This window comes from Raphanus sativus, chromosome 4 (assembly GCF_000801105.2).
Source record: "Raphanus sativus cultivar WK10039 chromosome 4, ASM80110v3, whole genome shotgun sequence".
NCBI classification, from domain to species: Eukaryota; Viridiplantae; Streptophyta; class Magnoliopsida; order Brassicales; family Brassicaceae; genus Raphanus; species Raphanus sativus.
In genome coordinates this window covers 8,499,833-8,622,630 of record NC_079514.1, presented here as the reverse complement: position 1 = coordinate 8,622,630, position 122,798 = coordinate 8,499,833, and the positions used below count along the sequence as shown (strand labels likewise).

Genomic DNA, 122,798 nt, shown 5'->3' with positions numbered 1-122,798 from the left:
TTACTTATAAGATTACTTATAGAAGTATTAAATTAAGAAATAAATATAAACTCTTTATAAAAACTATAATTTTCTAAAATTTTAGATTTTATAAGAACATTTAATTAATTTTAAAAAATTTGTGAAACATATATTTTCAATAATCTTATTTATATTTTTTATTATGTTAAAGATATTTTTTTGAAGACAAATTTGTATGGTATTTTCTAAATTTATTTATATTGAGCAAAGTGGATGAGATTTCTGTAAATATCCGTTAAAATTTTAATATTCGTAAATATCTATAATTTTTTGGATATCCAGAAAATTGGATACTGTATTTTTCCGAATCAAAACAAATCGAAAAATTGGAATCCATAAACTATACAGCAAATTTCAAATACTGAAAATTACTATACTATTTGATCCGGACCTACCCCTATTTATCATATTTTTCTTACTTTTTTAGTAGCATAACTTACTTTCTGTTTTCTTTTGATAATTTTGAAATACATTGAAATCGAATGTTTCAAATTTCATAAAAATCTGAGTACCTTTTGTTTTGTTTTTAAATATTTTTACATTCGAGAAAATTTAATTCTTGACTTGAGCCAACACAACAATCCTCAACAAGAAAAATCATCTCACATATTTAAAAACTACAAAATAAATAGTGGAAATCAGAGACAATAAGACAAATGAGATCCATATAACAACACAATCTTCATTACAATTTTCTCTAATAGACAAACCCTCAAATTTTTAGGTATTTGACTTTTCGAGAGACTCTCAAACCTACAAATTTTGAGAATCTGAACAGTTTAATTTTTTTTTGTTAACAAGTCTGAACAGTAAAATCTCAAATTTGAAATTTTACTATTCAAACCTTCAAAACACTATTTATTTTTTAGTTTAGTCCCTATAAATGTAACTTACTCATAATTATAATATTATTAGTTTTCTTATCACTATAATCCTTATTACTTTATTTCACTTAAGTATTCAGATAAATCTTATATATATATATATATATTATTAATACATAAACTATATATATATATATGTTAAATAAAATGAAAACTGATATAAAATAATATTATTTAACATAGAATTATTCCCACACGAATTATATTACATTATCATATATTACAAAATAAAGATTAAAAATGCAAAAAGAGAGATCACACCGATAAATATAACACATACCGGAATCAATACATTGATATTAATAATCAGGTACATTTGTTCTTGAGTCTCCGAGAGAGGTTACACACATAAAACTCGTAATCTTCAGATTAAAAATCAAGGGACTCATTTTTTATTTTGAAATGAGTTAATTGATCATATATGGGAACACTATAGAAATAACAATAGTGAGTAATTTGTATTTTTTTTTAATTTTTATGAATTAACATGAGTTTTATATTATTACTTTATGTATTTCTATGTTATAATAAATTGTATTTATAAACATTGTATTTCATCTTTTTGCATGTATGTATTATTTATCTATATAAAATTTAATGGTTATAATTAATTTATATTAAATTAAGGATTAAGATGCAAATTAAATAAAATTTTAAAAATGAATTTGAGATTTTTTCTTCGAGCACTCCACTCTCAAATTCTCCAAAGTTCTTTTTCGGAGATGTTCTTACGCAGACTTGATTCTCTTTGAGCTAAGAGGAGAGCCAGTCCACCTATACAAATCAAGAAAATATCTTCACCATATTTGAGATCCGGTAACACAAAGCATGACTCGTGCAATTGATCGTAGAGGGTAGACAAGAACCGTGTTGTAGCCTAAACAGTTTCGCTGCAGAATTGGTCACCGGCAACCAACACGCCAAGTTTCGTGGACAAACGTGAAGTAATTTCCGACCAGACATTTGATCCATAGTTAGAGAGTCCACGACGTTATATATATGTACGTCTGAGTAAGCAAAATAAAACACAACTTCCTTATCCTCCAATGCAACCCCGTGCATGTGAGGGATGCGGTCTTTGGGTAAGGCTACTCTTAGTCTTCGATAAAGCACAAATTCTAAAATTCTGGTATATATCAGACAACTCATCGCTCTTTGGGTAACCCAATAAACATAGTAAAATACTGAAAGCATTTCCATCCATTGATAAACTCTACTCTACTATTTTTATTTTAAAATAATATAAAATACGTTTGAAAATTGCGTTATGATTTTTTTTTTTCTGATAAAAAGTCATTTCAATTCTAGTATCTTATTAAAATTATCTATTGAAAATCTTCCAATAAAGATGTTTTAGTGAATGATCTTGTATTTTTGAAGTCTCAAAGTCATTAGCTTATACAGTTTCATTATACCATTTTGTTCAAGTTTCAACTTGAGAAATGAAATAACAAAAAAACAAACGACGGTACATCAGAATACAAAAAAAGTTGGAACAAAATGTATTAATTGAATATCAAACACAGACACAAAACCTTAAATCAATCAGTCGAATAACCAAGCAAATTTCTTTCAATTGATAAACTTTGGGTGCAGAATAGTTTCTTAGTTAGATTTAGGCCTTGATTGGTACAGCTGATGAAGAAGCAGTAGCAGTATGCTGTAGAAACATTATGCTGCAGAAGCTGTATGTTCTTATTGAAATTTTTAATAAGATGATTGGTAAAGCAGTAGCAGTATATAATTTTAACTTTTTATAAAAAATAGTATATAATATATTTCTTTTAAAATTATATATATTAAATTATGATATATATATATTAATAATATATTTGTTATTAAAAATAATGAATCTCAATAACATAACTTAAATTAAATTTTAAATGTGAAATATTATTATTTAAAAAAATATATTTTTAAAAAATATAAATTTATTTTTGGATATAAAATAATTTTGAATATTATTAAATAAAATAAATAAAATATAAATTTATTTTGGATATAAATAATTTGAATATTATTAAACAAAATAAATAAATTATCATATATATATATATATCTTTTTATTTTATATATTAATATATAAAAGAGATATAATTAATTTATTTTATTTACTAATTTCAAAATTATGTTTATGTCGATAATTTTATTTTAAAAAATAAAATTTACAATTAAAATATCTATTTTTAAAAATAATATAATTTATATAATTAAATTATATTTTAAATGTGAAATACTATTTTTAAAAAAAAGTTATATTGTAAATTTATTTTATAAATCAAAATTTCATTTTCTGGATACAAAAATTATTTTATGATATTATTAAATCAAATAAATAAACTAATTATATTTATTTCTTAAATTTATAAATTGTAAATACAAATGCTCTTCCAAAAGCTTCATATGAGAGCATTTGCTAGAGAGCATTTGGAGAGCATTAGCATTTAGTAAATGCTATTCTAAATGCTTTTCTAACAAATGTTGATTGGATAATGTGGAGCATAATGCTAATGCTAATGCTCTACCAATCAAGGCTTAGAAGAACAAACTTCAATGTAATTACCAATTAATTACCAACCACACTAGCCTCTGCTAAAATCATATCATTATATTTTTATGCATATTTATATTTCACTAAATTTAATCTTCTTCAAAAAAAATTAACAACATATTACACAATTTTCTATTCTACTAATTATTTATTTTATTTAATCCTTTCATTACTCACTAGTCAACACCTTTTGTAACCAGTGATTAGGGAAAATACTATTGTCTAAATTAAGAGTGTTCAATTCAGTAAAATGAAACCAATTCAAATCGACCAAACTGAAAATAGAGAAAGTGGTTTGGATTTGATAGTACCAAATAAATTTAATGGATGTTATTTTTAAGAAACCGCAGTATATAAATATAGTTTAGTATATAAACCAATTAAACCGAAATGATTAATTAAAAATATTAATATACTTATATGTAAATTTATAATAATATTAGTAATATATCATTTATTTTATTAATATAATATTCATAATAAAACATAATATTCTTTTATTTTGTTTTAACTTAAAATGGTTATTTTGCTTTTCTCATTTTCATCAAATTAAATTAAATATATATTTTTATTGATAACTCCTTGTGCTAAAATATAATTATATAATAATATTTTTAATATAATATTATGAAATGCATGAAAAAGTCTTATAGCTTATATGAAATCGCCTTAATTTTTAATTTAATAATATTTAGAGAAATGTCTTCTTGGTTATGTAGGTACAAGAGAATAATCAAAGAGTTAGAAGCTTCATTAAGATGGATGGTAGATGTGGATGTTCAAGTCAATCATTGGGCTGACATCAAAGAGCTCATGCCAGATGTCTGAAATGAACATTAAACTCGACAAAATTACGTGCCAACCAACGGATTGTTTCAAGAGCAAACATAGCATATCACAAAGTAGTAATCAACATATTTTCAAAGCAAGAGACCCATCTTCAGAAGAACGTGCTGAATGTCAGAGTGATGAATCTAAACCGAAAATTGATATCCACATACGATGGAGTTCAAGAAAACTTTCAAGTGACGACTTTTTATTTACCAATTTTTATCCTAGGTAAATAAAATAATATGATAAAATGAAATATGATTAGTTTAAAATGTGTAGATTCTTAATGGGATCTTATACTCAAATTATTTGTAGAATTCCCTTTTTGCACAAATCTGATGTCATATAATGTTGTATAAATGTGCCAATAGTTATTACTTATTCAAATAAAGAGAATATATTACAAATTATATACATGCATATATGTAAATCCAATTTTTTTTGTCAACAAAATCCAATAAAAATTCTTACACGGTTTGATTACAACTCTCTATAAGCCTTGATGTTTATAATATAAAGCCTAGAAAATATCTATATCTCATCTTCCAACGGATTGTAACTGTTTCTAGAGCAAACATATATAGCACATCACTGATATCACAAAGTAGTAACCAACCAAAATATACTCCAACCAAGACACAGACCGATCTTCAGAGAAAGCTCAGAATGATGGAACCAACCAAGAGATTGGATCATTGGAATCCATCTTTGATGGAGTTCAGGAAAACGAAGCAACACATAAAATGAATTCTCAAATATATTATAAATATATATATATATATATGTATGTGAATCCAAAGTCTGTAGAGAAACAAAAAAACAACAAACGATCCAAAATAAAGGATGGTGGTAGAGGAGCTTAAGACAAGACAAAGACTCCAATAGCGTCTGAACAGTACCTGACGACAAAACAAGACTTTGTCCACTCCTCAAACTCTCAAAGAGCATAAACTATCTCTCCGCTACTGTCAACATCAATCTCAGATTCGGAATCAAAGTCGTCCATGTCATCGTCAAGGTCAAGATTATCACCCATGAAGTCATCAAGACAACGGTTTCTAACAGCTGGAATGGTAGCCTCCGAGATGATCTGCATGATAGTGTCAAGGCTCTGCATCGGCTGCTCCGGCTCTTGAAACTGACTACTCATTCTGCACCAGGAAGATTCTTCAAGAGCCATTTGTTATTGAAAACTTGGTTAAGTTAGTTCTGTTGTATTAGTATACATGACAAAGATATATTCTGTTTATGAAAATCCTTAAGGTATAGATTTCAGAATTTGATATGAAAGCATAAATGTCATGAATATCTTTATATATTTATGTGTGGAGTTAATCTCTCAACATATATTATATATATACTTGTTTAACTCATAGTTTTTTCATGTAATAACAAAAAAAAACGGTGCAATGTTATTCTTAGGTACAAGAGAAGAATCATAGACTTTATTTTGTTTCATAGAAGAATCATAGACTTAAACAATAAAGATTGATATAAATTTCACTAAGTATTTTATACAAAAGCTTTATATTTAAAAAGAAAATAACTCATTAAAAAAAGGCAATTCTTTTAAACAACTATTTTTAAATTTGAAACCCACCCCCAAACTCACCCCTTAATTCTAAACCCTAAATATTAAATTAATTAACCTAAACATTATAAATACATATTTACCCTTAAATAAAACTTCTTTTGGTTATTTTATTCCTTGTGAAACTATTCTGTGAAAAAAAATATTAAAAAAAGTTATCTAAGAGAATCTATAATATTAAAACAGAAACATTCTAAAAAATCTACTTAAATAAAGTTGTTGGACCTCATTAGCTAATTATTTTTTTAGTTTTGCCTTATTTTTTTTTTTTGAAACACAACTTTCATTAAACATAACTTCAAGAACTACAAAAGCAAGAGGGAATTAAGCATCCTCTTGGAAACAAATCATGAACTACAAATAGAAGTGAAATCAAACATGATAAATCTTCGTATGAAAATGACAGCGGATTCAAGACGACGCTTGAATGCGTTGGGAGACCCTTCACGACAAAGTCAGACATTTGAGAAATAGTCACAAGTGACGTTGAGGGACAACCCTCACCAATGAGAATAAACGAAGTAATCTCGATTGTCCCTTCTGACCCCGTACAGACCGCTACACAAGGTGATAAACCAGTGAATAAGTTGAAACAAAAGCTCGGGATAGAACCCGACATCTCCCTTCATTGAAGGAAGGTATGGTGGTGAAATACTCTTCTCATTCGAGAATGATGATGACAAATTCTTCCTAAAGAAGTGATATTGCAATAATCTCAGATTATAAACCCCTATGAACCCATGGAAAATCTTCAAATTATCCAAAGAACTCAGACCAGCAGCTAAATATCTCATGTTTTGAACTGATAGTATGTGCTTTAGAAACTTCATAATTGGGTTTCCATCGAACCCGGATGGAGAAAGAGACGCTCGGCCAAGGTGAGCTGAGCCGCCGTTGGGACGAAGAGAGAACGCAGGGGAAGATGACAACACACTTAGAGGCGAGGAAAGTGAAGAGCTTCCGATTAGATCCGGATTTAGGCTTGAGTTGTTGGAGACTCTAGTGTCGTATAAGTGTAAAGGAGCAACACACAGTTGATTTGTTGTCTCACGTTCCAGAGGCGGAAAGCGAGGGCTTGTAGGTTGAGATCTGAACTCCATGAGCAGTTGAAGAGCACGGACAAAGTCGACACTATGGCTTGTCCGTCGACATCCAGGGATAGGTTTGCCGGGAAACGTTCCCGTGAAACAGAGTACAATGTCGGTGAGAGAATCCTCTCGACTCATCGTTGGGGAGGAGACCCACCAAAGAGGAAGCGCCATCAGGAGAACTGCAGTGAAGACGAAGAAGCAAAGCACTTGTCTCCATCGAAGGCTCCGTCGGACACCTCTTTCTCCTGTTAACAAAACTCTACGACTACGCAGCACAAAATAGTTGAAACGAGAAACGAGCATAGAGATGAAGATAGAAGATGACATTGTCGGGAGTGGCCAGCGCCGGCGAGAAACCGCTTCGCCGGCGCCGGAGAACATTGAATCACAGAGTACCTCGAGCCCCGTGCCTGGGAGCGTTAGGGTTTTTGAGTTAGTCTTACCTTACTTATCTCTAACAATATGTTACTCAATAACATCAGGGGCGGACGGAGGTGCAACGGTGCGGGGTCACGTGCCCCCTACTAATTTTTATTTTTTCTTTAATATTTTAGTTTAATTTATCAAATATATTTAATTTAGTGAAAAAAAATTTAAAAGTGCCCCCATCAAATTTTTGTTGTTGTTTATAATATGGTGCCCCCAATTAAAAACATTTCTAGATCCGCCCCTGAATAACATTATACCATATCATTAACCGATTTCTACTTCTTTTGTGACAACCATATAATTTACAAGAGTATTAAACGAGAATATGGTTGCTTCAAACTATCATTAAAATTATTCAAGATTTAATTGGTAGGCCCCATTCTCATATACACAAATGTTACGTGGGATCCTTTATGAAAATGAAATTCACTTTATTGTAGTATTAACACAAAATTTTGCAATCACATATCTAAGATGAAACGAGTTACACAACATCCATGGAATTTGAAAATTTGATAGCAATTGATTTTGGTACTTTACAGAATCATTAATACTAAGGCATATTGACAAACCACTTCCATATTTTAAAGATATCAGTAAATATATCATAAATATTTGAATATAACATAACTTCCTCAATTAAACTTTTAACAAACCTAACAAATCAATTTTAAAATTCTAAAATTACGCAAACATTCAATAATATCTCCAAAATTTAATAGGAAGATTAGATACAATTTCCATCTATACTATTAAATCAGAAACATTCCTAATTTTCTTATTTAATATTTTTTCCATTTTTCTCAAAATTGCCTCTAAATTTACAAAGAAAAAATATTTTTTTTTATGAATGAAAATTTTGTCTTTTAGTTTTGGACTTAAAACTATGGATTTTTGGGGTCAACATGTGTCGGTTCACGGGTTAATGGCATGATATTCAATTTTATTTGACTTTTAGTTATTAGGTTTTTATTAATCTGAATTTTGTAGAAACATATCAGTTGGTAGAATTGTGATAGAATGTTATATGAAGAACATAAGCCAGTCCTCATTATATGTTGCCATCATTTTACCGGTTCAACAGCATGTCTGAATTGGATATGAAAACACTACTTATATCTTAATTCATCAATAAACTACATATTTGTCCCTACTAAAAGGAGTTAAATAATTTCCAAAATTAAATTATTTGCTTCGAACAATTTAAATGTAGAAGTATTATTATTATTCATCATTCAGTTTTGGTTTTGGCATTTTGTTTTTGATTTTTTTGGTTTTAGAAATTTAGGAACCGTTAAAATATTTATAAAGTTTGATTTGGTTTTACTTGGGTTATTTTGGTTTTTGGTTCTGTAACAAAGTTGGGAACTAAATAGTATTTAAAGGATATTTTGTTATTTAGAATATATATATATATATAATTAACATTTGTTGGTGTATAATTTGTATTTTAAAAATCCAGGTACCCATTTGGTTCATGATTCGGTTTCAGTTTTTTCGGTTCCAGAGATTTGGAATTTGCTCAGCCACTTATGAAATTCAATTCAATTTGAATTCTTTTTCCAGTTTGCTACCGTTTCGGTCGCGGTTTCCAGTTTGCTACCTATACACTACATTATTATATAGAAACTCATTTTAAAAAAAATATATTTTATTTTAAAACCAAATCTAGTTTCTCTTAAATAAAAGAGAAGTGACATTTGAATTCTTGTAAGTTTCACGAAAATTTTCTTTTGTAAGCTCTTTTTTCTTTTAAATAATAGTATTTTATACAAAAGCTTTATACTTAAGATGAATTTGTCTAATAATGAATTTTTATTTTAAAAGAAAATAACTCATTAAATAAAAGACAAGCGACATTTGAATTCTTGTAAGTTTCACGAAAAAATCTTTTGTAAACTCTTTTTCCTCTCTTTCTTTTAAATTATTATTTTATTTTAATCATATGAAATCAAATTAAGTGAGTTGACTGATTACAAAGTAAATCACTGAGATTTGCTAACTCGGTATTTTCCTCGTAATTTAATAATCACATTAACTTCTAGATCCAAATATCTCTTTTATACCTAGAAAGATAGTCGACGTCGACCCCTACTAATCAAAGTCTCTGTCTTTTGTCTCATGTAGTTAATTAATAGTTCACATTCTCCATATAAATCGGCTCCTCATTCATAAACCTCTAGAGCTAAAGCTGATCTCCTCCTATCGCGTTGATCTAGTCTCAACAAAATGGTTACTGAGCTTATGGCAGGGGCTGCTCTTGGACTTACTCTCCAAGTCATCCACGAAACCATAAAAAAAGCAATAGATAGATCTTTAGCCACAAGCAAAATCTTGTACCGTCTTGATGCTACAATCTGTAGGATCACTCCGTTTGTGATTCAAGTCGATAAGCTCAGTGAAGAAGTGGGGGATTCTTCGAGGAAAATCATTAAAGATCTTACGGAACTGCTTGAAAACGCTGCTTCTCTTCTTAAGGCTTATGCGGAGCTCAGACGCAGAAATTTAATCAAGAAGTATAGGTTTGTATTTTTTTTTTTTGAGAAAGGGTTTTATTTGAGATTATCTGTACACATGGATACCATTAGAAACTTATTGATATCATGATTTACATGATTCATGAATTATTGGAGATGGTTTAATGGTTATATTAGATCAGGGATGGTTAATCACATTTTTGGGGTTAAATTTCATGGTTAATATAGTTTTATTTTCAACAAAGTATAGTTTTCTTGTAATTTCTGTCAAAAACAAAAATTGGTATAATATTTAACATTTTACCAAAAAAAAGTATAGTTTTCTTTAAGAGATTTCCAATCAGTTTAAGTACTACAACTATAGGTCTCATCTCAGTATCTCACTTTGCGTTTAGAAAATCTCAATTTTTTGGATAATATAGTTTTATTTTCACCAAAGTATAGTTTTGTTTAAGAGATTTCCCAAAAAAAAAAAAATTGGTTAATTATCTATTATTTATTTTCCAGCACCCTGCTTCCGTTTATATCCAAATTATAGGTTGGCTCCCAGCATCAAATATAAGAAAGCCTATCGTTGTGTTGTTGATCTGTAGGTACAGGAGAAGCATAAAAGAGTTGGAAGCTTCATTGAGATGGATGGTAGATGTGGATGTTCAAGTCATCCAATGGGCTGATATCAAAAAACTCATGGCCAAGGTGTCTGAGATGAACACTAAACTTGACGAAATCACGTGTCGGCTATCAGATGGTCCTTGGTTCAAGAAGAATCATAGCATATTACAAAGTAGTAATCAGAATACTGTCAAAGAAATACCCAGTCTTCAGAGGAAAATGTTGGATGTCTGAGTGAGGGATCTAAACCGAAGATCGATATCCACATTCAATGGAAATCAAGAAAAATGAACAAAGATCGTGCGATACGATTCACTTTGATCACGTAAAATAAAATTATTTGTACAAAATAAAGTGATCAAATGTTATTCTGTGAAACATTATCAGTTAAGTGTGTAGAAAATAAAATTAACTGATCAAATGTGATTCTGTGGAACATGATTAGCTTAAAATGGGGTTGTATACACAAATTAATTGTAAAATTTATTTTTAACACAAATCTGATGTATAAATGTGCCAATAGTTATGAAAAAAAATATAAATATATTACACGTTACATATTTATATATGTAAATAGAGAAAATAACAGACCATCCAAAATGAACAATAGAGAGGTTGTAAGTAGGTGGGCGTGGATTGAATACAGCCATGATTTTCAGTATTTAAGATGTAGGTGGGCGTGGATTGAATACAGCCATGATTTTCAGTATTTAAGATTTGTTTTAACTTTTCTAGTTATTTTGATTAAAACCCGGATATCTGAATTTTTTTTAGATATACGGATGTCTCAACCACTTTTTCAATTCAAATAAATTTAGGAAAAGAACATAAACATCTGTCATCAAAAAATATCTTTAACATAATATAAAATTAAGATTAATGAAACTGCTTGTTTCATAAGTTTTAAAAAATTAATTAAATGCTCTTATAAAACAAAAAATTATAAAAAGTTATAGTTTTTTATAAAAGATTTTATTTTCATTTCTTAATAATACTTGTATAAGTAATTTTATAAATAAACTAATAAAGTTATATTTAAATAATAGTTATATAAAATTATACATTTAAACTACTATATTTAATTATACGCATACATATATTTGTATAAAAGTCAGAATAGATCGAATATCCAACTCTGAAATTTTTAGTATTTGTGATTTACTTCTTTTATAACAGATTTGAATTTTAATATTTGATTTACTTCAAAACTTATAGATATCCATATTTTTGGTCGAATCAAAATGTATAACGAATTAAATTAAAATTAAGGGATAAAATGTCTGAATCTAAGATATGGCAGCATTAGTTTTCTTGACAATACATATATATATATATATATATATATATATATATATTATTTTTTTTGGTAAAAGACAATATATTTACTTGACAATTACAGTTGACCAAAAAATGGGAATAAGCTCAAAATTAAATGTATCATGTCTGCTTGGTATGAATACCTTAATTTTATACTATAGAAATATATTATGGAAATGCTGTTTACAATAAAAGATGATGTCTACGTAAACAAAATAGTCAGCGTTCATTATACACAAAGAAAAAAATTTATGTGATGTAAAGTTTTTTCCATAATTTTACTATCCAACATATTACTAGAGCGAAAAATAAAATGGTTTACAAATTTACACACGGTGTTCGAAATTTGCTTTCAACTATGGTTTGTGTTGATTAGTTCCACTGAAGTATCTCTTGGGTTTAGAATCTACCTAGGAGGCTAGGATCAGAATATTTTTTGGTGACAAAAAAATTGTAACCAATAAGATTAAGTCAGTGATTAATTGCAAAATAAATACTGTAATTGAAATCTGTTCTTTCTTTCTTTCTTGGTAATTTAATAATCCCAACGTTCAAATAAATCCAAGCATCTCTTTTCTACCTAGAAAGAAAGATAGTAGACTCATAATAATCTGAGTCATGCCACTTGTCACATAATATAGTTTTTAAATTAAAAAAATACAACTCGTTTTTATGCTATGAACGAATACAAAACTAACTTTGAAAAAAACAAAGAAACTTAAGAATAAAACGAAGGGTTATTGATTTTTTTTTTTAACAAGGGTTATTGATTATATGAATGAATAAATTGGGACTTTCGTCCCCCACATTCCCAAAATGTTGAACTTAATAGCAAGTCTATCTTTTTCTCCGCGTTATTAAAATGACGAAATCATAATAACATGAGAAAAAAGTAAAAGTTCTGAAATCCGAACTTTTGAAAAATAACGAGTGTCGTCACTTTGTTAATATTTCAACGGTCTCTAAAAAATTAAATAGATAATTATTTTATTAAAATATTAATAGACTTTTTAAAAAGTTCCTACAGATAATGTCACTCAGGGTCTAACTGGTGACCAAGGAATGAAGAGGAATAATGCATTCCTTAATGATTCTAACAAATTTTACTATTCATTAGGAATAGTCATTCCTTTTCATTCATTCTCATTCCTTTTATTGTAGAGAATTAAAGAACAAATTTATTCCTCACCAAATTTGATATGGAATAACCGTTCCTCATCATTCCATAATTTTATTCCCATCAATTCTTTTCCTTTTTGTTCCTACTATTCCCGAGGTGGTCACCTGTTAGACCAAGTCTCTTCTAGATCCATGTATATTTCTTTTCTGTATTTAGCCATTTAGGGATTCTATCCGGATATCGGTTCGGTTTTTTGGTTTTTCGGTATTTCAGTTAGTAAAATATAACTACTATTCTAAATCCATATTTACTCTAGTTCGGTTCGGTTTATATACTGTCGGTTTTTGGTTTATCCAGTTTTATACCGAAAAATATAATTATTTAATTTAAAATCATATTATATGAATTTTAAAGTTATGTTGTCAACGCATTCATTTATTAAAAAAAAATTATATGTTCCAATAAATGAATAAAAATGTAGCGCTTCTACCATCATATAAAATAATCAAATCTAGAATTAAAATCAAAACTTGAAATTTTGAAAATAAAAATACGAAACTAAACAGAAGTATAAAAGAAAAGTTTTCCACTCTTCCATATTTAATGTTCAACAAAGTCGCGCTTTTTCGACTGAACATGAAACTTTGTTCGTTTATAGATAAAAACAAAGTTGTGATAAATTTCCACTAATCATTGTCCATCAAATTTATTTCTTCACTTTAGTTTAGTCAACGCGAAAATAAAGCAAAAAATTAAAATAAGAAGACTAAGAAAATAAAAGTCTCGGTTGCGATATATTGTTATTTAATTATTCAAATGTTTTACAAATTAGGATTTCTTTATTAATACTAAAAAATATGGTAATAGTTATTAATAAAAAAATAACTTATATAAAAAATACATTTTCATGTGTCGTTATAAAATAGATACATATTTACATGTTTATACTTTTGATCGATTTTGTTCGGTGTAATCGGTTATAAACCAAACTATTCAAATCCTCTGTAAAATCATATCCATTTATATGGTATATAACAAAACCAAACTATATTGTCTATTTCGGTTCGATTCGGTTTACCATATTGAATTGTCCTAAATTTTGACATATACATATAAACAGATTCCTCATACATAAACCTCTTGATGGGCTTAGGGCCAGTTCTAAGGAGTGGATAATGCGTGTGATCGTCCTGGACCCAATCTCGTGTCTTATATATTATAATAATTTGGGATTCCTATTTTTTGTATACATACATATTTTATATAACATAAATATTTTTTTAGAAAAATAAATTGTAAGGGTCTAAAATATTTTTTACATGTATTTTTAATAGAATTTCAGTGATAAATTTAATAAAATCTAAGTTTGAAGATCCAAATTTCTTTTTGCCCGAATAACCCATAAATATATTGAGCCAGCCCTGGATGAGCTAAAGATCTCTTCCTTTCACAATCTAATCTCAGGAAAAAATACAGGTTAGTCAGAACCAGTTCAACATTTATTTGGGTCTCTCGGCAAAAAAAATTAACCTCCTAATATATATGCTTATTTAAAACTAAAATATATTTAAATTTTTATCATCAACATCTTTATAAAATTTGTGATGAAACAAATCATCTACATGTAAATATTTAGGGCTTTTTCCAACCAAATTTAGTGAATATTTAGATTTCTATATAAAAATATGTATATATAAAAGATATTGGACACCATAATTATCGAAATACCAGGGGATATGAGTCTGGATTCTGGATTTGGGGCAGTCACATTCTTTGCCCCCTCCCCCCCTCCCCACCACCAGCCCTGCGGTTAGTGAGGTTATTGCAGGGGCTGTTCTTGGACATGCTCTTCAAGTCCTCCACAGTGCCAACAAAAACGCAAAAAAGGAAGATTTTGGACCGTCTTGACGCTACAATCTTTAGGATCACTCCGTTTGTGGTTCAAGTCGATAAGCTCAGCAAAAAAGAGGAAGATTCTCCGAGGAAAATCATCAAAGATCTTAAGCTTCTCTTTGAAAAATCTGTTTCTCTCGTTGATCGTTTACTCCATGGTATTAGTCGTAAGGTATTCTATACTCAAATCAAGCTGCATGATAGCCAATTAACTCTATTACACTAATTGTATTTCTGTTGATTGGATCAGTCGATAGGGTTTATAAAAAACAAAAAAAAAAGAGAAGTATAGGTTTGTATATTGTATATGAATTGACTATTAATTTATATTACATGAAATGCATGAAAAATTCTTATGGCTTATATGAAGTCGCTTTAATTCTTAATTGAATAGCTTAAAGAAATATCTTCTTGGTTATGTAGGTACAAGAGAAGAATCAAAGAGTTAGAAGCTTCATTGAAATGGATAGTAGATGTGAATCAATGGGCTGATATCAAAGAGCTCATGGCTGAGATGTCTGGAATGAGCACTAAACTCGCCAAAATCACGTGCCAACTAACGGATTGTTTCTAGAGCAAACATAGCATACCACAAAGTAGTAATCAACATATTTACAAATCAAGAGATCCATCTTCAGAGGAACGTGCTGAATGTCTGAGTGATGAATCTAAACCGAAAATTGATATCCATATACAATGGAGTTCAAGAAAACGAAACAAAGATCGTGATATACGGTTTCACTTTCAAGTGATGATTCTTGATACCAATATTTTATCCTAGGTAAATAGAATAATATGATAACATGTGTTTCTATGAAATATCCCCTTGTTATTAATCAAGAAGTAATCGGGAAGAATAACCTTCAAAAAGTAAATTATTTACAGAGTTGCCATTATGATGATGTGTCGTCTTGACATTCATTCTCAGCCTTCTATTATGAGAAACCTTGCTAGGCTAGACTATTTACGAGATATGCCATTGGTCTAACTTTCATATATTCCATTCTATTGTATCTTATTATTTAGGTAACGTAGCTAGATTCATTTAGTAAGGCAGTATATTATCAACTTAAGTTTTGCATCTGGTCATATTTGCAACATAAGTCTATCACGATAAAATATTTGTCACATTATACTATTTTGTTATTTTGAATACAAGAAAATACAAAACAATGTATATGTTATGATTTCTCTACATACAATTTTTTTTTGTTTATCTTCCCCTATAATGACAATATAGTGACAACCATTTTGATACATATAGTTCTCATTTCAAATTTTTTTACATTATGGAATTCAAGAGAAGATAGACTACAAATGTGTTATTTTTTTTAAAAAATGAGAGATCATATTTTATATAACAAAATAGGTTTCAATTTAAAATATAAACTTAAGATCCACCTTTGGTCCAAAGTTTATTAGGGGGTCATATTATTATTATCAGCTTAAGTGTGCGACAGTTGAATATGCGTTTTATTAATTTCTTCGGTAAAAATGAATACAATATAATACCAAAGAGGTCTTATTTTTCTACATCGATATTTTTATGTGTTTACATATTTTTATCTCGATTGATTTTCATATCGATCTGTTTTCTTTTTATCTGGATTGATTTTCATATCGATATATATTATGTGTTTACGTATTTTTATCTGGATTGATTTTCATATTGATATTTTTTTCTACATTGATCTATTTTCTAGGAAATCATACTCTATATGACAAATAGAGGTCTGATTTCTCTACATATATACCATGTGCTTGGCCCACATATTATAAATATAAACCCTGCCAATATTAAACTGTAAAAAGACATCATATTTGTGCATATAAAATTTCCGAAACAAGGTATTATATAAAACATGTATCGACCTAAATTTTATGAAAACTTTTACCTTAAAAGTTGAGTATGTAATAGTTAATTTGAATAATATTCGTTACTACATATCAATCTTGACATTGCCAAACTTCGTAAATGATTTTGTTTCCTAATATGATTGGTTTACAGAAAGATTAAATAATATAATGACAATCGCTACTTACTGTCAATTTCAGGTGATTTTCAAAAACATACAATAGAAAAATCCATCAGTCACGCAATCCTTTTGACCTATAAAGCTGTCACAATATTTAATATTTATTGCATGACTTAATCAAATACTATGTAACTCTATAATTAACATTAAGTATAGAGAATGCACATCCCTTATTCGCGATTATATCGCATCTGATTGATTTTTTCTGTTTTTTGTTTCCTAATATTTCGATTTTGTTTCCTATTATAGATCTTTACTAAAAATTGTGATAATTATTTGAATCGCGGATTTATGATTATCATCGCAATTACTCTCACTGATATTTGGTATCGTAATCTAACGCTTATTTTATTACCAATGTTTTTGGTTTTTGTTTCCTAATATTTTGTTTTTGTTTCCTTTTATAGATCCTTACTACAAATTATGATAATTATTTGAATAGCGGATTTATGATTATCATTGCGTACACTCATTGATATTTGGTATATTAATCTCACGGGATTTTCAAAATATACAATAAAAATTCAAAATCATATGTCATATTTACTGCTAACGGAATTGACGAGATAGCACCTTCCTTATTCTTTTTTTCTTTATTCTTTAATAACAATTATTTATACCAAAATTTGCATATACTATATAAAGAGGAATTTGATCTTAGTCCTAGATAAACTTTTTACTCAAACCACGTGAGATTAATAAAATGGCTGGCCTTGATTTTGTTTCTGATTTGAAGCTTTTTAAATCTATGTGAAAAGTGAGGATGAAAATTGTGCATCTTTGGAAAAATATTTTGGTGCTGTGGGAAAAACAATAGAAATGGTTTTGGTCGATTTCAAGGAAACATGATTTCAAAGAAACATCCTGAAAACCTAGAGTATCTGTTTTAAATTGTTTGATTATCTAAACCAACTACTGAAGAATGTTGTTTTGCTATATTAAGGGTATAAGATCCATGTTACTGTTAAGAAAGAACAAGTCAGCCAATTTGACCCTTTTCTCAATCAAGAATTTTCGAAATTGATGGTTAACTTCTCGGTTACGCACTCAGAGGGATCATACCGCACAACCAATCATCTTATCGGATTGTGACAGCTTTCAAAACTGACGGTTAACTTCTTGGTTACGCACTCAGTGAGATCACGTGACTACTATAAAGTATACGAAATGAATATTTTCGATAATTTTCAGAATATAAATGGACCAAACTAACCATTTTGCCAGAAGACCGGAACATATACTTTAAAGTCCAAGGTGCATTATTTTATTAATAATGTTAACCCTTTTTTGGACAACAACTAATAATGTTAACCCTTATATATTATTATATATACTATACATTTTGACAATTTTTAAATATAAAATAAATAATGTTCCCTAATTTTTTTTTTAGAATTTTCACCCCGTGCAAGGCACGGTCAGTGATTAGTTTAAAATGTGTAGATTAACCAGGGTTTGTGGCCTGGTAGTGATTAAATTGAAGGCAAAACCTAGTACTGTGAAATCACTAGGGGTCGATCCACTATTATAGGGACCAGAATACTCTTGAATAATTTAAAAAAAAATGCATAGATTCTTTTCTTCTTTTTGTAACAGAAATGCGTAGATTCTTAATCTATAATATTAAAACAGAATGCCTCTTTTTGAGGTGTCCTTCTGTTTCAATGATAATTACAAAACATTGCCATTGCTTTATTTTTTTTTGTCAACATTTTCATTTCATTATTAAGAAGAAGTACAATGGCCTTGTCAATTATACCAGAAAATTACATATTGTTGATTATTAATCCTGGCTTTCTTTGCTAACTGATCCACAGTACTTACAAAGTTCCTAGGTACATAATGGAAGCTAAATTCATGATTAGCAGCCAAGGATTTGATTTCTTGAATGTAGGCATAACTCCTTGCAATTTCCATAGAATCTCCTAGGAATGCTACCTTCTCATAGTTGTATCTGTGTATCTGTTGGATCGTGCTCCACATAGCCATTGCTTCTGCTTCTAAGCTTGTGTTAGTAGATTCCATTGCAGAGTTACCTTGGAGTCTAGGTATGCCTTCTTTGCTAAACAAGGACCATCCTATATCAATCTTCTCAGATGGTGACTTCCAGGAAGCATCAACAATGCAGTAGTACTCTGTCCCTTGCGGGAGAATCTCCTCTATGGATCTTTGTTTAGGGGCAGGTTGCGTCTGTGATGTAGGTTCGTCTTTTGCAGTAGCGTCCTCCCGAACCTTCAAATCCATCAGAGCAGTATTAATAACATGAATTATGTGTTCCCTTTTACTCTCAAATACCAATTTGTTTCGCATTTTCCAGATTCTCCAGCCTAGAAAAAGAGAATGTTGAACCTGCAGATCAGGGGAAGCAGCCTGAAGTAAGCTGAGTAGAAAGTCTAGCACTGAATTGTTGTTGTTGATCCAAAGCTTACATCCTTCTATCGCAAGTGTCCATATTTCTCTAGATACTCTGCAGTGAAGGAATATATGATCAACACTTTCAGTTTCTTCCCCATAGACTTGACAGCAGTTTTATATTTTACATCCCCTATTATTGAGGTTTTGAGCAACTGGGAGACCATTATGAAGGACTTTCCACCAAAACATTTTAATCTTAGTGTTGTGACGGATGTGAGAAGATATAGATTAACAGATGAATGAATAAGAAGGATTGACACAGAGATTTAACGTGGTTAACCCTTAGGGTTTAGTCCACGGGCAAAGAGAGTACTTTATTGATGGAGGCTAGATTTTCAGAGTACAATTCGTGCTACACAATAGGGTAAAACCCTAGATGTATATATAAGAAAGTCTTTAATGAAACTTTCCATATTTCTCGGATTTGGGTACTATCGACCGATACGACAACACGTCTATCGATCGATACTCCCCTTTCATATATCGCCCGATCCATGACGTCTGGATCGCCCGATATAACTCAGCTCGCAGATTCAAGGCATATTTCAACAAATCTCCACCTTGACTTGAATCCTCCATAATCAGATGTACCAGAATGCACTTCTCTGTGCTCAAAATACAGATGTACCAGACTCCCTCTTTGCCTCAGATGTTCCGTAGAACTCAGACGTCAGATGTCCCGTCGGACTCAGATGCTCCTCAGAGCCAGATGCCCCTTAGGGCTAGATGCCCATTAGGGCCAGATTAACAGCTTGAGATGTTCAGCAAATCAAGACAATGCTTGAACTTGCTGTGAGGAACCGCCTTAGTGAACATATCTGCAGGATTATCAGCTGTTCCTACCTTCTTCACTTCAATCCTCTTTTCTTCTCTCAGAAAATGGTATCTTACATCAATATGTTTGGTTCTCTCATGATGAACCTGATCCTTGGCTAAACAGATAGCACTCAAGCTATCACAGAACACAGTAGCCTGATCATGATGAAGACCAAGATCACTGACCAGCCCTCTTAACCATATCGCCTCCTTAGCAGCTTCTGTCAATGCCATATACTCTGCCTCAGTAGTAGACAAAGTCACCGTCGACTGCAAAGTCGCCTTCCAGCTCACAACAGAACCACCCAGAGTAAATACATAACCAGTCATAGATCTCCTGCTGTCCACATCTCCTGCATAATCTGAATCAGAATACCCAGTAACCAGACTTGGATCCTTATCTCCATAGACAAGACCAACATCAGATGTACCCTTAAGGTACCGGAAAATCCTCTTCACAGCCATCCAATGCTCCTTCCGTGGTTGAACCATGAACCTACTCACAACACTGACTGCATGTGCAAGATCTGGTCTTGTACAGACCATAGCATACATCAAACTTCCTACAGCGCTAGCATAAGGAACTCGTGACATATAATCGATTTCCCCTTCAGACATTTCATAACTCATGGTAGGATGAAAATTTGCAGCACATGGAGTATCGATAGGCTTAGCATTAAGCATGTCGAATCTTGTCAGAACCTTCTCAATGTATGCCTTTTGAGACAAGAACAACTTCTTCTTTTTCCTATCCCTGAAGATCTCCATTCCTAGAATCTTCTTCGTAGAATAAATAAAATATGTTTGGAAACATTGATAGTAGAGATGTGTACTTTATTTTATTTACATATTTAGCCATTGTATTTTCAATAAATTAATAACAAATGAAAATTGTTTAGAAACATGAATAACATATTTAATATTTTTTTATTTAAACATTTAGCCATTGTTTTTACAATAAATTAAACAATATTCTTCCTATATTTCTTTTTATTTACAATTCTGTCATTATATTTACCATTCTTTTATTTACAATTCTTTATGGTGACAATAAAAACACAAACTGAAATATAAATAGTATATTATATAAAACAATTTTTAAAAACATGTATTATTACCCTATTTAGTTTAGTTAAATAAAAAAATTCAAGAGCCCAATTTGCAAAAAACAAATATAATAAAATTAATAATAACTAATAGAAAACTAATGCAAAAAAAAAAAAATTTGAAACATGGATAAAAGTATATCAGTTTTAAAATATACAAAATAGACTAATCTAATTACCTAAAAACATTATTTTGTCTAAAATAATCATAAATTTAAATTTAAATTTAAATTTTATATACATATTTCAAATCAAAATAATAATTTAAAGTTGATTTATATCAAAAATTTATTTAAAATATGCATATATTCAAATTTTATTTTTACTAAAATATTTTCCAATAACCATTATTAATTTGTTTTTCAATATATATAAGAAAAATACAACAAAAAGATTATTTTCATATACCAACTTAAATTATGGTTTTTATATTTCACATTAAACTTTAAGAATATAATATATGTGATTATTTATAAGATGATATATGTAAAATACTATTAATTATATGATTATTTATACGATGGACCAATACAATTAATTATATGATGAAATATATATGATACATAATACTAATAGTGACTAGGGCTGGGCGTTCAGTTGTCAATTCCGGTTCGTTTCAGATCTGTTTGGGTTTCGGGTATTCGGGGGTCAAATATTTCAGTCTCATTCATATATTTCTAAATTTCAGTTCGAAATATATTCGTATTTTTGCGGGTTCAGTTTGGGTTCGGATAACCCATTTTAATCTATACTAGAACTTGATCCGCACTCCTGTGCGGGTATTTGATTTAATTTATGTTCAACGTAAATTCTTAAACCGTCGGTTTTATAAAAAAATTTTGTGTATGTTCTTATATTTTGTAATTTGACGATTTAGTTAATCCATGAAAATGATTATCTCCTTTTAATACATGCAATTTAGTTAATATTCGTATAATATTAATAATGATCAATATATAAATATCGATTTGCTTAGATAAACTTTGAAAATATAATTAATTAATTTAAATAAATTATAAATACATTTGCAGAATCTGTAAATAAAAAATATATATAAAAAGAAGTACATAATTTATTGTAAATGTAATAGCTAAATATGTAAATAAAAAAAGTACCAAAAATACTGCTATCCAAGTTACCAAACAATTTTCATTTAACATGTTATCTATGTTTTCAAACAGTACTAAAATGTATTTAAATTTTAATAATATAGATTGATTATAAATACAGTTGCATGATCTGTAAATAAAAAATATAGAGCTTTGAGGAAGTACATAATATGTAAATGTAATAGTTAAATGTGTAAATTAAAAAAAAGTACCAAAATACTGCTATCTAAGTTACCAAATAATATACATTTATAATATTATCCATTTTTCCAAACAGTACTAAAATATACTTCAGTTTTAATAATATCTATCTTATTAAAGTAGAAGTACTTTAAGCTTTTGTTTGATAATAGGGATAGGAGTCTTAAAAAAAATTAAATTTTGTTTGGTAACAAAGATATTAGAGAATTTTGTCTTTTCCTTATTTAAATGATAGATTTAAGTATTTAATGTATTTTCCTAATTTAAATAATAGATTTCTTTAATATAATGAATCTTAACCAAAATAAATTTTCTTATAGATTTTTTGTTAACATTAAATATTTTCAATATTTATTAATAAAAATCACACATCAAAATCAATTTATATATCATATAAATAAAATATAAAATATTTTATTTATAAATTGTTAGTATAACACTTTTATAATATAAGTCCAATTAGTTATAAATATTAGATTTTTATATGATACACTGTGATATAATAGACGATTAAAATCACATAATATAGTTATTTAAAGTAATAAATAAAATTTTTGTTTTAAAATGTTATATTAATAATTATGTAATACATATTAATTTACACACACACACACACACACATATATATATATAGATATTATCATTAGAACAAAGAAAAAAATTGAAGTGAAAGCAAATATGTATACGGGCACTGGTCAAACTATAGAAATAAACAACAATAGCATAAGATTTTTTTTAACAAATTTATTTTAATTTCAAATATATTTATATATTTTATTTATTTATAAAATTTTTTATTTTTATTAATAATGCTAAGATTTTGGAATTGGAAAAAATTATGATCCATCTCTATATTATTTTAATTAGGAATTTAAAATTTATATCAAAATATTTTTTTAAACTTTTAATTTTTATTATAACTACAAATGTTAATTTTCAATCTAAATTTATGTTTAAATATTACAAATATATCATTTATAATTAAAAAAAAAACTAAAAACATAAAATAAATACCCGCCGGTTGGGCGGGTCTAGATCTAGTCTATCTTATTAATACTCAAGTACAAAATCAGAGTATTTGGAGACTTGAATAAGATGATTAAAAAAATTTGGTGTGTTTGAAAACTAGAATAGTAGTCTTAATGAAATTTGTTTGGATACATGAATAGTAGTATCTATTAATTGTGTTTCCATATTTTACTTAGTTTAACAATTTAAATAATTATATTACCTTAATAATAATTTACATCATTAATTATATTACCATAATAATAATAATGTATATTTTATTTATTATTTAATCAATATTAACTTTGTGCCAATTATAAAATCAAAAATGTTAAATAATTAGATTTTACATATAATTAAAAGTTTGGTTTAGTTTATTTTACTAAAATATTTTTATTTTAGTTTCAATCGGTGGAAAATTACGTACCGAAAAAATAGTTCAAATATATATTTTTGTGAATAAAATAATAATTTAAATAAAAATAATTAACATGTGCTACATTTTTTGCCACTTAATTTTTCACTCCATATAATTTATTTACTTGATAAAAGAACTCTTTTTATTTCACTTAGTTTAGCCAAAGACATATAAAATTTTTTATTAATTTATAAAATCAGTTAGACATGATCATTATCTTTCCATTTAGGTACATGTTGTTTATTTTGGGTATCGTTTTTTTTTTGTTTTGAAACCAAGTCTTGCTTAAATATTATAAACTTATGTGTGGATTTTGAGTTGGGTTATTCTGTATCTGGATGATTTCGGTTCTGATGTGTAGGAACCTAAAAATATCTAAATAACTAATGTATTTAAAACGGGTTCGGATATCTGTAACAAAAATAGTCATATAACCTCATTCGGTTCAACTCTTTTGAATATCGTTAGTTATATTATAATACATCTGAAATATATAACACTAATTACGAAAAATAAATATCGATGTATAAAAGAAACTCTTTCTGGATCTGGATGTAAATCGATGTATAAAAAAACTCTTTCTAGATCTAAATAAATATCGATATATAAAATAACACCTAGAGTGTCTTCGGTAAAAATATCTAAATAACCAATATACCTAAAAATTCTGGATTTTAATGAATTCGGTTCTGATCTGGATGAATTCGGTTGAAAGTACGGGTATTATTTTTCACTTTTATGAAATATATTATTCAATAATTACAAACAAATAATATATTTTATAAAAGTGAAAAATAATACCGAAAGCGCGGATCAAAATCTAGTAGTTATTAAAATAAAGAGAATATATTACAAATTACTTATATGCATATATGTAAATCCAAAGGTTTTTTTTTTGTCAACAAAATCCTATAATAAATTCTTATACGGTTTGATTACAACTCTCTATAAGCTTTGATATTTATAATATAAAGCCTAAGAAATATTATATCTCATCTTCCTACAGATTGCAACTGTTTCAAGAGCAAGCATAGCACATCACTGATACCACAAAGTAGTAACCAAAATATAATCCAACCAAGACACAGACCCATCTTCGGAGAAAGCTGAAGAAAGCACAGAGTGATGGAACCAAACCATAGATAGATTGGAGTCCATCTTTGATGGAGTTCAAGAAAACGAAGCAACACATAAAATGAATTCTCAAATATATTATAAATATATATTACACATATATATATATGTATGTGAATCCAAAGTGTGTAGAGAAACAAAACAAAAAACAACAAAGGATCCAAAATAAAGGATGGTGGTAGAGGAGCTTAAGACAAGACAAAGACTCCAATAGCGTCTGAACAGTACCGGAAGACAAAACAGACTTTGTCCACTCCTCAAACTCTCAAAGAGCATAAACTATCTCTCCGCTACTGTCAACATCAATCTCAGACTCGGAATCAAAGTCGTCCATGTCATCGTCGAGGTCAAGATTATCAGCCATGAAGTCATCGAGACAACGGTTTCTAACAGCGGGAATGGTGGCCTCAGAGATGATCTGCATGATAGTGTCAAGGCTCTGCATCGGCTGCTCCGGCTCTTGAAACTGACTACTCATTCTGTTCTCGTCCATCAGATCGCCAGGAAGATTCTTCAAGAACCATTCATGGGATTTGATCTCTGGAATGCTGATTCTCTGCAACACAGTTGAGACTCTCTCTCTCTCGCATCAGGAAGATACTTAAAGAAGAGAGCGTGTGTGTGTGTGTGTCTAAGAAACTTACCGTTGCAGGGTCAGCCACGAAGATCCTTGAGATTAGCTGACGACATCCAGGTGAGAGGTTCAAGTCCTCAGGGATTGAGTAAGTGACACTAAGGATTCTCTAAAGCAAAGTCAAAAGAGAGAGTTAGTTAGTTAATGACAGTGATGATGAGTGAAAGAGAAAGAAGGTTTAGTTACTTGTATAGTTTTGCGATAATCTCTTGGCTCAGCTGGATCCTCAAATGGATATGCTCCAACCAACATTACGTATAAGGTCACACCACATGACCATACATCTGCCATCTGTTAAATGCCAATTCAGAGCATTAACAACCAAGACAGAAGAATGGGGTCTCATGGGGGGGAGAGCCACATACCTTGCCATCATATTCCTGTCGAAGAAGAATCTCTGGCGCAATGTACGCAGGAGTACCAACAGTTGACTTTGGTTGCGAATGAAGAACAGAAGACTGAAGAAAACGAAAAATGCAAAAGTTACAATGAAAAAATCAGGAGGAAACACAAAAGGAGTGTACTAGTATATAGTAGTATTTAAGTATAAATAACCTTGGAGTAACCAAAATCACAAATTTTCAAACGAGGGGCAGGACTTCCATCCAACAATGTATTCTCCAGCTTCAGGTCTCGATGACATATTTGCTTCACACAGGGGATGAAGGAACAATCAACACAAAAATCAATTAAAACAAAGTTTGGAAGAAGAAGAAGGGGGTAATAACCATTGCATGACAATAGTTAACTCCAGAGATAAGCTGCTGAAAGAAGAACCTAGCCTGTTGTTACCACCATTTTAAAAAAAAAAAAACACACACAGAATCAGCAGCAGCAGTAGCCCAAAAAAAAATCGAAATTAAGCAAAGTAGAGAGAGACGGAGACCTCATCTTCACTAAAACGGCCAGCGTTACAGATGCGGTCATAAAGCTCACCACCAGAAGCATACTCCATCACAATAGCCAGATGGCTAGGCGTCAAAATCACCTCTTTAAACCTGACGATATTAGGATGCCTCAAGGACCTGTGGTTTATGATCTCCCTCTGAACATTCTCATCAATCTGTTGTGTTAACAAAGTTAAAGCATTTATTGAAGAATAAAAACCGTTGAGAAATGTCAAAATCTTTTTAATTGAAAAAAGTTAACAGCTTTAAGAACATTTAATGGCAAATCTAAAAGAGGAAGCTACTAAATCTAGAAACTTACTAACACCCCTCTCTCTCATTTATATATAAATAGAGAGAGAGAGAGAGGATTAGATCGAATGAATCATATAGTATAATGGAATGAATTTGAAAAAAAAAAGGAGCGTACTTTGTCACCTCTCTCGATGTACTTAACAGCGACGAGCTCCTGAGTGAGTCTATCAGTCATGAGACGAGCCACTCCGAAGTTGCCAGACCCTATATCTCTCACGAAGTCGTACCGATCGCTCTCGTGTATGATCGGCAAATCAATCGGCATCACCGCCGCCGCCGTCGTCGGATCCATTGAATATGAAGGGAAGGAATCTGAGAAGGAAGGAAGCTAATTGGAAAACAAAATATCTTCTTCTTCTTCTTCTTCTTGTTTGGAAGGTGAAAATGATATTTTTGGGGAGAGACAAGACAGCGAATGAGATTAGACCAAAGGGCTTTCATTATTGGTCCCTCTCGAAATAGATAAGAAAGAGAGAGATTTTAAAACGACGGCGTTTTTGTGCTTTCGATACGACAAAAGCCGCCGCGTTTTGTTGATTTTTCTTTTGTTCCGTCTTTGTTGGTCTCCATTTCAGATAGATTTTGTTTTTCGAAAGTTTTATCTTTGATTTTTATAATAAATAAATATTTTATGGATTCGACAAACCAATTTGCAAAATAGCCAAATATAGTGTTTGATAAACCGACCAATTGGTTAACATAAATTAAGATAAATGAAACCAAATGGATACGCCTTTTAAATGGGCTAACTTATGAGGCCCAGTGGGTTGACATTATTATCATGGCTGAATCAAGTTTGGAGTATGTTTCCACCATTCTCTGCATCTCTCTCATTCTCTGATATGATCGTCTAATGGAATGTCTCTCGCTAGAGGGCCTTCGACAGACTGCTCAAACATAAAGGTTTCTTTCTTTCTCACTAATCATATTTATTATTCGGCCCACATTGTTCTTCTAAGCATTGCTTTTGTCCTTATATGTGGTGATGATGAAGGTGAGAGAATTGTGGTAGTGACTCATGGAGGTCTGATACGATCTCTCTATGAAATACAAATAGCTCGTCTAAAAGCACGAAAGGTTGACAAGATTATCAATACATCGATTAATGTGTTCCGTTTGGGGAGATCGATGTGACTCATTTAGACCAAACCGGTTTCTTAAAATCCAGTTTTGGTGGTGACAGAACCTCTGATTAAGATTTAGTGACACTTTCTTTGCAATGAATTTTTCTTTTATATAAATTTTACTACGTTATGTAATTGAGAGGACTGGTGGCATAAATTGTTATGTTGCTCACAAAAAAAAATTGTATGTGACATTGAATACTGAAAACAATCCATACTGGAAATGAACTATAATTTTCTTGTTAGATTAATGATTCGATGGAATAGTGGTAGTTGAGAACTATATTTTTCTACAGATTTTTGACGATATTATTTTATGAACATTTTTGCGAAAATTGTTGCAAATCAGTCGGAATGTCACCTTAATAAAATTCTGATGTTTTTTTTTCAGTGAAATAAATTACGAAATGATTTTGTCAAAAATTTATCAGAAATGTATTTTTCGATTCTCAACAGATTTGAGAACACTCACGCTGAAATTGGAGAAATTGAGCCATATTACACAAAAATCATAAATTCACTAACTAACTAAAACTCCTCTAATTCTTCTACTTTCTATCTCTCTCTCAAAAAATCTAATTTCCCATTTTTTGTTATTTGGCAAATAAACCCTTGAATTTTGAAATCAATAAACAAAAAAAAAATCCGAACAGAGAAAATATGGACGTATTTATCGAATATCTTTTCTGAATCATTTGATAGGTAGGTCTGACCTAAAGAACGTTATACTAAAAAGAAATAAGCAACAGAAGCACAGAACGTCGTGTGCACTATGTTTTTTTTTACAAAATAAAAATCTTAAGATTCTTTCGACAAAATAGGAATTAGGTTAAAAGTTGTTAAACACAAGTTTTGAAAAAAAACTATATATAATAAATATCTTCAGTCATATGACTAAAGGGATACTTTTCAGAATATACTAAAGGATATACTCCCTCTGTTTCATTATAAGTGTCGTTTTAGATTTGTGCACACGGATTAAGAAAGCATTTAATTTTGCATATTTTCAATATAAAAACATCATTACCGATACAATTCAACCAATAGAAAAATAGAATGGAGAATAAAGTTAATAAATTTTGCATTGAAACTCTAAAACGACACTTATTTTGCAACGGAAAAAATTCTCTAAAACGACACTTAATATGAAACGGAGGGAGTATATAACTAAAACTAAGAATTTTAGTTTCGTTAAGTTGTATTTAGATTTTTAAGATAGATTATGTTAGTTAGCAAAAAAAAAAAGAGATAGATTACTTTTTTATTCAATAAGTTGAATATGCGTAACGAGAAGAATAAAATATTTTATGTTGCAACAATAAAATTGGACATTAGCACAATCTAAATAAATCAAAGATTTGGACCACGAAATGAAAATTAGATATCCATTAATTAATATGTGGCAGATTATAAGATTATAAAACAAAAAAGAAAAGAAATTGGAGGAGGCAACAGAAAGAAGGTGATTAGCCATGCAAGAAGAAGATGTTTAAAATGAAATATAAATACTATAAAAATCACGGATAAAAAGGAAAAGAAAGAAACCCGTTTCGTTGTTCAAAAAAAAAAAGAAACCCGTTTCGTGTTCTAAATGATTCTGTTACTTTCCCAGAAGATCGCACTCTTTGGAATGAAGACTTTGATATTTATTCTTAAGGATCATCCAAGTCTAGACAAATTATTTCTCTTAGGAGGATTTCATCTCACGTAGTTGAATGAGATTGAATTATATATTGGTAGTTAACATGTCAGTTGCGGATACAAAAAAAAAAGAAAGAAAGCCATATTTATTCATTAATTAAAACGTATAACGAAAGAGGACGACAACAATATTGCATGAACTAAAAACGAACCAAAACAAGAACAAAACCATTAAAGAAAAAAACCCTAATAAAAATGAAGAGGAAAAAACTAGTAGGCGATGTGACAAGTGAAACGAACTAGAGCAATAAAGTAAGGATCGGTGAAGTATCCCCAAATGGCATCTTCGCATTCATTTTTCACGTTGACGACAATATTGCAACAATAGTCACTGACTTGAAACCTCCTAGTGTAGAAACTGAACGCCATCTGCCCACGACACACTCCAACAGGTCCCATGTGTCTCACACAACTTCCGAAGTGTTCCCATGGATTCTGATGGTGATGGTGATGGTGATGATGACTGTGATGATGTTCGGGAGGTGGAATCGATGGCTGACTAGGAGAAGATGGCTCATCATCATCACGGCTTGGTGGCGAAGGAGATGGAGACTTCTTGGGAGTTGGAGGCGGAAGAGATGGTGTTGGCGTCGGTGGAGATGGAGACTTCTTTGGAGTTGGAGGCGCAAGAGACGGTGTTGGCGACGGTGGAGATATTTTGGGGGATGAAGGCGGAGGAGATTGTGTAGGAGGCGGCGGAGACATTTTGGGAGTTGGAGGCGAAGGTGAAGATATTATGGGAGATGGAGATGGTGTAGGTGGCAGTGGAGACATAATGGGAGTTGGAGGCGGAGGAGATGGTGAATGTGGCTGTGGAGATATTTTAGGAGATGGTGTAGGAGTCCGCGGAGACATTTTGGGAGATGAAGGAGGAGGAGATGGTGAAGGTGGCGGTGGAGATATGATGGGAGTTGGAGACGGAGGAGATGGTGAAGTTGGCTGTGGAGATATTTTGGGAGATGGTGAAGGTGGCTGTGGAGATATGATGGGAGTTGGAGATGGAGGAGATGGTGAAGTTGGCTGTGGAGATATTTTAGGAGATTGTGTAGGTGGCGGTGGAGATATGATGGGAGTTGGAGGCGGAGTAGATGGTGAAGGTGGCTGTGGAGATATGATGGGAGTTGGAGGCGGAGGAGATGGTGTTGGCGGCTGTGGAGATATGATGGGAGTTGGAGGAGGAGGAGATGGTGATGGCGGCGGTGAAGATATTTTGGGAGATGGTGTTGTTGGCGGTGGGGATATTTTAGGAGTTGGAGGAGGAGGAGATGGTGTAGGTGGAGGAGGAAACGTTTTTGGAGTTGAGGGCAAAGGTGACGGTGTGGACGGTGAAATGGAAATGGAAATGGCGGGACCAGATCCGTTGCTCTGAACACATTTCCAGACTTTGGAATCTCCATAGTTGAATTTATGGGAAGTGCTCCTAAACATTACGTCTCTGGAGAAATCTGACGGATGTGGCCATCCTTGGATGGGTTTTGGCAAGAATCTCAGATCTTTTCCGATGGTTATGGTTGGAAAAGCCACAAGACAGAGGAACACTACTGTCATGAGGAACATGGAGCTTTCCATGGTTTATGGTGGGGAAAAAAAAGCGAGAGTAAGATTTGTGAAGGGAGTGTATAAACAAATGAAAGGCACAGCTACTTAAGCTTATTATATACTGTATACAGAAAACGGTTAGGTTAAAATGGTAGATATTACGTATCTAAATCTAATGAAAATATATTTCAGTTATTCACTATTATCACGATCTTTAACTGATAAAAAAAAATACTACTGGTTGATCCAAAAAAAATACTACTGATCAAAATATCTACCTCCAAATATTTTGGAGAGCCGTGTTCACCCTTATCAAAAAGCAACAACTTTGTTATCTAAACTTAGGGCCCCACTTTTATACAAAGAACCTTCTTTTTTTTTTGCATTTTTGCAAAACCTTTAGTTGAACGTAGAACAAAGTCTTTAGATAATAAAAAAAAAACACTAGTAATCTGCTCGTAGAAACTTCTCGTACTCGGTCCCATTCAACGTCTTGTTTATATCTTCCCAGTTCTTGATGTGAACCGACAAATCTCCTCTGTGTATTTTCACCTGTCTGCTTGACAAATCCTTCACAGGAATGTTCAAAAACTCCTGAACTTGCTTCAACCTCTGCCGCCAAACCCCAAAGGAAATTAACACCCACAACAAACTTTGAAACTTCTAAAGGTTATGATAACAAAACCTTTACCGTTTGATTTGTTATGAGATCTTCGTAGAAGACAACCATATGACGAGTGGTATTGAAATACTCCAAAGCCTTTGCAGCTAAACTCTCTGTTTCTCGTAAATCATGGATCAAAGATGTCGAGTTAATCACAGGCTTGTACCTAGAAAGTGCATCTGCCTGCAGCAAGAAACCAACCAATAATAATCAAGAAACAAACTAAAAACATTATTATATAAATGAATATAAATATATACAAAAACCTCTTCAGGAGAATGAACATGAGACTTGTGAGTTCCATTCAACAGCTTAGCGTAACGGTCATAAGAATTCGCCAGCACAGAAACCATTCTCCTCAGAGGATTCCTTCTGAACAAGAATATAGCCGAGACGCCTCTCCGGTTGAAGTAATCCACAATCTCTTCGTGGTTAGCCAACAGGCCCTGGTTAAGCATCCATTTGAACCCAACCGCGGCAGAGCACTCGTTCTTCGAAGCGCTCGTGAACCAATCAAGATTATAAACTCTGTCAAGCGTCTTAACGATCGAAGAAACGTTCTTTCTTCGATCGAGAACCGAGAAGATCTCTTCGTTGGAACTCACGTTGTCGTGACTGTTCAACAGCGTTTCGAACCAACCGCTTCCTGATCTCTGCATCGACAGTATCGCAAAGAACCTCACGGGATTGTGCCCACATTCAGCTCTGTTTTTTACCCAGAACAGAGCATAAGAAACAGAGACACAGACAAGAACAGAGAGAGAGTAGTTACCGACTAAAAGTCTGTGGCTTTGGGTAATGAATCCGAGTAATAACATGGTGTGATGAGTGAGAATCAACAGGAGTTGGAACAAGTTGAGAGCTTTGGAGACTGGACTGTTTTAAGCAAACAGAGCACATGTAGAGACCACACACCATTGCAAACACTAAAACTATCATCCTCAAGAACAGAGGTGACTTCTTTGGTTGCTTTATTACAATCTTATTAACATCAAATAAGAGACCAAAGATTTGGTTCGAATTAAAGTCGGAATCAAGAATAAACATAAAAGGTAAGGTAGAGATACTTTAAATCTTTGTGGAGATAGAAACAGAGTTTGCTGGTAGGTTACACTGATAAAGCATACATGCAGAGAAGCTTAATCATAGAAAAGATCTAAGAGAGGAAGAGTAGACCTTTCCGAATAAACAGATGAACTCCGCCATCGATGCTTTTAGAAGCTTTTGGAACAGAGGAACAGAAGGTTAGATAGAGAGAGGAGATGGATTCACGAATCCATCTTCTTGGTCCAGAGAATCTGAGAGAAGGAAGAAAAAAGAAGAAGAAGAAGGCAAAAGAGTTTGGTATTTGAGCAAAGATTTTGTATAAAACTATAAATTTCCCTCGTGGAAAGTCGAGCCACTGTCATTAAGACATGGGGACTGTCTTTTTCTCCTTTTAATTAATCTCAGATTTATATTAATTAATTAGTTTTTTTTAATTAAAATGTTTAGTTTCGATTTCGCTTTCGCCATTAAATCAGTATTAGCAAAGCTTTCGGATTAGGATATTATCATTAATCTTCTGAGCATTTTTTATAGGGAAATTTTCACTCTTGATATCTCATAAATTAATAAATTTTATTTTTACTATATATATATATATATGTATATAGAAATACTTCATATTCTTTTTGTATTGACTTGCTAAAATATTTCATGTGTATTTTCCTGATTATGAGCATTTTTCTAGGAAAATTTTCACTCTTGATATCTCGTATTATCTCGAGCATTTCAAATGTTGATTACCATATCCAATCATATTTCAAATATTTTGTTTCGATTTTTTTTTTCAAAAAAAAAACATTTGAGATAACTATTTAACAAAATAATAACTTAAATTGTGAGATATTGTGGTGAAATTATCTAACGGAGATACTCTAGGGTCGAAGTTGTTGTGGTAACAACTTTTATTTCTAAAGTATAATTTGGTTTATTCTTCTATGTATTTGGTTTAAATCAATAATGCACTACTTTACACTATTTATTCGATCATTTAGAGACAGACTTAAACTTCTGAAGCGGGAGTTGAGGAAAAAGACCGTTTAACGTGTTTCTTTTTTTAAGTTGTTAGTTTGAAAGTGATTATCAAGATCAATATTAAAACAAATAGTTGTAGTACTTTTGCCATGCCAAATTTAAAATAAAAGTAATTCCTAAAACACAGCTAAGAGGAAGATATTCAACCATTTTCGTGCAGAAATATCAAATCTATAGTATTAATATAGTACATTTTTCATAGAATTAGCCATAAATAATATAAACGCATAACTGACAAAAGAAACATACAAATATATTAAAGTTCGTGCTACCGACACCGTACGTTATAACTGGTCGGCTGATAAAACTGAATCAAGAGTATTTATTTGGTCTTTACAAGATTTAGTGTCACATCCCAAATCACATGAAACTATTCTCCACCGTAGTTTCTAAATTTCCAAATCTATATAATAGTACTAATTTATTTTTGTTAGTAGAATAGAAATGATAAAATAGTGTAGCCGGGCTTGTTGCAGTCTGAGACGTTGCGCTTTATTTGAGTAACCCTATTTATTCTAGGCCGAGGTTAGTGTGATCAGTGAATGGTTTGACACCTTCCCGTCGTCTCGATGCCAATACCTCCGCTATGAAGGATCTGATCATAGACCGCTGCTCACTTTCCTGGACACAAGGAGGAAGAAAGGTGCAAAGATCTTCAGATTTGACAGACGACTTAAAGATAATCCTGAAGTCAGGAAACTGGTTCAGGAAACTTGGAATTCAGTTCCTTACCTCGATGTGGAAGCAAAACTATCCTGCTGTAGGAAGGCCATATGTAGTTGGAGCAGAGCCTTTCACGAGAACAGCCGGAAGGCATTGAAGGCGCTTCGATCTCAATTAGATGCAGCAATGACGAATCAGGTGCCACAGGATGATCTCATTCATGAGATAAATACAAACCTGCTCAAAGCCTATAAAGCAGAAGATGATTATTGGAGACAACGAAGTAGGCAGCTATGGCTTACACTAGGGAATTCTAATACTGGCTATTTCCACGCTTCTACTAAGGCCAGGAAGGCCAAAAATAGACTCACAGTCATTGAGGATGAGAATGGAATACCGTGGTTCGAAGAGGAGCAGATTGCCGGTGTTATATGTAAGTATTTCGACCATATCTTCACCTCAGAGCATCATGATGGTCTACAAACAGTAGAAAAAGCGCTTCAACACTGTGTCACTGATGAAATGAATGAAGCATTAATTAAGGCGCCATCTGATATAGAAATTAAGGAAGCTACCTTTGCAATTCACCCGGACAAAGCTCCGGATCCTGATGGGTTCTCGGCGAGCTTCTTTCATGCCAACTGGGAAGTTGTGGGATCAGATGTGATCAGGGAGATCAAAGCCTTCTTTGCTACAGAAACCCTCCGTACCTCGCAAAACGTTACACACGTTAGACTCATTCCAAAGATAGTAGGAGCAAAAAGGGTTGCTGATTATCGTCCTATTGCTTTATGCAATGTCTACTTCAAAATTATATCCAAGCTACACACTCAGACTTAAGCCTATTCTACAACACATTATCTCAGAGAACCAGTCAGTATTTATTCCAGGCAGAGCAATAGCAGACAACATCCTAATCACCCACGAAGTTCTACAGTACCTAAAGACCTCTCAAGCGCAAAAGAAGTGTACGATGGCAGTGAAAACTGATATGTCTAAAGCGTATGACAGAGTCGAATGGAGGTTCATATCGCAAGTACTCAAGAGACTAGGATTCCATGAGAAGTGGATCAACCTAATAATGCAATGCGTGACTACGGTATCCTACTCTTATCTGATAAATGATTCAGTTCTAGGAGCGGTCAAACCTAACAGAGGCATTAGACAGGGAGATCCCCTATCTCCCTATCTGTTCATTTTATGTGGCCAAGTTCTATCGGGATTATGCAAAGAAGCAGGACGAGATGGTACCTTGCAAGGAATAAGAGTGGCACGTGGTAGTCCGAGGGTGAACCATTTGCTCTTTGCTGATGACACAATGTTCTTCTGCTACTCCTCACCATCGAGCTGCAACAAGTTGAAGGAGATCTTGTGGGAGTATGAACAAGCTTCGGGTCAAAAAATCAACAAGGATAAATCAGCGGTTACCTTCTCTTCAAAGACATCTTCAGAAACAAAGAACAATGTCAAAAGTCTGTTGGGCATCTCTAAGGAAGGAGGACAAGGTAAATACTTGGGCTTACCGGAGCACTTCGGCAGAAAGAAGAAGGATCTCTTCACAGCTTTGGTTGATAGAATCCGGCAAAGAGCTAACAGTCTATCCACGCGCATCTTGTCTAGGGCAGGGAAGCTAACTATGCTACAAGCTGTGCTAACTGCCATCCCAACCTTCTTCATGTCTTGCTTTGAACTGCCCGTTAGTCTCTGCAAGCGTATACAATCAGTATTCACAAGATTTTGGTGGGATAAACCAAACGGAAAAAGAAAGATTGCTTGGGTTTCTTGGGACAAGATTACGAAGCCTAAGGCAGGAGGGGGATTGGGAATTAGAGATATACAGTTATTTAACCAAGCTCTCCTAGCTAAACAAGCGTGGAAGATCCTCACTAAACCAGATAGCCTATTAGCGCGGGTTCTTCTAGGAAAATACTGTCACTCTACAATTTTCATGGAGGCAAAGGTTCCATCAGTGTGCTCTCACGGATGGAGAAGCATACTACATGGAAGGGATTTACTAATAGGCAACCTAGGACGAGCAATTGGAAACGGAGAGACTACAAAGGTTTGGAAAGACGTGTGGATCTCGCTAGAGACTCAAGTGAAACCGTTTGGACCTATACCAGAAGCAGCTATGGATCTCACAGTCTCGGACTTCCTAACTACAGATATGAAATAGAACCAGAGCAGAATTGAAGCTTTCCTACCTCAACTATCGAAGGAGATCCAACTCTTTCAGCCAAGCATCGCCAAGACAGAAGACTCTTTCATCTGGCAACCACTTCCCTCAGGAGTATACACTACTCGCTCAGGATATTTCTCCGCATCAATGCAGACAGCTACAAGTCCAAACCCATCTCCAGGATCCTTTAACTGGGTTAAAGATGTTTGATCAGCAGCTTGTTCACCAAAAATGAAGCTCTTTCTATGGTCTACCATACAACGAGCTCTGCCTTTAGGAGAGAACCTACAGCAAAGGGGATTGATATCAGGAGCTTTATGCAAAAGATGTAATGTGCTGGAAACGGCCACTCATACCTTCTTTCATTGCCCATTCGCCCAAGAGGTGTGGAGGAGGATTCCACTGGCTAACGTAGTTCACCTAGCTACTATTGAGAGTTTCTCAGATGCGGTGGTGGCTTTTAAATGAACGGTATGTCTACCACCAACAGGAGCGACTGGAGCCATACTACCTTGGATCTGCTGGACAATTTGGAATGCAAGGAATAGGCTTGTCTTCGAGAACAAATCTTTGTCACCTACAGAAGCAGCAACAAGTGGTCTACGATTAGCAAGGGAATGGGCATCAGCACAAGTACCGATCAACTCAAACGCCAGGTCGTTACCTCAATCTCGGAGACAGATGCAGCTACCAACAGACGATCCCCTGGTGGTGACTTGTAGATCGGACGCGGCATGGGATATTAGATCGAAAAGAGCCGGCTTTGCGTGGATTCTAACCGACTCGACAGGAAACTCCATCGAACGAGGCAACGCTACTCAGGATATGATCAACTCGCCTCTGATTGCTGAAGCTATTGCTCTCCGATTGGCTCTCACCTCGGCAGAGAAATTAGGGCTTCCAAAGCTCCAATGCTTCTCTGACAATGAAACGCTCATTCGAGCTATCAATTGCGACATGCAGGTTAAGAAAATCTTTGGTATCATCAGAGATATCAAGCAACTCTCCTCTGCTTTCGTCGCAATCTCCTTCTCTCACTTTTATCGTTCTTCGAATGTTGAGGCTAACGCCTTAGCAAAACAATCGCTTGCATCTTCTTTGTATTAGACCCATTAATGGGCTGATTCTGGGCCCGAGGCCATTCTCTCTAATATATTAAGCATGTGTTTCACAAAAAAAAAAGGTTAGTGTGATCAGTAGCGCATTTACGTTGAGTCAAAAGTCAAAGGGGCACTTGCCTCCCTGTGAAATTTTCAAATTCACTGTAATGTAAACAGTTATTTGTTTTATTGAAATATTTTTTTTTTAAATCCTAGCTTTTAAATTTGTAAACATTTAAGGGAATGATACATGTGATGATTCTAAACATGACATGCTTCTTCATTTGGGTGATCATATCATTAAATCAAATAATAATGTGTGTATACGTTCCAATAATGTTGATATATTTGATAAGCATGAAAGTTTAGTTTGTTTCTATTACATAAGAACAGGTTGGAGCAGAAGAAAACCACGTGAATAATGGATATTTTCATACCTCCATCGGTTAGATGCACAGTCGAAGAAGAAAATGACATCACTTTCTTTTCCCACTATTATTGAGCTTGTTGAATTTAGAAGAAAAACGTAACCTTTTTCTTTGATTGTATAAAGTTGTCGTCAGCTTTTATTTGGCATATGAAGTTATAAACTGTATTTTCTTGAAATATCTATTTCCTGTTACTGCTTTCTTCCACACCAATTACATAATTACGTCATTAACTCTGTGTAAGCTAAGTATATCACTTTCAGCATTTCATAATGAGAGCACGCACATATTATGCCCATTTTTCAATATCTAAACTACATCGCAAAGCTTCATGTTCATTATCGACGAATTCTCTCAGTTCCATGGAGGAGCGAAACGCAGGTGAGACAGAAGTGTGGCACGTGCCTTACTCTTGTTTTAATTCTTTCTATGTAAATTTTTTTTAATATAATTTTTTAGTTATAAGAAGTTACAAAATGGTCGTTACAAAAAAAAATTACGAAATGGTCTTAAATGTGATCATATATAGTTCGAGAAAAAGAAAAGAAATGAACATCAAAACAACAAGATTTCGGTCAGAAAAAAAAAACGAGATAGATGGGTCCACCAGAAGACAAGCTTCTTAAGTTCTTGTGAAATAGATTATAATTACGTTATACATTCTTCATTTCTACTAGAATAATGTAAATAGTATTGACAACCACATGAATCCAGTAAATGACGAAACAAAAAGAAAAAGATAAGGCTTTAGTGTTACTACAACTTCACTGGTCTTATCTTTTTTTTTTTCTTCTCCTTCCTTATTCTCTCAATCAATGGCTTCTCTTTTTTCTTTTTCTTCTCTCCTTCAACCAAAAGTCTCTGTTTCTTCTCCCCTTAAACCAAAAGCTGTAAAGACTTCGATTTCAGCTCCTCAGACAGAGACAATAACGGAAGGACTTGAAGAAAAATTCGGACGAAAAGGCATAAAATTCTCGGAACCAAACATGGTCGAGCTCAAGGTCAGAAACGGAAGCTCTTTAAAGCTGAGTCTATCGGACGCTCATGTTGTTTCATATCAACCAAAAGTGTACTGGAAAGACGATGGATTCGAGGAAGTCCTTTACACAGTAGAGGACGGTAATAAAACCAGAGGCGGGGTTGGTCTTGTCATCATAAACGAAGAAGAAAAAGCTTCTTCAGTACTATCAGGTTGTGATTGGACCGTTAAGGACACTGATTCAGACGCCATTGACGCTCTTCAGGTGAGATTCGGTACTACCTAAAATACAACCAATCAAATCTTTTTTTTTTGTTGACACAAAATGATGAAACCTTGTGGCTTACGTTTTCTCAGATTGAATTGAGCTGCACGGCAGGATTTCTCGACATAACCTACATCGTCTCTCTCTATCCAGTAAGCATAGCAACAGCAGTGGTGGTGAAGAACAACGGTCGCAAACCGGTTTCCCTTAAACCGGGGATTATAAGTTCCTTGAGATTCAAGAAACGGAGTGGTGCTGGAATTCAAGGGCTTAAGGGCTGCTCCTATTGCCCCAGTCCTCCATTGTCTTCGCCTTTCGAGCTACTGTCTCCTTCTGAGGCAATGAAGGCGGACTCTTCCGGGTGGTTCGGGTCAGAAGATGGGGAAAAACCAGGGATTTGGGCAGTTGAAGACTCTGTTATTACACTTCTTGAGAAGAAGATGAGTAGAGTCTATGGTGCCCATCCGGCTGAGAGACTTAAGGCCGTCTACAACACTCCACCTTCTAAATATGAAACCATTGATCAAGTAATTTTAACTACATTATATTTTTTCAGGTTGCTTACTGTTCTGATAGTATGGTCATTTTTCGTTTATGAATATGGATGCAACATATGGTTACAAAACGGATCATGTAGTACTATATTTATTAGAAACTGGTGGTTGTTAAAAAAAAGAATCTGATGTTTGAAGTTTAAAATTTGTAGGGACGAGGATTGTTCTTCAGGATGATAAGGATGGGGTTCGAGGACATGTACGTGGGATCCCCAGGATCAATGTGGGACAAGTTTGGGAAGCAACAATATTTTGTGTGCACAGGTCCTGCATCTATGCTCGTTCCCATTGATGTTGGTGCCGGTGAAACCTGGAGAGGAGCAATGGTAATTGAACATGATAATTTGTAAACTTCTTTTACTATATATCTATCATCTTTATTTTCTTACTTATTTTTGTCATTCTGCAACAAATATGATGTTGTTTCATATTGTATATATGAAAAGTCACAACTACAAGTGCATTCCTCATTTTCTATGCAATAACTGAAAGGTCTTGTAACTATAATACTAGAGTTTGATCCGCGCGATTGCGTGTGGGCTTTAAATAAGTAAATTTTTGTATTGTATAAATTGTATACTATACTTTTATAATTTAGACATACTACATAATTATTTAAAATGACATTTTAACCATAATAATTTTATCTATTGAATTGAGTCATTATATTTATCTAGAGTCAATTGTATCATCTACATTTCTTAATATTTTTATTGATTTTCAGTGAACTTTTACATATATGTTTTACTTTTCAGTTGTTAAAAAAAAGTAAAATAAGTTTTGATTTTAAAATGACGGTTACTCAAGTGGTGAGAGAAAAATAGATTCAAGTCCGACATTTCATGTCACGGGTGTGTATGTGCTCAAAGAAAGCATATACTCTTAGTTTTTAGTCAGCTAATCAGTCACCAATTGACCTAAAGAGTTTCAGAAGAAGAAACTAACTAATCAAAGATCTGCAAGAACAATATCCAATTGAAACCGAGTGTTTCAAATCAAACAAAAACATACAACTTACAAGTCTTGAAACATAAAACTAACCTAACTAGATAAGTCATTAGTCAACATGTCTTGAAATGAACAGCGTCTTGTATTGATCTCTGGAAGCATTTGGATCAGTAGTATTGGGGTCGTCTCCATATAAATACTTTAAATTAATTTGGAGTGTCCTCAGACAGTAACAAAGCATGAAAAGGACATATAGTGAAAGTTACAGTTCTTTAAGCTCCAACAGCCGAAACATCATACATGTGTTCATCGTCTGGCTTAGGCGGAGCATATCTCTGGCTTAATAAGCTTAACATGCCTTGCTTAACTAAAAAATAAAAATGGAAAAGATGTTGCAAAAATAAGCTTATTGACCCTTATGAGTTATGTTAATTAGCAAACTGACCCTCCTAAAAGCTTCCTCTACCTCCGCCACTGGCTTAAGCTGAATAATATTAGCTCTGTTCTAAGCCTTAGTAGTCCTGGAGGTAAACCACACCCAGTGGTCTTCAGAGTAACACACTAAACCACCGACTATAATCACCTTCTAAAGAAACCTACTACTGTCAGTATTGTTCTTAGCCTTTTGCTACGACCCTTACATGACGTCTTAATTGGTCGTCAGATTAGTATTCTCTTGTGCAACGACGGTAGTAGAGAGGCGGAGGTCAGACATAGTAGAAGCATTTTTAGAGAGAAGAAAAGGTATAGTAGAGTCCTACATGTTACCACAAATCTTTGGTGTGGTATGTAAGAAAAAAAAAACACATGCATAAGCAAGCTTTTAAAGAAGCCTTGACGACCGTTTGATCTTAAACGCATCATCACATGCTACGACAATTCTAAACAAACCATCCTGGCCAATAACGATACGACATGTGTAAGTGTAGTGAAACAGAAGACTGATGAGATATAACTTCAAAAAATTTATTACATAAAGGCATGTTACAAGACCCTCTAACAGAGAAACAAGGTCTCGAGAACACTATCATTTCCTGTCTTTGTTTTTTTTTGGTTCTTTCCCTCCATAACGTTGGGGGTTTCTAAAAGGGCGGTAAATCCAACTTGAGTAACCGTCATTTGAAAATCCACCAGCCTCACCATAACTGACTATTTTGAACATTGCCGCCCTATTCCACAAGTAGCAACGGTTTGTGTGTACACAACTAATCTTCCTCATCATCAACCCCATCATCGTCATCATCATCATCATCGTCATCATCATCAACATCATCATCATCTTCATCACCATCACGTTTTCTCTTTGGACGAGATGATGATGGCAAGGACTGGTCAGGCATTGGGAGATCATCTTCCACTTCTTCTTCTTCATCTGGATCGTTGTCCTCGTTAATGGGTTCGATGTCACTACCCACAGCATCATGATCTTCCACTTGAGAGACTGGCTGAACAAGATACCCTTCACCAGATTCTTCATCCTATCAAGATTCATCAAACTCCATGTTAGCCATAGACACACAAAAGATATCAACTTCATCAAGCAAATGAAAAAAAACTTCACACATGGACCATTCCACCAAACATAAACACAGTCTGGTTCACTGCAAATCTAACCATTTACTTTAAGCTGCAACCTAAAAATTCAAGACCAGACTGATATTCTCAGGCATGCAAGGCAGTTAGAGTACCAACAAGATAAGTCTATCAAGAACAACAAGTAAGAATCAGCGAATTGCAAGCATATAATTCATAACTCCAAACATTGCATATGATTCTTAAGTACCAAAGCGTCTCACCTCCTCTTCACCATCATCATCATCATCATCATCATCATCACCAAACTCAACATCATCCTCAACCCCTTGGTCGTCTTCACCAGTCTCACCATCATTATCCTCATCATCATCCCCTTGCTCATGCCCATCAATCTCCACCGCATTCATCAACCGTCCAGTACTACTCCCTGACCCACCAAGACCACGATCGACATTATCCACTTCATCCTCCTCCTCCTCCTCTTCATCCTCCTCATCATCAACCCCATCTTCCTCATTATCACTATCCTCAATCTCATGAACCTCAACCACATCATCATCCCCAACTTCCTCCTCATCAATCTCCTCCCCGGACTCGGACTCGCTATCCTCCCCATCCACAGCTTGAAGACGAAACCCATTAGCCCTTCCACCACCCTCCTCATCCTCAGCATCACTCTCCTCATCCTCATCAACATCAACAACCCCATCAACTCTCTCACTATGCCCATTACTCATCCAAACACCACCAACTCTCTCATCCCCATCAACCTCCCCACTCCCAGGATCCTCCTCATCATCATCCTCCTCTTCCTCCTCCCCATCCTCCTCCTCATCATCCTCCTCATCATCCTCCTCATCCTCCTCCTCCTCATCATCATCATCACTCTCAGGCCTCTCGTTCCCTAACCTATCAGACTTATCCAAAAACTTCAAACTCTTAACCAACCCAAAAACCCTAGCCCGGTACTCCCCAACCCTAGTCACCGGACACTCGTACAGATCCAAAGACACAATCTTCAGCCTCGCCAGAGGCGACAGATCCTCCACCGAGTGGATCCGGTTGTTCGACAAATCCAAATCGCGAAGCGAATCCAAACCGGCCTCGACCAGAAACTCCAGACCGGAAGTGATCCGGTTGTCGGAAAGGACGAGCTTTTGGAGATTGGGGAGCCTGGGGAACTGCTCGAGCGACGAGACGCCGATGTTGGCTATGGAGAGGTGGTGGAGGTTGCGGAACTTCTCCAGGAGGGGTGGCGGCGGGAGGCGTCCCTGGAGGCATTTGACGGCGCCGTCTAGTGTTAACGTCCGTGTGGCTAACGGGTCTGGTTGGCCGTCTAGAGCCGCTTCTACAGCTCTTTCCCAAATCTCGTCCATCGTGTGTCTGTCTGTGTGTAAAGCTCTCTCGAGAAGCTTTGGTGAGAAGATTTAAGAACCGTCGCGCGGAGGATGATTTTGTTGTTGTTTGTTGGTTTGGTCTCTCTCAGCCGGCGTAAGCAACCCTAGCTCGTAGTTGTGGGGGTTCTTTTAATCGATTTGGAGAGTTTGGGGCGGGTCTTGAGAAAATAATACTGGGTGGGTCAGGACACGTGGGTGTTTTATAACCGTTTGATTTTAGTGTTTGGGATTGATGACGTGTGTAAGTAGACGGTGTCGATCGATTGGTTTTGTGATCTATGCGCGTTGCTCATCTTCTTTTTTTGGATTTTTTTTTTTTTTTGTTTTTTTTGATTTGTATCTAATCTATTAAAACTGAAGTACAAATAGTAATTAGCCCTAAGTTTTCGACAAAAATTACATCATGATGCCATTGGAATGAAAACACAGTCGTTTAGTGCATTCCCTACAGATTCTCATCGTCTGTCACTTTGTCAGCCCAAAAATTCACAGGTTTAGTTAGTAATAGTTTATATTGTTTGGCCTTTATTTTACGTAGATGGCCCATATTACTATCTTTATTTATATTATTCACAAACCTTAACCTAATTTGTTATTTACAGAATGTGTCACTAGATTTAAAATTGACACTACACAAATTAATTCACAAAATACATTTATTATCTATATTATTAAAACTAAAGTACAAATTGAGTTTGTTTGAAAACATGAATAACAGTTTAAAAAAATATTTGTTTAGAAATTTGGATAGCAGTATAAAAAAAATATAATGTTGTTTGGAAACAAATATAGCAATATATTAAGAAAAAAATGAATTTATGTTATTAAGAAAAATTGAAAATTTATTATATTATAAGAAAGAGAAACAATGTACTTGGGTCAACTTTAAAATATATGAAATTAGCTAATCTAATTATCTAAAAAATCATTGGTCTAGAATAATCATAAAAAAAATTTAAACTTTATATATATATTTCAAATCAAAAGAATAATTTAAAGTTGATTTATATCAAAAACTGATTCAACATATACATATATTCAAAATTTTACTTTTACTAAAATATTTTCCAATAACCATTATTTGAAAAATGTTTTCAATATGTATAAGAAAATACAATAAAAGTCAAATTTCATATGCCAACTTAAATTATGTTTTTTTATTTGACACTAAATTTTAAAAATATAATATTTGTCATTATTTATATGATAGTACGTACATTATTGGAAAATATTTTCAATATGTATAAGAAAAATACAATAAAAAGTCAAATTTCATATACCAACTTAAATTATGATTTTTTTTACACTAAATTTTAAAAATATAATATTTGTGATTATTTATATGATAGTACGTATAAAATACTATTAATTATATGTTTACTCTGTTTTTGGGTACCCGTTCGGGTTCAGTTCGGGTCTGTTTGGATTTCTGGTTTCCGGGGTCAAAGATTTCAGTCTCATTCGGATATTTCTAAATTTTGGTTTGGATTCGATTTGGATCTTTGTGGTTCGTCCGTGTTCGGATAAATTGTTTTTAAAATTCATTATATTCTTTAAATATAAACAAAATAATATATTACATATAAATTTGAATAACATATATCAAAATACCTAAACTTAACATATAAATTGGTTTGATTTAAATACTTGAATAGAGAATCCATAATTTTTAAATATTTTTAGTATTTTGAGTATACTTAAATGATTTTAGATATTTACATATGACTATTTTTATATATTATCAATTATTTAAACCAACTTAAAAGTACCATATATATTTTGGATGTTTTCAAATACATTAAATCTATATATATATATATATATATATATATATATATATATAAAGTAAATAAATCTATTTCGAATACATTCGGGTATCCGAAATACTTCAATTCGGATCGGATCAGTTTCAGTTCTTTAAATACCAAAATTTTGAATAATTTGCATAATTAATCAATTTTGATTCGGGTTTGGTACTTCTTTTTGGATCGGGATCGGTTCGATTTTTTGGATTCAAATTTTTTGTCCAACTAATATATTGACATAAAAAAAAAAAAAATATCTTATAAAAAAATATACCCGCACGGGCGTGCGGGTCAAAATCTAGTTAGTATTAAGCAAAGTCTTGGAATTACATCATTTATTGGTTAATTAAGCAAGCTTAGCGTTTTTAAGTACACATCCTGATACTCTTTTCTTGCCAGACTCTTAAAAGTGAGATACGGTAACTAGATTCAAGACAAGGCACTTTTGTAATTCATAAATTTTAAAGACCAACAAGGGATGCGACTTGTAAGCACACAATAGATTACGTGAGAAATAAGCAAGAAGAGAAAGCTTGACTTTTAGAAAGATAATGTGGAACCGTAATAAGGGCAAAGAGCATCTCCAAAAGATTTAAGGAAGAATTCAGAGATGTATAAAGAGATGAACCTAATGGGATTAGGTATTGCCACACATATAAAGATCAGAGTGGACACGCCAAAAAGAAGACGTGATGAAATTCACGTACAAGAATTCTAGAAAAACATGAGAGACGTAGCGGTAGGGCCGGGCATATAAACCGGACCCCGGTTCGATAAAAATGAATTCGAATCGATCTGAACCCAACATATAAATATCGAATGGATCTTGTTTTATGATACTTTTGGTAATTTATATTATCCGAACCGAACCGAATTTAAATGGATATCCGATAGAATCCGGAACATTCAACCCCCCCTCCCTTCCCAAAAAAAAATCTTGTATCAAAAATGATATCAATTCCTAGTATGTATCGAAAATATACTAAAATATATTAAACATCTAAAATAATTATTTATTACATGAAAATTAGTAGTTTTAGTACATAAAAGTTGATAGTTGAAGGTAACATTTGAAACTTGAATTTTTTAAATTTAGATTTTGTTTTCATTGAACAATATTTCTCATTTTATGGGAATTTGATTTTAGTTTTATGATTTTATTTACCTGGTTTTCTTTCTATCAATAAGTATGTTTACCTTTCGTTTGATTTTGAATGATCACAGTTGATGTTATTTTCTTATTTTTGAATCGATTTTACTTATGTTTTGGGTATAAAATAGGTATAAATCATGTATTTTAAAACCGAAAACCAATTTTACTTATGTTTTAGTTATAAAATATGTACAAATCAAGTATTTTAAAATGAAGAACCGACTGGGATCCGAACCCGAATCCGAAAATACATCGGGTAGTATCTGTTATTTGAAAATTTACTAGCTCCGACTCAAACTCGGTAGAACCCGAACCACTCCCAAACCAAATTTTCATATAATCTAAATGGGATTGATTTTGATAAACCCAGAAAAACGAAACTCGAGTGGACAAAAACTAAAACGGATTAGGACTCCCAACGCCCAAGTCTACGTCGCTGTAAAAGTTGAAGGTGAAGAGAAGAAGCTGCAGAGGCAGCGATGAAGAAGAAGAAGATTGAGATGAGAGCTAAAAGAGAAGAAAAGGAACCACAATAAAAAATGGTTCAGAACAAGAGATGCAAAGCACAAAAGGCTCGCTCACATGAACAAGGTTATATATGGTGATGGTGAGAAGATAAAGAATGTTAGTCAAAAAAGGTGATGCTCAAGGATTTGGCAAGGTGGATTCAAGATCATAGTTGTGCTAAAGGATTCTAGAAAACCGAAAACTAATGTCAGGCCGAGTTGATGGTTAGGAGAAAACCAAACAAACAATAAAAAAAAAAAAAAAAAAAGAGATGAAGGCTCAAGAGAAACCAAGAGAACGAGGTGATGGTACAAGAATCAAATAGCAGAAGTTGATGATCAAAGAAGACATTTGAAATCAAGGAAGGAGCGGAAGCAAGGCGTTTGGAGAGTCAACCAAGAAAGCGTGAGGAGAACTCACGAAAAAAGAAAAGGGAGATTGCAAGGAAAATGTTTCAAAAGGTAACAAAAATACTTGCAGAAGAAGAAGCTCTTGGAGATTTCTCTCAAGAAGGAGATAAGAATCACAAGAGCAGAACAAGATGATTTTAATCAAATGATTCATTAGGGAGTGTTGGAATTGAACTTTTGATTAAAATATACAAAAGCAGTGGAGTCAAGAAGAAGTGTCCAAAAACAAACACAAGAAGAAGTCAACGAAGGAAGAAGTCGAAGCAAGAGATAGCTTACCACCCAAGAAATAGAAGAAGAAGAAGAAGAAGAAGCAAAAGCCAACTAAAACAAGAAAGGTAAAAATAAGTTGAGATGTGACTTTAGTCACAGAGAATCATGCTGAGAAGAAAAGATATTAGTTGGCCAAGCTATCAAGGAAGGTTGGAGTGTTGAATAAAAGCCTAGCTAAAAAGACTTGGTAATAGTTGTTTAGTGTCTAGGGACATAGATTAGAAGTTGTGCAAGTGCAGTAAATAGAGAAGTCTCTAGTCATTGTATGTGTGTGGTGTCGCAAGAAAAGTATCTAATTCTAATAGAAAAAAGTTAGGAAAAGTAACAATGGATATGAAAAGTGTTCTCTCTTCTCTCTACAAAAAAACAAACGTGAGAGAGAGCAAGCTTGTGTTCCAGTTATAACACAAGTGAGGAACAAAGAGAGTCAGAGAAGGAAAAAACAGAGCCTGAAGAAAAACAGAGTGTTGAGTGGACAAAAGAGTTCAACAATGACATTACACCAAAACTTCACTTAATTAATTACAGCTTCAGTGATTAATTCAAGGTGGTTTGAACATTACATGATAAAGAAACACATGAGATGAAAATTTGACAAAAAAATTGGAATCGCCAAATTTCGTTTTGCGAAAACCTAAATGATAATAACAAAAATCAGATTCAAATCATTTAACAAATATCCTAGTACAGTTTCATTTCCAGTCGGCAAAAGGATCCTAAAACTAATACGCTTAAAAGTTGAGCCCTAGATTTGTTAGGAACACTCTCAACTGGAAAAATAAGAGAGAAGCAAAATAAAAATGGATAAGCATGTCTACAAGTCCTTCTCTGCTACTTCTGAAATGGTTGCTTGCTAAAGATGCAATCTACAGAGAGGAACAGAAGACTTCATGACAACATTGCTACTTCTTCGCCCAAGCTATTTCGATCTCTGGACAGATTCATTAGAGATGTTATCTTGGGGCAGAGAAATAACCAGAAATACAACAACCTGATGCAAATTTGGCTTGTTAACGAGTGATGGAATCAATGGTGATGAAACTTAGCTGATGGAATTGAAGGACTAGGCTTATCTTAAATATTTGGCAATGTTATTTTGGTTTGGTAACTCTAGGAAGTGTCAACTTAGTAACCTGTTACAAACAGCATCATTTTTAATGAAAATTTAAATATTTGGCAAAAAAAAAATCTTCGTGAGAGAAAGAGAGGAACACACAATCTTTCGTAGACGACGGAGTTGCCTCCTACTCGGAACATCTTTCCCGTTACGACAGACGTCTTTTGGATCGAGGATAAACTCTCTGCTGAAACTGAAGTTGAATTGGTTAGATATTAGACTCATGGGCTTTCGACGACGCGAGCAAAGGGTAGCTAAGCGTCATCGCAGAAGCAATGGCCATTGTTTGAATTCGCTTTGATCTCTCATTTTCTAAAGACTAGTGAAAAAGTGAGCAAGAGGTCGAAGATGACATACATGAGGAAATATTTAGGCGCATTTGTAGTAGAAGATGGACGCTCTGGTCCAGTGGGATTAAAAGGGGGAATTGAATTTTATTTCTATGTATTATATTATGTGACAATTATTACTCATTCATAAACATGAATCGTAGTATTAGCGTGGCAGTGAATGGTTTTGTACATAACCTTTTCTCTTTGAGTAGTTTTTTTTCCTTTTTTCATGTATCCGCGGTAAGAAATATATGTGGCCTACATGCAAATGTGCCTCTTTTGGGAAAGAGTATAAGCATGAACTGTACAACTAGTATAGCATAAAAAGGAAAGAAGAATTATTAAAATTATAACAAAAACATGCATTCCATTTCAGCTTCTGGATGAGTTAGTTTACATTCTATCCAGCTTATTCCTCAATCAAGTCGTGGCTAGCCTCACTGGACCGAACAGGTGGGGCTTTTGTAGCTTTCTTCTACAAGTATAAATGTGAACTATGATCGTCTTAATTAAAAAAAAAACTGGAGCCAAAATTATATGAGCTGTTATTTTTGTCAGTTCCTCTTAGATTTGACCCAAAAAAAATCTCGATTATAAATACAGAATTTCGAAAAGTATCTCAATGGTCCTATTTTATTGATGGAAACGCTGAATCTCTTCATCCTCCTCTTTTAAAGTTGGCCAATGCACTATGCATACTAATCAATTGTTAAAGACATAATGGGATTAAATATTGTAACACACGTCACTGTTTAAAGTGGTTGAAGTATTTTATTTGAACCAACAACATTTTATATCGTATACGGATTCATATAGAAGCGTCCAATTGGAGTTTATATGCTCCAATGCGTACCCCTGAAATATCGGAGTTAGATGTACTGTCACATCCGAGCTACTGCGACATTTGTTTCTTTTTAATCTCAGTTCCAATTAAGTTAGAGTTTTCTTAGGTATTCATAATTAAGAATCAAAGGTTCCTTAATAACATATTCGAACATATATATACTAGAGAGAGATTAATAAAGTTAGTTGAAAAATGTAAGAATTTGCTTACTTAAGTAAAAGAAAGCATATATAATAAGACAAAATTGAGCTACTCTCTTTTTGTTTCACTAGATCAGTTGTTAGCCAGATGTTGATTACAATGCAATAACCAAAGCCGATTAGGAATGAATGATTAGCGCATTAAGAAAAACATTATATAGCAAATGCTACCGTCATGACAATGATTTTGTAGTCATCATATTAATATACAAAAGTTTTTAAAACAAACGTATAGATCGACGTCAAGTACTAAACATAGATATTTTGTGTGATATTCAAACTTAAAGATTAAACACCGGTTATTCATTTGTACAATGCAGATACATAACTGATAGCAAGTGCCGGTTACAAGATAAAACATGATACTAGCATCAAGCATGTGACAAGACCTAGAAACACATTAAAACGACACACTTATACATTTTGAAACAGTAAATGTTCTTAGGCACCACGTGCCATTCCACTGGTGCTGTCCAAAAGGCGCTGGCACTGCTGTGCAACTCCCAACAGAGAATTGTGCGCCAATCCATCGTCACAACTCACCACCTCAGCTGCCGTGACTTTCAGCTGCTTCACCTTCTCTCTCATCTTACAACCTTCCTCTCCTACCATAACCATTCTCACCAACGCCTCGATCTCTACCCTCGGAGTCATCTCTTCTGACGGTAGTTTCTTAGACCTGACAGCGATTCCAAGCTCTTCATTAAGCAGCGTTGCATTCAGCTTCTGGTCCGCAAAAAGCGGCCAAGCAATCATTGGAACACCATTAACAACGCTCTCTAGAATTGAGTTCCAACCACAATGAGTCAAGAACCCACTAACAGCCTTGTGGGCTAGGATCTCGGCCTGCGGGGCCCATGAAGGGACTACTAGGCCTCTCTCGTGAGTTCGGCTAACGAACTCTTCTGGTAGATAATCTGGCGTGCCGTCTTGTATTTCACTATTGTTAACCGAGAAATAAGCGCTGCAAGCCAAACCGTCCACTGGTGGTCGGACCACCCAAACGAACCGTTGCTGACTCAGCTCAAGCCCCCAAGCCAGTTCAGTTAGCTGTTTAGCTGAGAGAGAGCCACCGCTTCCGAATGAGATGTAAAGCACTGACTCGTCCGGTTGTTTGTTTAACCAATCCAAAACCGGATGATTGGTTTTAGATGGATCAACCGGTCTGCATAAAGGACCAATTGGATAAATCGGAACACGAGCAATTCGACCCAAGAGGTTTGGGTCTTGAAGTGATCTCAAGGTTTTGGGTTCCATATCATCCCATGTATTCACAATTAATCCATCAGCCGTTGGGTACAACAAACCAAGAGAAACACATTCCTGGTAAATATGGTCCGTCGGGTCACGAAACGGTTCAAGAGTGTCCTCAAACCGAACCGGTTCACATCCCGGTAGAGCTAAGGGTTTCTTTTTTATTATGTGCTCTTCTATCGCGTCTTTGTCCAGCGTTGGGAAGTACATAGCCACCGCGAGGAAACGTGCGTTTGAAGCGATGAAGACATAAGTCAACATGTTGAACTCTTTACCGAGCCGTAATCCGTGCATGCCAAGCAAGTCTACGATAAGAGCCGTTGGTTTGTGCTTCATCTCAGCGATCTTTCTTCGGAGAATGGGAACAGTCTCACGCATCATGATCAACAGCTTGATCCCCAACAAGGCTGACGGGTCAACCATGCCAGAGATGTCCGGAGACGGGAGGCCGACAACGTCAAAAAGGGCGGCGTTGCAGCCAGGTGAGTTGAGAAACTGGGATTGAGTGGAGGCTGCGTCGGCTTCAAGGACGAAGATGGTGATGTGGAAGCCGTGGGATCCAGCTAAGCGTTTTCCGAGTTCGATCACAGGGATGATGTGGCCCATTCCAGGGCTTGCGAACATGGCGGCGTGTGGTTTTGTGGTCTGCATAGCTTAGATAGACGATTTGATGAACGTTTTGATTTATTGCGTTGTTGTGTGCGTTTAATATATAGAAAACCAAAAGTCTTTTGATAAACGTGAAACGTTTTGAGAATACTGTATAAATGTATGTCTATCTACCACTGTAATTGTCTTATACTACAGAACGAGTCAGAGGTGTCATAAATTAGTAATCACAGCCAATCATATCATAACTCTTTTTTTATTGTAATCATATCATAGTTCTTGGTAGTCTCAATCGACATTGCGTAGCATCTTCTAGAAATTGATATATATATATCCCACTTGTAAAAAAAACACATTGGAAAAATGCGCATCTTTCGGGTGAAAATGCCTTATGCATAACAAACTAATAATTAATTGATAAATTATTTTTGGGGTTAAATATTAGTATAGTATTATAAGTTTCTAATACACGTTGTTGCCTAAAATGATTGAAGAATTTTGTTTGAACCAACATCACGAATATATGTTCAAAAAACATCATGAGTAAACCATACTGATTCGAATAAGAAAGCAATCGGCGTTTCGAAATATGCTCCCACATGCATATCCGAGAATCGGGATGTAGGGGAAATGTCACGTCAGAACTAATGTGTTTATTTTTTCGTCTTAACTGTAGACTATGAGCAATGAATCAGTTGTACCGTTTATTACACTGTTGAAAATATAATTTTTTATTCGCTTCTATTTTTATTTCTATAAATTTTTTAAAATAAAAAATCTCTATTACAACGATGAATTTGCTAAACATTCAATGGTTGAATAAAAAAATTATTAATTACAATGTATGCTTTATTTTGCAGTTAATATTTTTAAATGAAATATTATATTAAAAAGTTGTTAAAGTTTCAATGGCGGACAAGCTTGCTCATGGGGCAAGGAGTTCACCATCAGCTATGTTATATGTCGATTCGATTCCTCCGGTTTGGCTCTCTGAACCGGTAGAATCACGGTAGAGTAATTCATTGTTGTCAAAAAAAAAAAAAAAAATTTGTTAAAGTTTACATCATAATTCATCAATTTTCTGCTCTATAAATAGAGAATTCATTTAATTTGAACACATAAATTTTGAAAAATTAAAAATTACTCCCTCTGTTTCATAATAAGTGTCACTTTGAGCTCATTTTCTTGTTACACAAAGAGTGTCACTTTACAATTCCAATGTAAATTATACTAACTTTCAGCTGAAAATTAATTGCAAACTGCATTGATTTTATAAATAATTTTATTTATCTAAAATACTATTGGTTAAAGAGGTATAATTAATTACAACTTACATATATTTCAACAACTTTCTTAATCTGTGTGAAAAATGTCACAACGACACTCTTTAAGAAACAGAGGGAGTAAATAATTATGTGAAAAAGAAAATATGATGTGAATTTTAAAAAGGTAAAAAAAGGCTGGTTGATAAATAGAGCCATTGTGCATGGTCTCAGTCCCAATTATATCGAAGTTTCCTTAATTCTCTCTTTCTTTTTTTTTTTAACTTTTTTTTTGCCAAAGAAGTTTCCTTAATTAACCAAAAAAACTCAAAGATTTCGTCACAGAAAACACTAATAATAGGTAGAGGGAAGTACATAGTTGGATGAAAAAGTATAGTATAAGACAAAACTGAGCTACTCCCTTTTAAAGTTGGAAGTGACGTTTATATTAGCAGAATTATAATACAAGTACCTAATATTAGCTGATTAAAAATCTGCTAAGGAAAAGCTAGCGACAGCTAGTAGAATCGCTACCCCTGACAGTAACTCCAATACTCCTCCTCCTATGCAAGGATCCTCAATTCAAAGACCCCTCTTCCCTGAACATGCTGTCATCTATACTCCACCAGAGAGAAATGAAGAGGATGGGGGGGCTAGACCCTTATGAAAGTGATGCTCCTCCACGAAGGAACAGAATCCCCCAAGAGGACGGAAGAGAGCAACCTGCAAAACTCAAGTCAGTCATTGTTAGTCTCCAGGCTGAAGGTGGAAACGAAGCGATTATTCTAACAAGGGGAGAGAATTCAGAAGTAGCAGGAGCCCAAAAGAAAGTTCTAAGCAAAGACTTGAGACAATCTCCTCAGCAACCTAGAACTAAATCACCACGCAACACACCTAATATTTTTCGAGGGGCAAGCTCAAAAAAGAGGAAACTTTCCCAGATTAACAAATCACCTGCGCCTAGCAGACGTAATGGAGCAGGAAAGGCCTCAAAGCCAACCTCAACAGTGAATACTCAGGGGAGATCAGACAATATGCCGGTGGTGCCAGAGAACCCTCCGATCCAACTAATTCCAGCAATGGCTAAGCGTAACTCGGATTTTCGGGTTCACGCTTCCCCGGCTCCTTAGTAGTATTGAGCTGGAACGTTTGTGGCTTGGGGAACCCACAAACTGTCCAGCGTCTAAAGGAGCTCCGCATACGAAAGGCTCCTGATATCATCTTCCTGATGGAAACAAAAAACACAGAAGAGATGATTAGCAGAGAACTCCCCTGGCTTCAACAAGAAAATAATCTGATAGTCCCACCCAACTCCCCGGGGGGTGGAGGCTTAGTCCTCAGCTGGAAAAAAGACGTAGAGCTAACGGTACTATCATCTTCTCAGAACTTCATTGATACACGCATCACATCTAAAGGAAAATCGTTCCTAGCTACCTTTGTTTATGGTGAGCCTGACCACACTAAGAGAAACGCTTATTGGGAAACCCTAGCAAACCTACACCCTAATCAGGGAGGCCCCTGGTTTCTTACGGGGGATTTCAACGAACTAATAGATAATAGCGAAAAGAAAGGAGGTCCAGCGAGAGCAGAGGGTACCTTCGGCTCCTTCAGGACTTTTCTCTCAGAGAACGATCTCTTCGACCTTAAGCACTCAGGCAATCCTTTCTCATGGAGGGGGAAGAGAGGAACACATCTGGTCAGATGTCGCCTTGATAGAGCAATGAGCAATCCATAATGGACGGATCTATTCCCATCATGCCGCTCCCAATACCTCAAGTACGAGGCATCAGATCATCGCCCCCTAATCTCCTACCTTGACACAACAAAGAAAAAAGGGCGTAATCTGTTTCGGTATGATAGGAGGTTAAAGGACAATAATGAAATAAAGAGGCTTGTGGCGGAGATTTGGTCAAACTGCTCATACCTTGGAGTGGAGGCAAGACTGTCTCTCTGTCGAAAAGCCATCTGCAAGTGGAGTAAACTGTTCCAAGAAAATAGTAAAAAGAAAATTGAAGCCTTTAGAGAGGAACTCGAAGAACAAATGGTCAAAGATGTACCAAACGAAGAAAGAATCCAGGAACTAAACAAGCTACTCCTATGTGCCTATCAAGCAGACGAAGCCTATTGGAAGCAGAGAAGCCGCCAGCTATGGCTAACCCTAGGGGACTCTAACTCTGGCTATTTTCATGCTGTGACTAAGACAAGAAAAGCGAGAAACAGACTTACGGTTTTGGAAAATGAAGATGGAATCCCAAGCTTCGAAGAAGATCAGATATCACGCTTGGTTTGCTCCTACTATGAGAAACTCTTCACTGCAAATCAAAGGGAGAAAGATGAGGACATAATACTTCAGTCACTCAAACCGTGTGTAACTCAGGAGTGGAACGAGATGCTTACAAGAGACCCTTCGCCAGAGGAGATAAAAGAGGCTTTGTTTGCTATCCATGCGGATAAGGCACCAGGCCCTGATGGCTTTTCAGCCAGTTTCTTCCACTAAAACTGGGAGACGATAGGCCCCTCTTTGATAGCAGAGATCCAAGGCTTCTTCTCCACAGGAGTTATGTCCCCTACACTCAACGAAACGTACGTCAGGCTCATTCCCAAAATACAGATAGCTAAGAGAGTTGAAGAATACCGACCCATTGCTCTATGTAATGTGTATTACAAAGTAATCTCGAAGCTTCTGTCCCTGCGCCTCAAGCCTGTCCTTAGCTCCATCATCTCTGAGAATCAGTCTGCCTTCATACCTGGAAGGGCAATCACAGACAACATGTTAATCACACACGAAGTGCTTCAGTATCTAAAAACATCACAAGCTCAGAAACAATGTTCTATGGCTGTCAAGATGGATATGTCTAAGGCATACGACCGTGTCGAATGGACATTTGTCTCACAAGTTATGCATCGCTTGGGCTTTCATGATAGATGGATAAACTGGATTATGCAATGCATTCAAACTGTCTCCTACTCCTATCTAATAAATGATTCAGTGTATGGAGTGGTCAAACCTCAACGTGGTATAAGGCAAGGTGACCCCATCTCACCCTATCTCTTCATCCTCTGCGGAGAAGTCCTCTCCGGCTTGTGTAGGAGAGCAGAGCTCGATGGCTCTCTGCGAGGGATTCGCGTTGCACGTGGAAGCCCCCGGGTTAATCATCTGCTCTTTGCAGATGATACCATGATGTTCTGCCACTCATCAGAAGCTTGCTGCAAAACCCTCGTTGATATCCTACAAAAGTACGAGAAGGTATCAGGCCAAAAGGTTAACATAGCTAAGTCTTCTGTCACCTTCTCCACAAAGACACCTCAAGAAACAAAGGAGATGGCAAAAAATATCCTAGGAATTCAGAAAGAAGGTGGAGTAGGGAAGTATTTGGGTCTCCCTGAACATTTCGGAAGGAAGAAAAAAGATTTATTTACCTCGATAGTAGACAGGATCAGACAGAGAGCAGCAAACTGGTCCACACGCTTTCTCTCGAGAGCAGGGAAGCTCACAATGCTCAAATCCGTCCTTACAGCGATCCCAACGTACGCCATGTCATGTTTTCAGTTGCCGGTAAGCCTCTGTAACAGGATCCAATCAGCGCTCACTCGCTTCTGGTGGGATAAATCATCAGAGAAGAAAGGCATGTGCTGGGTATCCTGGCCAAAGTTGACAAAACCTAAGACAGCAAGAGGACTAGGCTTAAGAGAGATTCAACTGTTTAATCAAGCCCTACTGGCTAAGATAGCGTGGAGAGTCCTTACCTCTCCTGGCTGTCTCCTTGCGAGAGTCCTACTCGGCAAATACTGCCATAAAAGAAGCTTTCTTGATGCCCAAACTCCATCTGTGTGCTCCCATGGATGGAGGAGCATCCTACATGGAAGAGATCTCCTCCAAGAGCAACTGGGAAAAGCCATAGGCAATGGTCAAAATACAAAAATATGGAAGGATGCGTGGATCTCTTTATCTACACAAACTAAACCATACGGCCCTATCCATGAATCACAGTTAGACCTACGGGTTTCAGACCTACTAACAGATGACCTCCAATGGAACACTTCAAGAATAGAGGAAATCTTACCTGCTTTCAGAGATCAGATTCAGTGTCTGAAACCGAGTAAGGAAGGAGCAGAAGATGTATACATTTGGCTCCCCACAAAGGCCGGTGTTTATACGACAAGATCTGGCTACAACTCTCAAGCCGCCTCCAAGCAAATCTTTCAGCCTCAAACGCTTCCAAACCTGCCACAAAACGAGGCGGAGTTCGATTGGATAAAAGATGTCTGGAACTGCAAAACATCTCCAAAACTCAAGCTGTTCCTCTGGTCAATTTTAAATGGAGCCTTACCTCTAGGCGTGGAGCTACGACAAAGAGGAATGTTAACAGCTGCTGATTGCCCCCACTGCAAGACAGAGGAGACCGCTTTCCATGTTTTCTTCCTCTGTCCCTTCGCCAAAGAAGTATGGCAACTCATCCCTCTTCATGGATCAGTTCACCTAGCTGATGCCACCGACTTCAAATCGGCTATGTTATGCTTCAGGAAAGCGATTTGTCTGCCACCTACTGGAATCAGGTCCCCGATACTCCCTTGGATTTGTTGGTTCTTGTGGACAGCCAGAAACAAATTAATTTTTGAGAACAGAGAATCGTCATCAGCGGAAGTGGCTACTAGAGCTCTAGCAGCAGCCTTGGAATGGGACCAAGCGCAATTAGTATCTCCCACACCAGGGGGCCTCCAGAATATTACCGTTAGAGATCAGATACGAGTCAGTAGAGACCCTACTACGCCCTCGTGTTTCGTCGATGCGGCTTGGAGCGCAGCAACCAAGCAGGCGGGAGTCGCTTGGAGTCTCAGCTGGCAAGGATCGGGACAGAACTTCACCGGAACCCACATCTTTGAAAACGTCGATTCGCCTCTTGTTGGTGAAGCCCTTGCCCTCTGCATGGGGATCCGAAAAGCAATCGATCTCGGACTCCCCTCGGTCACCCTCCTCTCCGATTGTGCAACGCTCATCAGAGCTATCAACACAAAAAATCAGATCAAAGAGATCTTTGGTATCGCTCAAGATATCGTCAGGCTCTCATCTCACTTTGTTTCTATCGTTTTCCAGTTTGTTCCTCGTTCCCAGAACAGGACAACTGATGATTTAGCAAAAAAAGCCCTTAAGGCCCATCTTTCTTCCTCTCGTTTTGTTTTGGGCTAGCCGTCTGGGTTTCAAACCTCTGAATCCTTGTTTTCTTTTTTTATTTCTAATTTAATCTGGTTGTTCAAAAAAAAAAAAAAAAAGCTGATTAAAAATCTTTAGTATAACTAATTATAAGAGCATCAGCATTCTTAAACCAATGATATCTCAGTCATAAAACTTTAATAAATAATTAAAACTATGGATTGACACATGTGTACGTTAACTTTTTTTTTTGGAGTTCTAAACCAAAAAACTTTATTTCTTTCTTTTTCCACTTTTCTTAATTGTTTTTAATTAAATAATTTTTAGATATTTTAAAATCTCAGTTTGCATATCTCTATTGGATTTAACCTTAGATTCCCATAGAATTTCTCATATTTAAATTAAGTAAAATTATTGAAAAAAACAAACAAAAGAGATGATAAAAAGTTCTCATTAATTTGAGAGATTCTGATGTGTTTGGGAAAAGATTCATTCTATACATACGTATCAATAAACTATTGGTTTAAGTATTTTTGAAATAAAGATAAAATAACTATAGCATATATACTAGAATCTACCATTGCAAATGCTTAACCATCTCATAATGATATTGGACTTTATCAGATACTAGTGTTATCTTCCGTGCTTCGCACGGATACGTAATATTGTGTTATAATATACAATAGATATAAATGTCATTTTGAATTTTACATAAGTTTGAGTGAAAATAAATATTAATATGAAGGATATATAATTCAGGGTACAAATAAATAAAAATTTATGTGAAAATAAAATGTTATTTTGAAGATTATGCTTATTGGTAAACTTAAAATTATAATTTTGTTGTTTACAGTCTAATTAATATAGACACAAAATAAACATCGTATATTATAGTATATTTTTCAAAACCAATAAAGCATTACATATGAAAAAAATGAAACTGAGGAATATAAAATAAAATTGTGATGAAATGTTTTTTAGTTATTATCATATTTATTATTAAAAAGAATATAAAAATATCAATTATAATTCTGATCTTCGTCTCTTTTTTTTTCTGCCTCTGCTCTAGTCTTTCTTTTTTTGTAACACGATCCTTGTCTCTTAAAAATAACTTTTTCGTAATATTCTTTTACATCTCATTGTGTTGTCCCCAGTCCCTACGTGTCTTGCCAAAGAGTAAACACATGAGAAACTCACTAAAATACCATTCTCAGTTATGTAAAATGTAGAAACCGTAAGTTTAATACGCTCGGTTCCGTCTATATAATCGTCTTGCTTATCAACTTTAGAACCATGATCTCCCGTACTCATCGTCGAAGCCCTCAACCCATTCCGGGATTAAAAACATTTCCAAAACATCCACCGATAAACAACGTAACGAACCACACAACCACCAATGAAAAACCTTATTGATTATTCTTGAGAACACGAACAGAGACTTCTAAAAACTGAATCATAACCCAATAAGAATGAATAAGAAAGACAATCCACATACAGCCATTATGATTTTTCCCTTCCCCAGAAAATAAATCTCATACCTGATAATCTGGTGTTGGGAATCTTCTTTCCAGAATCGTCATTTCTCCCCGATCAGTCCAAACTTTCATGTCAGTAAAATAGATGTCTATGAATAAACTTGTAACGTCCAGCATCTTCGTCTGATCTCCTCTTGCTGCAGCACTGTAGTCCGAAAACTCCAAATCATCGTCGTTTGATGAAATTTTTCCTGATTCCTTTCTCGCCACCGTCTCGTTCCTTGTTCCTCAATTCTTTCAGAAAGCCCGATCAATTCCTCATAGCTGCCTGCATGAACTCCAAATTTCGCCATCGCCGCCACCTCTTTCTGGCTAGAAGAAGAGATTTCAGAGAGAACAAATGGACTGACAATTTCTGATCGTGAGTTAAATCTTGAAAAAGATTAACTGTTTTAGGGATCGAGAGATCATGGATGGAGTGCCAGAAATTTTCGGGATTTTATTTTTTTATATAAGTTAAATAAATAAAAATCAACAAAAACTATTTGCGCAAAAAAATTCATTTAAGTTTTTTTATTTAAAATTAAAATAATATCCACTTGTCAAGATTTTATTGGTAAGCCGACATGTGCTTTAGTATATAGGGATTTTTTATTTTTATTTTTAAACTAGTCATTAGATATTGAGTTTTTCTTGGGTTCACCCTCTGTGGTAAATTTCTAGGTCCACCAACCTATCACAATTTGCCATGTCATCTTCAATTTCTGTAAAAAAAAAAGAAAAACAATCGGCGGTTATCTCCAAAAAAGAAAAAAAAGAAGCAAAAATACTTTACGGCGTCAGGTGATTTTTGTGATTTAACCCTATTCTTCTCTCTCGTTGCTGACCTGGTTCTTCTGATTCAACCCTAAAATCGTAAGTTTAGAGTTTTTAGATATTTCTAATCATGTCAAATTCTCTTGTTCTCTTTTTAGTTACTCAATACGGTTCATCTAAATAAACTAAAGCTTGAATGATTTTTGTGATTAGGTGAATCCGTGGAGTAAGTAGAGAAGAAAATTCAAGGAGTGGTGTTGTGTAGAGTTAAAAGAGTGTTACTCACGGAAAGCCTCTTTTCCTCCTCTGCTGTCATCTTGATTCAATTGAGAAGGTTCTGTTTGAAAAGATATTTGAAGCGCAATTATGACTTATTGACCTTTTTTAAACACTATGAGAGAGTGTTGGATGATAGGCGATATAAAGAATTAGTTGCTGACTTCGGTATGATGCATATTTCGCCGGTATTGCAGCATGCAGAAGAAGTGTATACACCAGAAGTGTTTACTTTGTTCCAAAAGGAATACACAGTCATCGGTGACTATGTTGCAAAAAAGACCAGTAAATCTGAGATGGTGAATGAATACAGTGTATCTTATCGTGGTGTTGCACAAGAGCATTTGGTTAGGTATGATGCTGCCAACCAAAAGATAGATTGTAGTTGCATGAAGTTTTCATTTGCTGGGATCTTATGCCGTCATGCATTGAAAGTGTTGGACAAAAAGAATGTTAGAAGAATTCCACCTACTTACATTTTGAATCGATGGAGTAAAGAAGCAAAAACACGAACAGTATCTTATTATCATTCAGAGACATCTAATGAAGCAGTGAAGCAATCGATTGGAAAACGATATAGCCATATTTGTCGTACTTTCCGTGAGATTGCATCTGTTGCTGCTGAACATATAGAACTGACACTGTGTGCAGATAAAGATGCGATTGAGTTGCTGAAAAAACTGGAGGAAAAGAAAAAGGAACTTGTGAGAGCTGATAAGTGGATGCCCCATAGTTTAGAGGATAAACTTGTGGAAGAAGAGGAAGAAGAAGAAGATGTTCCAAATGTATGTGGAATTAAAAGGAAAAATCCATGTGGACGTCCAAAGAACCAAAAAATGGACCCCATGGTCGATTTAAAGGTATTCTCGAAACAAAAAATCGTGGTACATCAAAATCTTCAAGTAAGGCTAAAGCAAAAAAAAAGTTATCATTTCAGGTATTGATTATTAGTTTTTGGTTTATGTCAATTTTCGTTGAAATGTGACTAATCAATATATGTATATACTAATCATTGGATACATTGATAAATTTTCCAGGAATCAACTCCTACTCTTGATACCCAGTTATCTTTTGCTACCACTGGTCCGATCTTACATAATGAGTCATTTGTCTCCCAAATACCTCAGGTAATCTAATCTATTAAAATAGAGTCCTATTTTTATCTACCTACAAATAGTCTAGGTTGGTCCATTTAATTTATTTAATTTTTAGTATTTTGTATATAACAAATTTAGTTATTATTAAATACATACAATCTTAATATATTGTTTAAATAATTTCAAAATAAGATATCAAAAGATATTACCAATATCTTTTCTACTATTTCTTTTTTGACAATATCTTTTAATATATTTTAATTTAAAATATAGATATTTAATGTTGTAATATGTATTTTAAAAAATGGAAATTCGTAGTTATTTTTAAAGTTTATTACAAATAAATATTAATTCATTTTGATTTATAAAATAAGAAATATCATTCTATAATATTTATATATACATAATTCATATTGATAATTAAATTATTATAGTAAATAATATATGTTACATAGCTTAATTACAACTATTTTATAAATTATAAATTAAAAGAATTACGTATGCATGATAAAATATTTTATACAGTTTACAACATACTTCAATTTATTGATATAAAATATTAAAATAAAATATTTAAAAGCATAAATAATTTGTATATTTAATATAATAGCTAAATTATCATATTAACATGTAATTTAATATATTAGAATTTAAAATAAAATATTAAATTTAGCAGGCAGTAATATTATTTGATTATATAGTATATTGAATTATATATTTTGATTTACAATTACAGTTTTTTGCAGCTTATTTCATGAAAATGTAAATATTTATCAAGTATGAGACGGGTCGAACGCCATAATTAATTTATATTAAAATAAATATTTATTTAACATTATAATAAAATAATTTTATACAAATATAAGAAATTAAAAAATTATATATAAGTATGGATCATGTTAGAATATAACACACCGGTTATGGTTCTATTTTATAGCATATCCTAAAATCTATAAAGTAACCATATATCATTCAGATTCGAATTATATTATTTTGGTTCAGATATATCCGAAATTAAATCACAAATTTAAAAGAAAAACATAAGAAGTGAATACTTATTTATATATAATTGGATATTTAAGATTTTAATTAAATTTTAAATACTTATTCTAAATACCATTTCAAAATAAATATAGAAACAAATATTTGAAGTTCATATTTATGTTTCAAATATTTATACTTATGATTAATTTAGACATTTGGATTGGTTTTAGAATTTTCCGGGTTTTCGGTTTTTGGGTTACCTGTTGAAATTTGACTAATAACATTTTGGGTTTGGATATGTTTTGTACCACCTTAAGAGATTTATTCTGGTATTTCTTACATTTTTGATCTGGTACAAATCGAGTTTTTAGTTTGAATCCGATTCAGAATTTTGTTTATAGATATTATACTCAAACCTACTTTAAATAAAGATAAAATATATTATATAAAATTATCATCAAAATATTAGTCCGCGTTTAAAAAACGCGGGTTAAAATCTAGTTTTTTTTTATTTCTAGTATGTATAGTTTAGTTATATGTCAATATTTACAAATTTGATAAACGACTCAGGAACCAACTCGTACTGCTAGTACCCATGTATCTGTTGCTGCCACCAATCCGACATTACCCAGTGGATCATTTTTCTCGCAATTACTTCAGGTAAATATTTTGTTTGTTATTTATACTTAAGTTACATTTTTTTTTAAATATTCTTTTTTAATTTGCAGGAAGTGGTCAAGAATTATGGTGATGGTTCATCGAAGGACTTTGACAAAAATTATGGCGATAGTTCATAGGGTCACATGTTTTTATGTTTTTCATTTTTTTGATAAAAGATTATTTGGACAACCAAACATTGAATCTCTTCTTTTTTGTATTTTTGTATTACTTTCTTGAGAAGAAGGTTGAAACTGAATTATTTATCGTTGATGTTGCACAGCACCTAACTAGCCCATGTACCGTTGATTTCATTGACAACACAATCAATTAAAGGTAAAGACGGATTCACACTTAATCTGGCGTATTGTACAAGGACTTGTTCAGGTGAGATGCATCTATAGTCCACATTTTTCAAACATGTGTCAGATGGTCTTATTCGACAAAACAAACCAATCCACCCTAGCATCTTTTGAAAACTTACTTGAAAAGGGTTTCGGCTGATCTTGAAGGACCTGTAAACACCAACTTGCTCCTTGATCTTGGTGTCATAAACAGACCAATCAGTGTAAAACACAGGGTACCACCATAGAACATTGATGAAGGCCATAAAAATTTTATCAACAAAACATTCAACACAATAACCCATCATGTTCAATCACGAAGGACAAACAATAAACCAAGTGATAGATACTCGAATCATACTGTTTATTAAGTTAAGGTCAGAGAACATATTTTTTTTTGATAACTGTTTGACCAATCCTTAGCTGCAGCTCTTGGCCGGAGAAATTCTTTTTGTTTCTTTGTAGAGAAGCTTTCTGAATTGTTATTAGGGGGTCCCCAAAAGAAAGTGTCCAACTCTGTAGCGTCTGATCTTTGAGTCAAATCTCTTAGCGTTGCCCTTAGGAGGGAGATGTTTTGATTACGAGATCGAGAGAGAGCTTGCCAGTCCCTCACCAATAACGCTTCGGCAACAGAGTATTGTATTAGTTGATAAGTATTATCCTCTTGTATAGTTAGAATATACTCTGTAAATCCCTATAAGATAGGATCTTTCCTGAGATCTCTCAACTCATTGTACTATATATGTTGATCAATGATAACGTAAATACTTCAAGGGAAATACTATCTCTTTCATGGTATCAGAGGGTTCAAGTTCCTGAACCACTCACGCATTTTCTGCGATCTCTCTCTTTCTTTCTCATCTACTTTCTTCTTTTCTACTCTTTTCTTCTTGAAATGGCCACCGATAACGCTCATCTTGAACGCGCATATGGCGTTACAAACATCAAAACTCATGTTCCAATTCTTCTTGACATCGACGATGGAAATTACGATGCTTGGCGTGAACTCTTCTTCACTCACTGCCAAAGCTTCGATCTTTCAGGCCATCTCGATGGTACACTACTCCCAACAGATGACAATGACGCTGCTTGGAAGAAACGTGACGGTCTTGTCAAGTTATGGATCTATGGAACTTTGTCAAAAAATCTTTTCAAATCTGCGTTCAAAACTGGTGGTACATCTAAAGAGATCTGGACCCGCATTGAGAATCTCTTCCGTAACAACAAAGAAGCACGGGTGATCCAACTCGATCAGAAGCTACGCACAACCGAGATTGGAGACCTATCGGTTCATGACTACTGCCAACAGATGAAATCCATTGCTGATCTTCTTGAAAACGTAGGCTCTCCAGTCACTGAGAGAACCCTCGTTACTTATTTGCTGAACGGGCTAAATGGTAAGTTTGACAACATCATCAACGTCATCATCCATCGCACTCCGTTCCCTGCATTCGAGGAAGCACGCTCCATGTTAATCCTAGAAGAAGATCGACTTGGAAGAGGAAAGAAGTCCTTGGTTGCTGACGCTTCCTCCTCATCCTCCAAAGTTCTTGTTGCTGCAGTCTCTAACGCCGATCACAAACCACCACAACAGCACCAACAGCAACGTTTCCCTCCACACAGAAACGGCAGAGGCAGAGGAGGTAATCGAGGCAGAGGACGCAGTAACTATGGCCAGCAACGCCCTCAATACAATCAATGGAACGCTCCCTACTGGCCCTCCGGCTTCCCCATGTGGCCAATGCAGCAGTTCAATCCGTGGACTCAACTCCCTAACGCACCGCTTGGACAACCTGGTCTACTTGGACCAAGACCTCAGCAACAACAACAGGCGCCACCTGCAACACACGGGTATGAGCCAACAGCGGATTTTGCAGCAGCATTCAACACACTGAGCCTCATGAACCCTGCAGACAACAACTGGTATATGGATTCGGGTGCAACGGCTCACCTATCCAACACCACAGGTAATCTTAAGTCCGTTTTTAATGGTAACACCGGAAAAACAATCACCGTTGCTAACGGAGGTAGGATTCCAATTACTTCATCTGGATCTCTCATCTTCCCTGCTCTAAATCGTTCTCTCTCTCTTAATAATGTCCTTGTTACTCCTTCTTTAATCAAAAACCTTATATCTGTTCGTCGCTTTACACGAGATAACAAGTGCTCTGTTGAATTTGATCCTAACGGTTTCTCTGTGAAGGATCTGCAGTCAAAGAAGATGATTCTCCGCAGTGACAGTGAAGGAGATCTCTATCCATTTCATTCAAGCACAAATAAAGCGACGACGCAACCCCCTCTGGCTTTTCTTTCAGCTTCTTCTGACGTTTGGCACCGCCGTCTTGCTCATCCTGGCGCCCAAACTTTAAATTTATTGTTATCCAATTCTTGTTTGCCTTGTAATAAAAGAGATGCTTTTCATTTATGCTCAGCTTGCCAATTTGGAAAACACACAAAACTCCCTTTCTTCTCCTCACAAAACACTGTCAAAGAGCCATTCGAAATTGTTCATTCCGATTTGTGGACTTCGCCGGTTCAAAGTATTAGTGGGATAAGGTACTATGTACTATTTCTTGATCACTTCTCCCACTTCTTATGGGTATTTCCTTTGCGACACAAACACGAGACCTTCTCTAAATTTGTGGAATTCTCTAACTATGTCAAAACTCAATTTGGAAGAGATATTAAATCTCTCCAATGTGACAATGGTGGCGAGTTTGACAATGCTCAGTTTCACAGTCTCTTCGCAACCAGAGGAACCACCTTCCGTTTTTCCTGCCCTAACACTTCCCAACAAAACGGTAAAGCCGAAAGAACGATTCGCACCATTAACAACGCAGTGCGCAGTCTACTCTTTCAAGCTCAACTACCATCTTCTTTCTGGGTAGAAGCTCTACATACGGCAGTCCACACCATAAACATCTTACCTTCTAAAGCCATTCAGAACAGAATTCCTTTCACTGTTCTATTTCAAAAGCCGGTATCATACTCTCATCTTAAAGTCTTTGGCTGTCTTTGTTACCCTAATATAAATCATTCTCATCTTCGAAAACTCTCACCTCGTTCTGCTAAGTGTGTCTTCCTAGGTTATCCTCACAATCACAGAGGTTACCGTTGCTATGACCTAGACACCAGAAAAATCATCATATCACGCCATGTGAATTTTGATGAAGGATGCTTTCCATATCCAAACTCCAAAAAGAAAGCCTCTGATTATGATTTTCTCTCAGATGATACCGAGCCTTCTCCTCTCTTTAGACAAATCCTCCAACGCTCGTCTACACCAACTCTCCCTCCGGTTGTAGAACCACCACCACTGGAGGCGCCAACTCAGACAGTCACTCCGGCTACTGAGGCACCAAGGCACGCCATGACTACTCGTTCTAAGCATGGTATCTCTAAACAAAAACAAATTTTCTCTCTCCATACTCAAACTAAATCTCCTCTCCCAAAAAGCTATTTGAAAGCTCTAGATGATCCTAATTGGAATCCATCCATGAATGTTGAGTATGATGCCATTATTAAAAGCGACACTTATGATTTGGTGCCGAGACCACCTAATGCTAACGTAATTGTTTCCATGTGGCTCCATAAGCACAAGTATAATGCAGATGGAAGCTTCAAGAAACATAAGTCACGGTTGGTTGCCAATGGAAAATCACAAGAGCATGGCATCGACTACGATGAAACCTTCAGCCCAGTGGTCAAGCCAGCAACTATACGCACACTTCTGCACCTAGCACTCGCAAACAACTGGGACGTCCATCAACTAGATGTCCAGAATGCCTTCCTGCACGGTACACTGAATGAGACAGTCTACATGTCACAACCTCCGGGCTTTGTTGATGAATTAAGACCACACCATGTTTGCAAGCTCAAGCGATCTATATATGGGCTAAAGCAGGCGCCTCGCGCTTGGAATGAGAGATTTGTGACTTTCATTACTGGAAACGGTTTTGAACAAAGCAAGCTAGATACAAGTCTTTTCATCTACAACAAAAACGGATTGATAGCATTCCTAATCCTCTACGTTGACGACATAATCTTGACAGCCTCTACGCCAAAGCTAAAGACGACAATCATTGATGTGCTGAAAGCCGAGTTTCCCATGACAGATGAAGGCATCATCCACTCCTTCCTCGGCCTCTCTGCGACATTCAATGACAAAGGATTATTTCTCAATCAGTCCAGCTACGCAAAAGAGATAATAGAAAAGGCGGGCATGTCTGATTGCAAACCTTGCTCAACACCAGTAGACTTGAAATCAAAGCTTGCTGAAGACGAAGGCTTACCCGTTGATAACCCAACAGAGTATCGAAGCTTAGCTGGAGCTCTGCAGTATTTAACCTTCACAAGACCTGATATCTCATACGCCGTACAGCAAGTGTGCCTCTATATGCATGATCCTCGTGAAGGTCACATGAAGGCGCTCCGCCGCATCATCAGATACATACAAGGAACCAACCAAATGGGCCTTCAACTGCTTCGAAACCAGAGCATGACTCTCACAGCCTACACAGACGCAGACTGGGGCGGATGTCCTACAACGAGACGCTCAACATCAGGCTTCTGTCTCTACTTAGGCAACAATCTTATCTCTTGGTCAGCCAAACGACAACCTACAGTTTCACGTTCGAGTGCAGAGGCGGAGTACAAGGGAGTAGCTAACGCTGTCGCAGAAGCTTGCTGGCTACGCAATCTCCTTCTCGAAATGGGAAGACCATTACGTCAAGCAACTCTTGTGTATTGTGACAATGTGAGTGCTGTTTACATGTCCTGCAACCCGGTACAACATCAAAGAACAAAACACATAGAGATAGACATACACTTCGTCCGCGAGAAAGTACAAATGGGACAAGTCAGAGTCATGCACGTACCGTCTTCTCTACAGTATGCAGACATCTTCACGAAGGGTCTACCCACTTCACTTTTTACAGAGTTCAGGTCCAGTCTTGGCGTGGTCTTACCGACGCTCAGACTGCGGGAGGGTATTAGTTGATAAGTATTATCCTCTTGTATAGTTAGAATATACTCTGTAAATCCCTATAAGATAGGATCTTTCCTGAGATCTCTCAACTCATTTTACTATATATGTTGATCAATGATAACGTAAATACTTCAAGGGAAATACTATCTCTTTCATATTAATCTTGAATGCCCATTAGCATGGGTCAGAGAACATATTGTGCAACAGAAAATAATATTTTCAGTGTCTTTTTACCAGTGTGATCTGCTGGATGCAGAGTTAGAGTTAGTGGAGGCAGTTGCTCTGTTTCGACAATTATTTTGAATAACTTGAAGACTTGATCAAAGTCACTCACTTTAAGAGACCAAGTTCTCGATATCTATCTCTTCCTTTGCGTCTTTATGAATCAGAAGACTGAAACATAGAAACAAAACACACTTAGTTAACAGAGTCCAAAACCAATCCCTCAGTGAAGATTCATGTTATTATTACCTTGGAGGTATTGGACCAATGGGTTGAGATCGTTGAGAGACAAGCAAGTCTCTGAGATTCCCCATGTAAATTTCTCAAGCATAAGAAATTTGATCACAGACATATGATACCTGGTGATTCCGGAAGACCTTCGTGCAAAATTATATATCAACTTAAAGAGATTCAAGAAGAAAAAACCATGAAAAGGAGAAGAAAAGCCATGAATGAATCAGAAGAAAGTCAAGAAACAACATTACCAACGACGACGGAGGAAATAGGGCTACGATCACTTGACGCCGTTAACAATGTTTTCTATTTTCTGCTTTTCCGTTTTTTATTTTGCGATAAGTAGTGATTTTGTTTTTTTTTTACAGAAATTGAAGGTGACATGGCAAATTGTGATAGGCTGGTAGACCTAGAGGTTCACTACTGTTTACCCAATAAAGGTAAACAGTAGTTACAAAACTTGACTATACAAAATAAGAGTTATTTTTGGGTTCACCCCCTAGGGTGAACCTCTAGGTTCACCAACCAATAGGATTTAGTTATTTCAAATTTGACATCATTTAAAAAAGGAAACAAAATATTGTCAAATTATATTACGTTTTAAAAATAAAAAATAAAGTAAAAATAAAAAAAAATTAAAGTAAAAATAAATAAAATAATACTAAAAATGCAAAAAAATAAATATTTTTTCAAAAAATAAATTAATACCACAAAAAACACTAATCTTTAAATGTTAAACCCTAAATCCTTTAGTAAACCTTTAGATAAATTATAAAACTTTGATTTAAAAAAACTATTTATAACACAATCAACAAAAAACTATACCCTAAATCCTAATCCTAAACCCTAAACCCTTGGGTAAACCCTAAACCCTTGGGTAAATCCGAAATTCTTGGATAAATCTTAAATTTTTAAGATTTATCCAAAAGTCTAAGATTTAATGTTTGTTGGGAGCGTTAAAAATATTTTTTGAAAATATTTTTTTTAGATTAAAAAGTTTTTTTTGTGATTAGTATAATTTTTATTTAATTTTTATTTTAAAAGTATAATATAATTCGATAATATTTTGTTTCCTTTTTTAAAAGATACTGAATTTTAAATGAAACAATTATATTGGTTGGTGAACCTCCTAGGGAGTGAACCCAAGAATAAGTCACAAAATAAACATTAGTGGTGCTGAGAGCAAGTGGAATTTGGCAAGAAACGAAAAATATAACACAATATTCCGAAAACAGAAAAACGATAAGCACTTCTAGGCACCACGAGCCATTATAGAACGCTCCAAAAGAGGGTCGCATTCCTTTGCCACTCTCGATAGCGACTCATACGACGACCCACCATCACAACTCACCGAAATCTCTGCCGTATCCTTCAGCTTCTTCACCTTCTCCCTCATCTCGCAACCTTCCTCCTCCGCCATAATCCTTCTCACCAACGACTCGACCTCCACCCTCAAAACCACTTCCTCCGACGGCAGTTTTCTAGACCGAACTGCTACTCCTAACTCCTCGTTGAGCAACGTCGCATTCATTTTTTGCTCAGCAAAAAGCGGCCAAGCAATCATTGGAACGCCACTAACGACACTTTCAAGAATCGAGTTCCAACCGCAGTGAGTTAGAAACCCACCAACGGCTTGGTGAGCTAGGATCTCGGCTTGTGGTGCCCACGAAGAGACCACGAGGCCTCTCTCGTGAGTCCGGCTGATAAACTCTTTTGGTAGATAATCTGGCGCACCGTCTTGTAGTTCGCTTCTATTAGGAGAGATATACTCGCTGCAAGATGAACCATCTACCGGGGGACGGACCACCCAAACGAACCTTTGCTCACTCATCTCGAGCCCCCAAGCCAGTTCCGTTAGCTGTGTAGCCGAGAGAGAGCCGCCGCTTCCAAATGAGATGTAAAGCACCGACTCATCCGGTTGCTTGCTTAACCAATCCAAAACCGGATTAATGGTTTTTGATGGATCAACTGGTCTGCATAAGGGACCGATTGGATAAACCGGTACACGAGCAATCCGACCAAGGAGATTTGGGTCTTGAAGAGATTTCAAGGTTTTGGGCTCCATATCATCCCATGTATTCACAATTAACCCATCAGCCGTTGGGAAAACTAAACCAAAAGGAACAAATTCTTGGTATATCTGGTCGGTTGGGTCAAGGAATGTTTCAAGAGTATCCTCAAACCGAACCGGTTCGCATCCAGGCATAGCCAAGGGTTTCTTCTTGATTATGTGCTCGTCTTCAACGTCTTTCTCAAGCGTTGGGAAGTACAACGCCACTGCTAGTAAACGTGCGTTTGAAGTCATGAATATATAAGCCAACATGTTGAACTCTTCACCAAGCCGTAATGCGTCCAAGCCGAACAAGTCTACGATCAGAGCCGTTGGTTTGTGCCGCATCTCCTCGATCTTTGACCGGAGGGTTGATATGGTCTCACGCATCATGATCAAGATCTTGATCGAGATAAAGGTTGATGGTTCAACTAAACCAGAGATATCCGGAGTCGGGAGACCGATGATGTCAATAAAGGTTGCATCGCAGCCAGGTAAGATGAGAAATTGGGATTGCGCGGAGGCTGCGTCGGCTTCAAGGACAAATATGGTGACTTGGAAACCGTGGGATCCGGCTAAGCGTTTCCCAAGCTCGATCATCGGAATGATGTGGCCCATTCCAGGACTAGCGTACATGGCTGCGTGTGGTCTTGTAATCTGCATAGCCTCTATCGACGATCGTTTTTTGTGATTATTGTTGTCTGGGGTTATAGTTGCAAGTGAGTTTAATTTATAGAACCAAATATCTTCTTCAAACTTTTGTATATAGTAAAATAATATACGATTTAATCGACCACAATAATTGGCATATACAAACAAATAAAACTTTTTTTAAAAAAAAACAAATAAAACTTATAGAAATATCTGGACATAAATACAAACAAACAAAACTTATATAAATATCTAGATAAACAAACATTAATATATATATATGCCTCCAAATTATGAACAGAGTTTTATACAAACTCTGTCTAAGCCTCCAAAAATTCAATATGTATGTTTTATACTTTAGAGAAATTATTAATGTTTTGGCAATTAATAGAGAATTATGTTTTATAAATATTTTAGAATTAATACTCATCAATTCGGTTTTAAATGGTGTTTTACAAAATTTTACACAAACTAGATATTTTACCCGGCTACGCCCGGGTCTTCTTATATAATTTAATTTTATTTAGTTTATTAATAAAGTCTGTATTTGACTACATATTTTATAGCCAGACTGAATAAACTATATAAATTATTAAACAAATTTGCAATTTTGTATTGTTTAATTTGGTAAAATAACTGAAATTAATCATTATATGTAGCTTGTACTTTCAGCAGAAACTTACAAAACAGAAGTAAGTGGTGATAACTTAAGCAGAATTCTCTAATTCTAAATTATTGATAGCTTGTACTTGCAGTAGAAGCTTACAAAACAGAAGTAAGTGGTGATAACTTAAGCTTACTTCTCTAATTCTAAACTATTGAACAAACTTACACTGTTTAACTTTCATGACTCCAAGTCTCCAACCAATTGCATATGGAAAAAGAAATCTTACAAAATGCTTTACAGAAACTCTCATTTGTTCTTTTTTTTCTTCTGTAAACATCAAAATATTTTCTCATTGAGCCTGTACAATATCATTTCTTGCTGCTTGAAGTATCAACGATCCTCTTTGTCCACCACACACATGATTCAGATAATACTTGACATTGAAAATGTTGTTGATGTTCTGAGAATCTAGTGTGTTTTTCCTGCAAAAAACAAACTCGTTATATAGAAAGAAAAGAGCTCCACATAAAAGTAACTTCTTCCACTGTTATATATGTTCTTTATCATTGCTCCGTCTTTCTCCAATAGCTCTGCTTCACCCAACACCTTAACCATGCAAGTGTAGTGTTTTATGATGGCTTGATAATACTTTTATCTCATCACTAAACTGATCAAATAACCAGTTGTCTTTCTCTAATTCAAGACAAATTTAAATTTACAGTTATCAAATATCTTATCACCTTCCTAGCAAGTGACCATTGTTCTGCATGACACACCCATATAACCAGGTCAATAAATTCAAGTAATGACAGAACCAATACAACATATGTGTGTGCAAAAACTATATGAAAATAGGAACATCTAGTAGTAAGCAAGATAGAATTTCTAACATTACATATACAACTGGTTAATGTAAATTAAATAAATACATTTGGTTCTAGCATTGTTTTATTAATTTTTCTTATTTATCTTGTTTTGTTATTTTATAGTATGTTCTATTTAAAGTAAAATACATTAATTATATTATATTTATATTATGGTCAGATTTTCTTAGGCTTTTATATTAGTTTATGTTTATATAAAAATTTGATAGTTAGACAATATATATGCATATAAAAAGTAAGATAAACCCAATAGTATTTATATATTAAAATATATTGTTCGCTTGATGTGTAACTAAATGTATTTATTTAAATTACATTAACCAGGTTGTGCATGGTTATCGTAATCTAACATATGTGCCTCTCATAATTTTTTTTTTGGCAACGGTTTATTATTCCAATAGTTTTGTTTCATAAAGATTATTCCAGAAAATATCATTATTCCATCTATAGAATTTAATAAAATTGTACGCTGGTGTTATAGATTACGACTTTTATAAATTTTTATATATGAGAAGAAAAACATGAAGTTATACAAGTTCGTCGATGAGAACTTGAAAGAATAAAAGAACATCAGATTTGATAATATATGGTAAATCCATGCATAGGCTTGCCTAAATATGGTCAATCCTTATACATACTGGTTGAACATACGATGACCAAGAGCATTATGTACACTATAAAGTTACACAAACTCTCGATCTAATACTTAAGTATAGAAGATTACTATTGGATATCTCATTTTTTGCCTAATCATAACCCTTGCATTTCATTATAATCCTCATTTTATTTCAGTCACTGCGCCACAGGACAAACACTTTCTCAAAACTTCTTCCGTAGTACTTTTGTCCAAGCTTCTAACAAATATTTCAAACTCCTTAAGCGAGCGTCTGTCATGGAGAACATCATGATGATCTTCTCTTTCTTCTTACACATCAACAGCTTCTCCACGCTTAATTTCATCATAAGCATGCACATAACTACTTTGACACTCTAGCTCCTCCCAATGTCGTCGGTAAACTCACCTGCATTTTCATCGGCCTCTGTTCCCTCCTCAAGTTTTTCATCCATCTGATTAACCAACCCATGTTCCTACTGCTTCAATTCTCTCTCTTCAAACTCCCCTTCACCATATTCATGATCAGCATCAAACCCTGGTTCACTGTCACCTAAATCCAATCTCTCATCTGCGGGTAAAAGCGAGTAAACTATGCAGATAATTTAAGGCATACCAATGTAACTTCACATAAATAAAGAAAGACGAAACCCAATATTGAGGTACCTGATACTAACCAAAATATGAGCAACATTAGTTGAAGAACTGCAAGGAAATTCCAGACAACTAAGAATTTTATAGAAATCAGAGCTAAATATAGTACACCTGAACCATATAAGCAAATAAACAAACACAATACTCTTTGGCATGCAAACAAAGACGTTTTAGTGAACACCACCGTAATTTTAGATGTATAAATCTCCCAATATCCTTTTCTACTCCAGCTATTAGAGATGGTGGTGGAGTGACCAGTTCAGTAATCTCAAATCAATCATGTTTACATATACATTTCTCCTACAAAAAAAAAAATCACAGACATGAGTGACTGCGCCCATTTATTATATATACTCAGGCGCGGATGGTTTCTAACTGTCCGAAAAAGGTTTGAACAACAGAAGCAGAGACCATATATTAAAATAGAAAAATTGATAGACGACCAAAAAATAACATACAAAATTTGATAAAAGACAGAAGTAATAGAAGAAAATAAATAATGAAAGATAATACTCTAAATACAAAGATGTTTACAAAATCAGGGGAAACTAAATTTTGGAGAATTCCCGAACCTGTTCGTCGATGAGGTGCATTTCCAGACCAATAAGGATCTTTTTATTGGGTTCAGATAGGTAGTGTAACTGGGTTTTGTGGGACCTGGTGAGATATTTTTGAAGAACATAACTCCTTGATCATTGGCAGAGGAGACAGGGAACTTGCCGTTTGTTTTGATCGCCATGGCTTGAGCTTAAATAGAGCAGGTTCTAGGGTTTTGGTTTGTAGAAGAGAAAGAAAAAAACAGTATATAAAGAATGAGAAAGAGGGGAGGTGAAAGGAAACCGTTAAGAGGAGATTGAAGCAAACGTTTGATTGTAGAGGAGGTTGGGTAACGGAGATTGGACGAAGTTAGAAGCTGAGAAGACGATGGACAATTTTAGGGGGATTGGGGTTTTTTTTGTCGCGAAGGGGGATTGGTTTGTCATGTGCTTTCACCTGGACCGTATATGGGGCTTAGAGAATTGATTTCGTGAGATTTAAAAGCCCAAACGCAGAAGGCCCAATTTTTAAGAATTAAAACATCGATTTGGATCAAACATGTCTGACGTGGATGAAGTCTCTCTTCCTATTGGCTGATTTAATTTAATGACGTGGACAGCTTCCCTATGGCTTATATTTGCCTTTTAGTATAGTATAGATTTAGGAAATTATATACAATACCTATTCTAGCATTTTATTACACTAATTTACTTCATACCATTAATACCACCGTTGATAATAACAAGGGCAAAACAAGTCAATTTTGCCTAAATTTTTTGAAACGACAACAATATAAAAACAAAATAAAAGTTGTAAAATGTCAACAATATAAAATAACGGAGGGTGTAATAAGTAGTAGTAATATATTTGAAATAATTTTTTGAAAGTAAAAAATGAGAGAAATAAAAATACATAAATACAAACTCATTCTGAATCTGCCTTATTTTGAGGGGGAAAAAATCATTGGGGAGATGCCCTAAGACTCCAAATGGATTCCAACGATATTCATTCATTTATCTCAGCATTGAAAAACGTCCCCATTCTCAATATATTGTCACCACATTTGACTTATATGATGGAGAAATATTCAACATTGATTTATTCAAGCAAAATTGTCAGCCCTTATCGTCATGCAAGTTGAACACTGGGCTGCGTGAATGATAATGGAGTTGGATAGAATTATAACCTCTATCGTCAAGCAAGTTGAACACACACACACATATAGAAAAAAAAAAGTTGAACACATATAGACTACTGAGCGTCGGTCTCCGAACATATACGTATCAGTATCAGCGACACTACACCTCTACTATCATCTTCATGCATGACCTATGATCGTTTTCCTTTATAGCATGTTCGTTAGGAGTTACTACTCTTTTTCTCATCTTTTGATTGTAAGAGTTACAAACGATGTCTCATTTGGAGAGAAAGGAAAAGATGAATAAAGATTTTTTTAAAAAAGTATCAGCGACACTAAAAAATAGCCATGCACGTTCGTTCGAGTTACGTAATACTATATTACTAGTATTTATCAAAGTATGCATTTATCAAACTATGCATTTGTGGAACTGGAAGTCAACAATTATTTTTATCAAGATAAAGCTCATATCCGTGTGGCCGGGTTCAAACCCCACCGGCCACACGGATATAAGCTATTGCTTTCGACTCATTTGAATACCTAGGAGAGGGTCTATCCGTGAGCTGTACCTCTACCCGGAGTTAGGCTTGTGTCATTATTGATCCGGATTTAACCTTTTTTCAGTTCGAAAAAAAAGATAAAGCTTAGCCAAATTTATGTCTAGCGTAAAAATATCTTACGTAAATATTATAATTTTTTTGCGATACAGTGTCCAACTACGAATCCAGCCCTTCAAATCGAAGATATGGAACTGGTATTAAACAGAGGGGAATATTTATTATTTTTTGTAATGTTAATATAGAGTATTTTTTTTCTTTTTGGTTTGACAAATATATATTTGTCTCGTAACTCTCGTTTATAATTCTTAATATATACCCAAATATGGTTAAAACGGATTATCAGTCTATGTTTCTTTTTTTTTTTGAAAATATTTTCAGTCTATGTTTCGCGTAGCCTAAGTTTATAATCATAGATTCATAGATTGTAATCCGGTGGATTGAATCCAGTGGTTTACGAGGCTTACAATTCATATACCATCAAAACTTATCGAGTTAAATCCGACATAAATTAGAAAATGTATAAATAGGTACTAGACCTCTAAACCAAAATATCATAAATTAGAATTATCTAAATCAAATCTGAACAGGTGTCTGCATGTTTCTAGTATTCGATTTTTAAACTTTAAACATTATATAGACCAAATTTTTAAAAAAATCAAAATAAAACCTATTTTTCATATTAAAAAAAAAACTAAAAAGCTAATAATTTACAAAAAAAGTATCAGTCTCATTAAAAACCTTTAATATTTTCCGTTTAAGCGTTATTACTGACAGAACTCTCAGAAGTCAGAACCAACGAACCAACCAACCTCTCATGTTTATATAACAAAAAATAAAGTCACCTGTATATTCTCATTCACGGATAATGTTTCTCACTGAATTTCTCTTAGTAATGAAAATTACAGGTCCACTAAACATCGGTGTAATGATAGATAGGCTAACATTGAAGAGTCACGCGTGGTTAGAGAGAGAGAGAGAGAGAGAGAGAGAGAGAGAGAGAGAGAGAGAGAGAGAGAGAGAGAGAGAGAGAGAGAGAGAGAGAGAGAGAGAGAGAGAGAGAGAGAGAGAGAGAGAGAGAGAGAGAGAGAGAGAGAGAGAGAGAGAGAGAGAGAGAGAGAGAGTCACATTCACATGCCTACCCCCAACACCACATGGGGAATGGTCCCTCTCACTTTCAGTCACACACTTTGCTAAATAAATAAATATAGGTAGAATTATACATGAAGATTAGCTTTTGTGAAATGAAACATTGATAACGATAATGACTGTGCATTGGCCATGAATGCATGAAGCAGACCAAGAAGGTTATCCTCCCAAATTGGTTACGGTTAAACCGGAAACACGGAACCGAACCGTTCTCCCTTCTAGTCGTTAATTACGATATCATCCTCTCACCCGCGTCCTTTAGCGAATTAGCGTTTACCTAACGTCAGCTCCAAGTCATCGACACCAACATCGTGAATCTTCTCACCTTCCCACGGCTTCACCGAAACGTCTCCCCCGCCAACGCAAACGCTATTTTTGACGAGGTTAAAAGTTGGCGACGGCGGACATGTCTGAGAAACAGTCACCGGCTGAAAACGGGTCCATCGACAAGAATCAACCAAGGAGACATCTGACTCGTCGCATTCAGGAATCGATGTGTAGTGGTGGTGGAGACGCCGTGTTGGGCTTGAAGGAGCTGAGACTGGGAAGTTGCTGATCTGTGGCCTTGGTAGTCTCGGATGTGATGAGCCTCTAGGAGATGAAACTGGAGGTGTGACAGGGGCACTATTGGAAATTCGTAGAGGGGCTAGGTTTCCGGAGTAAGCTAGGTTTTGGAGATAAGGGATGAGATACGTTGAGGATTGATTCGGGTCAAACCGGGTCGGGCTTGGGTAAGATGAGGAGGCTGGGCTCGTTTGGTACGACGGAATTGGGCTTTGAAAAGCCGATGAATGAGGACTGAGCTGGATTGACGAACACGCGCTCACGCGCGGCGGTGATGTTTCTGTTGGTCGGGAACCCTGTCGGAAAAAGAAAGAGTTTAACTCATTGTCCGAAAATTATGAAATTTAGAATTTAAGATTTTACCCCCAAAATAAGAAAATATTATGAAATTTAGGAAAGTGAAGTTCGAACCTTTCGGTAAGTGGTGCCGTCTTCGTGGACGATCCAACCAGCTTCGAAGCAAAGAGCTTTGAGTACTTCATTGTTGTCACAATGCTTAGGGAGTTTGTAGTTTCCTTGAGATCTGAGTCCGGTGAATATTTTTGCTGCTATGGCTCTTCTTCGTCTCTCTCTCTTTTTGTTGTTCTCCCTCTCCTTCCAAGTCGGCATCCTCCCCGTCGCTCCTGCTCCTCCTGCCGCCGTGGATCCTCCTCCTCCTGATGCTGTCATTCTCTGTTTCTTCTTTCTCTCTCTCTCTCTCTCAGTTTATTTACTTCACACTTTTTCTGAGTTTTTGTTTGTGCTGTGTAATTCTCGAGGAGCGAGAAACGATAAAAGAGTTTTTCCCTTCACGTGGAGAAAACAGAGGCAAGAGTTATGAGCTTTTGTTATTGTTTTTGGATTTTTTTTTCTATACATTGTAATAACTGTAATCTATATATATAAAGTAGGCTTATATGGCCTCTCCTGCGTCCACGTCAGATGGGGAGATGGGGCAAACAACGACACGTGGCATCATTTAATCTCTTCTGCGAAATTCTTCCAACCATTGTTCTTTCGGTCTGATGTGGGCTTCCGTTCCGTAAAACCTTTGGGCCCGCATTATTAAGATCTTTAGACGGAATGAAACCCTTCAGAAATATTTGGGAATTAAGGTTTGGGTACGTCTTCTTCAGCCCCTTCTCCGTCGTTAACTTTTTGGTTCTTCCCCGTCGATTCGCTCTCTGTAACGTAAGAACCTTTACTACTATCTTCACATAACTACGAAATTCCCATCCTTAATCCCAAACACATCATTCAAGTAATCGCTTTGGTTTCCACAGTTAACGCCTCAGCCTCCATCTATAAATAGCGGTTCCTGTATGCGAGGATGAGCACAGCTCAAACGACTTCCAGAATCTTTCAATTTCCAAACTTTTTGTCAATAGCAAACAGGTTGAATGGCGCCTTCCTACATGCTCCTTACCGATCTCAGAGCCGATGCTCCCACACTGCGGAGGTTTGGCTGTTGAGGTCTTGAGAGGCCAGAAATATCAACAAAAAAAAATTGCTGCTGAGTGTTGACATTCATCGATGAGAATGTAATCACTGTTGTTTTAAGTTTTTTTTTTTTCATTTACGCATCTCTGAACACAAGTTCAGGGAACATCCCACCGAGGGATCCGTCTACACTTCAAGCGGATTCGATGTGGTGTGAAGCAACCCCAAATTCCGGTTATCTGATACGCCCTTCTCCGTACGTTTCAATGAAGGGACCGAGCTGGAGAAGCTGACAGCATATGTTAAGAACATACCAACTGAGTTTTTCCGTTTCGACCATACAACCAATTGCTTGAGCTAGCAAATACTGTAAAGCAACTCCCAGGTATTTGACTCCTTTTTGCTATTAAAATTGAGTTTCTGCAAATTCTTCATTCAACCTAAAGTTCCTGAGGAAGACAATGATCCTGACGATAGGTATGTCCATCCCCAAACATTATTGTATAAGATAACTCTCAGACTCTTCACTCCTGCTGTTAACTCTTTGAGTGTTTTGTATACGTTCTTGCAGAAGATAACTGAAAGATGGACAACACTGTGAGCAATAAGCAAGAAGCACCACCGCCTCTTCCTCCAGGGATCTATGAGGTACCGGGAGAGCCTGCGGTTGTTATCAACGGAGTCCCTGATAAGCCTCAAAAAGATTCCATGATTGCCAAAGACGAATCAAAACCATCGAGTGTCACCACTATAGGATCCTGCGAATGGCTTGAAGGTAGAGAAGTTCGCAAGTTTTTCTTGGGTTAGTACTATTCAGGTCCGGTGACGAAGTTCGACAAAAGTACTGGGTGGTACATGCTCGAGTATGAAGATGGAGAATCTGAAGAACTGGACTGGTCTGAGTTAGAAGAAGTGCTTCTACCTATGGATGTTACTGTACCACTGAGATCAATCTCCTTATGGGTCATCAAGAATCGTCAGACGCAGGCTCAAGCTTATGGATGCATGGTGAAGCGCTAGACCAAGAACTCCAACACTAATGGGTCTTACTCCAACACTTTTAACAGTCTTTTGAACATTTCCTCAGTTGAATATTTTTATATTCAAAACTGAATATATTGGCAATTAAATAATCATTCCAAGATGTTGATCCACATCAATTGAGTTTTGTTTGTTGGCACGTCTCTTTATTGGTTTCGCTGTAATTATCAGACATCTGTTATTTATTTAGATGTGATACTTTCAGACCCTTATGTTATGTGTATAAATTAAGCAAAGCCACTACTTACAGAAACTGCCGATTATAAGAACCATATTGGCCATGGCACGACTATGACACATGGTCGTCTGTACCTTCTTTTTCATCTTCAGTTCTCTTTGCTTTTTTTTCTTTGTTTGATCAACAGTTCTCTTTACTTTTTTGTTCAGGTCTAGGATCTAAATCTGTCGACTGTTTATTCTGTTTATTATGTAGATCAACCAGTAAAGAGAAAATCATCTAGAATGTTGTCATGGTTCACTGGTGAAGTTGTTGATGCAGATAACCTTGAGTTGGACGATGATGATGATGAAACAGGGAGGGGAGGATGATGAGGTGGAGGAAAAGGACAATGACGAAGAGGATTGGAAAGGAAAGAAGAGAAGAAAAAGGTACTCTGTGGTTATAACGGTTTTTCATAAAACTCAAACCTCGGAAACTGATACAGGTCCCTTCGTTTTCTTGCAGTCATCAGCTGGGCAGAAGGTTTTAACAATCACTCAGTCTAGAACTTATGTTCTATTTCTTCAGTCTAGACCAATAGTCTGGAAGTAGTCAACTTGCGGAAGGTCAACAAAGTAAGAGGCCACTGAACACTGAAGTGTAAGCAGCTGTGAGTAAACTTTTTCTGCGACAAAGATCTTATTTGTGAAGAAGAGTCAGGTCTTTGTGTTTCTTAAGTTGCGGAGTCATGGTCTGGTTTAATATGATGTAACAAGTTTTAAATGGTGGTTTGCAGAAAAATGGTTATCTGGTTGGTTTGTGTCTGATTTTTAATTTGTAATGTGTTTCTGATCATGAACTACTTTGAGCAAATAGTATTTGTCGTTTTGTTCACAGTTTATATTTCTGAGTTTCTTCTATTTTTGGCCTTTGTCTGCATAAGGTAAATATATTCTTAAGGTTCTTTCGGTTTGTTTAGAAAAAGAATTTACTTATGTGTCCACTAACAATTCAGGATTCACAACCAGTAACCTCAATTGAATGTTATGAAGACATTTTATATTTATGATAAATTACATAAATTTCACTAATCAACCTTTTATTTTATATAATGCATGCATTATATTTAAAGACCAACTAACTTAAAGTTTTAGAAACACAACGATGTTAAAAAGAGGTTTTCTGAAAAAAAGGAAAGAACGTAAACGACGGTGTACTCGGTTATTTAGTTTCACTCTATTATTAATTTAAAATAGTTTTCAGAATATAAAAATATCTCTTTCAAAAAGAGAAAGTTTAATTAACAAAATAAACAAAAATTAAACACTGAAAGTTCAAAATCATATATGTTAAAAAGAAAATTAATAAAAATAATCTCTAATATATAAAAGGGATTCAATTCAAAGTTTCTTAAGCAATAAGAAAGACTAATTAAGAGATTTAGTAGTCAAATTAACAACATAACTTTTTGTACTATTAAGTTAAATTAAATTGATAATGCCAAAAAGTTAAATTAAAACTGATTTGTAGAAAGTAAGTAACTTTCATCTATGGTGTAAAATTAAGTTAAAAGATGTAGTATAATTTTAATTTAGTGAAAAGTTTAGTTAATAAAAATAATTTAATTAAATATGATAGAAGCCAAAAAATACATAAAACTGAAGAATAAACAGAAAAAAGATAGAAGTGAATTTTTAATATCGTTTTCCACCTTTCATCAAGTGAACGACAATCCACTTACATATTTACATGATACATCTACTTATTGATAAGATGTTTCTTTGTTGGTAATGTTCAAACTCACTATATCAAGAGTATTTCGAGAAAAAAAAAACACCAATTAAACACTTTATCATCTCTAATTAGCTGTGGAAGATTTTTATCTCAATGCCATGTACTTATATTTGCATACATGCACTGTATTTATCTATGCTCTCATATTTGCGGCTATACTTTTCTTTTTTGATGCATTGATCAATGGTTTCATACAAACATAAGCTATCCCATATGTAGGGAAAGTAATATATGATTCAGCATATTATGATTTTTAAGGGGATTCTTTATATTCCAATTTTCAGTTTCATTTACATACTGTTTTGGATTTTTCGTTTTAATTTTCAAATAAAATATATAAATGGTTTTCCTCATTTTCTAATATGTGTCATTGCCAGAGTTGGTTTCTTACCAAAAATCAAATAAAAAGCATATATGAACAAAACTTTATTACACGCGTTTAAATTCAGATTAGTCTCTAAAAGAAAATTTCAAATATTGTTCTTTCTATATACTGTCTACATGGTACTTAACAATTTAAGTATGTTCTCTAAATAAAACATCAACTTTATTTTATGTTTGAATTCACACTAAATTAGTTTTTTGTGATTATCAACTTTTTATTCTATGCTTATTGAATCAATTAGTGATAGTCACTTATTCTATTCTACTTTGAACTAAACAGCTATAAAAAAGGAATACACTATGGTCGCTAACTAATATAAAATAGATATAAAAAATATCATTTTCTCAACATTCATATTTTTGAACATAAGAACCCGGCGCGTAGCGCCGGAATGCCACTAGTTAATTGATAAAAACAGGTGCGTACACATTTGATATCGTTACGTTATTAGCCTATTAGGCTACGATAATTTTTAAATTTTATTTTGTTGCAACTACTTTTGGCTTGTTAAGGAAAAATGGTGAAAAAGAGGAGGTGAATCTATGACCTCACTTAACTTACTGTTTAAAAGCTTTAACAAGTTTATGTTCGGTTCCTTTTACCCCCAAAAGAAAAGTTGATGTTCGGTGGAAAAGCGATAAATCTTGACTTTGGTTTTTCACCGTAAGATTAGAATCTGTGAGGTCAAATCCAACGGATGTATACGTGAGTGCACGGTCGAGAGCATGTGTCAAGCTGCAGAAGAAAAGAAAAGATGCCTTATGGGTATCTCTCCGTTAAATGTGGTTTATGTCTCATGACGATGTTAAGTTTAAACGGTTCAGATCTAGTGGTCCCCAACACAGCACCTCCCGCTCCAGTCAGGTCAACATTGGAATCACGTATGTAATATACTCAGAGTTTGTGGGCCCTGTTTTGCTTCGCACGTGCGACACAAAACCTATAACCCATAGGCTTTGCTCGAGCCGAAGCCATGGGCCCATAATAATATCGAGCCCTACGATGCACGTGACTGCGGGAATCACATTTTTGTGGTACTGTACAGTATTCCTGATGATTTTTTCTACCACCATGGTATTTTTATAGTTCTCTGCGTTCCTTCGAGCAGTAGAGCTTTAAATGAAACTAGAAAGAAACTGGAAAGAAGACAACGAAAATCAGTTTTTTTTTATGGCGTCTTCTTGGAGAGAAAACACACCAAATTTGATGTTATATTGGTCGATTGGAGTTGTCTTTAGAACTTCTTGAGTCTCGACTTCAATTTATACTACATTATTTTTACTACAAAAAAGTTTATCTCCATTATATTTTATTTTTAAATGAAAAATTGAATGATAAACAAAAATATGTAGATTATTCTATTTACTCTATTTTTGAATTGGAAATGAAATATAGTTAAAGTAGATGTTACTGCAAATTAAAATCTAAATAAAAAACAAAGTTAGAAATGTTTAATATATATCATCTGTCTTCGACCGCTCCCATTATCCCTTTTTTTTTGCTCCTATTCATTTTTACTTCTTCACGAATTATTTCCTCATATGTACCATTTTCCGTTGTTCTAAGGGCATCTCCAACCCTACTCCATTTTCTACTCCAAGCATTATTTTGGAGTAAAATTCTTTCCAACCCTACTCCATTTTCAACTCCAAAATGGAGTAATGGCTAGGGTTACTCCATTTATAGAGCAATCTTACCCATTACTCTATTTTGGAGTTGAACTTTTTTTATTTATAAAATGGTTTTTTAAATTTTTATTGTTCTTATTTTTTACTTAAATAACATTTTTAAATGATACAAGAACATGAAAAATAAGTTAATTTCATTATTTAATAATTTGACATAAAATGCATAACACAAGTAAATAACAAAAATAATATAAAATAAAAATAACATAAAATAAGTGATTTAATCCGATTTCAAAAAAAAAGTTATTCGATTTAGGAATATCAAAGATAAAAAAACTCATTTTTTTCATTATGAAATGCATTAATTGATCATTTGTGGGAAAATATTCTAATGCTGATTATTGAACCAACTTATAAATTATATTTTATTCTATTTTTATGATTTTTTGTACCTTCTAATAATAAATATTTAATTTAAATAAATTATATTTTAAAGTATTTTTGCAAACATAAAATAGTTGAGGTCAATTAGTAAATTTTTATAAGTATAAGATATTATTAACAATTATTAATTATTTTTGAAGTAAGAAATGAAGTAATATATTAGAGTAAAACATCACTCCATTTTGGAGTTGCACTATTTTAAATTAAAATTTGGAGTAGATGCTATAAGTCACGTTGCTACCGCAGTTTAGATCTAACGGTTCTTTGTACTGAATATGTTCCTTTTTCTTGCCTCATCTGCTTCTCCTTCTCGTTGTGGATGAAATAGTTCACATAGTCTGTACCGATGTCAGGTCTCTTCTGAAAGTGAAGGTTTAGTGCTTTTTGTTTGATTTTATTTTGACCTCGGTGACGCGTGTCTTAAGGTCTGTCAGTCAAGACAAGCTATCAAAAGGCCTCATAGGATGCTTTGGTTCTAAGATAGGAAATTATGATATGAGTTCACCGCTGTGGATGCGGAAGAGTCGATTAGTTGTAGGTTTTGTCAACCATGACTCTCCTTCTCGGTGACGTCGCGTGCTGAGCCGACTAACTTTCAAAGGCACTGATCTAGGGCTGCCTCGTGTCCACTTCTCCAATTGGCTTTCTCTGTCTCTTGGTGTAGAATGACGTGTGGCAATCCTTCGAGGCTCTTTTTCCAAATAATGCTCGGTTAGTTTTGCATGGTCTCGGCCTCCGGTGTTGATGTCGGTTCGTGTTGGCTGCAGCTTGGACGATCCTCCGTGAGCTGTTCTTGGTTGAACCAAATCATAAAAAGCATAGCATTGATTATGTCAATTTCTTCCGACAAAGAAAAAAAAGATTATGCCAATTTCTATCGGATCATGTCTCTCATTTTCAATGTGGTTTTCTTTTTGTGACAAGCGACTTTGACCATTTTTGCCGAGTTTTCTGGTTAATGGTGGTTTCTATTTATAATGATAATCCCAATATAGATTAGTTTAGGTTTATGTTTAGTTTTTGAGTTGTATTTTATTTCTTCGGCTTCTAGCCTCTCTTTACTTGTCTCAAGTTTGAAAATGGTAATATTAACATTTTTACCAAAAAACATGCATGGATAGTATATTTAGATTCCCCTACATTTCATACTAGAGTGACAAAATTTCAAAAATAACATTTACGCAATCAGCAAAATACAACATAAAAATTAGAGGTGGGCAATTTGGTTATTTTATCGGTTCAGGTTTGATTCGGTTTGGTTAATTCGATTTTAATTTTTTTTCCAGTTGAAGTAAACCATAATTAGTTCGGTTTGAATCGGTTTTAGTTCGGTTTGTATTCAGTTCGGTTTGTATTTCAGTTCAGGTTAATCGGATTGTCTTAATTTAGTTCTTCTAAGAAAAATTATGTTTTGAAACATCAATGCATCGTCATGAAATCACCATGTTGGTAACAATAAAAAATAAATTATGTGAACTAAATCCAATATAGAACTAAATCAATAATTTCTTTGTGTTTAAACGTAAAATCAAATATTAAAATGAAAAATCTACTTATTTTAAATTATTATCTTTGAACATAATATAAATATTATAGACAGTAGGAGTGGCACTTCGTTTATTTTATGGATTTGGTTTCGGTTCGGTTCCATTTGGTTAATTTGTATCTAAAATTTCTCGAACTGCAATAAACCATAACTAGTTTGGTTAGGTTTTGATTTGGTTCGGTTGGTTCAGTTTGACTCGGTTCGGTTCGTTTTTTTTTGCCATCCCTAATAAAAATACGGATAAAATGTGCAACACATAATCCTGGTACTCATCTAGACATAATTGATAAACCCAAAATCGGGAGGATGGCTTTGGCCGGATGTTGAATATGAATCGAGAAGGCGAAGGCACTTCTGGAACTAGGATGGATTGATAGGATCGTCAAGAGGTATGGAATGACTCTTGATATACCAACGATCTAAGGCTAACCACCAAAGAACGAATGAATGTGTTGGCTAACCACCAAACAACATACAAAGATGATTGGCTGACCACCAAATCAATAAGCCGGTTCACACCGATGAACTAGCTAAGAACTCTTTCTCACACTCAGAGAATAGAAACAAAACTTAAAACCAAAAATGATCTGATTTTTATTCATGAAATGGATTACATATTTATAGTAAAATGAGTCAAAGAAAAACATAAATAGTTGTGGAAAACTAGAAGCATATAAAACACAAACAAAGATTAAGACTTTTTATGGAAAACCGAAATGTGGACTATGACTTTTGACTAGAGTTTGAATGCCTCTTTCCAAGGCACGACTTTGACTCCTTTTGTTGATATTTCTTGATGTAAATGGGCAGGAGACTATCAGGAAAGGCCTGGTCAAATTTGGTGTAAAACGGACCTAGATCGAATTTGTTATGAATTTTTCGGTGGGCCGAAAAAAGCTCATTTCGCCCAGCAGCTAAACCAGCTCCTTTTTCAGTGTCACTTAACTCATTCAGCTCTAAGTTAGTGTCACTTAGCTCATCCAGCTTCATAGTAGTGTCGCTTATCTCACTCAGCTTATCTAGCTCCAAAGTAGTGTCACGATCTGATAGAAAAATCTCGATTGGATCAAGCTGGTCGACATGATCACCACCATGGGCCGTGTCTATAAACCAAAAAGAACGGTTCTCGATTTTGGTTCTATCAATAATAATACAGAAAAATCGTCCACTAGCGATGTTCGAATCCTTGATGTTATTCAGAATGCCCCTGAATAGGTCTATTGTCAATTCCTCTTCTTCTCACTCTCATATGCCAATTTTCTTTTGACCAGATGTACAATGATGGATAACTGAGTGACCAAAGTGATGTAGTAATTGGGCTTCTAACAGCTAAGCCCATATATATGTTGTGAACAGCCTGTAATAAAGTCCTATAAAACGAGCACCAAAAACTAACATGAGATCGCGTTAAATCTAGTAATAGCGAGCAACATCTGTAAACCGCTTACATTGACTAAGCTATTGAACTCAACGGTTTTGAAGGCATTCTTGGATAACGAATTGGCTAAATACATGCAAGTGGTTTCGTTCATGACGTAAGAAACACTATTGGTGTAAATCTTCTCTCGAGTTGAATGGCCATGGTGTGTTCCCTATAGCCAGTGCCGGTCTAACATTTTATATTGTCCTAATCCAACTTTTAAATTATGCCCTTCATTTTTATCCAAAATTACAAACACTAATATAAATATAACTAAAGTTTTCATAAAACAATCAAATCACATCAAATTTATATAGAGAAACAGTAAACAAACTAAAAATATAATTGCATTCTTCTTGAAAAAACCACTTACTAATTTAATAAATCTTTAATCATATCAGTTTTAATTAATCTATTTAATCTCATGTGTAACATAGTAAACCACAAATAAATAAATGTTTTAGCTATTATAATCGATATTAGAATAGTTAGCATACACATTAAGCAATTTATGTGTTTGATAACAATCTTCCATTTTTCAACAAAAAGTACTTTACTAGGCTTTGTAATTTTTTGATATTGATTCTCATAAAAATTTTAGTCTTCTAAACATATTATCATCAATTATTTTTTAATGCATATCATTTTGAAGTTTTTCTTTTTTTTCCTTGAACTTATCATTTTGAAGTTTTCAAGTTTAAAAATTATGATTTCAAATTATTATAACTAAAAATGTTAGTATTATATTAAGTAAAAAGCATATCAATTTTTTTTATTTATAAACATTAATAAGAAAGCTGACAAAAAAAAACATTAATAAGAAAATAAATTTGAAATATGCCTTTTTAAATCGGATGCCCCAATCGATGGCTTGGGTGGCTTCCCCTCTGGGCCGGCCCTGCCTATAGCTAGTTTGAGGTACTGGTACCGCTTAATGCAGTGGTTAACTATAAACTATCTCCGTTAAAGTTAGTAAACCCTGCGATTTCGTAGCCATACCAAACGAATATTAAAAATAAAAGTCCAGCTGTCCAGGAGCTCTCACAAATTCAATGTAAAAATAGTATATTAAAATATATATTATTGTTGTCCAAAAAAAAATATTATTGTCCCTAAAAGGCTGAAAGAGAGAACTTGTTTTTGATCAAAAAAAAAAAAAAGAGAGAGAACTTGTTTTGAGCCAACATTCTAGTTTATATCTCCTTACCTAAATGGCAAATTCAAGGTGCATAGCTGCGAAATAAAATGTTGCTACTTGCTGTTTTACGCTCTGAATGCCTGTCTGTGTGTAGCATTAAAATTATCGAAAATTCGTTCCTGTCACCATATCTAAAATCAACAGTAGCCAAAGTAACAAAACCTAAACATTGTTGTGTATCTGTCTTCAGTTTACACTTTACACATTATTTTTTGGTTCATATCAGTTATCGTGTACATCATACTAGATGAAAAAGGTACAGATTGGGTAAACTAGTAAAAGATAAGGTACAAATTCTACAAAAAAAATAGGTAAACTATTAAATGATTAGTTAAATAGCTTCGTTGTTAGTTATGGTTTTCACGCATACTTTTGGCAGTGTTTGGAAGATCTAAATTTGAATCTCTAGGATGGATTAAAGAAAAAAAGGATGGAATTCGCAAATTCATACATGTTTTTTGCTTCCCCTTTGTGGTATAGTCCGGAAAGATTTCGCATGAGCCTAGTGAATCCCACTAAGGGAACTGATAGCAGAAATATAACTTTGCCTATTTATTGCAATTGACATTAACTGGAAACGTACGTTCTTCTGTATTTTTGAGAATCCATTCGTTGGTTATTTCTGGGTGATTCCTATTTATGCAAGAAATCAAAGGAGGCTTTTTTACCAAAAAAAAAGAAATCAAGGAGGTCAAGCTGTATAAGAGACCAATAAAACTTCTACGGATTAAAGTTTAATGTTTCATTTTAAATGCAGTATGTGTCTGATCTTCCATATGGATTCAGCGATTGGTAAGCTGAAGTCCTGGGGGAATCCTAGCATGCTCACACTGATGAACTTTGTGCAATACCAGTGATAAGATCGATGGAAGACCTAATAAAAACCAAAGCATCACCTGCCGTTTTATTAGTTTTGTCTTCGTGTTCTCAGATCTGGTCTTCTTATAGTGACTAATTTACTCCTGGTTAGTTGACTGCAGTGATATATAGAAAGCTTCTAACACATCAGTTATCAAGATGTATGAAAAAAATCAGTTATCAAGATGTATGAAAAAAGGAAAGAATAAAAAATATTAGGAGTAATTAGAAGCTTAGATATACGGATTCATCACCGGACTTGGTGTCAAACTTTCAAAACAGCACGATTCATAATCAAACTACACGTGAAATGCGCACATGCATGCCACATCGTCAACTGGGATCATTAACTAATGACGGTTATGAATTTAAATCACCTTCGTAATTAACCGAAAATACGGCTCGGTTTTGTTAGTTGCAAATCAACTAGGCACTAGCAGTGGTAAGTCGCAACACAAGATTTCAAATGGGTCAGTTACTTTCCCATTTAACGTCTACACATTAGGGAGAAACAATTAAAAATCCAAAGTGCGTTTAATGACAAAATATAATTATTACTCAATTATATACGATCTATATAAAAGAACTCAATAAGAAGCTCATAAAATCAACAGCCGAATATTTTCCGCATAGCCATATGTATTAATAATACAAACAAAACCAAAAAAATTCTAAATAATTAGTGAATTTGCTATTCTATGTACTTTCGTTTTAAAACACTATAACAAGCAATTCTCATTGTTTGCAAAAAAAAAAAAAAAAAATCATTTTCGTTGTTGGGTGGGTAGGTCAGGTGGCATTCAAATGGACAAACAGTGCATTTTTACGTGGCAACCCCGTCGCATGTGTGTTCTATCGTCAGTTAATTCCGGGATGAACGGACGGACCGGAAAATCAGTTGATCGCTTTAACCTCCGAATTTTCAGACAAAAAGCAAATAAATTAGCTTTCTCTTTGTAACTAAGAAGTTTCTGTTATCAAAAGTGTAAAGTAGCTAAAAAGTTCACCACCATCATAGCTAACTCCATTATTGTCTTACGAACGATACTCTTCGTCAGATCTCCAAATATATAACATTAGTATTCTTTACCCTAGCTCATTAGATTACATTAGTATTCTTTACCATAATACATGTAAAGCAAATTTCCAACGTGTATGCTTTACATGTATTATGGACCCTCTATGTCCATTTTATATCTCAGAGAAAATGTTCTTATATTTTCTGCTAAATACAGAAAATGTTCTATTTGAAAGAAAGAAAAAAAAAGTAATGTTTTCTAAAGTTTATAAAGGTAACAATTTGAATAATTCACGGGAGAGAAAAGGGGTGATTCGATAGACAAAGTTAATATAATAAGAGTGCTAAATTTATTAACACTTAACACGTATGGCTTCTCCTATTAAATGTGATAGTGCTTGCACGACCACTCAAAATGTGTCACGTCCAAACATAGTCATCAAACTTCACACAAAGGAACACATATGACATATGCATATATCGATCTTTTGATCTTAATTTTTTAAAAATTACAAAAGATCACATGGCATGCATATGTATGTCGATCTCATTCTTTTAAATGTAGATCACTTTTGTATGTGTTCTATGGTTTATACATTCAGACGTGTCCGTGGAAGAGAATGTTAAATATGAAATAGTAATGTTTATGAATTGTGCTAAATAAAGATCGAATCGGTCCAAAATATAGGTAGAGAGTTTACCACTTACCAGATTTTAACTACTTAAAACCTGAACTCTTATAATTTACTTTTTATTCCTTGGCGGGAGACAACACGCCAAATCTGAAATATCGAGGAAACATAACAACATTTAATAATGTTATTTTTTGTAGAAAAGAAAAAAATGATTACCTAAAATAAATGAATAATGCCTCGCCGACAAAATTTCATTCAATAACATTGACTTTCTCATTACCCCTTTTGATTTGAAACTCGTTCACTTTTTCTTCCTATAGAAACTTCTCTCCTGTCTTTGTCTCTTTTCTATCTCAAATGCAATAAATACAAGCATATGCATAACATCTTCTCTAACGCAAAAATGCACGCTAGCTATATTGTATACATCATCATACTCACCATCTTCGCCGCCTCCTTCGTTGCCGGAGAGAGATTCAAAGAGGCTCCAGAGTTCTTCAACTCACCGGACTGCCCCACCATCCAAACCGACGACGGTTTCGTATGTTCAGACAAAGCCGTTCACGTGGCAATGACCTTAGACACGGCTTACCTCCGTGGCTCGATGGCCGTGATCCTCTCCGTCCTCCAGCACTCTTCTTGTCCCCAAAACATTGTTTTCCACTTCGTCACTTCAAAACAAACCCACCGACTCCAAAACTACGTCGTTTCTTCTTTCCCATACTTGAAATTTAAGATCTACCCTTACGACGTAGCCGCCATCTCTGGCCTCATCTCCACCTCCATCAGATCAGCGCTCGACTCTCCGCTAAACTACGCGAGAAACTACCTCGCCGACATCCTCCCCACGTGCCTCTCACGTGTCGTGTACCTAGACTCAGATCTCATACTCGTCGACGACATCTCCAAGCTCTTCACCACTCACATCCCCGGCGACGTCGTCTTAGCCGCTCCTGAGTATTGCAACGCGAACTTCACCACGTACTTCACGCCGACTTTCTGGTCAAACCCTTCTCTCTCCATCACACTCTCTCTCAACCGTCGCCATTCACCGTGCTACTTCAACACTGGAGTGATGGTCATCGAGTTAAAGAAGTGGAGAGAAGGAGATTACACGAGGAAGATCATTGAGTGGATGGAGTTGCAGAAACGGATCAGAATCTACGAGTTGGGATCTTTACCGCCGTTTTTACTTGTCTTCGCCGGAAATATAGCTCCGGTAGATCACCGGTGGAACCAACACGGTCTAGGAGGAGACAACTTCAGAGGACTGTGCCGGGACTTGCATCCAGGTCCAGTGAGTTTGTTGCATTGGAGTGGGAAAGGGAAGCCTTGGGTAAGGTTGGACGGTGGTAGGCCTTGTCCGCTCGATGCGCTTTGGGCTCCTTATGATTTGTTAGAGCCACGGTTCGATCATCTCATCGAGAGTTAGATTAATTAGAGTCTTCTTTCTTTTCTAAAAATACATATTTTGACTGGATGTGAAGAGGAATACTCATACACTTGAATACAATAATAGGACGGATATGTAATTAGTTTGGTGGTAACTGGTAACTTACTGCCTGCTTCTAGCATAATACTTTCGATGCCTATACCGTAATAGTAGTTAACTGTGAATATATCTACCGAATGTACTACGGCGAGCCCAATAAGGATGCAATAATAAATAATAAATATGATAGCTTTTCTGCTTATGAACTTTCAATACATCTTGTTTTTTTACTACTAAATTTAAATTTATAATCCTCCATTATTATCAAAGTTAGTATTAAGCTCGAGATGTTATGCATCTTGGAAAATACTCCGTCTGTACCAATTTATGTGATGTTTTAGGTTATTGCACATAGATTAAGAAAACACATATTTTTATGTAGTTTATCTTGGTAACATAAAAATACATTAAATAAAACTATTTTAACCAATAATAAAAAGTACAGTATTTTATAATTGGTCATAAAATTCAAATCATATTAAATTCTACCTAGATTAGTGAGAACATCACTTAAAATGGGACAAAATAAAAATCCTAAAACACCACTTAAAATAGGACGGAAAGGGTATAAAGAAAAAAATGGCCAAAATTCAATATTCAGGCATATCACCGTATATATATTACTATACTTGGCTTAGCCGATCTTAACAAATTGCATTGGTTCTTATTGACAAGCAAAACAAACCTAAAACCCCTATTACTACATCTATTATATTAATTCTCCAGCATGACCTATTAATATTAGTTATGTCCAAATTAAAAAAAAAACCAGAAAACAATATATAACTGTATTTGTATATAAACTAAAGTGAATATGTACGTACACATATGTGAGTTTAGTGGTAAGTGGTAACTGCATAGAAATATAACTGTCTTATATAACTACCACTTACTAATATATTTTGTAACCTCCTTTATGATTCCAAAATTCTTTTTGACCGAATGTAGATTATAACTATCAATATTATTAAAGTTGAAGTATATTCTATTGACAAATTATAATGTGTAATATTCTTTGTTTGGTATAATATTACGTGTGTAATAATAATTTTTATATCATAATATCTAAAATCATCTCATGAAACGTTAATGAGAAACATATAATATTTTTATTTAATTACTATTTGATTACTAAACAAAATTATAACTATAGTTTATTTTATATATAAAAATTAATAACTATCAATACTATTAAAATTGAAGTATGTTCTATTGATATTAGATGAGTCTAATTAAGATAAATATTATTACTATATGTAATTGCTTATGCGTGTGTATATATAATTGTTTCTACCCATGCTGTTGTGATCTTCAAAACCGTTTTTATGTTCGAAAAAAGTACGGCCGGCTCTACGTGTGAGTTAGGTCTTCCGCATGTTCTTTAATACATTTTACGCTATAATTCGCACGTCAACTACTTTCTTCATTTTTGTTTGTAAGTTTAATCAACTAAAGTTATTTATTTTTAAAATATTCGAAGCCTAAAAATATATCTGTTCTTTTAAGGACGGATTATAAATTTGGTCCAACTATTTAAAAAATCAATTTACGGGTACGGATTATGAATATTTTATGCGGAGTGAGTGTAGGTTGGCGAGTTTTGGATCGCGACTGCCCGTCGACCCGCAAAATATTTAAAAATAAAAAGTAAAAAAGTAAATATCTTTTTTAGAAATACAGGAATTTGAAATAGTAATTTAAAATTTAAATCATGTATAAAAAATTTATTATAAAATATTTTTTATAATAACTAAATTAAATAATGATTTTTAATATATATATATTATATATATTATATATATATATATATATATATATATATATATATTACCCGCAGATAACCACAAACTTAAACGGAGCGGGTTCGAGTACAAAATTATCTGTTTGCAGGTTGTGCGGGTCAGATTTTTTGACCAAAAAAAATTGAAAATCCACGGGTTGGCGGGTCAGTGGAGTGAATTCGACCCGCAACCCAACTTTAACTATGCATATACTAGATCAATTTTTAAATTGCTATTATTTAACAAATATATTTTGATTAAGATCTATACAGAAATATGATTACAAAAAATATAAATATACTCAAAAAAACAAAAATATCAAAAATTTAATTTAAAACAAAAAATATATCCGTCCTTAAAGGGCGGACCAAAATCTAGTTTTAACATTTAATTTTCTAATCTGTAAGTCAAATACAGCGTCATTGAACATTGTTTTCGGATCAACATCCTTTGTGTAGAGTGTGTAAAATACAAACATAATGATGAGTCTGATTATCAAGCCGAACTAAAAGTGTATGTTTTCTTCCTAACTTTTTCTGTATTGTGTTTGTGAAGATAATTAAATAATCGGACATTTTTTAAGATGTTTCATCTCTTCGATAGCCTAAATGACATCTTAAAATGAATTACAATATTTATATATGTGAATGAAATTATAGTTTGATAGCTAATATTCAACTTATCGTGTATAAGTCATGCAAAATAAAATAATCTAGTACAATTATTGAATATGATTTAACAGATTGATTATAACGACCATATATTGTCATGATAGTTGCAGTTTTTTTGTTCGATTTCAACATACCTGAGCTGTCTAGTCAATAATACCACAATATTTCGATTGGATCATTGTGTACTTAATGTTGATCAAGTACACAATATACTATCCAGTATTTTGTGTAAAAAAATGAAACAAATTCGCCGGCCAAGTCTCGCGAGATTGTCGTGTAGTTGATCATTCACACATAAAAGTCAACAAGTCAGCGCGTTGTCGACTACTACACGAATTGTGATTAAACAAGGAAGCACACCTACATTGGCGAGTGGCGACCTGTATGGTCTTAGTCTATGAGCTCTAATATTTCTATAACTATGTATACAGAATATTAGCTGCGAATCGTCCATTTAGGGTCATCAACATAACTCACATAGACTTATACAGACACATAACAAGATTTTTACGTGATCTATAAATATATATATTGTATATATACGTGATACGTAAATGTTTCTGCATACTTAGTGATGTATCTCTCATATATAATATATGTGAAATTATAATTCATACTATTAGAAAACACTTGAATGATTAAATAAGCACATGCAAAATATATGTTTACGTAATCTTACAACAAGTGTAAAGAATTTACGCGTGGGTCAACTCAATGAGGATTGCGTCTGGATCTCCACGGATTATTATATGATAATGTGGTATACTCCTAATACCAATGATCAGGCATGTTAATTAGATTCTTTGCACAGGTCAACTCAGAAAGTTAATATAACATGTACATGAGCTGTAGATAGTATAAAATATTATGCTTAATCTATCGGAATATGTTAGTATTTAACAATCACAATATATCAAAAATATACTTCACAGAATGCCCAAAAGTTGAATATTTAATTAGCACCCCTTCCCCCTTATATATATATTTGCTACAAAGATGGGAACTAAAAAACTTAAAAGTTAAAACCTTGTTGTCACATATGCTGTCTCAGTTCCCATTTAGAATATAGATAAACAAAAACAAATTTGAAAAGGAGAAATTAGGTTTTCAACATACTCAGAACATTATTAGAACGAATTTCATCTTTCTTTAAAATTCGTTTCCACCTCGTTTTCGTACTCTATTATCAATTTTTATTTCCCTATCCCAAAGGTATATAGACAATTTTTTTGTTAATATTGCTCCTTGATCCAGTGGTTTGATTAAGGATTCAATTGCTTCTACACCCGGAGATCTAGAGTTCAAACCCAAAAATACCAAATTATTCAGATTATGGAAAAACAAGTTACATGAGATCTTCAACTTGGTGAAGAGCGTGTCATCGAACATGGATCTCATAGGACGGCTCAGAGTGGTGCAGTCAGATGTGTATTCTTACAGGGTGGTAGAATTGTCGACTGTAGAATCGTCTTTGTAATATTCTTATCGTTGTAATAACATAATTAATCGATAATAATCGATCCAGATGTTAAAAACAAAAATTGCTAGCATCATGTGTCTTGGATTTCAAGTATAGTTAAATAATGCATATTAATAAGATTTGCGGAGAAGAAAAATCTTATACATCCAAAACGCTCAAAAGTCAAGTTTTCTCATTATACATATATATATGATATGAGTGACATATTAGGCTTGTGGACAATATGCCAAAGATCAGCCTAACTAACTCTGACGAGACTAATCCGGTCGTAATAAAATTTGGCAGATGATTCTTTTTCACATCCTTTTTGGTCATATCGCACCGACGATTTTTTTTTGTTTGTTTTCTTGTACGACTACTAACAAGAATTTAGGAAAGAATCAAACATATTCTTCATTGAAGGCTTCGGCATACGAGATGGCCATATAACGGCTCATTGGACATTTGATATAAGCCCATGAAGCCTCACTATCGCGGACTAGAGGTGTGATAAAAGTTAAAACTAGCTAATGGTTAAGATTTGCCCATTGGTTGTCAGATACTAATGGCTTCAGTTCATCTTTCGGGATTCCTATATCGACGAGAACTTGTGACTTTCTCAATCAATTAATATAAAGTGAAAGCGCTTCCCATGTAAAAATGCTAAACTCCAACTGTCTTCCCACATCTTAGGATTGGTTTTGCATAATCACTCTATAATCATCAAATTACGTTGTATGATTTCGAAATGTTTAAAGTCCTTTTAAATAAAAAACCTTTGCCCTTATGAAACTTTGCAGAAGAAACCCGGAACCATCTATGTCCTTACTCTTCACGAATTTGGGAATTTTTTACACACAGACTCCTTGGTCAGAACTACTCGAATGTCTAGAAGAGACTCATACCGCTTCTTAAGAACACAACCACGGGACAAACAACTACCTTTCTGTTCAGGTATGTATTCCAATCTGCCATCAATCACATTTGGAGAGAACGACACTGACGCATGCACGGCGAGAAACCTCTGTCAAAATCTGTTCAAATCAGGTTCACTGATAAAAATGTCCGTAATAACTTCAATCTGACAAACTGGGAGACAGATATATCAGGACATGATGTCGAAGTGGCTTGAATACTATCCGAGAGAAGATCATACATTGGAAATATTTAATGGGTTTGAGTAATATATAAGTAACTTCGGTCACTTCATTTACTTCGGTCACTTCATTTACTTCCAATTGATTTTAAATTAAAACACAAAATTTATTATGATATCAGGGCGGATCTACACCTTAACCCACTAATCTAATCTGGAAAATAGTTTGATTATCTCAATAGCCGATGGTCCATATAAGGTTCAGATCCGCCGAATGTTAGATATAAAGCATTGTCTCATAAGGGATATGATGGATTATTTGAGATTAATGGTTATGCGTACCATTATCTCGAGGAAGGGTATTGGAGAGAAAATTCCACGTTAGAAATATGCTAAAGACTTAAGTAATAATCAAGTATTTGAGTCATTCCACTTAATTTAATTGGTTTTAAGTTGAAAGTCCACAAAACTTATCAATGATATCAGAGTGCACCCACACCCTAACTCATTAATTTGGCTCGAAAGGTGGCCCGATCATCCATTAACTGATGGCCCATAAAAGGTTTAGTTCCACTGAGATTGCTAGAAAATAAAGCATTGTTATGGTAGGAGTACGATGAATTCTACGAGATTAATGCAAACTCCTTGCAACTTTAATTGAGAAAAAAATCAACAACGGCCATCCTCCCTAGATATTATATGTTCTAAACTGAGTTCTACTGTTCACCTACAACCCAACCTAATCTTACATGTTAGGCTTCGCTTCCCGGTAGTACTTCTGTTCTTTTTCTGTTTGAGGCAAAGGCGAGTTCTTTATATTGTATACGGTCAAGCTGGCTTTGCTGGTGCATCAAGCATATCGGCATATTGTTTGTTCGGTGTGGGGGCTTTGACCGCCCGCCTATCAATCAAAGAGGCAGAGAGTAAACATAAACTCATCCGAGCATTCGCGAGAATATATATATTAAAGAATTAAATTTCACTACAAAATTATAAAGAATTTTCAATAATATGTAAGAATACAAAAACACTAGGGTTTAAGTCTCATCTTCCCGTGGAAAGTATATCTTAACTACGTATTATGTTTATGCTTCGATTGGTAGAGCTCAAAAGCTGTAAAAACAGTATGATGTAAAAATTGTATGCTGCAAAAGTTATATGTTTTTATTAAAGTTTTTAGTATAGTGATTCGTATAGCAATAATAGTAGTATACAATTTTAAAACTATCAAAAAATTAGTATATAATACATTTATTTTAAAATAATATATTAAATTATAATATATTTATTAATAATATATTTGTTATTAAAATAATGAATCTTATTTAATTATATAAATTAAATTTTAAATGTGAAAGATTAAATGCAAAACTATTTAAAGATATAAAATCATTCTGATATTATTAAATAAAATAAATAAATAATATACTTTATATATTAATTATATTATTTATTGCTAGAGAAGTAAATGATTAATATATAATATTATCATAAAATAATATATGATATATAATTTACTTATTTCTAAATAATATAGATATGTTTATTTATAATATATATTATGTTATGTTTTGTTATTCAAAATAGTGAATGATATGTATAGTTATATAAATTATATTATATTTTAATGTGAAATATTGTTATTTTAAAAAGTTAAAATATTTAATCGTAAATTTTGTTTAAAAAATATAAATTTATTTTTTATTATACACATTATAATTTTATATTATTAAACAAAAAAAATTATTTATATATGATTATTTTAAAATTTTATATATTCAAACTGTAAAAGCTCAACCAATTTTCCATATGGAAGTGTTGAGCAAAGAACATTTGGAAAGTATTAGCAACTTGCAGATGCTTTTTTAAATATTTTTTTGATAAATTTTGTTGAATAATAACGAACTTAATGTTTGTTCTAATGCTTTGCTAATCAAGCTCTTAGTGTTTGTTTTTATTCTGAAAAGTTAGGTTATATAATGCGAATCATTATATATGTGATTGCTCTTCTTTGTTGAAGTTCATGACATAACCTTTAAAAAATGTACATTTATGTATTTAGATAAAATATTCTAAGATCTCTTGTTTATATTATAAAAATACATTTTTCTTAAATTTGGTATTCTTTTATATTTTATTTGTATATCTTGCTAGATTTTGTTTTCTAACTTTTTCTTGTTTTATTATATTAATTATGAGTTGTAGTTGTTAATTTCAGTTAGTGATAAATATATTGTTAATTTCAGTTAACTCGAGTTTATTGATTAAAAAGGAAAGAAACCATTAGGTATTTAAGTTCATTAATTTTTTTATTTTCCTTGATCTTTGTTTAATGAAACATGAAAAGAAATGTTATGACTCGATTATCATATTCTCTACTCTTATATACTTTCCATTATATTCTTGAAATTTACGTTATATGTTATATTATTAATTTATAGGTTATATTATGAATGTTTACTAAATTTTGATTATTTTATTTGGATTACACTCTATGTTTTTTTTTCTAACTCTTTGAATATAACTTTTATTATGTATTAATTCTTTGTTGTAGTTTTCATCAATTTTCAGCTTTTTTAAGTGTAAGTTTTGCAACTAAAACAATAAATATTTTCCCTTAAATTAAGTTTATTTATAATATTTCTATTAGGCTGAATTCGATGAAATGTAAAAATTAATTTCATAAATATATTTTCTTCTTTAGTCTTATGGAATTTTTCTATGTATTCTTAAAATTTATGTATTAATGATTTATTACATATTTTAACATAATTAATATTTTGATTAATTTTCATCAAACTCAAGTTATATTATATATTTTCACTAATTTTAGTTATGTTATGTGTTACATTTTGTTCTCCAGCGGATTTTTTAAAATCTATTATGTAATAATATTTGGTTATGATTATTATTTTAAGGTTATTTTCTAAAAAACTGAGTTTCATTACCCAAAATCAAAAAATAATTGTGAGATTTATTTTTATATTGGTTTGGGTTAATGAAACGTGAAAAAATATTGTTCAAAAATATTATTTTAGTTGAAGTCATATTGTACATGTTTTTGACTATATTTTTAGAAATCAATAGCTAATGGACCAAAAAGGTTTTATATCTACAATTTTTAAGGCGGCTTTGAGTACATATATAAGATAATATTTTTTAAAAAAATTGAATCCATAAACATTGTTACAAATCTCTTAGTTATGATTTGTATCGAAAATGAACTTGAGATTATTGTTATTTTATCAACAAGTGTTTTTTTAACAAATTTCTTCTCCTGTTCAAAAAAAATTATATACATATATATAGTACTGTGTTTGTAATTATGTTATATTACAGTGCCATTCACTATGTCGTGCATTGTTTTTTTTAACCTCAGAGATATAATTCCAGATCTATATAGAGGTTCAGATTAATGTCTAAATGAGTGGTGTAGTCCACGGATGAACTTTCATTTCGGAGTCAAATGGACCGTAAGATAGATCCATATCCGTGTGGTCACAAGGTGGAATATAGTGGGGTGGCTTCGAATCCAAATTGCTTAACAATCCCAAAATTTACTTACCACTAGACTACCAACTCGTGGTTATTATCTTGCATTGTTAATCAGATTTATATTTCTCTATTTTTAGTGTAAGTACTCTCTATGTTTCTTTATATAGATAGTTTTAACCAAAAAAAATTGTTTCACAATATAAGGTGTTTACATAATTCAAATCAACTTTTGCATTAATTAGATATTGTATAATCAATACAATAATACATATATTTTTATTATTAGTTGAAATTGTATACTAAATGTTATTTTTTCAAAAATAATAACTTTTTGATATTGAGACTTTTAACTAAAACTACCTACAAATAAAAACAGAAGGAGTATTTTTCAGCGAAAAAAATTACATTGGTTTTCGTTTATTACACCAGTTGTTTGGATCACTAAAAAGCTCTTAGAATTACAAGCCATTTGCTTTTTACAAACCCTCAAATCCACACATATCCGACCATTGCGGGCCGGCTAAAGCTGAAAGTTTAAATACTGAGAGATGCATATGGGAAACAACGACTTATCTCATATGGGCTCCACTGTTTTAGGCAGAATTAAAGTTTTGAGTAGTATGTAATTTTTATCCTTGTATTTATGTTCTTTTAGAATTTTTAGGTAAACTCTGTTTTCATCGGCTATAATAATTAGGAGTGGGTACGGAGCGGATATCCAGAATTTTAAGAATATCCGTGATCTGATCCTCCACATACGAATAATCGATTTTTCGATTCGATCTAATCTGTAATCTTCCGGATATATGGTATTACGGATATTCAAAAATCGATATATTTTTCGGATATTCAATTCGATTCGTAGATCGGGTAAAAAATAATATATTTTTTTGAAAAATAATAACTTTTTTTTGAAAAATAATAATTTTTTTCAAAAATACTAAAAATGAAATTTTTTTAATATAAAATAATATTTTATTACAAATTATTTAAATACTACATTCTTTTAAAAATTTAGTGACCAAATAATTAATTTAGTTTATAACATAACTAAAACTCTATATAGAAATATAAATTATATAATTTTATATACACATGTATATGCATATGTACATTACGGATCAGATCGGATATCCTTTTTTATAAATGAATATTTGTGATTTACTCCTTATTCGATGGATATTGAATTTCAGTATTTGCTTCAATTCGTAAAGTTACGGATATTATCAGATTTTTCGGATCGAATCGGAACGAATAACTGATCGAATCAAATTTCACGGATATTTTTCTCACCCCTAATAATAACACATACATTAAATAAGAAATGGATAAATTTGTTTGTGGTGCAAGTTATAAAAGAAATAAAACATTAGTGAATAGGCAGAAACTGGTTTTGTGACACTCTGCGTGCGAATCATATATAGTTTTTAAGATGTCATAAATTTGAAATAAGATCACAAAACAAGAATGCATCATCAGTTTAATGGTGATTACTTTTGCATCAAACTAAGTTGGTGAATCTAGAAATTATAAAAGTGTTCACCTAAAAGCTAATTATTTATTACTTCGAATGTAATGCAACAAGAAGAGTCAGTCGAATATTATAGGAATGGACCTGAATCAATAAACACCAGAGGAAGCTGCGATGAAATTTCACGTTGTTTTGTCTTTTTCACATCTAATCATTTAATCTTGTAGTTTACTACACCATCACGCAAGTCTCAACGCACCTTCTACGAAACTCCCCTTGGAGAGAAAATATGGACCTCTTTTTTGGTTCACTTGGAAATTCCGGGAAATGACATCCATATCGTTTTATTGTTTAATATACATCTTCAATTTCTCAAAATTAAAATGTAAATCGTGTTATTATTTATTTGTTTTTTTCTTTTACTACAGTCAGCATATTAAAGATGACAAGATTCTATCACACCAGCTAGGATTTTGACATTTTCTAATAAAAAAGTCAATTTCAAAATGCTACTTCAATTCACAGTATATATATTTCTTATATTTTGACTGAGATAAATTCACCAGTTTTTATTTTATTTCTCGGTTTATAGTTTTCAACTCCAAGAGATCTATGACCTAATGATATAGCTCTGAGTTTTTGTATGATAATATGTGTATATGTGAACAATATAAAAATATATAATTTAATAATGAGTGATTGTCCAAAAACAAAATGTGAATAAAACTAAAATCCGGACACCATGGTATCACAACAAACAAAACTCATATATAATTTATGTATATGCTTTTTAAAATATATATCATTATGGTGGCTTTATCATATTATATATAGAGGTGAGTTAGAGAATAAGTAACACCACACCACCATATAATATCAAAGATCCAACATGGCAACTCCCCAAGATAAACTTTCCTCCAAATCTTTTAAGTGGTTTTCCACCAAAGCCCTAAAACTAAACCTAGGTTTCCAAAACCGACGAGGGTCATCACCAAAATCCAATTCTTCTTCAAGCTTAAACTCTCCAAGAAGCAACACCGATGACAACAACAACATAAAAAGTCGCCACTCCCATGAGGAGCTCCGTCGAGTCTTCTGAAGGTGTATGGGAAGACGATGATGTAGCAGAATTGAAGTAGTTCATGAAGTGTGACATGAACTACTACATCAGAGAGGCGGTTCGTGAGAAGCATGTATCAAGACCGATGCATTAAAAGAAGATTTAATAAAGAGGGACATTAAAGGAAGACTTGAAGAAGAAGCAATCGATCTAAAGAGAAAAAGGAAGATTGGCTTATTCGCTGAAGTAAAAGAAATGGAAAGTTTCCATTGGGTAGTTAGATTAGATCTAGGGCTTCCTCAAAGATATATAAGGAAGCCGTGGCACTGTGTTAAGGTTTAACACACAGGGAGAGCTTTTAGCAATAGAGAGTTTTTGTACGTCCTAAGAAGGAGAAGCAAAGCATCTAGGGGTTAAGAGCTTAGGTGGTTCAGAGTCTGTCTTAGATCTCTGAACGAGTTGACTAGCAAACAAGTCGAGGTTTGTCTTGAGCTTGTTTGAATTATTGCTTTTAATAAGAAGTTGTAAGAGCTTTTAAAAGAATAAAGATAGTCGTATTTCTTGGATTTGAATAACCCTGTACTACTGTGTGTTCTACATAGCATAGCTTGTTTGTCTTACATTAACAATTGGTATCAGAGCGGGTATCTGTACTTTGTTTATTTAAACAGGTAGATCCTGCGGAGTAAGATGGATAGCTATCGCGAGTTGGTGATAAGTTCCAAGGTGATCCTTGAAGTAGGAAACTATGGATTCTGGAAGGCGCGCATGAAGGCTACAATCAAGGGCATTGACCCATTGGCATGGAAGGCTGTGGAATCGGGTTGGAAATCACCTGTTGCAAGAGCCGAGGATGGGACAGATGTTCCAAAACTGGAGGAGCTCTGGACTGATGATGAGAACAAGATGGCTAAGTTCAATGCTCGTGCACTAACTGTCATACATTGCAGTGTAGCAAGGAAGCAATTTGAACTAATTCAAGGATGCGAGGCAGCAAAGGATGCATGGGATATTCTGCAGAAGCACTTTGAAGGAACCTCAAAGGTTCAGAGTTCTAGAAAGGATATGCTTGCAACAAGATTTGAAGAGCTAAAGATGGAAGAGAATGAATCTGTTGGAGATTTCAGTTCAAAGATTAGCTCACTGGCACAAGAAGCACTTACACTTGGGAAGAAATACAAAGAGAAGAAACTTGTGAAGAAGTTCCTGAGGTGCTTGCCGTCTAAGTTCATGGCATACAAAGCAGCTATGACCGTCTCCTGTAACACTGACGAGATGACATTTGATGAAGTGGTTGGAATGTTACAAGCTCATGAGATGGAAGTGGCTGGTGTGTCTGGTGGGATGAAGGAAAAAGGAATTGCTCTTGCATCAGTTGAAAAGGAGCATATGGATGATAATGATCCTGTGAGTCTTCTGGTCAGAAGGTTTGATAGAGCTCTACGAAAAGTGGAGAATGGGCAGAAGAAGTTTGGCCAAGGTAGGAAGACGTCTGAGCCAGAGAAGAACTACAGGAAGAATGATGCTAAGTGCTATGAATGCAAGGGGTATGGTCACTTTCGAACTGAGTGTCCCACAGTGAAAAGAAGAGAGATTCAGTGCCATAACTGCAAAGGATATGGACACACTCAAGCTGAATGTGAGTCGGATGGTAGGAGAAAGCCGGAAAAGTCCATGATAGGAATCAATGACAGCGAGTCCGACAGCGAGAGTGAAGAGGAAGTGAACAACTTTGTGGCATTTCTAGGAATCGTGGAATGTGAGTCAGGATCTGAGAGTGATGTTGAGCAAGAAAATGACTTAGATGAAAGCTACAAGGAAGTTCGAGAGACGCTAGTGAAGCTGGGAACAGAGAATTTGGCATTGGCTAAAGAGAAGGCAAGACTGGAAGTTGAAGTACAAGTGTTGAAAGATGACCTCGACAGGGAAGCTGAGTTGGCCAAGGAAAGTGTGAATCTAATCAAAGAAAAATTGGTTTTGTCCAAGCAAGCGGACGAGCTCAGAGAAGAGTTACTTACTGAGAGAAAGAAAGCAGCAGATCTTCAAGCTGAATTGGATCAGCAATATCGGAAGATTAAGATGCTCACGGGAACCAAGCAACTTGACAAGATTCTGAGCTGTGGAAGAACTGAAAGCTCATCGATGGGACTTGGTTACTCTGGAAGACAGAGTAGTTCAACAGGTACAACGCGCTTTGTATCTGGAGGTTTTGCGCATGCTGAAGAAACCAAGACACAAACTACTCCAGCTCAGATGAGTGGATGTTTCTTCTGTGGAAAGTTTGGTCATTACAAGAGGTATTGCTACAAGTATCTGGAACGGGTCAAACAGGTATGGAAACAACACAAGTTTTGGAGAATAGGCAAGACTTCTCGAGGCTGGATGAAGAAAAATGACTTGTACCCTAAGATAGTGACTGAACCAAGAAGTACCGTTCGATGTAACATGGCACGAGTGGCGAGCGATCCTGAATCCGAGGAACCATGGTACTTCGACAGTGGGTGTTCAAGACACATGACGGGAAACATTGAGTATCTAGACAAAGTGTCAAAAGTAAAAGGAGGAAAGGTAACTTTTGGAGATGGAGGCTGTGGTGTCATTCAAGGCAAAGGTACAACATGTAACTCAGAAGTACCAAAATTGGTGAATGTCTACTTTGTCAAAGGATTGAAGGCTAACTTGATCAGCGTGAGTCAACTGTGTGATGACGGACTCACGGTGTGCTTCTCGGCAATTGATTGCCGTGCAATAAATCAACATGGTGTAACAGTGCTACAAGGCGTGAGATCTGGCAATAATTGTTACATGTGGGAAAAGAAGGTTAAGTGCTTGTCAGCTCAAGGGAATATTGATCTATGGCATAGACGTTTGGGACATATGAACTTCAGGAATCTAACGAATCTTGTATGCAACGACTTGGTTCGAGGAGTACCCAAACTCAAGATTGATGACAAGATTGTGTGTGGTGCATGCAATGAGGGAAAGCAAGTCAAGATACAACACAAAAAGGTACCGGATGTTCAGGCAAAGGCACCATTGGATCTAGTTCACATGGATCTCATGGGTCCTATGCAAACCGAGAGTATTGGAGGAAAGAAGTATGTGTTTGTACTAGTGGATGACTACACCAGATTTACCTGGGTTCGTTTTCTCAGGGAAAAGTCAGAAGCGTCTGAAAGTTTCAAAATCTGGGCACTTCAACTCATAAATGAAAAGGGAGGAATCAAGAAGATACGCAGTGATCATGGAGGAGAATTCGAGAATGACGCCATGACTACCTTTCTTGAATCAAGAGGAATAGCTCATCAGTTTGCAGCACCATGGACACCTCAGCAGAATGGAGTAGTTGAACGAAAGAATAGAACTCTACAGGAAATGGGAAGAGCAATGCTTCATGGTAACAAGATAGCCAAGAGGTTCTGGGCTGAAGCACTTAGCACAGCGTGTTACACAATCAACCGTGTGTATGTCAGAAAAGGGACAACAAAGACACCATATGAGATGTGGACAGGAAAAACTCCTAATCTTAGTTACTTTCATGTCTTTGGATGCAGGTGCTACATACTGAATGACAAGGACTACCTTGGGAAGTTTGACTCAAGAAGTGATGAAGGATTCTTTCTGGGTTATGCACAGTCTAGCTCAGCATACCGAGTCTACAACAAGCGAACAGAATCAATTAAAGAATCAGTGAATGTTGTATTTGATGATTTGTCTGTGGTTGTAGGTGATGACTTGGGATCAGATGAAGAGGAAGAAGGTGGAACATCTGTAGCTGCTACTGAAGTCATTGAGGAAGGTCCTACCACAGAGACAATACCTCAACCAGTGATTCAGCAAGTTCATCGCAATCATTCGAAGTCTGATGTGATTGGAGGGATTGAAGAAGGACGAAAAACGCGTGGAAAGGTGATCAATTTTAAAGAAATGGTGCAGTTCGCATGTTTCGTCTCATCAATAGAACCTAAGACACACACTGAAGCACTACGTGATGAATATTGGATTGTCGCAATGGAGGAAGAACTTGAGCAGTTCACCAGGAACGATGTGTGGGAACTTGTTGCTAGACCTGAAGGAGTAAATGTAGTTGGCACTAAATGGATCTTCAAGAATAAGACTGATGAGCATGGAGAAGTAGTTCGTAACAAGGCAAGGCTTGTAGCTCAAGGATACTCACAGATTGAAGGAGTAGACTTTGAAGAAACCTTTGCTCCAGTTGCAAGATTGGAATCTATTCGACTGTTTCTGGGAATGGCGTGCATTCTGAACTTCACAGTGCATCAAATGGATGTGAAAAGTGCTTTCCTCAACGGAGTACTTCAGGAGGAAGTTTATGTTGAACAGCCAAAGGGATTTGAGGACTCAATACATCATGACTACGTGTATCGACTGAAGAAGGCACTATATGGTTTGAAGCAAGCACTGCGTGCCTGGTATGAACGACTCACAAGGTTTCTGCTTGAAGCGGAGTACATTAGAGGGAGCATAGACAAGACATTATTCTTCAAGGAGGTTGAAAGAGATATAATCATCGTTCAAATCTATGTGGATGATATTATTTTTGGAGGAACGTCACAGAAGCTGGTTGATGAGTTTGTTCAGAATATGACTCAAGAGTTTGAGATGAGCATGTGTGGCGAACTGAAGTACTTTCTTGGACTTCAAGTGTTCCAGTCAGAGAAAGGTGTTTTCATCTCTCAGAGTGCATACGCTAACAGTTTGGTAAAGCGATTTGGTATGGAGAACTCCAAAGTTTTTAGAACACCTATGAGTACATCACTGAAGCTTTCACGAGATGAAGCAGGAGAAGATGTGGATGTCAAGCTCTATCGAGGGATGATTGGTAGTCTGTTGTACTTGACAGCGAGTCGACCAGATCTGTCATTCAGTGTTGGTGTGTGTGCACGGTATCAAGCCAAGCCTAAAGTGTCACACCTGAATGCAGTAAAGAGGATTATCAAGTACGTCAAAGGAACAGAGAGCTTGGGCGTGTATTACTCAAAGAATTCCAACAACAACTTGGTGGGATACTGTGATGCTGATTGGGCAGGATGTGCTGATGATAGAAAAAGTACCAGTGGAGGATGTTTCTTTCTTGGAAACAATATTATCTCGTGGCTGAGCAAGAAGCAGAACTCTGTATCACTTTCTACGGCGGAAGCAGAATACATTGCCATGGGTAGCTGTTGCTCACAACTTATCTGGATGAAGCAGATGTCAGCTGATTATGGAATGCAATCGGGTCCCTTTCTTGTGTATTGTGACAACAAAAGTGCAATTGATATCTCGAGGAATCCGGTCCAACATTCAAGGACGAAGCACATTGACATAAGGCACCACTTCATCAGAGAATTAGTTGAAGACAATCAGGTAGTAATCGAACATGTAGTTACTGATTTGCAGTTGGCTGATATATTCACTAAATCTCTTGAATTTAATCGATTTATCACACTAAGAAATGCAATTGGTGTGTGTAACCTTGATTGTTGAGTCAAGTTGTGCAGAGAGTAGTGCAGGTGCTGGTTCGGGATGTACATATAATTCAGATTGGTTTTGGAACCGAAACGCTGTGGAAAAGAGCTGCTTGATATGCCGTCAGTGTTGTAATGGTACAGGTTTCACGTCAATCTGTGGCCCCCCCCCCTCTCAATAAAAAGAGCCAGAAATGTTACAGAAAGATGCTCAGAAAATAAAAATTTGATTGATAGATTCATGATGGGAAACAACAGGGGTTTCACAGCGCGAGAATAAAGAATGAAAACCGGCAGCATTGATAAAGGCATATCAATGTGAAAGCTAGCCATAAAAAGACAATCGGCTGCACCAGAATATAAGATCTAGGAAGAGTTATATGTGCAGCTTGAATCAAGCACTGAGGCAACTCATGAAGCACTTCACATGGTAACTGAACCGAACTAATCTAATGCTTTATATTAACTTTGACTCAGCCAATTGTGAGTTGTGACTCGTGTTTTATTACTATCTTGAAAGTCTGATGATACATTAATAATTCACGAATGTGCCTAATGTCTATGTGTTTGGATGAGAGAAATTAAATGTTGTAGGAATACAAAGGAGAGGATAAAAAGTCAGGGACCAGATCTGCAATATCAGAAAAGTTGATTCAGTTTTATTCCGTTAAGGGAAGTAGTGGGGAACAAGCCCTAGAAAATCTCCATCGTGCTTAAGAAGCTCAATCTCGCAGCCTCTCTTCATCTCTCACACAATTTTCACACAGAAACTGACATCTATCATGGTGAAAGCAAAGAAATCAGCTCAACAAGCCGAATCATCCAAGGAAGAGAAGCATGCAGAGGCTGAAGGAAGTCGGAGGTCACTTTCTGATGGCGAACCTGAATCGCCTCCACCGAGAAACGATATGCCTGTTTCTGATGTACTTCCTGAGGTGACTGAGGAGCTTGACTCGTTCAACACCGCGAATGAGAAAGCTGCTTCAGAAGATAGCGATGAAAGAACTCCGGGTCTTGGGGAAGAACCATCTGCGAAAGTGCCTGAAGCAGATCTGCAACCGCTAATCGGATCCTCTAATGCTGACATTCAAGATGTCCCCGTCACTGATAAATCGACGGAAGAGAAGGATGAGTCTGCTTTACAGATGGTGGTCGTTGAAGATGAGAAGGAACAGAGTGGAGCTGATGTTGAATCCGGCAAGGCGGGTGATGATGAACCCAAAGATGATGAAGCTTCACAGAAGGAAGTGAGAAAGAAACGAGTGCTGCAGCGATTAGGGTTGCGTTCTGCAAAACAGAGGAAGACAGGGGAGTCTAGTACACCAACTCAATCTCACTTTCTCACACCAGGAGATGCAGCCAAGTCTCCATATTTGGCTAAGGAAGCAGAAGCCTCACCCCGGTTGAGATCGAGAAAGTCTGGTGACAAAAGTGCTGAACCAATGCCTTCTCTCATCAAGAAAAGGTATGATCAGTTCCTTAAGCGTAAGGTACTTGCTGAGCGTTCGGTAGATTTGAAGGAGGCTGATCAGTGGGGGTACTTGGCGGTTATTAAAAAGGGGTATATGGAATCAACTGTCTCGAATCTTGCTGTGTATGTTGAGCAAGTTGTAGCTGAGTTCTATGCAGGTCTGCCGAGTACCAAAGCTGAAGCAGATGTTGATGAAGTAAGTGTCTCTGTGAGGGGACAAACGTACAAGTTCTCACCGGCGCTCATCAACAATACCATAGATTGGGAACCACTTTCTGAGGATGAAGTGGAGGAAGATGCAACTTTGGATGAAGTCTCAGTAACCGAGTTGGCTTCATTCATCACTGGAGATACGAGGACAGAATGGGAAGGTCTCACTACAGCGGATCTTACATCATGCTACGGTGCTTTGATGATCATAGCTGCCTACAACTGGATTCCCTCTACTCACAAGACGTATGTCTCACTTGAGAGGGCAAGGCTAATCTACAAGATGGCTCATGGAGTTCGTGCTGATTTGGGTAAGATGATGTTCAGACAGATTCTCAATCTTGGAGTGACTCAGGTCAATGATGCACGTTGGTTGATCTTCCCTCGCTTGATCATGGCACTTCTCCAAAGCCAGCATGCAGTTCCATCTTATCCCAGTGACAAGCTTCAACGTCCGGTTCCTTACAAGAAGGATAAACGCGTGGGTGAGATCTATGAGCAGAGACTAGCTAAAGGAAAGGCACCATCTAGAAGTGAACCAAAGAGAAGCTCTACCAGGACAACACGTCAGTCATCTCCTGCTCCGAGCCCTGCTCCACGAACTGCTACACCAAGTTCCAGGACTGCACCACGACGCGTATCTGTCTATGAGCTTGGATCAGTTGCCATTCCTCAAGGACCACTTAACCGTGTTGATTTGCAAGTGGCCTTACAGGACACAACACGAGCTCTTCAGGCGCTAGCTGAGATAGTTCAGGATCTTCAGAGCGCTGTAGCAGGTTAGTATTTCTCTCTATGAATATGTGATTTATTTTACTTGGTGTTTTTAATCCGTGTGCTCACAAGCAGGGGGAGAAGAAGAAGACTAAGAAGGAAGACCAAGATTGTGGGGGAGCTGTGTTATTTGTTTTTATGTCTATGTTATTTCAATTGCACCACTTGTTGCAATTCCTTGTTATCCATGTTTTCAGACTGGCTAAGATTATGGGGGAGCATTTGCATATGCTATCTTTTGATATTATGTACTAATTTGCTTGAACCCGTTTTTAGGATAATATAAGTATGTTCTTAATTATCTTGAGTTGGTTGAATTAACATTTAGACATATATACTTGTGTTGTTGTGTGTGGTTTGTTCTTGTCTTCTATCTCAGGTACTTGTGAGACGACGAATTAAAAAGGGGGAGATTGAAGGTGTATGGGAAGACGATGATGTAGCAGAATTGAAGTAGTTCATGAAGTGTGACATGAACTACTACATCAGAGAGGCGGTTCGTGAGAAGCATGTATCAAGACCGATGCATTAAAAGAAGATTTAATAAAGAGGGACATTAAAGGAAGACTTGAAGAAGAAGCAATCGATCTAAAGAGAAAAAGGAAGATTGGCTTATTCGCTGAAGTAAAAGAAATGGAAAGTTTCCATTGGGTAGTTAGATTAGATCTAGGGCTTCCTCAAAGATATATAAGGAAGCCGTGGCACTGTGTTAAGGTTTAACACACAGGGAGAGCTTTTAGCAATAGAGAGTTTTTGTACGTCCTAAGAAGGAGAAGCAAAGCATCTAGGGGTTAAGAGCTTAGGTGGTTCAGAGTCTGTCTTAGATCTCTGAACGAGTTGACTAGCAAACAAGTCGAGGTTTGTCTTGAGCTTGTTTGAATTATTGCTTTTAATAAGAAGTTGTAAGAGCTTTTAAAAGAATAAAGATAGTCGTATTTCTTGGATTTGAATAACCCTGTACTACTGTGTGTTCATATAAAATATTTTATTTAAATTAGAAAAAAAAATCAGTGTAAAATAAGTTTAACTTCGGGTTAAATGAATAAAATCATATAACGGGTTAGAATGATTTAGAATCTTCAAAAATTTAGTCATATTTAAAATAACAAAATAAGCCATATAAGTAAATTTAAGATAAAATTCATAAAAGGTTAAAATATATAATATATCAAAATCATAATTTTATTACGTAAAATAAGTTTTCCAACAAAAAATATACCCACCATTTTTAAGCGCAGATCAAAATATAGATTTGCAGGAGTTCTCATAATGGATATTAGACATTTTGAATATATTATATTTTCCAGTATCCATTTAAAAGCCTGATTATGAATATAGTGGATCATATCAATAGCTAGGCATGGATGTTCGGGTACCCGTTTGCGTTCGGATCGGGTTTTTTGGGTTCACGCCTCTAGGTCCCATACTAAAATTTTATTAGTACAGGTGGGGTTCGTATAATAACACTCCGGGTTCAGTTCAAAATTGTATTTCTTCCTAAAACCCATAAAGTAACTATATCGTTCGGATTCGGGTTATATCAGTTCGGTTCGGATATAACCAAAGTAAAAAACAAAAACTTAAAAAAAAACATAAAGAAAAACACCTAAACTAAATAAAAAGTAATCTCTCACACATAAAATTGATAAAATAATAATAAAATGTTAGATCAAGCATAAAAACAAGGGGAATTTTCAAAAATACCACTTTGAAGGTACCATTATTCATCTTTACCACCACTAAATACACATTTTCAAAAATACCTTTTTTATTAAAATGTTAAAGACTCTTATATCTTTGTTTTTATATGCTTTTCAAAATGTTAATCCAAAATTCTAAATCCTAAACCCCCAATTCTAAACCCTAAACCCTAAATCTTCAACTCTAAACCCTAAACCCTAAACTATATACCCTAAATTCAATATCCTAAACCCTAAACCCTGAAATCTCAACTATAAACCCTAAATCCTCAACTCTAAACCCTAAACTTTATACCCTAAACCCTAAAACATCAAATCTAAACCCTAAAACATAAAATCTAAACCCTAAATCCTAAATGTTCAAATCTAAACCCTTCATTAAAAGTAGTGGTAAAAGTGGTTAGTGTAAACATGAAAAGTGGTACTATGAAAATGGTATTTTTGGCAATTTCTCTAAAAACAAACATCATTTATAAACAATATACATTACCTTATAGAGAGTAGACCTATTATTTAAATGAGCAAATTATAAAGTATCTATTTATAACTAATTGTGTACTTAAAGCATTTACAAAAATTTTAATATTTATTATTATATATCATATTACCATAAATATTGAATTTAATAATTGAAATACTTATATATATTTCAAAATATTTATATTAACTATTACTTTCAGATTTTTCGGGTTACCCGTTCGGGTTCGGTTAATAACACTTCGGGTTTGGATATTTTTTTACCACCCTACAAGACCCGTTCGGGTATTTTTATATTTCGTGTCGAATAACAGGTCGGATTTTTCGGTTCGGGCTCCGGATTTTATGCCCATGCCTATCAATAGCCATTATTAATTTAAATAATATTACAATTCATTTAGAATTTGGTATAATTTTACAAGTAAATGTACAAATTAATTTTACTGAAAATAATTTTAAGTTTAATTTCTTAATGTATTTTTCAATAAAAAAATTATTATTTCACAATACTAACATTTTGCATAGATGAAAACTAACATAAACCTAAAAATAACTCCTAACAAAAATCATTAACACACTTGATATACATTTTATATTGAAACATATTTGTTACAAAAATAAATTTGCCAAAGGAAACATACCCGCCCTTTAAAAGGGCGGGTCAAGATCTAGTAATAAATTAAAATTGTAAAAAAAAAGATAATATTGGGATAACAACTGATTTTGGGCTTGGGACATTAAAAAGAGTTGATTACAAGATAAGACACATTATGTCTTTACTTTACACAAAAGGGCACATCTTGCTTGCTAGACACAATATCTTGTATGAAGAAGAAAAGTGGACATTTATGCCCTTAATGAACCAAAACCAACTGTGCGACGATATACAGAATCGATTCGGTGGAAGTGACGTTGGTTTGAAAACATTAAATTTGTCAGGTTTATGGATATGTAAGAATGTTTCCTAACCATTGGATTAGGAAAAGGAGATCTGATCATGCGGTGTGAATTTAAAGGTGGAGAACGTTGACAACAACGTGAATTTAATATTATTGTTCGCCGCTGGAGATTGAGCAAGAAAAGAAATAATCCTAAGTTATTTTAAAAAAAAACAATTGTGGTTTAGTTGAGCACCATTTAGTGTTTCTTTGAAACTAACAAAATAGTAAACAAGCCAGTGGAAAATTATGTAGATTAAAGAAGCTAAAGATGAGTTTCTATATGACCATTACATTGTAAAAGGCGTTCATGAACATGACAAATGCAAAACATACACTAAAGCCGATGAAGGGAAAAACAAAAATATGTAACATAAAAAACAACCAAGAGGGTGTCTTAATTGTATTGCTTAGAGGAGCTTCCTATAGAGCCATGTCATAGCTCCAACAACGGGAAGAGAGGAGGATTAGGAGAAGCTTGGTGGGTTGATGATTGGTGTTTTGTGTTTGCGAGTGATGTGGACAGAATTATTGTGGACAGGAGTGTTGTGGACGGTGGTGTTGTGTAGGGGATACTTGTGGACAGGAGTGTTGTGGACGGATAAAGCGTGATCAGGGAAGTGTGTACGACGGACGTGTGTAGGGGAGGTAGTTGTGTACGGGGAGCTGTGTAGGGGAGCTTTGAGTTAGCTCAGCAGGGATTTGTGGAGTGTGGAACGGGGTTGTCCTGTTGGGCGGACAAGGGAGGTGTGGACTAAGGAGTTGGGGATGGACAAGTTGTGTACATGAGATGTGTGTACATGTGGACAAGGGAGGTGTGGACTGGGTAGTTGGAGATGGACGACTTGTGTACAGGGGATGTGTCTTTGAAGCTTTATTTACCTAGACGAAGACATTAAAGTAGCCACCGTGCCTTTTACACGAACTCGGAGTCGCTGCGGCAAGAAACATGCGAACCTCTCCTTCTCCTGCTGCCTCCACCATGTTTGATTACTTTGAGGAGAAGACGATTGTGTATTCGTGCTATCAATTTTTTGTCTTCAAAACTCATGTGCAAAGGAAAAAAATCTCAATTAAGAAAATGGAGACATCCGAGAAAAGCATGAAACTTTACCAAAACTCAAACAAAAGGGAAGACTAAAACAGAGGCATCGAAGTTAAAGTACAAACTTTTATCTTTAAATCATGGAGAGTGGTGATTCAACAGTGACCTCAACAAGAAGGAGGAGGAGAGTAGTTGTCCGGGTTAGAGTTTCTTCAAATCGGCGGAGAATCTTGGACTTAGGGACTAGAGATGCGAGAAAATCATATCAATTAGGACTAGAGAGCAGCAAGATGGCTGTTCTGTCATTAGAGAGAGAGAGAGAGTAACAGAGACAAAACCAGAGTTATTGTAATGGTCGTCGATTGGAAACAATGGAGATATTAGGGTTTTTCAATCGGAGTCGCCGGGGGGGGGGGGAAGAGAAAAAAAAAATTCAAGTCACGTGATGTTTATGATATGTCAAGTTAATGAGAAAGTTGGTTTTGTTTTTGGTTAAAGGGCACTAATATCTTTCATACACAATAATGTGTCACAAGTGCTAAGTGTCTTAGAATGTAATTGGAAACTGAAAATGTATCTCTAGATGTAAAAAAATCCATTAAAAAACATGTGCCCATAACACATGTAATCGTACGTCACTGGAACTTGTTTAGTTGTAGCCAACTACTACAAAGCGAAAATGCCGTAGAGGTTACAACTTTCTTTTAAGCAAAAAAAGAACTGTCACTGTAGAATTGACTTCAGCAAATGCCAAATGCTCTCGGGTACGATATTCACTCGTAGGATCAATGTTGATAGTACACAAATAGAACTTGGCACAGATCATTCAAATGCAATTACATGCCACTTTTGATTTCACTATCAACCTTGTCTCTGCTGATGGATAATACGTAACGTCAATGGAGTTGCAAAATAGTGCTACAATTAGCAAGGCGACTACAACAATAGAAGCAGAAACGAAAGCTATATTAATAGCGACAAAAGAATGTAGTCGTCACTCGTCATGGGCTTTTCCAATGTCTTATTTGAAGGAGACTGCAAAGCCTTTTGTGATAGTTTACACTTTACTCGGACAAGAGCGCAACAATAGAACAGGAAATCATAGATTCTTTTATGTAAATTAGAAATCTAATCTATAGCCCCTAACGGCTACTCTCCTTGTTCATGATCATGTGTATATAATCTACGTCAATATATTAAACAGCAGGTTATCGATTGGGATTTTTCCTCTCAAACACACACCTTTCACATACAAATGTCTGTCAAATAGTGGTGTAAGAAGTTCGATAACAAAACTTTCTCAAAACATCTCTTTTTCCAGTATGGTGATCTATGTGGAAATATTAAAAAGAATTCATTTGATTCAAAAGTTATCAAAATATATTTATTTTAAAAATAATCAAAACGTGATAAAATTCTTAAAATTAATTAGTCATTCTATTATTTTTGACTCAGTTGCTTCTTTTTTTGATCAAAGACTCAGTTTCTAGTAAACATTGATGAAGTTAACTCAGTTTTTGTGATGTACACGCACGCTGAAAGATTAATCAGTTTAATGGACTCAATCGAATCTGAAACGATTTGTGATGTCAGGTCATGCGTTAATGTGAATTTTGCTAGTTTTCCGGATTTTACCGGGCTCATTGGTGGGCTTTTATGATAATATTTGATTACAAATAATGGACTTTTGATTGACACTTGGAGTAATATGATTGTCAGCAACATTATTAACAAATTGAGGGCAAAAACGTAAATATAAAAAGGACTATTACGCGGTGTTGACCAAGAAAAGCCAGAGAGGATTGAGTTTAATCAAGTTGCAATTGCAATTTATAAGCTCAAAATCACTTCATTCTCGTGATATATATATTTCTACAACAACCATGAAATGTGTCATGCAACCCCACATTAGAAAAAAAAAACAAATATGAAATTGGCTATTAACTGATATTATGATCGGTTAGCGAATAAAACTGTTTTTATAAAACAATTTTGTTGTACGTTTAATGATACAAGACATACATTTATGTATGTAACAATTTGTGTTTTAGTTATTTTGTACTCTGTAATCAGTCTCAATGGAAATATTTACCTAAAAATATATTTTTACAACAAAAAAGCTCGATATACATGTTTCAACTTTCAAGATTAAAAAAAAACAAACTCTCTAATTACAATTGACGTACACAAACCAAATTACTCCTCTACTCAGCTATCGAACTCAACTCCACCGTAAATTTCCTCCTCCCTTTACCACCACCACCACAGCCTCTTCCGCCGCAACCATTTCTTTTCACTCTCTTAACTCTACACTCACCACCAGAGACCTTTCTCCCATCACCGTCATGGCCACAACTCCAGCCGCTTTTGGTAAGCGCGGAGCTCGCTTTAACAGCCAAAGCAGCCATTTGCTCTGCTCTTAATGGATGATTCAGCCATGTTAACGGTAAAACGAAGTAAAGCTCTCCAGGCCGGAGATCCTCGCTGCCACCAACTGCTATAACTGCGTCGTCGAAGTCCATATCGTCTGAGTTACAAACAAAACTCGTGGGATTCTTCTGAAGAATCTGCCACACTTTTACAGGTGATGAAAACTCTTGCAACGTTCCGTCTGGTAATATTAGCTTCGCTGTGTCTGTTCTCCGGGATTCACTTGAACCGCAAGCTCCCATTTTCGTGTATGTTTGACTCCTGAGGGAGTTTAAGAAGGTTTGTAGAGAGAGAGAGAGAGTTGTGTTTTGAAGGAGATAACAAGCATCGTGGGGCTTTATATAGACAATGAATTTAGCGAAATGGAGCCTCGTGATTCAGAAACTTCAAGTAACTTTAGTTTTTTGTCGTTTAGTGTTTCAAAATCAAACAGAACAGCTCACGTAATCTTTATTGTCGAACCGAATTTACAACGGTACCCCTCATGTGAGCCTTAGGAAATGGTGTTAGGTTGTAATAAAGAGAAAAATATAAGGATAATACGGGAAAGATAGAGAAAAGGAAAGTGGCGAAGGAAAGAAGGAAGGAGCAAAAATGGTCCAAGGAGTGTAAACAAAATCAGAGCAAGGAGACAAGGCTTAGGTGTCTGGGCGTTTATTCTCCGGAGGATGGGGTGCAACGAAGCTCGGTTTATGGGAGCATCACGTGAAGGCAACATGGACTTAGCATGGGTGGGGCTCGACTGAGTCGGGTCTGGTCCCGTTTAGATTCATTCGTTAACGAGAGATTCGGGTCATTAATAACTCTTATGTACGTGCATCACATTAATTGTTGTATTTAATTTTGGTATGAACGTGCATCTATAATGTAATCCGACCCCATTTTTTTATAACTCGAAATTATTGAATGTCTATCTATACAATATTACGGTCCACAACGCTGTATCTAATTTTTTGTTGTTGTTATAAACTACTAACGTAAGTACAGTTTTTTTAGATTGGGATCGCTTTTGTTGAGGAATATCGCTTTCCGTTGGGACCTAACAAAAAGAATCGTTTTGTAGTATCTAAAGTAGGATAGCTGTGTAACCAAACACAATATAAAAATTCACAGGCTTCAATTATATGAAGTTATGAACCTCTATTATTCTTTTTAGTGTTGCTAAAATGAACTTCAATTATTCCCCACCACTTTGTATACATTTCTCCCCAAAACAAGAAATATATTTTAATTTAACTAGTTAACATCTATCTTATTAAAACAGAAATATTTTGTTGGACCTAACATTTATTTTATAAGTTTTTAAATTAAATACACCTTTATACTTTATAGTTAAACCTACATTAAATCACTAATGTTCATTTCTTTATACTACTATTCATGTTTCCAAACAATATACTTATTTCTTTATACTACTATCAATGTTTCCAAAAAATATATTTTATATACTACTATCAATGTTTCCAAACAATACAATAATTAATCTTGGTTATTTTATATCCATAATTTTCTCTTTAATTTTTTTTTTAGAAATGTCATAATTTCATAAATTGCAAATAATGAACTTTAAAATTTGGATTATAAGATTACAAATTATGAAACTGTTACAATTTAAATCAAATTAGATTACATATCGGTCATCCATTAGTTCAATCGATTAGTCTCGGGTTTTAGTGATCTTTTAATATGAATATTTTAAAAACCTAAATTGAATTGTTAGATCTCCGGATTAACCGGTATAATCACAATCGGGTTGAATTTAAAAACATTGATTTAAATGCAAAAATTTTAGATACATACTCTTTAAAAGTTACCAAAATATTTTTTAAGTTATTAGTAAAAAATTTCATCGTAAAATATTCCGCGCTTCCAAAGCGCGGATCAAGATCTAGTTACTGTTTATAATTAAAAAGGCTTTGATCTCTTGTCTGGGAATAGGATCACCCACGTATCCGCCGAACTGTATTTCTTAGTTAGTGCGTCTAATAATTAAAATATAATAAAAGCGATTTTGTTCGATTTCTCCCAGCTTTTTTGGATATGATGAAGAAGAAGAACTAGTCACAATTCACGAAAGAAATACATTACAACAATCATTGCCTTGTATAAATGGTACAGAATCTGGCTGACCATTACTGTGGCGTTATAAAGAAATTAAGAATCACGACAAGGTATATATTTTAAAATTCAAAATTAACGTTTGATAAACTGGCTTATAAATTTCCTCTACGATTTTAATAATAGATCATTGTACACTGTACATAGTACATATATGGGAATAAATGTTATGATAAAAATATAGTAGTTTAAACTTTTTTTAATGGTAAAAATAATAGTCTAAACTTTGTATAATTGTTAAATGGAACAAAATCTGGCTTACCATTACTATGGCGTTATAATAGTTCAAAATTGATGTTAGATAATTTGGCATGTATGCTTCCTCTAAGATTTTAAGAATAGATCATCATGCATATTTTACATAGTAGAAATATGGTATAGTTTAAAATTCGGTCTGAAGTCTTCAAGCTATAAAAAGATATTGAGGGATACGCTCGTGCTATATAAAAAAGTTGAAGGAGTATTTAACAATTTATTATTACAATCTAATCTATTACATTAGAGTTATACTTCTGATATAACCTATTAGGTATGTGTGTTATTTATTTTTTTAGATCTATTCAAAAATTATTCATCAAATGTAAATTAAATTATTGAGACGAAATATTTTCTTAGGATTAATGTATA

General features: G+C 34.6%; 14 protein-coding genes, 3 long non-coding RNA genes and 1 pseudogene across 20 annotated transcripts; 7 read left to right on the top strand and 11 right to left on the bottom strand.

Annotated features, from left to right (window-relative positions):
- Positions 1–9,530: 9,530 nt before the first annotated feature.
- Positions 9,531–11,033, top strand: LOC108851997 (RPW8-like protein 3). Its single transcript, XM_018625480.2, is given in 3 exon segments — positions 9,531–9,920; positions 10,469–10,683; positions 10,686–11,033. Coding segments are annotated over 3 exon segments (639 nt in total). The 5' UTR covers positions 9,531–9,627; the 3' UTR covers positions 10,817–11,033.
- A 3,734-nt stretch (positions 11,034–14,767) lies between these two features.
- Positions 14,768–15,598, top strand: LOC108850203 (RPW8-like protein 3; annotated as a pseudogene).
- A 3,004-nt stretch (positions 15,599–18,602) lies between these two features.
- On the bottom strand, positions 18,603–19,097 carry LOC108850202 (uncharacterized). Its single transcript, XM_018623771.1, has one exon. The coding sequence runs from the start codon at positions 19,095–19,097 to the stop codon at positions 18,603–18,605; it is 495 nt and encodes a 164-aa protein (XP_018479273.1).
- A 6,020-nt stretch (positions 19,098–25,117) lies between these two features.
- LOC108848314 (serine/threonine-protein kinase SRK2D) lies at positions 25,118–27,335 on the bottom strand. Its single transcript, XM_018621643.2, has 8 exons — positions 27,012–27,335; positions 26,581–26,757; positions 26,423–26,476; positions 26,250–26,342; positions 26,060–26,152; positions 25,881–25,985; positions 25,705–25,803; positions 25,118–25,616 (listed from the first exon to the last, which is right to left on the bottom strand). Exons 1-8 carry the CDS (start codon positions 27,186–27,188, stop codon positions 25,326–25,328), a joined length of 1,089 nt encoding a protein of 362 aa, XP_018477145.1. The 5' UTR covers positions 27,189–27,335; the 3' UTR covers positions 25,118–25,325.
- A 2,453-nt stretch (positions 27,336–29,788) lies between these two features.
- LOC108852247 (extensin-like) lies at positions 29,789–31,360 on the bottom strand. The gene has a single exon (XM_018625751.2). The coding sequence runs from the start codon at positions 31,288–31,290 to the stop codon at positions 29,932–29,934; it is 1,359 nt and encodes a 452-aa protein (XP_018481253.2). The 5' UTR covers positions 31,291–31,360; the 3' UTR covers positions 29,789–29,931.
- Positions 31,361–31,479: 119 nt separating this feature from the next.
- LOC108851651 (uncharacterized) lies at positions 31,480–33,296 on the bottom strand. Of its 2 annotated transcripts, XM_057007287.1 has the most exons (5): positions 33,101–33,296; positions 32,697–32,905; positions 32,191–32,629; positions 31,952–32,107; positions 31,480–31,872 (listed from the first exon to the last, which is right to left on the bottom strand). In XM_057007287.1, the coding sequence occupies exons 1-5, from the start codon at positions 33,128–33,130 to the stop codon at positions 31,705–31,707; spliced, it is 1,002 nt and encodes a 333-aa protein (XP_056863267.1). In that variant the 5' UTR covers positions 33,131–33,296; the 3' UTR covers positions 31,480–31,704. The 2 variants fall into 2 exon arrangements, with proteins under 2 accessions (XP_056863267.1, XP_018480613.2); XM_018625111.2 differs by having other exon boundaries at positions 32,697–33,293.
- Positions 33,297–37,526: 4,230 nt separating this feature from the next.
- LOC130511096 (uncharacterized) lies at positions 37,527–37,952 on the top strand. The gene has a single exon (XM_057007930.1). The coding sequence runs from the start codon at positions 37,527–37,529 to the stop codon at positions 37,950–37,952; it is 426 nt and encodes a 141-aa protein (XP_056863910.1).
- Positions 37,953–39,088: 1,136 nt separating this feature from the next.
- On the top strand, positions 39,089–40,641 carry LOC108849770 (photosynthetic NDH subunit of subcomplex B 2, chloroplastic). Its single transcript, XM_018623374.2, has 3 exons — positions 39,089–39,617; positions 39,710–40,144; positions 40,324–40,641. Exons 1-3 carry the CDS (start codon positions 39,189–39,191, stop codon positions 40,519–40,521), a joined length of 1,062 nt encoding a protein of 353 aa, XP_018478876.1. The 5' UTR covers positions 39,089–39,188; the 3' UTR covers positions 40,522–40,641.
- A 1,402-nt stretch (positions 40,642–42,043) lies between these two features.
- On the bottom strand, positions 42,044–44,193 carry LOC108855920 (acidic leucine-rich nuclear phosphoprotein 32-related protein). The gene is made up of 2 exons (XM_018629848.2): positions 42,916–44,193; positions 42,044–42,597 (listed from the first exon to the last, which is right to left on the bottom strand). The coding sequence occupies exons 1-2, from the start codon at positions 44,029–44,031 to the stop codon at positions 42,325–42,327; spliced, it is 1,389 nt and encodes a 462-aa protein (XP_018485350.1). The 5' UTR covers positions 44,032–44,193; the 3' UTR covers positions 42,044–42,324.
- Positions 44,194–50,940: 6,747 nt separating this feature from the next.
- On the bottom strand, positions 50,941–52,730 carry LOC108852453 (UDP-glycosyltransferase 72E1-like). Its single transcript, XM_018625959.2, has one exon. The coding sequence runs from the start codon at positions 52,596–52,598 to the stop codon at positions 51,135–51,137; it is 1,464 nt and encodes a 487-aa protein (XP_018481461.1). The 5' UTR covers positions 52,599–52,730; the 3' UTR covers positions 50,941–51,134.
- An 18,425-nt stretch (positions 52,731–71,155) lies between these two features.
- On the bottom strand, positions 71,156–72,855 carry LOC108829918 (UDP-glycosyltransferase 72E1-like). Its single transcript, XM_018603519.2, has one exon. The coding sequence runs from the start codon at positions 72,773–72,775 to the stop codon at positions 71,315–71,317; it is 1,461 nt and encodes a 486-aa protein (XP_018459021.2). The 5' UTR covers positions 72,776–72,855; the 3' UTR covers positions 71,156–71,314.
- Positions 72,856–74,811: 1,956 nt separating this feature from the next.
- Positions 74,812–76,481, bottom strand: LOC130510512 (uncharacterized). Of its 2 annotated transcripts, XR_008944182.1 has the most exons (3): positions 76,094–76,481; positions 75,534–75,821; positions 74,812–75,438 (listed from the first exon to the last, which is right to left on the bottom strand). It is a non-coding gene; the product is annotated as an uncharacterized LOC130510512 (long non-coding RNA). The 2 variants fall into 2 exon arrangements; XR_008944181.1 differs by having other exon boundaries at positions 74,812–75,821.
- A 2,138-nt stretch (positions 76,482–78,619) lies between these two features.
- LOC108848340 (BES1/BZR1 homolog protein 1-like) lies at positions 78,620–80,325 on the bottom strand. The gene is made up of 2 exons (XM_018621675.2): positions 79,878–80,325; positions 78,620–79,762 (listed from the first exon to the last, which is right to left on the bottom strand). Exons 1-2 carry the CDS (start codon positions 80,133–80,135, stop codon positions 79,169–79,171), a joined length of 852 nt encoding a protein of 283 aa, XP_018477177.2. The 5' UTR covers positions 80,136–80,325; the 3' UTR covers positions 78,620–79,168.
- Positions 80,326–80,367: 42 nt separating this feature from the next.
- Positions 80,368–82,982, top strand: LOC108848341 (uncharacterized). 2 transcript variants are annotated; one of them, XR_008945243.1, is made up of 5 exons: positions 80,369–80,636; positions 80,729–81,362; positions 81,457–82,313; positions 82,426–82,535; positions 82,612–82,982. It is a non-coding gene; the product is annotated as an uncharacterized LOC108848341 (long non-coding RNA). The 2 variants fall into 2 exon arrangements; XR_001949049.2 differs by having other exon boundaries at positions 80,368–80,636; positions 81,457–82,535.
- A 10,342-nt stretch (positions 82,983–93,324) lies between these two features.
- Positions 93,325–94,704, top strand: LOC108849176 (probable galacturonosyltransferase-like 2). The gene has a single exon (XM_018622693.2). The coding sequence runs from the start codon at positions 93,389–93,391 to the stop codon at positions 94,442–94,444; it is 1,056 nt and encodes a 351-aa protein (XP_018478195.1). The 5' UTR covers positions 93,325–93,388; the 3' UTR covers positions 94,445–94,704.
- Positions 94,705–111,784: 17,080 nt separating this feature from the next.
- LOC130510650 (uncharacterized) lies at positions 111,785–114,442 on the top strand. The gene is made up of 2 exons (XM_057007173.1): positions 111,785–113,468; positions 113,539–114,442. The coding sequence occupies exons 1-2, from the start codon at positions 111,791–111,793 to the stop codon at positions 113,556–113,558; spliced, it is 1,698 nt and encodes a 565-aa protein (XP_056863153.1). The 5' UTR covers positions 111,785–111,790; the 3' UTR covers positions 113,559–114,442.
- Positions 114,443–116,746: 2,304 nt separating this feature from the next.
- On the bottom strand, positions 116,747–117,884 carry LOC130510462 (uncharacterized). Its single transcript, XR_008944119.1, has 2 exons — positions 117,749–117,884; positions 116,747–117,616 (listed from the first exon to the last, which is right to left on the bottom strand). It is a non-coding gene; the product is annotated as an uncharacterized LOC130510462 (long non-coding RNA).
- A 1,808-nt stretch (positions 117,885–119,692) lies between these two features.
- Positions 119,693–120,372, bottom strand: LOC108851857 (uncharacterized). The gene has a single exon (XM_018625330.2). It carries the CDS (start codon positions 120,293–120,295, stop codon positions 119,828–119,830), a length of 468 nt encoding a protein of 155 aa, XP_018480832.1. The 5' UTR covers positions 120,296–120,372; the 3' UTR covers positions 119,693–119,827.
- Between the last annotated feature and the right edge of the window lie 2,426 nt (positions 120,373–122,798).

Coding starts and splice junctions, on each gene's coding strand:
- LOC108852247 (XM_018625751.2), bottom strand. CDS start 31,290: ATGGAAAGCTCCATGTTCCTCATGACAGTAGTGTTCCTCTGTCTTGTG.
- LOC108850202 (XM_018623771.1), bottom strand. CDS start 19,097: ATGGATTTGAAGGTTCGGGAGGACGCTACTGCAAAAGACGAACCTACA.
- LOC108849176 (XM_018622693.2), top strand. CDS start 93,389: ATGCATAACATCTTCTCTAACGCAAAAATGCACGCTAGCTATATTGTA.
- LOC130510650 (XM_057007173.1), top strand. CDS start 111,791: ATGGTGAAAGCAAAGAAATCAGCTCAACAAGCCGAATCATCCAAGGAA. Junction 113,469..113,538: donor TCTTCAGAGCGCTGTAGCAG/GTTAGTATTTCT, acceptor GCTCACAAGCAG/GGGGAGAAGAAGAAGACTAA.
- LOC130511096 (XM_057007930.1), top strand. CDS start 37,527: ATGCAGCTACCAACAGACGATCCCCTGGTGGTGACTTGTAGATCGGAC.
- LOC108855920 (XM_018629848.2), bottom strand. CDS start 44,031: ATGGACGAGATTTGGGAAAGAGCTGTAGAAGCGGCTCTAGACGGCCAA. Junction 42,598..42,915: donor ATGATGATGGTGAAGAGGAG/GTGAGACGCTTT, acceptor GAATCTTGATAG/GATGAAGAATCTGGTGAAGG.
- LOC108852453 (XM_018625959.2), bottom strand. CDS start 52,598: ATGCAGACCACAAAACCACACGCCGCCATGTTCGCAAGCCCTGGAATG.
- LOC108851857 (XM_018625330.2), bottom strand. CDS start 120,295: ATGGGAGCTTGCGGTTCAAGTGAATCCCGGAGAACAGACACAGCGAAG.
- LOC108848340 (XM_018621675.2), bottom strand. CDS start 80,135: ATGACAGCATCAGGAGGAGGAGGATCCACGGCGGCAGGAGGAGCAGGA. Junction 79,763..79,877: donor ACGGCACCACTTACCGAAAG/GTTCGAACTTCA, acceptor TTTTTCCGACAG/GGTTCCCGACCAACAGAAAC.
- LOC108849770 (XM_018623374.2), top strand. CDS start 39,189: ATGGCTTCTCTTTTTTCTTTTTCTTCTCTCCTTCAACCAAAAGTCTCT. Junction 39,618..39,709: donor ACGCCATTGACGCTCTTCAG/GTGAGATTCGGT, acceptor ACGTTTTCTCAG/ATTGAATTGAGCTGCACGGC. Junction 40,145..40,323: donor AATATGAAACCATTGATCAA/GTAATTTTAACT, acceptor TAAAATTTGTAG/GGACGAGGATTGTTCTTCAG.
- LOC108848314 (XM_018621643.2), bottom strand. CDS start 27,188: ATGGATCCGACGACGGCGGCGGCGGTGATGCCGATTGATTTGCCGATC. Junction 26,477..26,580: donor GCCGTTTTAGTGAAGATGAG/GTCTCCGTCTCT, acceptor TGGTAACAACAG/GCTAGGTTCTTCTTTCAGCA. Junction 25,804..25,880: donor ATTATCGCAAAACTATACAA/GTAACTAAACCT, acceptor ACTTTGCTTTAG/AGAATCCTTAGTGTCACTTA.
- LOC108851651 (XM_018625111.2), bottom strand. CDS start 32,971: ATGTTTATTCTTGATTCCGACTTTAATTCGAACCAAATCTTTGGTCTC. Junction 32,630..32,696: donor AAGCCACAGACTTTTAGTCG/GTAACTACTCTC, acceptor GGTAAAAAACAG/AGCTGAATGTGGGCACAATC. Junction 31,873..31,951: donor ATCTCATAACAAATCAAACG/GTAAAGGTTTTG, acceptor GTTTGGCGGCAG/AGGTTGAAGCAAGTTCAGGA.
- LOC108829918 (XM_018603519.2), bottom strand. CDS start 72,775: ATGCAGATTACAAGACCACACGCAGCCATGTACGCTAGTCCTGGAATG.